The sequence below is a fragment of the Wyeomyia smithii genome, chromosome 3, assembly GCF_029784165.1.
Source record: "Wyeomyia smithii strain HCP4-BCI-WySm-NY-G18 chromosome 3, ASM2978416v1, whole genome shotgun sequence".
Lineage (NCBI taxonomy): Eukaryota > Metazoa > Arthropoda > Insecta > Diptera > Culicidae > Wyeomyia > Wyeomyia smithii.
In genome coordinates this window covers 37,938,235-38,045,324 of record NC_073696.1, presented here as the reverse complement: position 1 = coordinate 38,045,324, position 107,090 = coordinate 37,938,235, and the positions used below count along the sequence as shown (strand labels likewise).

The 107,090-nt window shown below is 39.8% G+C and overlaps 4 protein-coding genes across 9 annotated transcripts; 2 read left to right on the top strand and 2 right to left on the bottom strand.

The window, feature by feature from the left end:
- The first annotated feature begins 14,446 nt into the window (after nucleotides 1-14,446).
- Nucleotides 14,447-20,797, top strand: LOC129727383 (protein phosphatase 1 regulatory subunit 42-like). Of its 2 annotated transcripts, XM_055685190.1 has the most exons (6): nucleotides 14,483-14,597; nucleotides 14,673-14,708; nucleotides 14,768-15,431; nucleotides 15,733-16,038; nucleotides 16,096-16,333; nucleotides 16,392-20,797. In XM_055685190.1, exons 3-6 carry the CDS (start codon nucleotides 15,351-15,353, stop codon nucleotides 16,868-16,870), a joined length of 1,104 nt encoding a protein of 367 aa, XP_055541165.1. In that variant the 5' UTR covers nucleotides 14,483-14,597; nucleotides 14,673-14,708; nucleotides 14,768-15,350; the 3' UTR covers nucleotides 16,871-20,797. The 2 variants fall into 2 exon arrangements, with proteins under 2 accessions (XP_055541164.1, XP_055541165.1); XM_055685189.1 differs by having other exon boundaries at nucleotides 14,447-14,708.
- Nucleotides 17,048-82,909, bottom strand: LOC129727382 (protein daughterless). 3 transcript variants are annotated; one of them, XM_055685186.1, is made up of 12 exons: nucleotides 82,537-82,909; nucleotides 48,026-48,072; nucleotides 25,466-25,747; nucleotides 25,217-25,402; nucleotides 24,737-25,150; nucleotides 22,965-23,039; nucleotides 22,334-22,637; nucleotides 22,177-22,264; nucleotides 21,861-21,974; nucleotides 21,654-21,799; nucleotides 21,469-21,584; nucleotides 17,048-21,002 (listed from the first exon to the last, which is right to left on the bottom strand). In XM_055685186.1, the coding sequence occupies exons 1-12, from the start codon at nucleotides 82,616-82,618 to the stop codon at nucleotides 20,958-20,960; spliced, it is 1,899 nt and encodes a 632-aa protein (XP_055541161.1). In that variant the 5' UTR covers nucleotides 82,619-82,909; the 3' UTR covers nucleotides 17,048-20,957. The 3 variants fall into 3 exon arrangements, with proteins under 3 accessions (XP_055541161.1, XP_055541162.1, XP_055541163.1); XM_055685187.1 differs by having other exon boundaries at nucleotides 21,861-21,959; XM_055685188.1 differs by lacking the exon at nucleotides 22,965-23,039.
- A 316-nt stretch (nucleotides 82,910-83,225) lies between these two features.
- On the top strand, nucleotides 83,226-84,894 carry LOC129731161 (uncharacterized). The gene is made up of 3 exons (XM_055690964.1): nucleotides 83,226-83,676; nucleotides 83,734-83,800; nucleotides 83,886-84,894. Exons 1-3 carry the CDS (start codon nucleotides 83,409-83,411, stop codon nucleotides 84,346-84,348), a joined length of 798 nt encoding a protein of 265 aa, XP_055546939.1. The 5' UTR covers nucleotides 83,226-83,408; the 3' UTR covers nucleotides 84,349-84,894.
- Nucleotides 84,809-88,374, bottom strand: LOC129731159 (ATP-dependent zinc metalloprotease YME1L). Of its 3 annotated transcripts, XM_055690961.1 has the most exons (9): nucleotides 88,260-88,374; nucleotides 88,131-88,196; nucleotides 87,488-88,046; nucleotides 87,114-87,432; nucleotides 86,676-86,992; nucleotides 86,225-86,615; nucleotides 85,997-86,162; nucleotides 85,751-85,934; nucleotides 84,809-85,686 (listed from the first exon to the last, which is right to left on the bottom strand). In XM_055690961.1, the coding sequence occupies exons 2-9, from the start codon at nucleotides 88,155-88,157 to the stop codon at nucleotides 85,346-85,348; spliced, it is 2,304 nt and encodes a 767-aa protein (XP_055546936.1). In that variant the 5' UTR covers nucleotides 88,158-88,196; nucleotides 88,260-88,374; the 3' UTR covers nucleotides 84,809-85,345. The 3 variants fall into 3 exon arrangements, with proteins under 3 accessions (XP_055546936.1, XP_055546938.1, XP_055546937.1); XM_055690963.1 differs by having other exon boundaries at nucleotides 87,114-87,423; nucleotides 88,131-88,360; XM_055690962.1 differs by having other exon boundaries at nucleotides 86,676-86,989; nucleotides 88,131-88,359.
- Nucleotides 88,375-107,090: the final 18,716 nt, after the last annotated feature.

The window sequence follows — 107,090 nt, the reverse complement described above, 5'->3', positions numbered from 1 at the left end:
TTACCAATACCGTGTTCAGTTTATGCATCTTGATTATCGCCTAAGTATATGTTTGAACCAAGAAAAATGAAGCTAAGGGAGATTTTTTTCCATCCACCATTCCTAGTTTGCTCAATAAAGATTTTTTCGGTCCGTGACACAGATATACAAATGTTTTGGAAAAAAACAATACCAGAAATAAATGTGGCAACCCGGATTGAAGGACGTAATGATAATGGAATCTCCCTACACCTGGATACGGCCCCAAAACATCACCGATGTGGCGCTCTGGAACTGTGGGATGTTCATATCGGATGGAGGGATGCCGTCCAACGTCGGTGCCCACAGTTAAACATTTTGGACATTGGGCGGCTGTTACAAGACAAAGAATTTTCCATCAGGAAACACGAACTCCTGACTTGCGTGCCGCAAACAATTTTACTACGACGACGCGGTACTCTTTCATCGTGCGCGGTAGGCAAACAACAAATGTCAGCAAATCTATAGATGGTGTGCACCTACACAATGATGGAAGGTTGTATTCGAACTTATTGAACACCCTGTAAGTCACACTTGGTTTAAAATTAGTTTATTTGACACGGCACGATACATTTTCTGTTTTACTGAGCCAAGTACAATTCGTATTAATTCTGCAGGGAAAAGAGGGAGGCCTTTTTTTTATTCTCGCGGCCGACTACGAGCTAGTGGGGATTTAAGGTGAGAGGAGGGGAGATACAATTTTGACTTAAAACTATTTTGGAACTTTGTTTTTCAACTGGTAGAGCAATTGTATTCTTGTTTGTTGTGGGTTCAAAATATTTGTGTTAGCATAGATGCGGGCTCTTCGTTTCCGTGTCTTCAGCATAGCATATTTGTATCCTTAATCTGACAAATAGACAAAGAAAATTTTAAATTTTATTGTCAGCGTTTTTCAGGAAGCAGTATAGCTGTGTCATGTACTGGTGATCACCGCTTCCCAGAATGTCTCTAACGGGTACGTTCGGTTGTTTTCCTCGGGCCCGGAAGGATTCTATAAGCTCGGACCTAACACCACAGTATTCGGTACACGACCAAACAACATGCTCGATGTCATGGTAGCCATCGCCACAAACGCAATAATTACTGTCTACCAGCCCTATACGAAAGAGATGCGTGTTTAACGTGTAGTGATTGGACATAAGTCTGGACATCACGCGAATGAAGTCCCGACCGACATCCAACCCCTTGAACCATGCTTTCGTCGATACCTTAGGAAAAATGGAATGTAGCCACCGTCCCAGTTCATCTGAGTTCCATGATGATTGCCAACTGTTGAGTGTTCTCTGACGCAAAATGCTACAAAGTTCATCATAAGCAATTGGTCTTTCATAAATATCGCCATCAATAGAACCTACCTTAGCTAAAGAGTCAGCCTTTTCATTACCCGGAATCGAGCAATGAGAAGGGACCCACGCTAAGGTAACCCGGTAATTTTTTATGTTAAAGCACTTAAAAACCGCCGTATTTACCCCAGGAAATACGGGGTGTGCTTCACAGGCTTCATCGATCGCAGAGCCTCAATGGCACTGAGACTATCTGTGAAGATGAAGTAGTGGTCTATGGGTAGGGTTTCGATGATTCCAAGAGAGTACTGAATAGCAGCAAGTTCTGCGACGTACACGAAAGCAGGAGCATCGAGTTTGTAGGAGGCGGTAAAATTTTCGTGGAAAACACCGAAGCCAGTGGACTCATCTAGATTAGATCCGTCAGTGTAAAACCTTTTATCATCACTAACATGTTTAAACTTATTGGAAAAAATCTTAGGGATCTCTTGGGGTCGCAATTGATCCGGGATACCAGAAATGTCTTGTTTCATGGTGGTGTCGAAGAATATAGCATTATTAGAAGTATCTAAAAGTGCGACATTGGAGGAATCGTATGAAGAAGGATTAATATCTTGAGCCATATAGTCAAAATATAAAGTCATAAATCTGGATTGAGATTGAAGGTCGACCAACCTCCCAAAATTTTCAATTACTAATGGGTTCATAACTGTGCATCGAATTAGCAACCGGTAGAGAGATTCCAAAAACGATGTTTCAACGGAAGAATACCCGCTAACACGATGAGAATGGGTCGATGCATGCAACCCAAGGCAATACGCAAACAACGATATTGTATTCTCTCTAATTTTATAATGTGCGTGTTCGCGGCGGAGCGAAAGCAGAAACAGTCGTAATCAAGAACTGACAATATCGTTGATTGGTATAACCTTAGAAGGTCTCCTGGGTTGGCACCCCATCAGGTTCTGGTAATCGTACGAAAAAAATTAATCCTCTGTTGGCATTTTCGTGTCAGATACCTAATATGACAAGCCCAGGTGCATTTAGAGTCGAACCAGACCCCGAGATATTTAGCGACTAAAACCTGAGAGATCGTTTTACCCGTTAGTAGCAGCTGCAGCTGAGCTGGGTTATGCTTCCTAGAAAAAACGACCAACTCAGTTTTCTCCGGAGAGAATTCGATACCCAGCTTAAGAGCCCATTCAGACAAGAGAGCATCGCAATCGGCCTATATGAATTGTGATCAGAGGCAGGTTTCCCGGGTTTCCGAATAGCAATGACTATTACCTCCCTCCAGTCATGCGGAACAATATTTAGCTCAAGAAACTTGTTGAACAAATTCAACAAGCGTCTTTTGGCAGAGTCGGGTAGATTCTTCAACCCTGGAGCCTTATTGTTGCACGACAGGAGAGCCATTGAAAATTCCAACATCGAAAATGGAGACTCCGTAGTTACTAAAAACGCGTCGCGAAAGGTTTTCTGTTCCGGTACAGAGTCCGGACAGACCTTTTTGGCAAAATCGAGTATCCAGCGATCTGAATACTCCTCGCTTTCATTCGAAACGTCACGGTTCCGCATGCGCCTGGCGGTATCCCAAAAAGTGCTCATCGCTGTTTCCCTCGACAACGCGTTTACGAACCGCCGCCAGTACCCGCGTTTTTTCGCCTCTACTAAGCTCTTCATCTGCCTGCCCAGTGCCTCGTACTTTCGAAGTAGGTTGACAGTGCCGTACTCCCGGTAGTCCTTATACGCCGCGGACCTTCGCGCGTACAGCTCAGAGCACTCTTTGTCCCACCATTTGTTGGGAGGGCGCTGTCTAATCGTTACCCCGGGTATCGGTTTCGTCTGAGCTTGAGTCGTGGTGTCGATTATCAAGCCAGCTAAGAACGCGTATTCTTCCTCCGGAGGAAGTTCCTCGTGAGTCTCGATAGATTCCGCTATAAAAGACTCATAACGCTTCCAATCAATATTACGTGCAAGGTCGTAGGAAATATTGATTGGGTTCGGGGGAGTTGAACCATTAGCAATTGATATAACGATTGGAAGATGATCACTACCGTGGGGATCGTTGATTACTTTCCACTGGCAATCTAACGCTAGTGATGTCGAGCAGAGGGATAGGTCAAGCACGCTTTCACGTGCTGGAGGATTAGGTACACGTGTCGCTTCCCCAGTGTTCAAAAGTGTCATATAAGTCGTCGATCAAGTTACAGATTAAAGAAGATAGGTTGTCGTCGTACAGCGACCCCCATAGCGAACAGTGAGAGTTAAAATCTCCCAAAATCAAAAAAGGTGCGGGAAGCAATTCTGCTATATCAAGGAGTTGCTTCTGTTCAATCCGCGCGGATGGGGGAATATATAACGAAACAAGGCATAGGTCTTTTCCATTCATATTTGTTTGAATAGCAACAACTTCAATATTCGAGATCGAGGGGAGGTCGATTCTGAAAAAAGAATAGCTCTTTTTGATCCCTAAAAGTACCCCTCCACCGTGTGAGTGTCGATCTCGACGAATGATGTTAAAATCGTGGAAATTAAGTTGGTCATTTGAATTGAGAAAAGTTTCACAGAGCGCGAACGCATCACAATTGTATGTGTTTATCAAATGTGAAAATAAATCAAATTTGGGGATGATACTTCTGCAGTTCCACTGTAACACAGTGACAAAATTCCTAACCTCTTTCGACGTATTAGTCATCGAAAGATACGATAGCTGAAATGAGGGGCCAAGTTGCTGTGAGTTGCTTCAAAAAGGTTTTCACTGTAGGGAGAAGGGCAAGAAGAATGTTTTGAAGGGGATCTGGTATGTTGAATGTTTTAAATATCCAGTCCACAATATCAGAGAATTTTATGAACCCTGTTTCTTTTATGTCTTCTGATCGAGAAATGGGTGCACGAGGGGTTTTTGGTGCCCCAGGAAGCGGTGGGTACTCCTGGTTTGATTTGAAATTAAAACCGGGGGGTACTCGCTTCGGTTTTTCTTCACCGCTTCCTTTTTGTGTTGTCTTATTGGTCATTCCGCTAGGGGTTATCTTACGACCTTTGCGAGAAAGATTAGGAGCGTTGAGCATTCTCCTCTTCCTAGATCCCTCTGGCAAGGCATAAGAACACCCGCCGACGGGATCGTCAGATGTACCCTCATCGTTTGGCAAAAAGGAAAAGATGTTTCCTGTCGAGGGTGGCTCAGCCCTCTTAAGCATTTCTGCAAAAGAGCGCTTTGATCGTTCCTTAAGGGAACGCTTATTTTTTTCCTCGCGCTGTTTGTACGCGGGACACGCCGAAAGGTTATGCCGAGTTCCCTCGCAGTAAAGACACTTTTCAGTATCCTCACTGCAAGCGGTCTCAGCATGATTGCCTCCGCACTTGCTGCAGCAGTAGGTGGCTGTATGACCTAACTGCTTGCAGTTTTGGCAATGCACGACCCGCGGTACGAACAGGCGTACAGGCAGACGAACCCTGTCCAAAGAGATGTAGTTCGACAGTGCGGATCCGGCGAATGTTACACGGAAGGAATTTCTTCTTCCCTTCTTCGATGGATACTGAATGCAATTGCTTGACATCCAGTATCTTTACATTTTGAATCAGGGGGTTCTTGAAACAGCCAACCCCGTGACGCAAAATGTCATCGACCGTGAGGCTTCCTTCGGTAACCACACCGTCGATCTCCACGTCCTTGGCAGGGATGTACACGCGGTACTCCCTTGTAAAGAGCTCGTAGCTAGCAATTTCGTTTGCTTGCTTCAAGCTACTCACGACAACTCGCAGTTTGTTCGGTCTCACCTTCGTAATCTCGGTTACGGCCGGAAACTGTTTTGCCAGGTATTTGCCTATTTGAATTATATTCAAAGGTTTTTTATGGACCGGAAGTAAACAACGTAGGGACCGCTAGCGGCATCTGGGTAAGCTTTTACCCGTATTTCCGGTACCCTTGGTACAGGGCTAGGTAGCGGGGATGGTACAGGGGAAGGTAAGGGAGAACTGCTGGGGGAAATTTCAATTTCTTCCCCATTTGTTTCCACATCCAGGAAAAGTTGCACCTGCATGTCGTCCATTTTGCGGGAGCGTTACGCTCTACCGCACACAAACGATAAATATTCGAAAGTGTGGGGGGGGTATCAAATAGTTGGTATTAAATTTTAAAAACAATATCTCAAACTACAATGGATCAAATAAAAAAAAAGACAGTAATACTAATAATAATAACAATAGTAATAATACTAATACTAATAATAATAATAATAATAATAATAATAATAATAATAATAATAATAATAATAATAATAACAACAACAATAATAATAATAATAATATTGATAGTAATAATATTAATAATGATAATAATTCTAAAGTGAATACTTCACCGAACGTCTAAGTCACGACCTCTCGGCTGCTAGTAGGATCAATCTGGAAGTGTGTCTCCGCAGAACAAACAATGACGATCCAGCTTCGTGTTGTAACACAGTGGCCGTGGTCTTGTAGATGCCACTTGTTGTTGATTTCCACTCGCTCGATCGTATGGTGGTCCGTGCTGCTAGCGGGGTAACAGCGGTGCGGGGGAATTATTCTTGCTGATATATCAGCTGCCTATCGGATCACTGGCGGGGTAGCCTGCCCCTACCAGTGTGCAGAAGATGTTTCTGCCGATATACTGCAGCCTATTATTATCGCACTGCACAAGAACTAACAGACAAAAAAAAAACACCCGTACGATAACTCGTGTATTGTTATTTTGCGAATTAAGCAGAGCTGAACAATTTGCGTTTAATCGAGACGAAAGCAAAACAACGAATGAAGTCACACTTTTTCTACCGCTCTTCGTGTATCCGTCTCATATCGATTTTTGATGATTTCGATTTTTTTGTGCGAATCTGTTTTAAATCATCTCAAGTTTTTAAAACAAATGATGAAATAGTAAAAACTGATGTCTTGAAGTGCTCTATTTTGAACCATACTATGCAATGAAAATGCTTATTATTATTTATTAAACTCTAATCATACCAATATTAAAGAATAACGTCTGCATGTATTCGTTTCATCACACATGTTTGAAAACTCTTCTTACTTCCTAAAATGTAGACGTAATTTTTTAACAAACCTATACTATCTTACTCTCTTGTTACACATTTTTCTTATAAACCAACTCCTCGCGGATAAATCAGTTTTTACTTCGAAAAAAAGACCTTAAAACTCTCGTTGTTTATCAACTGCATGCATAATTGGCACCAGTCGTATTGCATATTGAAGATCGATCTGTTCTCTAACCATGTTTGATAGTTTCATCGTTCATAGTTTCAAGTATAGTTGTGACGTTGTAATTAAAGTTTAGATGTCTGGTGATGCAATTATGTACAAAATAAAATATCATCATCAAAAAAAAAACTCAAATAAAATAAATTGTAATAAAAGATAATAGATATTCTCACGGGAAACATTTGATACCTACATTTTTTGAATACCGAATATCGCATATCAGTTTTTTTTAATAAAAGAACTTACTCAAACGATTCATTTCCATTCCAAATCTGTTCAGTCATTGATGCAACGCACATATAGACTGTTCCGAAAATTATAAATACATCTTCTTTCTTGAATAAACCAAAAAATACAGGATTTTTCGGGTCATTTTATTCTGAAATATAGATAATAAGTGTTTTCTTCCCAGTTTCAATTCAAGTTGGGATTATTTTTCGTAGGATACGCGTGTTCTCTAACTTTTCTCTTAACACTACTCATAAGCTTTTGCACAGTGTGTTCTCCGACCATTTTTACCACTTTGAGCCAATCTTTTTTAAATTTTTCAACATTGTCCACTGGTTTAACATATTTCCTCAGCTTTGCCTTGGTCAAAGCCCAAAAAGTTTCAATAGGGCGAATTTCAGGGCAGTTTGGAGGATTCATCTCCTTTGGGACACATGTGACATTATTTGTTTTATACCACCCTAGTGCATCCTTAAAGTAATGGCAGGAAGCAAGATCGGGCAAAAAGATTGGAGGATTGTTATGCTGCTTAACCACGGGTAACAACCATGGGCGCAACTAAGGAAAATTTCCTGGGAGGGGGCTAGTTTTCATGCATGTAATTTAAAAAAACAGAAAAAGGAGCTTATTTAATAATGCTTAAAATAGTGTCGTAACAGCAGCAAAAATCACTTCAAGATAGAATCTCCGAATATGTACTGAATATCTTGAACACAGTGTCAACGCCAACCTCTTTCAGCAACACTGATTTGATATTGAGGAGAGCCAGGTTTGGTAAATGGCTGCGCAGTGCTTTTTAACAGCACACCCGTCCAGTACGGGAATAAAATAGACCCCAGTGTGGTTCAAGGCATAATGCCCTATTCCTACCTCCACGTGTTACCGACTGAGATACGAGCAACCAGGGGAAAACCGGTGAACCGGTGGAAACTTGGTCGTATGCTGACAGGAAAGGGGTAGTTGTTCTCCTTAGAGAGCAGCTTGTCTGAACCCAACAGGCTAGGGGCGGCTCAAACAGCGACTGATCCGGACCGAACGGCTGAACTATGAAATGCGGTGTCTCGCCAGCTACACCTATGGCGGCAGCCCCATCGCGAGACTAAGCATCGCAGCCCTAGTAAGGCAGCATACTAAAATAAACATACTACGAAGAATCAAGAATACAAAACGAACCGGAAACAATAGGCAACGACCCAGCCGACGAAATAAGGACGACGATTAGAAGCTCGGTACATGTAACAGTAGATCGTTCAACGCACCGGATGTCGACTGGATTCTGCTGGATCAGCTAGAATCCCGCCACTTCGACATTGTTGCGCTCCAGGAGCTTTGCTTGAAAGGAGAGAAGGTGCGGTGGATTTGTGACCGCAAGGCACAGTACCACCAAAGCGGTGGCACAACCAATGAGCTTGGTAGCGGTTTTATAGTGCTGGGCAGGATGCAGAGTCGTGTTATGAAGTGGCAGGCAATCAGCGACAGGTTGTGTTTGTTGAGAATAAAAGGCTGGTTCTACAACTACACTATTCCCAATGTGCACTGCCCTCACGAAGGAAGACCTGATGTAGAGAAAGAAACGTTCTACGCATAGCTGGAGAAACTTTACGATAGCTGCTCGCGTAGAGACATCAAGATCGTCATTGGGGACATGAACGGAAGGAAAGACTTATATAAGCCGGTGATCGGCCCGCACAGCCTGCACACCGTGGCGAACGACAACGGCCAGCTATGCACCAACTTCGCAGCTTCCCGCTGGCAGTCCAAAGTCCCTTCTTTCCTCGACCAATGTACAGCAAAACAATTGACCACGTTCTCATCGACGGCTCGTTCTTCTCAGACATTACATACGTACGCACCAATCACAGTGCTGATCGGACATGACCACTTCGATACAAAAAACTACCAAACCCTGATATAACCGGTAGTCCTCTACGGAAGTCCTCTTGGTGTTTTCGAACGGAAGGTGCTGTGGACTATCTACGGTGGAGTACAAACGGACGACGGATAACGGCGCGACAGCGCATGAACCATTAGCTACAAGCGCTGTTTGGAGAGAACCCCATTGCGCAAGAGGCGAAAGACAACAGGTTGCGGTGGACCGGTCGAGTCGTAAGGATGCCGGACTTCTCTTAAGCAAACCCTACCGGCACCAGAAAGAAGGGGCGCAGCGTGCATGATGGCTCGACCAGATCGAAAGAGACTTGCAAGTGATGAAACGTCTGGGGAACTGGTGAAACACAGCCCAAAACCGAGTAAAATGGCGACAACTTCTTGATACAGCACGAGTTACTACAGCTCTTGTCTGACTGGTAAGATGAGTAAGAGAGCTAGGTTTAAGAATCGATCCTGGGTGCAGAACTAGTTCTTAGCCAATGACTGACGACATCTCAATTTGTGTTGATTTTGATGCTCTGGTAAGTAGTATGTAATGTATTTATATTGAATACAATCATTCTCTGGGAAATTCTAGGGAGGGCTTAACAATTTCTAGCCCCCCCGTAGTTGCGCCCATGGTAACAACCTTTTTGCAAACACTCTTTCACGTAAATTTTACCATTCATTGTGTCATTCGTAATGAATGGACGAGATATTTTCCCACATTCACAAATGGCCTGCCAAACCATTACCTTCTTGCCGAATTTTTCGGTGTAAATGGCTTTCACTGGTCCAGGGACATCCTTTCTCTTCGGTGATGTATAAAGTTGCGGTCCTGGCAGAGTCTTATAGTCCAGTTTTATGTAGGTTTCGTCATCCATGATAATACACCCCATTTTTTTGGTCAGAAGTTTGTCATAAAGCTTCCGAGCTTTCGGTTTCACAGATTCAGCTTGTTTTGGATTTCGTTTTGGCTGCTTCTGCTTCCGACGGGTCTGCAGACCCATTCTTCCCTTGGCACGCATAACGTTACTCGCCGAGGTTCCAAGTTTTCTCGCCACATCTCGTACTGATACTGAAGGATGCCGCTTGTAGTATTCCTTAACCTTTTTGTCCATTGTGGGATCAACAGGCCCGGGTTTTCTACCACGTCTTGGGGCATCAGTAAATGTGCACTCTTCACAATACTTCCGCAATGCGGTTTGAACTGCTCCGACACTTATACCTTCTTCTCTGGCTAATTTTCTTATAGAAAGACCACTCACGGTGCCCCATTTGTGCACAATTCGCTTTTTTTGCTCGGGAGAAAGACCGCGCATTTTCAAAATTTCGCACTAAATGTTAGAAAAAATGACAGCATCTGTTTCTTTTGGATGTAAACAACAGGACGCAGCCAACGTTTGGTTGAATACTGCACGTTATTTGAAATGACGGTTGATCGTAAGTGTATTTATAATTATCGGAACGGTCTACAGTAGTATTTCAGTCAAAAACCTGGCCAAAATACAAAAACAAAAATATCAGTGTACCTCGTGCTATGGATCCTTTTTGCATTCTCTGATACTTACTACGTTGTATGCTGGCCTTGTTGAATTCATCTGAATTGTTTACAAACCACTGTACTGCCGGTAACCGCAAGTCAGTCCCGTCTGTAATTTTGTCAATTTTGAGTTAGCATTGTATTTTGACCTAGCTTTGAGTATATTTTCAGATGTACCGATAACAAATAGTAGTTTGTTCAACAAAAGTGGAAATCAATACCAAGTCGAATTGTCACATTAGGCAAAGTAACCGCAAGTCAGTCCCAGAAGAAAAATAACCGAAAGTCAGTCCCGATTTACAAAAAAAAAAAAACATGCATAATACAACAGTAAAATGAATGGGGAGTAAAAGAGTGTTCGATACGACCGTTTAGATGAAAATAAGTTATCTAGTAATAATTATCAATTATTGGGATTATTTTTTAGTTTGAATTGGTGATGAATTTATGTGGAGCAATTTTCTGCTAATACGAATTCAAGTCAATTTTTTTTTCTTGGTTCGCTTCTTCGTGGATCTATCCGCAAAATCTTGAGTATCGAAAAAACTTCCATCAGAATCCAGGGAATCGTTTCAAGAAATCTCCAAAGGTGATGCTCGAACCTCAAATGGATTTGGATCATCTTGACATTTGTTGTCGGATGAACCAACTGCAGTCCTGGCTTCAGTTTCTTTATCCGAGTCCTCACCGGATAAGCTTTCATCGGTTCCGTACATCATGAGATTTTCCAACGTCGACATTTCTTAAAAGGTTCTCATGGACACAAACTTCCAAACAGCGAAGGATTGACAGTTTTCCACGGCAACGAATAACAACACGTCAACACGCACTATAGTTTCAACATGGCAATGCACAGTGGTCCAATAAGGCAAAAAGTGGAACTTAATTCCATAGCGCCTTTCAACTTCATCCTAGCTTAATAGTGTCTTCGGAGCAATTGTTTGTATGAATGTCCCGCATAATTGCAAATTAACAAAAAATATGGAAAGTTTACTATACTAAATATTAAAAAATCAACTTTTTTGTGTTACGAGATAGAAAAATAGTTCATTCACCAAAGTTATAGAAAATTCAAAAATATGAAACTTTGTTGAACAAATGAAAATCCTATCTCTTTTCGGTACAAAGTTATAAAGTACACTGCATGGAACTTATTTAAAAGTTAGTTTTTTGTACTTAACTTTTGTTAGTTGCATTTTACACGAAAGTGTAGTTCGGAGGAATTATTAGGACACACAAAACACACATTTTTGCCGAAGACCATATATCTCCAGGACTTTTCCTTACAAAGTTACATCATATTTTAGCTTATTTTTTCGATAACTTCAAGAACGTATAGGTTAAAAAGGGGCAAGTGGAATCATGATGTCAATATTTTTCCTTGAAGTTAAGCTGAAGTACTATAAACTTCTTTAGATTCCATTTGTCCCAATCCACTCATTTTAGAGTACGGCGAGCATATGTTACAGTAGGTTTTCATATATTAAATTAACTAACTTTTTTGTGTTAAGAGATAGAGGAATGGTTTATTCGGCAAATTTTTAGAACATACAAAAATATGAAACTTTGTGGAACAAACAAAATTTCTATCTTCATTGGGAACAGAGTTACAGAGTATTTCATGTAAAAGTTACTTAAAATTTAGTTTTTTGTATTTAACTTTTGTTAGTTACATTTTACAAGAAAACGTTGTTCTAAAGAAGCATTTGAGCATACAAAACACACGTTTTTGTTGAAGGCCACACATCTCCAGGACTTTTCCTTACAAAGTTATAGCGCATTCCAGCATATTTTTTCGATAACTTCAACAACGTATAGAATAAAGATTAGGTGGATTGGGACGGATGTAACTTATAGTAGTTTTGAGCATTTAAGCTAAACTTTGAGAAAAAGAATTGACATCATGATTCCACTTGCCCCTTTTTCCTTTATACGTTCTTAAAGTTATCGAAAAAATGTGCTGAAATGTACTATATCTTTGTAAGGATAAGTCCTGGAGATGTGTGACCTTCAACAAAAACGTGTGTTTTGTATGCCCAAATGCTTCTTTAGAACAACGTTTTCTTGTAAAATGTAACTAACAAAAGTTAAATACAAAAAACTAACTTTTAAGTAACTTTTACATGAAATACTCTGTAACTCTGTTCCCAATGAAGATAGAAATTTTGTTTGTTCAACAAAGTTTCATATTTTTGTATGTTCTAAAAATTTGCCGAATAAACCATTCCTCTATCTCTTAACACAAAAAAGTTAGTATATTTAATATATGAAAACCTACTGTAACATATGCTCGCCGTACTCTAAAATGAGTGGATTGGGACAAATGGAATCTAAAGAAGTTTATAGTACTTCAGCTTAACTTCAAGGAAAAATATTGACATCATGATTCCACTTGCCCCTTTTTAACCTATACGTTCTTGAAGTTATCGAAAAAATAAGCTAAAATATGATGTAACTTTGTAAGGAAAAGTCCTGGAGATATATGGTCTTCGGCAAAAATGTGTGTTTTGTGTGTCCTAATAATTCCTCCGAACTACACTTTCGTGTAAAATGCAACTAACAAAAGTTAAGTACAAAAAACTAACTTTTAAATAAGTTCCATGTAGTGTACTTTATAACTTTGTAACGAAAAGAGATAGGATTTTCATTTGTTCAACAAAGTTTCATATTTTTGAATTTTCTACAACTTTGCTGAATAAAATATTCTTCTATCTCTTAACACAAAAAAGTTAATTTTTTTAGTTTTAGTATAGTAAACATTTCATATTTTTTGACAATTTGCAATTATGCGGGTCATTCATACAAACAATTGCTCTGAAGATACTATTAAGCTAGGATGAAGTTGAAAGGCGCTATGGAATTAAGTTCCACTTTTTGCCTCATTGGACCACTGTGCAATGTGACTGACTTGCGGTTACTTTTCTCTTCGGTGTGGAATGTAACGGCAAGTCAGTCACACTCAAGGTTTTTATCATAAAATCAATTATATCAATGGTTTTTACAACGTAATTAGTGCGGGCTAGTATGCTAACTATATTTTAGCATGAATATTGTCAAAATAATTCATCTTAAATAAGTGATAACTGAGCGTGAATGAAATATCTTTCGAAGCTGTTTTCTCGTTTTAACATTTTTACAGATGGGACTGACTTGCGGTTACCGGCAGTGTAGCTATCATAACCTTGGTGTTTCTTAAGCGCATGAATAAGTCACAAATTGTTCTACGAAAAAAAAAACTTCCACTGATGTTATTATAACTTTAAAGTGATTCTTGTATGCAAATTTGATATGGGCGGTGACAATAAAGGTTTGTTAAGTAAATTTATACTGGTGATGTGTTGTATAGGTTGAAAAAATTGCATCGAAACAAGGCCTTGCCATACACGTGTTTTTTAGTCTCTGTTGCTCAACAAAATTTTCACAAAAAGGGATTTTTGTTTGGGTTCCCAGCAAGTCCCAGCAAAAATTCACCCACCATTGGAAAGGTTGTGTGTTTCTGAATAAGTACCAGGAAGAAAATCTGCCCCATCCTCACCCATTCGTAATTGCGATCAATGTGAATTTGGAACGTTCAGATTTGCTGATTTTTATTTCTATTGAATGAGTGCATTGTCATACATCGATTGTAAAAATTTAATTTTTTTTTTATATTGTGTGATAACTTGCCGAGCTTTTTTCAGAAATACCTTATCCGGGTTGATTACGCACTCTAACATTCGATTGATAAAAGGTTTCTGTTTCTGAAGAAAATAACTTGAAGAAACTCTCAAGTATTACCACAAGATATATAAACAATGATCGCAGTGGTCCAAATCTTACAGAAAAATCCTCAGATGTCCTCTTAAAAAACACTCGATCTTTAAGATGTCAACTGATTTGCTTCAAAAGTTAGTTTAAACAAAAATTGCCAGCTTCGCAAAACAAGAAAAATTGTTGAGCCCAACCATAAAATTGTAAAGTTGGTCAGAAGCTTCGCATTCATGTCGTCCAAGCAAAGCATTGATTGCAGTGATCGATTGCGTCTCTTGAGCAGAACGCAAATGCTAAGAGAAAATGTACCATTGGGTGAATTGTGTTACGCAGTTCCCAATTGGAACTTTTCAAGACTCTACGTTTTCCAACATTATCAAGAGTGTTACTGGGCCCATAGTGCCATCATAGTGGAGTGAAACACGTCGGACCTCTGATAAGAGAATGCCAGCTTAGAAACTTCCGATAGTGGAGAGATAAGAAAGAGAGAAGAAGTTCAGAGTTGGAAATGAAGAGAGATATATGTAGATGAAGATATAGTCTAGAGTTGGTAGAGTGACAACGTGCTTAACATAAAATTTATAATCTAAGGATCAATTTGCCCTCCGTATTTTTTCATTGATATTTACAAAATATATTGAAGTGCTATTACGCAGGTGAAGTTTTAAGAGAATTAACAGGTACCGTTTATTTAATCAAAAAATCTACTTACCGCTTGTAACCTTCGGTAGACCGGAACCTAGAATTGTTAGAAGAACACTGAAAATGTAAGAATAAATTAAAATACTTACCCTACCCTTAACTAAAACAAATAAATAAATTACAGCTTTGTAGCTGCTTAGTAAGCAACTGAAAAACAGTGTCTATTCTGTCTGCCGTGTTACAACAAAGAGCATATCAGACGATCCTTCTAAAGCTAATGATTCAAAAGACGCTTGAAGAGCAGCATAGTCTATTACTGGCAAAAAAGTATACACCAGAACGAGCTCTTACTATATTCGATATTTTTTTTTTAATTCGAGCAGAGCAGAGGAAAGTTCCTATATCTCTGCTAGGTGATCTAACTTGATGAAATCTTGTTAATAATAAGTTTTTATGTCTAAATATATAGCTCAATAGATATAAAACCACTTTTCGACACATTTGCTATCTGAAAACTCATTAGAATAGTTTTGGCCAGGCTTTTGTTCTACGTACTCCTATGTGCAACGGTCTAATACGCTGCAGTCGGCAGAAAGGCCTCAATAAATGCGTCTATATTGGCGGCATAGCAACCGTTACTAATTTGGCCAGTGAAATGCTGTTTATAGGCATCTGAAAATTTCACACGCAATTTCATTGCCGTTTCCGGTCCAACCCAAGCGAATGTAGAAAAAACTAGTAATTTTTGACCAGTGGAGAGCATAGTTATGAAACAAAAGAAAGCAACTAAAAAAGCTAGCAGTAATTTAACTCATATATATTTGAACGATAAGAACATCACTCAAATTGTAAGTATATATTGCACAAATCATCCATACGTAACCAACATACATACGACATTAAGGACAATAGCGTGAAAGTTTAAATTCATGGTCGAGTCAACGAAAACGACATGCTCTAATTTTGTTACATGTGAGGTGAACGTTTCAATGCTAACGCATATTAGAATTTGATATTGAATAGTGTTGAATCTTTCTTTTAAATTTACTTGACAGGCAGGTAATTATTGCTTTTTCTGCCCATACAGAAAACCAATGATTTATAGCTTTGTTTGGCAAGCAATAATATTTCGTTTATTGTCTTTTCTAGTCAAATATCTATCCAACCAAACGAATCCAGGTGCTTTACTTACACAACAACCAGATATCACGGATCGAAAAGCTCGGAGCTTTCGCACACCTAACTCATCTGTACCTGCAATGGAACAACATTCGACGGATCGAAAATCTAGACGCTCTCAAGAACCTAAAGCAACTTTATCTCGGTTACAACAAAATTACTCGAATGGAAAACTTGGACAACCTCAAAAGACTAGAGCAGGTTCACATTGAACGGCAGCTACTGGACGGGTCGACGCGTTTCGAGTTCGATGAGGACTGTGTGAGGGCATTAGCAGTGAGTATTAATGATTCAATTCACAGCTTGTGTATTTCAAACTCCTTTCCAACGTAGAACCATCTAAAAGTACTGAACATCAAAAAGTTACGGCTCACAGACATGCGATGGTTAGAGCCTCTGTGGAAATTGGAAGTTCTGTTGGCTTCTGAAAACAATTTTAAGTCTACTGAGGATGTTACTCCTGCCATCAGTGCTTTATATTCGCTGCGAGTTTTAGATCTTCAGGGTTGCCTGGCACAAAAGGACGTTCACTACCGTGAAAAGGTCACTGCAGCCGCGGGGCACAAATTATGTAGGTTTTCCTACTAATGAACGACGACAATCGTTTTTCTAAATTTTCTTCCTTCCAGTGCTACTAGACGGTAAGATGATATCGCAGTCGACACGTAACTTCATCAAAAATTTTCAAACTATTAAGCTGGAGAAAAAACGACGTGCCATGACCAATGCTGAAGAAAAGGCCAAAACAGCGAACACATCCAAAAGTTCGGTGGATAGCAGTAGCGGCAGTGATTCGATTACAACTACTGGCCGTCACTTTCCTGCAGCCAATTCGCTATTTCAGTTGTCTTCCAGGCGACCGGCAGTTCAGCGAATTCTACGCAAACCGGTGATGCGTTCACCTGTGCTGATGAAAACTATGTCCGCCCACTTTGGAGACGAATTGCCCGTACGGGATTTTACAGTTCGTCTTGGCAGGAACAACGTGTCCAATGGTGATCAGTCCGCTGTAATGCTGCAAGGTAGAATAATAAAGGCTGAAGTCCCGGCGTTCAAGGAGAAGATTCGAACTCAGCGGAAGGTGCAATCGTTGCCGTCCATCGACTAACATCTGTAGTTCATATTAGTTGTGATTTTTGGTAGTCGGTTGTGGTTGGTCCGGTAGTAAGGAACATGGATTGATTAGATATCAGGAGTTACTCAATTTCGATTACAACCGAAATCCGTTACATTCATCATCACTTTAGTTATTCTTCAAAACCATTCCAACAAAATTCAGTTCGGATTATTATGGAAAAATGGCACATTTATTTTTATAACATAATATACACTGTGATCTGATTTTTTCCTTACTCTTTTGTGGCATTTACAGCATTTCTCCGTCATTTCCAATCATTTTATACTAATTTTCATTGTTTTACTTGCAATTTGTAGTAACACAGAAACTTTTCATTTCACGTTAAATATTTCTGCATGATTTTAGTTTTTTTTATTTAGAGCTTCATTCTGTCCTCGTTTGCTGTTCTTCTAATCTTAAAAGAGATTTTGAGTGAAATAGATGCAAATTTTTTTTTCTGCTTATATTCTAGACGTGTTTGATACTGAACATTTTCCATCGCATTTGTTTGCTGCTGTGTAACTTTGGATTATTATTTGTCACTGGTTGTTGGCTTACATTTTAGATAGATAGTGATTCATTTGTGTCTATTGGTTGTCTATTCAACACATACAAAAAAAAACAAACTCAAACAACAGAAAGGAAAATTAATATAAAACAATATGAAAATTTATGCCAACCAAATGAGTTGTGCCTCTCTGTTTTCGTTCACTAGGATTGCTCTTGGTTTCTTCGTCGAATGGGGGTTGAAAAGGGTAAGCACAGAATTACGAAACACATTCTTCCCCTATCAAGATCAAAAAGTGTCGAATAATGTCTACCCTTAAAAAAATTTACTCTAGCTTCACGTCCGAATACAAAACGTTATAAAATATATATAGTTTTTCCCATAAAAATACCTTTTCGTTCGCGACTTTTGGTCGTCGTCTGCACGATTTTCTGCTCATTCTTCGTGTTTTAAAATTAAGTTAATAAAAATAAACGTTTAAAAGTATGTGGAACAAAAAAAAAGAAATATTATGCTTTGTATGATTTTTCCGCTTTACTTCATCTTTATTATATTTTATACAATGAATAATACAGTTTTCTATCTTAACTCTTTCTTTCTCTGTGATTTCTTAGCGTACGCATGAAAAATATTGATTTCGTTCATTCTTGAGACTTTTAGCACGTTGTATCAATTGTTTACTTCTTTACTAAGTTAACGCCGCGCTACTTCTCGAAAATAAAATAAAACTACCGATATAAAAGCTACAGATAAATTTAAAAAAAGAAACTAAAATAAAATTAAAAATAACTAATGATAAAATTTTCCTATGCTTTGCTGCTTGCTGTTCTATATAGCGTTTGAAATAATATAAATCTGCTCTGTTTCCTGTCATCTACTTAGTAAACTAACTAAAAAAAATTAAGTAATTTTCTCACGAACAATACCGGTTGAGAAAACAAACCGCTTTTTTGGGGAAAGCGAAACTAGCTTCCGATTTTCGGAAAAGACTTTGAAATCTTTAGTTTCTAACTGTGATGCTTTTGTGTGAGTCCGTGTAGCTACCATTGAATTGAATATAATTATCTTACTGAAAATACATTGTCGTCAGTACCGAATGGACAATGCACTTCTGCCTCGGAGAAAAAATAAACAAAAAAAAAAGGGGTTGCCTTCTACTCTTCAACATAACACGCACCATCTTCAACTGTTACAAATTTCCTTGCATAGATTTATATTTGCATGTACAGTGCACAAAAGTGTTGTTTCGGGTTGTAACTATCGGTCTGGGGCCGGCATTAATTTAATATATCACATGAAATTATTTATCTCTTGGTAAGAAAAAAAAAAACAAAGAAACGGATTACTGGGCAATGAACGATAACAGAAGCTTCGGAAATATTTCCATGTTTGGAAGTATTGTTAAGCAATGTGATTCAAGTGTAAGAGTTAAAACAGATATATTTTTAGATTTGAATTTGTTTTGGGAAATGAAGAAAACGTGCCAAACTTTCCAAAGCAATCTAACGAAAATAATTCAAACGTTGTCAATAAACCATCAGCGCCATTTGCGAACCAGTAAGATAAACAATACTTAGAAACATGAGAATGTTTTCACAAAGCTTCAATTTCCACTGCAAATGTTCTCTACCGAATTCCAGTTCTTTTTTGTTTGCTGGAAGTCTAACACTGCTAGTTAGCGCAGATGCTTCGTTAGGTAAACGAAATAAAATAACTAACACTAATAGCAGAATAACTCAGCAAAAATTATTATACTTTTTTTTAAGTATGATTCCAGTTCAGATGAAGTACAGAAAACTCAAATCGATTGGTGGACTGCAGGAAGCAGACTTTAGTAGTAGGGAATCGACAGACACCGAGAAATTTAACGATGAAAAATTTTTTTTTTGTACAAAGTCTAAATATAAGTAAAAATGGGTTCAAATAAAGCTAGTATAATGATATACAATCGTGCACCAAAACAACCCAAAAGCTTTCAAATTTAACAGCTGATCTACGCCTAAGCATGTCATGTTTCGTCAGAGCTTGTAGCTTCCTTTAAACATGGGACAATTATGCGTAGAATCACATTTGAGGCATGCTATGGTGACGAAATGACCACGAGGAATAAGGAAACTAGCAATCTGTGAAATAAGGTGAAATCAAACCAAAATTCAACAGAAAAAAAAGTTCAAAATATCAGAATTAGTTACCTACAGCACAGCATAAGTATGCTTAGCGCTATTGCTTCACACCATGGAATTGATTTTTCAGTCATGCGATTGTTGATTTGGAGGGTGATTCTGCTTTGATTGCTTAAGAATTTTGGCTTTCTCAGACTGAGCACTGACTCTTTTTCTCAAATATATGAAGACGGAGCACAATACTGTTTAATTCTTGGTGAGCTTTTTTATGAAGCGAGAAGCGAAACACTTGTTTCGAGTGTTATTTCTACGGCTGATCGAGATTACTATTTTAAATTTTATTATCATCTCTTTATTGCAACAACTCGATGGAAAAACTGGGGTAATAGATATGATAGAAATACACAACTTTTAACTGGGATTAATACCAACTATACGATGAACAAAAAATTTATCAATACTGTTGAAACATAGTCAAGTTATTGGACTAAAGAATGATAATAAACTCAAAAGAGTTATGTTCTGCTGAAATAGTATAAGTAGAGTCTTGTTACCTTCTACCGTGAGGCAAAAATAATTCAGAGTCTACTATCTAACTACAAAATAAGATTGTGTGTTGATCACATTGGCTAGCACATATCTTTTAAACTCCACTTTTTGATTCATAAAATGTTACCAGCATAACATACTCAATTTGAAGAAAAATATATGAACGCCAATTTGAAAAAGAAACAATCTCCAATTGTTATTATTTACAACCAAATTCACACCTTTTTAAATAGTTTAAACTCAATCAGCCGGAGAAATTACGAAACTATAACAGCACGCTAGCCTTTTCAATGTGTGTGTGTGTGTTTGTGATGTTCATATATATAGGTTGAACTATAATAAGTTTCCACTCAATTTCTCATCAAAAAAATCACCGTTCTACTAGTTGTACAGTTACTGCCAGCGGTGCAAACGAATTGCCATTTTGATTGATATTTTTGCTAACTTCTTGTGATAATAAACTGCTCGGTTTCTGCCTATTCTCTATTGTTATTGCCCGTCGATTCCGGTGCATACATAAAATACCTGTGGTTTACAATTTTTTTTTTCGTTTGAGCTATAATAACAAAACTTTCTTTTGTTTCTTTTACGCGCGCTCTAGTGTTGTGATATGAATGGACGCATTACACCCACACACGTGTTCGTTAGTGAAATGTGTGTGTGCGCATGTAACGTGGTCTGCCTCATGTTTCTGCTGTTAATTGAATACACGCCTACCGTCTATACATTTATTATTATTATGATTTTGGGACACAGTCACATTCCACCAGGGTTTTTTTTTTTCTCACAACCACATCCACCAGTCCACGCATTCGCACGATTCACCTACGGCTGTATATGTACATGTGTGCTGCTGCTTGCTGTGCTATCTCCGTACTAAATTATTTAAGTTATTATGCTATTGTGGTGGCCCTGGGTTGTGAGGAAGATTTGGCGGCGGGCCCTGTTTAACCACAAACCCACACGATACGGACATGCGAACCCGCACGCAATGTTCGAGTGTACGTGTGACGTTTATTGGTGAGTGTGTTCAGGTTTGATTTGCAGTGGTGATAGTTGTAATAGTGATAATAGTAGAAGTAAAAGTAGTAGAAGTAGAAAGTCGATTGCATGCACATTGTTGTTGGTTGTTGGTTAGCAGCGCAGCCGAACCAATAGCCAGTGTTTGTTTTCACGTGGAAGGAGGGTACGCATTACACAAAAACGTTGGAAGAAATTAGAGAAGAAAAATTATGCTTTTAACATTACAGTCGATTCGCTAATGCTGGTTGCACACAATTTTGCTGGTCTCTCTAGTGGTAGTTTTTGTCTGTACTCTTTTGCCAAATGTAGCGAAAATAGTCAATTTCTGTTCTTGATTGCCGCTCTAGGGACCGCTCTCATTCTCGCTCTTGCTTGAGGTTACTTACGGGTAGTGACGGGTAGGGCGTCTGGTGCAGTATGTGAGGGGGCAGTTTGGGACCGTCCTCCGCTTTTTCCTCCTCGCGCCGCTTTAGGCAAGCAGCTTTCGGGTTGAGGTTGCGTTCTAAAATAGTACATTAATGTGATAAAGTAAACTCAGCACGATTATAGAGAATCATCATTCCATATTTACCGCGCACTTGCTGCTCCAGCGTCATAATCACCTCGACGGCCATGTTCAGGATGCCGAGCTTGGTCTGTGGCTTATCGGACTTCAGATGGGACATACACATGCGCCCCAATTCCTTCAGTGCCTCGTTGATGTCGCGAATACGTATTCTGTAAATTGAAAAGCAAGATGATTCGTTTAACCAACATCGATTGCAAGTCCTATACTAACCTTTCACGGGCATTGTTGGCCTGCCTTCGTTCCTTCTCCTTTCGATCCTTTGTCACCGGATCTATATCGTCATCATCATCGTCATCTGCACTGGAACAACTACGCGAAGTTTTACTAGTAAGGTTCAAGCAATTACGAGTAGATGAAATGCAAACCAAACGTAGACACACAAACGTAACAAATGAGCAATGAAATGAAAAAGAAAAGAAAAAGAATTAACTTACTAAGTCTAATAAAAAAACCAAATTCACGGCAACTCAACAGTTTGAAAAACAAAATCGAAAATCATCAATTTTCTACACTACTTTATACTTACTATTTCCGCTGTCGCTTGGCTCCCTTGGACGATCCCGTTACCGAACTGCTCGGCTTGGTGTCCGAATCTGGCGGTTCCTTGCGTTTCTCTGAAGAAAGCAAATGAAGGTCATTCGTTAGTTTCAACATTCGTTCAACAACATTGTTTGCTAACTGACTCGTATTGACCGCGATGGGAGTGTTTGGTAATCTTTCCGTTTTCACTGGTACGAGCCCACTCGCGACAGCTGCCGACGGCGGCAAATCATTGGTCGCGTCCGGGTGCAACTGAGAACTACCGGGAGGTCCTATAATCGATGACCCTGCACTGCCACCACCACCGCCACCAACGACGCCAGCACCGGATGCACTACCGTACGGTGAGCTACCGTCCAATGAAGAGAGCGACACACCGACCTGCGGTTCACAGTGATTCCGCAGGATGTTGATCGCATCGTCTAGGCGCTCCTCCATGCGGGTACCCTGGAAGAGCAGAACAAACGAAGCGCAGACGTATATGAATATTAGCAAACACAATCAACAATTTTAATGTTATTACATATTTTACAAAATTTAGCGAGGGATCCTGGTCGACTCGGAAAAAAATTCTCAACGGAAAGATGTTTATTTCCAATAAAGTTTGGAAAAGAAACTAATAAAGGAATCATTTTTACTTGTAACATAAGTTTTAAGACAAAGTAACGTCTCTTCTTAAACGCACTGTAGAAGTTAATCAGCATCTTTCCCTGTTTTTTTGGGAGGATGGATTACTTTTGGCTCGATTCAAAATAAACAATAAAATTCACTTACCGTTCCATTCTCAGAGTGTTCTCTAAGTAGTGACACAATTGCGTCGTCCAGCGGTTGGATCTCGGGCGAGTTAGCCTATAGACACGATTCGACGGTTGGAGAGATACAAAAAAAGAGAAACACAAGAAAAAAATAAAAAACATGCATCAACAGAAACGTTCGTAAAAAGGAAAAATGAAATGCTAACGAAAACAAGCGTTGTGCAGTACTATTTAAAAGATTAATGAAAGCTGATTTGCAAACCATAACGCAATCATATATTCCCTCACAGTTAAATAGGAAAAAAATGACACCAAATACGACAAAATTTACACGAATTACCGTGATTCTTCACTGTAGGATGTTTCATAATATTAAATACTAAAAAGCATAAAAACAGCACCACGTTACAGTAGAAAAATGTATAGAAACCATCAAGCTAAATGTAACACGAAGCTGAACGCAATTAATTAAAACGGATTATCCGCTAGTAGTTATCAATTGTTTTGTGCTACAGTTTGATGAAGCGATCTCGAAAACTATTTGAAGAACAGTGCGAATCTAAGCTTAGCTTTTCCAGCTTTATAGATTGCGTCTTGTCATAGGATATCCTTTTCAAAAGCACGTCAATGTAACGGGATTTAAAAACTACAAATTTTGTTACGCGGGAAAGACAAATTACTTTTTGATTTTTAAATAGCATTTATCATCACAGTTTCTGAAGAAAAATATGTGATTTCATAAATCTTATGTCGAATTCAATTTTGCGGTGTAGTTAAACCAAAACTACTTTTTTTTGCAACGTCTACGCCTTAATGATAACGAGCCACAAAACATGTAAAAAGTAGGAGGTTGTATCCTAGACACGACCGCATAAATGACGTAGAACTACGTACACTATTAACAAATGCATTGAGTGTTTCATTACCCTAGTAACACAACTGGTTTTATTGAAGTTTCATAGCGCTTTTTTGGCTGTATTGAGCGCTATGAAACTTTGATAAAACCAATATTTTTACTTGGGTAATGAGTTATAATGTCTACTAATGAAGGGTCGTGAATCTCGTGAACCGGATTCAGCAGTTAGCAGAGCGTGCCAAGTTAAAAACCATACACAGCACACACACACACAAATCATACCATATCATAGACACACACTCATCATACCATACACACATCATACCATATCATACACACATCACACCATATCATACACACATCATACCATATCATACACACAGCAAGCAAGCGACCAATCAGCGGACGTTATTTCTATTTCAACAAGGCTTGACAATTTTCAATAGTGCAATAGTTCGTAGATTCAAACAACATTTTTCTGCATTTGGCAGATGCGTGTATAATTTTCCAATCGATTGCTGCAAGAATGAAGAAAATCGGTTGAAAACCAACCGACCTATAAGCATTTGAAAAGGGACAAATTTCGTCCCAGTTTTTCAGTTTGCATCCCTGTGTGGTATGCTAAAGTAAAACGTAGTTCTACGTCAAAAACCAATTTTATAAATAGCAGCGAATGGCAAATTAAAAAAAAAGAAAATTGATTCAACTTTTGTAGAACAGTCTAATCAAATATAGGTACAAGCTTCGAGAAGTGACAGTTATTTGCTCATCATAGAGCAGACTGAATTACACTAATCATTTTTTTTTCAGAAAACAGCAAATCCGTCAATTCAACATAACACCGACCAAACAAAAGCAACACACTAAGATGCACAGAGGAAAAAACATTCACTTGGGACAGGCACCCGCACAACTGTAACGTGAACGACATTTACCATGTGCTGTAGACCCCGATGCACCAGCTCCGGAGCGTAGGAACCGTTCGGCAGGCCGTTCAGGGCCGCTGCTGCTGCCGCTACGGCCGCTGATCCGGCTGCAGTACCGGGGTTATTGTTGATCACAGGATTAATTTGTTGCCAGGGGCCTGCAGCGGCTGCTGCTGCTGCAGCTGCGGCCGCCGCGGCCACTGCCGCTGCCGACGACGCTGAGGCCGACGCACTGCTGGACGATCCGGGAGCAACCGCGCCACCGTGTAAACTAGCGACCGAGGATTGCTGCTGGGCAGCGGCCGCCGCTGCTGCTGCCGCTGCGGCCGCCTGTTGTTGCTGTGATGTTAGTGGAGGAGGTGAATTCACTGGTGTAGTTGGATTCGAGCCGTAACTGCTGATACTTTGATCAGTTGGATACATCTATTGGGGTGTTTTGGGAAAGACATTGGTACATGAGGAAGATTTTAACAGTATTCTTGAACTAACCGTTTTCAGCGCATTGCCGACAAGTGTATCATTTTGTACAATTGGACTATGTTGTGCATGTTGGTTGTGATGGCCAGCGATTGCGTTATAGATTGCAGGTGAATTCTGTCCCTGGGGACCGATGGAGGGTATCTGTGCGGTATTTCCCCTGAACGTGCTCATCGGTGGAAGTGATTGGGTTTGATTCTAAAATGAAATAGTTAGTTAGTGATGCTTTTTTCTCTAATTAAATACACATTCAATATTTACTTGGTTCAGGTGTCCATCCATGTGAGAAACGCCGACCGGCGACATTGCATACTGATCATGGCTGTGCTGTGGACCGCCGAGATGCGCCCCATGGCCAACATTGTGATATGCGGCACCAGCTGAATGCGGTGCGTATGCACCACTGGACGACGACGGGTACCAAGACCCACCGGGAGCATCATAGTACGCTTCAGGTTGATAGAGGGCGCCACCCGCCTTTGGCGAGGTGTACCTTTGCCCTCCAGACACTGGGCTTTCGTGAGTATATTCCTCTGGTGTGTACTGAAATTGAAAGGAAAAAAAAAGCAAAATGATATATTATTAGTTAGATATTCTGGGGAACATCGAGGGTGGTCTGATATCGCTAAAGCGATGACAAGCTACCCAAAATAAGGTATCAAATCACGGACTCACTGATTTCATCGCTACTTCAGTGTGCTTATCATGCTTTAGCGTAACTCAATATGCTCCTTTGGGTTTACTTTCAGCAGCCAGACTAACAATTTCCAAAACTGCAGTCTCCGTTCTCTTCCGTTTCTTTGCTGTAACTAGTCGAACTGTCTTGAAAGCTCCATTTACGATCATCAAATTTCGTGTCTTCTTTGAATGTTCATTCTATGTTTAGTCTGTACGGTTTTTTTTTTGTTATGCATGCTTCTTCCCGTGGACATGAGGTCCTTCAACTCTATTTGTTTTCTTTTTTGTAAATTTTACGTAGAACGACGTACGCTTTCGGTGAAAATGTTACTGCGGATGTGTGTATGCATTGTACGAGCAGCACACAAGCCTGTTACCAATCAAGGAAACTTGCTCATTTAGAAATTTCGAATGTTGATTTTCTGTGTGAGTTCCAGAATAGCGTTTTTCAACTTGAATCCATTTGTTGAAGCTACTGCTTCTCTACGATATAAGCATCATTTTTGCTCACGGGTTAAATAGTATACGAAAAACTGCGTTTTTTTTTCAAATCGGCTTAGCGAAAACTCCTTGAGTTATATACTTTACTATCCATTTAATTAGATATAGAAGCAAGTAGGAACTGTTAAAGAATTTCGACAAAACATATTTTAACTTATCACAGCTCATAAATAATAGCGAGCTTACAACGCAGAAGCATGGTTCCTAGAATGAAACCCAGGCTTCGGTGCTACTCAACTGTTCGTGTCTGGCTTCTTTACTGAGCTATTTGAATACGGTAAAGATCAGTGATTGATGAACTAGAAGCGTATTCAGTCACTCACTGTTTAGCCAGCCAGCAGCCAGCAGCCAGCAGCAATCGCCATTTATAAAATCTCTCTTCGGATAGAATCATTAACGCGAACGATCATCGGCGCGTTTCTTCTGGAACAAAGAATCAAAAACTGCGAAAAGATCATCGCGCCAATAAATCTCTAACGAGCATTATATTTGCCTTGGTGGTGAGATGCAGGGTACGCTACGCAGCGCACCGACGCCCATCTCGAAAGTGGTAAACCTTGGGATTCATAAACCGCCTCGATCCTTTACGTCTCCCCCGGTCGCGCGCGTCTCGATTAAGCTGTGAAAAATTGGCATTTAAACAACAAAGCCGCCTCGGTGATTGCAACTAGACAACCTAGTCGAAAGAAGGGCGAGGCAAGGTTAGTTTCTTTTCGTTGGGGAAAACGTTACCAATTAATGATTTGCATTTGAAAAACCGCTCAAAATATTTGACCAGACCTATACACAGTTTATTTGCGAAGGAAGGTAATTTGATTCGACACAAAGCCGAGAGTTACAAGTTCGAGACAGAGGCCATCAATCTTACTTAAACCTTCCTGTACTAAATCATTTTCTCTAAGTTTGGAAACGGATATCTAGAAACTATAAATTTCGTTGCCATCATCTAAATATTATCACTTTTATATATCTTCCCCCAGTTGCGGCAAATAGTGAACGCTATGGATCGCTCGGCTAGCAGAGGAAAACCGAGCGGGATGAAAGAAAGAGAAAAGAGCATCAGAACGAGGCTAATTTGTGTGTTCGAAGTAAATTCGCAGTATACGTGCGTGATGCGTGCAAAACTGTCTCACGTACGTGTCGCAATTTGGTTAGAACTTAAGGGCGAATTGTTTTAAAATAAATTGCCCTCACAAAAGTAAATGCGAGAGAGTAATACTTGCACAAGATTGATTCTTGCGGTTCTTGCGGATCAGCAACATCGTGAAAGCAAACGTGTTCTGCTTGCGTCTTTACTACGAATTCAGTTTTATTACAAGTAACACAAGCGGTTTTTGAAAAATATGACGATGTAAATAAAAAAGAAGGGTATCAGCTCTTTTATCGTCCGGTTTGCCCCATCATCGTCCGAGGAGTAATGAAGTCATAGAGAGCTAATCATTTGCAGAAAGTTGCTTTGCAATATGAAAAACCATCATGCAAAAATTTGTTTTAATCTTAGATAGCGTCAAGGGGGTACCCATGACGATAATAGAACAAACCTGACGATAATAGAGCTGATACCCTGATACATTATGAGCATTGTTTTTGATTTTTGTCGTTTTTCACATTGATAAAAATATTAACTTTTTTATTTTTTACACACGCCTAACCATAAATTTGACTAAAAACTATTGGACTTGGACTTTTAAATGAGCTTTTGCTGAAGATAGCAAATCTATTTATTTCAATGAGTGGTCCCCGTGGTTCTGTGGTTAGCGATTTCGGTCGGCTAGCTCTCCCACACAGTTGTGATATCGGGTTCGATTCCCGATCGAGTCGAGGATCTTTCCGAGCTGGAAATTTTCTCAACTCAGCACTGGGGCACGGTGTATCGTTGTACTTATCCTACATATGCAAAATGTGCCAAAAACAATATCGATAACGAATTCTCTCAACTAATCTAGTTGATCGAGACCGCTATTAGCCCCAAGGCTAAGCGTGCGATATTGTTGTTGTTGTTGTTATTTCAATGAAAATTTTTTTTACATGACAGATAAAAATCCTCAATTTTGCACATGGAAGTGAACTTTCACAATCGTTGAATTACACTGGTAAACACAGGTTTTGCCCTAGAGGAAACTGGGAAAATGAAAGATTCTAGCTTTTTAACCAGCCCTGTGAATTATGGTGCCCCTAGTGAAGATAACTTTTTCAGGGACTTGAATAAGTTTTCCCATCAGCCAATGTATAAATGACGAACCCGGCGACTCTGCCGCAATTTGACGCTCTCCTGCATACACTAGGGGCACCAAAATTCACAGAAATTGGTAAAAAATTTAATTTTAAAAATTTAGGGCAACTATTTTGAGCTCTAGGGCAATATTTTTTTCACTTTTGTCGATCAGTGTTATCATTAATATTGGAATTGAGGCTATTCTACTAGAAAACATTACATTTTTTTTATAAAGGGGATTTGTTAGTAGCTAAAGTATTTATGATAAATATTAGTAAATAATGAGTATGTGTGTCCAATCACAAATGGTGACTTCTCAACACTGTTAGAAATTTGTAATTTTAATTATTAGGATTTGTTTGCTATCGCAATTAAAACTTATCAATCGTAGGGATTTAAACTTACTTGTCAAAAAAAAGGGGGAAGTGAACTTACAACTAACTTAATTGCTAACTTATTGGCTATAAAGAGAGCCTATCGTAGCAACTGAGGATTGCAACGATTTTTGTCGGAAACTGTTAATAATTTTATTTGACATAGCTTCTAATGTTTCAATACCAGTAAGTGTATGTAATGCGAATGTAGAAGACATTACAACATTCTTGCCTTCAAGGCCTTGCCATGTTGAAATGGGGGCCAGTTTTAAAGTACATTTTCGATCTAGCAGAAACATTGCAGAAATGTTCCTATGAACTAAAGACGTCATTTTGTGCTATGCATCAGTATTTTTCTTAACTCACGGCTTATTTTTTGAAAAAGGGCTGATTAAAAAATGGTCTTGATAATTACAAATATTTTTGGAACCAGGACGGTTGTTTAATTGGTTTGAGGCGTCGTACACACATTACGTAACGCATGTAGGGGGGGGGGGGGTTGAGTCTGCGTTACTTATTGTTACGTAGGGGGGAGGGGGGGTAGTAGAGACAGTTACGTAACTGTGATGTTTGCTCGAAATTGAAAACTTCGGAGGGGGGTCAGGCTGATCAGCGTTACGTAATTTTAGGGGGGGGGGGAGTCATGTCGAACGTTACCTATCGCTACATAGGGGGGGGAGGGGGTAAGAAATCTAGATTTTTAGCGTTACGTAATTTGTGTACGACGCCTGACGTCTTCGGCAAAGTTGTAGGGAATAATGTTGTTTTTCAACATAAAATTAAAAAAAAATATTTATTCTAAAAAGCTCATTTCAAAAAAAAATTGATTTCATGAAAACTACAGGTTGAACATAAATGGTTGAAATGAGAAAAAATGTTTTAACTATAAACAAAAAAAGCAAATAATAAAACCAGAACGGTTTGTTTCATTGATTTGATTGGAAATTTGTAGACAGTACTTTTGTCTTTCCAGAAAAAATATACTCCATAAGACAAAAAAAATATAAGAAAATTACATATCTTAAAAAACCTGCTTTCTAAAAATCGCATTTATTTACGAAATCAACACAAAATAAGCTTTTTCTAGGCAACAAAATTATTATCCTTCAACTTTGCTGAGGACACGGTATCAATCAACACAAACAAGCCGTGAAGACCTCAAACAGATTTTTATCATTATTAGACACTTGGCTCAGTAATTTTGATTCATGTGTTAGCACAACATACTTTGTGCTAACGGGAAATCTAAATTAGGGAATAATCCTGAGCTGAGTATCTGATGCTCTGGAAGCCAAACGGTTTGTTTCATTGGTATGATGTCTCTGGCAGAATTGTATAAATCCTGTCCTTCCAAAAAAATCTACACTGCAAGAAATATTTGGAAAAAAAAAATTTTTTTTTTCTTACTGTCTACAACTTTGCCGAAAACATCATACCGATCAAACAAACCATTATGACTTTAAATTTGTATTCTTTTTCTAGAAAATTTTTCGTTTTTTTACTCATTTCTCTATGGGCAGATTTGTTCTACAATTTTTTTTGCAGTATACTTTTTTCCGGAAAAAAAATATTATTCACAAACTCTGCCGAAGACGTCAAACAATAACGTTTGCGGTGAAAAATGGATTTTTTTTTTCAAGTAGTGGAGAAAAATAACTAAAACAGATAATTGAGTTTGATAAGTTTCCCATGAAGGGTGATTATGTTAGCTTACTAGCAAAAAAAAAATCTTCGCTCTTACGTGCGACCTTCCGGCAGTTAATCGAAACATTTGCCATGGCATTATTTATTATTTCCTCCTCAATTTTCGCGACAAAATTGTTGAAGTAGATCTTGCACTTCATGTTTGCACTTTGGGGACGTTGGGCAGGTTCACCAACTTGGGTACCACATCGAGATTCAGCCGCTCCATCTCCTTCAGCGATCGCTTCGAATAATGGGCCGATGCCAGATCTGGCCAAAACACCGCATCTTCGGTCTTATGTTATTTCTTGATAACGATTGTTAAATCTTGATGAACGACGCAACTTTCGGCAGGCACTCCATACTATAAATTTCCATGTTCACAGCCAGTCCGGAGCGAAAGAAGAGCGACTTTGACATCCCCTTCTTGATGATTGTAAGCCACATCAGCACCTTCTTGGGGAGCTTGGTGTGTAAAATGAACTTCACCTCGCTGCTCACTTCCTCAGGAAGTAAAATACGAAGTACCCTGCCAGTCGTTGCAATCCAGGGTGCGATAAGTCTCGTCGAACATCACTAGCGCCTGGAAAATCGACTTGACCATCTCTTTCAGTGAACGGGACTGCCGCTTTCTAACATGTATGTCCAAGTTCGCCAGGTACTTTTTCACTTTTTGGCTGGTTACACCGACCTCAAGGCAAAGCACACGCAGCGATGTAGCCACTTTTCCCTCGGTCTTTCTCTTCAGCATCCTTTGGAGCTTCTTGTCGCTCAGGGTCGTCGGTCGTCCGGAACCGGGATTGTTGTCCAATAGTGCCAAAATGTTGTAGATGCCCGAACGTGCGCGTATCCGGTGTCCACGAACTGCGGCACGATGTCCGTATTCGACACGACGGATTTTTTTTTTCTACTGACTCATGGGTTACTATGATTGATGCTGCATGGGTGGTTTCGTCAGTGCGTGTGAAGGTAAATCCATGAAAAATTTTTGTCCATTTTTTCTACCGCGGGCGTTACCATTACCAAAAACCTTTTAAAAACTAGTAGAAACAAAACCACTAATAGCGCAAAATGACATTTTTAGCCTATGGGAACATATGGGCAAAGTTTCAGCCAAATCGAAAATAGCAATTTCCAAAGATAATAAAATCGGGATATTTTTTATGAAATTGCTCTTCGACATATATGGATTAGATTCATTTTGATTGTTTTTTCGATGCCTTTCCTCGATTCTTGAAAAAAAATGAAGAAAACATTTATGTGTCTACTCCAAAACCAACTGAAAGTCCTTGAATGTCCACAGATACAAAATAAAAACAGATACGAAGTCTTGACTAATTAAAATATATAATAGCGACTACTGAAAATTGGCTAATTTAATATTCAATCATCCTTGAAACCAAATTTAGAATTTATAGAAACCAAACGATAGTTCGATTGACAAGTCCTTGTTCTACATTCATTTTCCTATAAATTTTGTTTAGCGCCAACCTTCAATCAATACGTGTTGAAGTTTGACAGCATTCAGACGATTGATTTGTGAGTTATAACATTCTGAATTAACCTGCCTTTGTTTAAATCAAAATAGGAAAAATCTGTATGACGTGAGCTGATAAACCATTGCTTTTGGATGAAAAACCAATACAACACAAGCAAATAAATTGCTTGATAAACAGTATCTGGGCTCTTAACGATAACAACGAAAACGAACGAGTGTAAAGTCAAGCTGAATGAGATAGCTGACACTCTGAATCTATTTGAAGAGATTCGGAAGCTATGTGCAAAGCGGTGAGGATTATTCGGGGCAATTTTGCGATGAATAATGGATGTAACACGGGACAGGATCCGACCAATCCGCTCCAGACAGTGACAAAATGCACCAGTTGATTGAATAGTTATAGCATCTGTATTCTTGGATGTGCACGGAACAATATTTATCAACTATTTCGCGAGAGCACAAACAATCGACAACGATAACCGCATAGTATTATAGGAGCAATTGAGGGGTACAGTTAAAATAAAACCGCCTCAAACATCGAAGTAAAATATAGGTGTTTTATCTGAATAGTGCACCCTGTCAAAACCTTGATGTAGATGTCGTTTCATCGAGTGTGTAGACAGGGATATTACGGTTGTGATTGTTTAAACATCTGCAGATGCATATCACATTGTCAAGAAAAAGAAAATTTTTTAAATTTTAAGGAAACACTCCCAAAAATAACATCGGCACATAGCTGCTAAATCGAATCATCTATTCGAACATTTTTAAACATAAGCCACCATTGCCATCAAGCGATAGAATAATCAACCACCACAAGTTTTTTACTCCATCGCAAAGATGCTACAAGCTGAACGCTACAGATCGCTTAATAATCATTCCCGTCATCGTTACTTCGACACATCATCATCATCAGTAGTCATAGCAGCATAGATAGAAGCGAACCAACCAGGGTTGGCTTGGCAAAGACGCATATTTAATTCAATAGCGAAAAATCTTTCCCTTTCGCCGCTTGGTTGGCCTCTCACACTGACTACGGCAGCATAGTTGCACGGTTGCCTTTGGTTCGTTCGGCCCCCTCCCCCGATCGACCGACCGGGTAGCTTTTGTGGGTCGTTAGCGCACCAGTACCGGAAGAAAGACGTTGCAAAAACTACTCACAGTAGCGAGAAAAATAGAGAAGAAAAAAACGGGCATCGGGAGAGAAACGGATTTTTTCACCCTCTCGCTGCTGTTGTTCCATTTGAAATTCGGTGAAGGGGCGAACTCTGGTTGCTAAGGGTTCCCGCAGGAACGAACTCTAGATGATCCGATGGGTGTTACGTACAGAGGGTGGGGTAGCATTATACAACCGAAAACCATAAATCCCGCCGGTTTTCAATTAATTTACATATTAGTTATTAATATCCATCGCATACAATAATACGGCAAAAACCCTCATTATCATGATAAAAGCGTAAATACGTACTTGGAAATATAATTAACGATTCCTTTTTTTTGACAAAAGCTGAACTTTAAAGGCATTTCTAATGACAACTATTTATTCCAAAACTCAGGTAATGTTAATTGCGCAATGTTTTTCAATCTGTCACGTGTCAAAATGTACAACACTTTAAATGTAAACGTCGACGACCACCTCGGCAAAAGATTGCTCCAATTACGTGCGGGGTTTGCTTACAAAGTAGCGTTGAGTCTTTGCTGCCCTTTCCATGCGACCGGCCACCCTCACGCAGATCCTGCCGAAATTCGAACTTATCCCACACAACCGACTAACGATTGCGAGCGGCGCGACAAGCTTAAATCATGTTCTCCCCATGAAATCTAATTATCGAAATGGTTACATTTCCATTTCTAAAATGAAGCAAAACGGTGTTGGTTTGTACATACGTTCCCTCGTGTTTCGTCTCCACTAGCGCCCTAGCTGGCACAGCAATTTGCAGACAAAGTTCGCACACGAAAACCAACCGCACGGCGCGACACATGCGGATACTGAAATAAGAAGTATGTTGTTTCGTGAACACATAAAACTGTAAACGGCGTACGCGATCTCAGTTCCTTCTCGCGGGAGCAAACGAACGCCGGCGGGCCCGACAAGGGAAGCGCGGTACGGCGCGACATTCCACTCACTAGGCCGCTACTGGCTGGAGAGCGGGTCTGGTGTAGTGACTATAAACACTTTCATTTGCTGGAAATAAGGAATATAATAACGAAAACAATAATAAAGGCAAAATTGCAAAAATAGGCAAAAAACCCAGCCGCACTCGAGCGCGCAAAAGAAAAGGGTGGAAATGGGTCCTGTCCTAAGTATGGCGCGGGGTGCCTGTTTTCAGTTTCAAATCGACCTTTACTGATGACGATTCCGATGGTTTGGAAAGCAGAATGAAAGGTATATCCGGTTGAAGTAGCGTGAAGTTTGTCGGCAAAACACAACAGAACGGTTACGGATCATAAAACTCATGTTTAGGAATTCAATTCCAAAAGTGGACTCAAATGCGGAAGTATTCTGGCGATCCAACAGTGGAGATACTTAGAACACGCGATTTCTTTCGTACGTTTGTCGATTTGCGATAGCTCAGCTGCTTTTCATTAGTTCAATGTTTGCCGAGCTTTTGCGATTTTAGCAGAATCATAAATTATCAAAAAATTATTTTGTAATATGTACTTCGACATATTTAGACGCGAAGATTTTGTCTCATAGATGAAGCAAGAGTTCTATGTTTTGACCGGTTCTGGCCAAAAATGCAACCCCCTCCCCGCAAAAGGGGGAGGACCATGTAAAGACAAATTGTTATTGTATCTTTGGGTATCGCAAACACTCTTGATATTACATTAAACAGATTTCAAATGAGTTAATCTAACGTCGAGAAGAACTGTATGTTGCTGACATTTTACGTGGATCAGACACCAACCAATCGATTACTACACTTTTTTACTCAATATAAGATATAATTTGACTACCACTTTCAGATATTAGCTCATTATCATTTATGCTCAGACATACTCGATATTATTTTGCTTTGTGAAATATACTAAAACCATGCCAAAACCGGTTTCGTAGAATCACCGTTTGAGCCCAGTTTTTGTCTCATTTAAGATCTGTTTTTTTAAAGATGGGTAAGAAGATGCTAATATGTAAACAAACTCTTGGAATTTTGATATTTGGTCCTAAAACAAAATAGCGTCGAAAAAATAACGAAAATTTCCGATTTTTCAAAAATTCAAAATGGTGCCATTGTTTCCTCTCAAGTTGAAATATAGTCAAACTCGGGGAAATTTGGTGTTGTATCAAAATACACAAAAAAATATATATTGAAACCAAGACAGAAAAATAGGAGGGTGGTATCTGAGACACGACCGCAAAGTTGACGTAGGGCTACGATAGTTTCATTTTCATTTTAAGACTACAGGCTATATTTGATTTGAGCACATTTTACTTTTGACACGGTTCGATTTTGGCACATAAGTGCTAAAAACGAGCGATATGTTTAATCATATTTTTGGAATTATTTGTTTTTTTTTTTTATCAATTTAATCCTCCAACGGAAAGGTACTTTGATTCTCAGTACAAAAAACCGTATTATGAATCTAATCACTCGGGTGGTCAGATCAAGTATCTAGGTCGTTGAACAATAAACAACATTAGCCTCAGCAATCGTTGTTCAATTACAAGTAAGGTTATGGAAGGTAATATTTTCTTGCAGATGCTGATGCAAAAAAAATTAATTTAAGAATACAAATATAATTGTGGAAACCCTAATATCAAGATGAAATGAATTTGGTTTTTCTCTACTCCGCAACCGCGGGATGCAACTAGGATTATCATATTGAATTAATTTCGTTTCGCTAGAAAAATATAATCATCAGTAAACTGTCTATTCAAAGATCTGTACGGAGCATTTTGGTTTTCTATTGTCTTTTCTACACCCTAGAAGAAGAGGACAATTTAAACGCAATTCGATTGCCTTCCAAATCGCAATACGATACCTACACGTTAGTCCAACACGCCCTACTGTGCGTCGACAGCGACAATGTAGTTTTCACTTGGCTTGGCTGCACACAAAAGAATATCGAGTTCTTCTGCACTGGCTCGGTGCAGTACTGTTGCCATGTTTTTGAAGGAAAACATCAGTTTTAATAACATTCTAACAGCAGATCCTTAAACTGTCTGATAATGGAGGTGGTTACGCACTCCCCGAAAAAACTTCACCTACAAGACATCAAAATAACGTTTAGGCGCAGGGAAGCAAGCATTAGTTGACCTATTGGGACGGGGAGCTTCTGTCAATTTTTTGCCGCTGATATAGAGGATATCGCAGCAGGCAGTTGGTGTCTACTCATGAAGTCTGTGATAAGCGTGCTCGCATATGATTGGTATATTATCCATGAAAACTTGACCTTGAAAGTTTTATTCAATTTTCACTGTTAAGCAATGAAGTGATAATGATAACCAAAGTATCAAAAAATCGTCCATCATTTTATCAATCCAACGACATATTGACTATTGTGAACCATCATGTGGTTACATCAGTATTACCGTTTGAAATCTTTCATTCCGACGTCACACTTTGGTTTTAGTTTCCGCAGAATGTATCCCGCTATAATGCGGTAAGACGTAGTTCTACGTTAAAAGTCAATTTTTGTTGCACTGTGTAATCATTAATTGTACGAACTACCAGATATAACTTTAGGTCATCCGCGTACACCAACCTAACTTTTAACTGTAGCATTGCATCATTGAAAAATAGCGCGAAAAGTAAAGGCCTCATATTACTACCTTGCGGGACTACCGATTTATTTGTGAATTGCGGCGAAACACAAGTATGAAGCTTCACGCGCAGTATCCTTCTACATAAATACGAACTTACCCATTTAACAAATGCACGCGAGGCTCCAAGCCGTTGAACTTCACGCAATATAATGATATCCGAAGTGATTCGCGATTAGGGCGCAACTAACAAAATGTAAACAAATCGTTTTATTACACCATTGGTTTCGAAAAGACTGACAAAATTCATGGCAAGAATCCTTTCTTTTGTAATAATCGATAAAACTATTCAAATCAAGTTTTTAGTGAAGGGCGACAAAACAGTTCACCCAAAACAAAAGATACTTTGGAAATAGGCCCTTTCTATTGTTTTGAAGCAACGGGCTTATTTGTGAAATATCTCGTAAACAGGCGACAATAAAAGGCGGATCAACATTATGTTTTCAAAACACAGGCGCATTGAAAGGGCGCAACTGAGGGAAAAATAAAAATAAGGCGAAATCAAGGTGGGCGCATCTCGTTGTCAGAACGCTTTATGGCGAAACAGAGGTGGGCGAATCTCGTTGTCAGAATGCTTTTGAATGCACATTTGTTGAGGGTTAGAAGAAAAGCGCAGATTTCAGCCATCAACGCACAAATTTAATGTAGTATTAGCATAGCATAGCATAAACAGCTGCACAGCTTCGTAGGTGGTGTCAGCAACAATACTCTGTTTACGAGAACAAATCCCCCTCGTTTGTGAGCAGTAACATGAAATTTGGGATCTAATCAAATGTTGCTAAACAAAGGTTAGATGTCTCCAGAGAATTGTTACCGCCCTGGCCACGTCCTTGCAACTGTTGGGGAACGGAAAAGGAATGTTAGTCCAACAAGAGAGAACCGCAGAAAACTCTACGTGCCCCCATGAATGTTACATGAGATGGGAAATTTTAGTAGGAAAGGGAGACCCTGGGATACATCTATTAGATGTTGCGGGTCGATAATTGATTATATTATAGGTATGAATTTTGAGAGCTACGAAGAGCTGAAGCTATTGTGACTTACCGACTTTTTAGTATAATTTGCACTTCATCAGTTGAATTTTTAGATTATTTATATAGCAATTTTACTGTTTTATGTTTTGTGGTTATGGGTACAGCTTAGACTTTTAATAATACGCTTATTTTTATCCACCGGTTTGACGTAACTTTCATTAGTAGCAAATCCCTTCTCAGTTGAGCATTGTCAAGTAAGACCTACGCGAACAAAGTCCAATGTTATCCGAAACATAGACCCGAAACTCTAAAAATATGTGCTAAGTGACGCATTCGTATGAACAAAAACATCCTTTGTTTATTTACAAACATTTTAATAAATAATAAGTTTATTTTTCCTCTACCCTCAACCAAAAATACATACGAAACAGATCTGTATGAATCTACCTCTACACGTCGATCATCAAAGCAAAAAAAATTACAACGCCGCCTACATGTCAAAAAACAATTGCAGTTGAGCATATAATATGCCAACGCAAACAACTCAAACAGAAAAAATTTAAATAAATAATATCACTTATCTCGCACAAAATCCTCTTAAGGCTGCAAATTCCGATAGTTCTGTTATTTGGAACACCAACACTAGTAATTTTAGTTGATTTCACCATTTATTTTCTCGCAAAACACACTTGTAATGAAGAAATTACGTGGAGATAAAAACGCGCACAAACAATCGGCCTTGTTGCCAGTTTCCTTTCACGCACAAATTTAATGTAGTATTGTTAGGAAACTATAAGACAGGCTTATCTACGTCGATTTTTGGTATTGATGTTGATGTTAGTCACTTTCTTTGAAATTAAGATTTGAAAATGTACTTGCAAATTTTCAAACTGATATTCCCCAATGTTTATCTTTTGCCAGTTGCGCCCTTATCGCAAATCACTCCGGATATGGTCAATACGATCGAAGACTGCCTTCAAATCAGTGTAGCAGATGACATCAAATTGCACTTTTTGTTCGATATGTGAAATGCACATCAAAGTAAACTCAAGGTAGTTAGTATAAACTGGACGGTTCGGCATGAAACCATATAATCTCGAACAGCTGCTATATAATCTCAGACCAGCCTCGGTAATTCTTGGCATTTTGACGATCACCAGATTTTAGAATTGGGCACGTAAAAGATTGTTACCAAATATCTGTTTCAATCACAACCATAGAGAAATAGAGCAATAGTAAAACTCCGAAGAAAAATCTGTCTGAGCTAGCCGACCGACATCGCTAACCACAGAACCACGGGGACCACAAAAGGGAACGTTTTTCCCAAAAAATACATGTTTTGAGTACAGAAAATTGCGTTAAAAAATTTTTTCGACAAAGTTGAACTTCGTGTATCAAAAAACGATTGTTCAACGACCGGGGAAATTCAGTAGTTTCACCGCAATCGTACACAGCAAAGTCATTTTTGAGAAGCATTATTCCGAGATAAACGCGTATAAAGTTTCCAGTTCAGGCTTATGTGGTCATTATTCAAACTTAACCCTCTAGTGCCCAAATTAATTTTTTAGCCGGACTTCGAAAAAATCACTATGAAGCTTTATAAACATTTTTTAAGTTCTTATTGAAGCTTTTTACAGGTTCAACTGAAGACCGTCTAAAGGCGGCACTGGGCACTAGAGGGTTAAATTTAGAAATTTACATGAACATCGTTTTTTAACACTGATTTCTCATCAATTATCGATTAAAGAGAACTAGTTTCCATTACTTGTAAAGTAATAACTGTCCAAGTGCGACTACCGGTAGTTCGATGCGCAGAGGGTTCACGCGCATTTTTATATACATAAAAAGAGAAATAACTGAAAATAAGGGGGGGGGGTTAGTTTCACAAAATCGTGGCGTTCTTGACATAAATTTTTGTCTTGATTAGAGGCATTCAATTCTAAGCTGGTTCGCCTTTACTGAAATTTTTTTTGAATAATTTTATAGATTGGAAAAACAGTTTTTTCATGGTGTTTTTTTTTTTTTTTTGAAAGACAAAATTATTATCTAGAACTTTGCCGAAGATGTCACACCACCATTTCGGCGCTATAAATGTAATCATCATTACCCTTTTGACATAAACCATTCTCACAAATTAGTCGTGATTGAAAAAAATACTACAAGGTATACAGCCCTAGGGTTGTAAGAAATGGTGACGTGGGACTAAACACTGAAATTATTGTAAATACAAACACAATAAATTCGTTTGTTCAGTGATTTAGTTATTTTAATTCTCAGCCTCCCCTTCATTTTTTTCAGAAATCTATTTAGAAGGAACTTCATTCACACTTGGTGATGTTGTGCCTGTAGTGTTTTTTTTTGTGCAAACAACATTTAACAATCACAACGAAGTTAAAGTTTAAGAATATTCATTTGTTCTTGTTTTCTTTCAAGACATCAATTCCTATTACGCTCTAAAAGCAGGTTTAGAAATTGTTCATGACAAGGGGTTGTTACAAACGTTTCGGAAAACGTTCACCTTCGAGACATCAAATTAGTCTAGGTTCATTAAAGCAAACATAAATTTACCTATTGGGACGGGGAGACTGTAATTTTTTTTATTTGGATATTGATACAGAGAATATCAGTGAATGGTTGGTGTCTATTCATGTCGTCTGTGCTGGAGTGCTCGCATGTGATTAGTTCATTGTTCGCGTAAATTCGCGTCCTTGACTTTTATCGATTTTTATCGCTTTCTAGTGAAAAAATAATGATAACTAGCGTATTACTAAATTGTTAAACATTTTATCTATCCAACAACATATTGGTTATTATTATCCACCATGTGGTTAGGCTGTTATTATCGTTTGAAATCTGACGCAACATTTGCCAGTTTGATTTCCAATTTTACAGAATGCATACCAGTATAGAAAACAAGGACGTTGTCCCACGTCATAAATTCAATAGCACAAAATGTCATCTTCAGCCCATCTGTGCAAAGGTTCATCCAAGTAAAAAATGACCATTAAAAAAATATATTAAAATTGGGTCACTTCTTCATGGAATTGCTTTTCTGTAAAATTACTTCTCAAATTTAAAATGCTCTTAGGCCTTTCAAATGAACCTATAATTTACAATTTTTAGACTTCTTACTAAAATAATGAAGAAAGGAACGCCAAAAGATGGCATTTTTCAGTATTAAAATTCTATGGAGAAAAATTTTACATTTGGGACATGGCGTCTCCATCGCCCTCTGTGGAAAGAGGACGTGCAGCTATTCTCGATCGCAAACACCAATTCCGTATTTCTTTTTGGAGCTGGCTGGGCAGCTTAACTGTTTATTGTAACAATCCAGCAGACCGCTTCTAGTGCAAATATCCAACCCATTAAACAAAGGATAGTAATAAGTAAGCAACCTAGAAGGTCACCCGCAAACGGCATCGACTGCAGCATTAAAACGGCAATCCTAACTCCAAAGAGAGCAGCATACACAAATGAAGTATTAAATGAGTTTTTATTGCTTGCTTGATTTTTCTGCGGACTTTGTCAGCCAGCTAGCTTGCAGCCACCGCATAACCGCGCCGCGCCACCAGGAGAAGTATGGATAATGTAATAAGAAAGCAAGCCAGCAGCATTCGTATGCGCCGCCGCTGCAGCCCGGTGCACCGAAGCAATGCCACATTAGTACATTTCAACAATAATAACAAGCCAACCCAGGCAGTTTAGTAACGAAATTCGACCGGACCCGTTCGGCATGGTAGTGAACCGCGCGCGCCATAACACACAACCTGTGAACGGCAACGGAAGAGGTAACTGGGTGATGTAGGATGCAAACAACGAGCAACAAAACAGAAAGAAAAAACAACCTGAAACCTGAGCTAGAGGGGGAGAAAAATATACCGAATCAGAGGAAGAACAACACGAGAACGAAGAAACGGTACAATCGGAACGCGTGGTACAACACTGGAGGTAAGTGCGCACCACACAGCATAACACATAAAATGAAACCCCGGCCAGGAGAAACAGGAGTTGTAAGGACAAGAAAGTGGCGATACCGTATGGGAGAAGAGTTGGTGGAGGTGGCATCGGGAGGCTGATGAGGTTAGGAAGGAGCCAGCCGGATAATGTAGATGCGCGTCTGTGTGAGTGTTTTGGAATAAATATGGTGAAGATACGGAGAATGAGTAAAACGGAACAAAAATAATAAAATGAAGTGGAAAAAGCTGAAGGGCCCGCATTTTAGGTTAACAGATGTTTTCTTATAGAAAGCCAACAAACCAGAGGCACCAGCAATCATGCCGTAAATACACATGCACATGCAAAGCGAGACAAACTCGCTGCCTTGCACCGTACAGAAGGGTCGAAAAATCGAAAAAAAAATACAAATGATCTGAGCTGAACCCAATAAATTTACGAGTTGAAAAAAAACGTAGACCTCTCTCGCTCGACAAAGAACGGTGCTTCACTTATGATGGATTTTATTTGGTTTGCGGGGTCATAATAGATAAAGGATTGTACAAGTTAGGATCGAAAGAGAGGGAGAGGAAAGAGCCTTGCACGCGGTGTACCGAGTTAATTGTAATGTAGGTATTAATCAATGGTGACCTTTACCTGTACCATTTGAATATTGCAGATAATATCTCATGCGATAATAAAACCAAATTTGATTATACATCAAGTAAGTTTGCAGGTGGAACGCACAAAAATATAAAAATCTCAACGATGCTGGCTTCTCCCCTAGAACACTAAGCGAGAAACACACCCTCGTGTAGCATAAGCGGTGATACTTATAGGCATCCATAAAAAAAACAATCTTAGTCTAATGAAGAGATCAGATCGGATCACCTACTTATTTCATAATTACGCTCTCCTACACTGAACCATGAAGTGCCATAAAAAATCACTTTTCCCTTAGTTTACGTTCCAGCAATAAAATCAAACTATTTTAATAGAGCCTAATCTGCGTATCAGCTGAATCTATGGCGATAAATTTTATTTTTATGTGGGGTTAGTAGGTGTCGTTTTCCATCGAGGGTGAACTAAGTTTTAAGGAAATCGAAAAACAGCTGGCTTGTTTTTTATAACGAACAACTTAACTTTCTGTGATCAGAATGAAATATTATTAATTCGTTGTTCAAAATATTTGCTGACTAGTGATATCTAGAACCGAAAGCATTCGTGATGAGATATACAATCTGACACCAAATCAAAATGTAACCTCTGAGGCAGAAAACATTTTTGTAGTGTTTTGTAGTCTCTAGGATTTATCCGGACGCTCAGGATTTCCGTTGACAAAAAAGACCGTTAAACTTCAACGACAATTTTTTACTTCATGAAACATCCAAATTACAAAGAACTATCTTGTCCCCAGCATGCAATTCGTTGAGCAGGTCCGTGTCCCGATGCATCTTTTTTTTTTGGTTATTAAATTCCGCTCCGGAAGTATCGTCCTACTTTTAAATCTAGATTTAAATAACCAATTTCAAAAAGAACGAACGAATGACGAACCCTTCTAGACGGGCTTTTCAAGAAGTAAACAATAAATACTCGTTTAGCGGCAAGATATTACGCAGGAAATTCAGACCGAAATCAAGTACATAGATGGTTTCCTTAATTGTACGTCGCCGTTGGACCTTTTATTCCGTGTAAATCTAGTTCGGGGTTCAACACCGCCGTGTAGTCTTTACCGGTGCATTTATATCATCATTATTTTCTATCAGACGAAAAGACGGTTCGCCCCTCGCAAACTAGCGATCTTTCAATGTTCACAGTATCGTCTTTATGTATGAATTTCACGCATACATTCCCTTTAAGGAGCTCGTAGGGTGCAAGAAGCTTCAACCGTCAGCAAAAATCCAATTAGACTTTCCGTAAGCCAAACTCTCCTACTTTGACGATTTCGGTGTGATTGTATAGCACGGCTCGTGCCATGTCCTCTGTACTTCGTGTTATTCTTTTCTTTTTGCCTTTCTCCTAGAAAGGTATAGCAATCACTTGCAAAACCGAAGATATAAAAGTGCTCCAAAGGGCCGAATGGCATATATCACTCGACTCAGCTCGACGAGCAGAGCATTTTCTGTATGTGTGTGTGAATAAAAATCTGCACATACACACACACACACATACAGTGTGTGTGTGTGTGTGTGTGTGTGTGTGTGTGTGTGTGTGTGTGTGTATGTGCAGATTTTTATTCTCACTCACTTTTCTCAGAGATGGCTAGACCGATTTCCATGAAATTAATTGCAAAAATGGAAGGTCTTTTTGTCCCATAAGACCCTATTAAATTTTATTGCAATCGGATTTTTAGTTTAGAGGTTATGTATCAAAATGTAAAAATCATGAAACATCATTATCTCTAAAACCACATAACCGATTTGAACAAAATTGGTTTCAAATGAACGACCTACCTTGAAAACCCTTAACTTTTGAATTTTATAAAAATTGGACATGTGGTTCAAAAGTTATGAAAAGAAACGTGTTTTTAGGACTGTTTAATCTCACTCATATTTCTCAGAGATGACTGGACCGATTTTTATAAAATCAGTGTCAAATGGAAGGTCTAGTTGCCTCATAAGACCCTATTGATTTGTTTTACAATCAGATCATTACTTTGCCTGTTATGTTTAAAAATGTGAAATCCAGCTATGAATAGGAACATATTCCGAAGACTACTTGGACTCACTCACTTTTCTCAGAGATGGCTGACCCGATTTCCACAAAATTAGTGTCAAATAATGAGTCTAGCTGCCTCATAACACCCTATTGAATTTTACTGTAATCGGACTGTAATTTCGTCTGTAATGTACCGAAATGTGAAAATCACGAAACTTCATTATCTCTGAAACTACACAACCGATTTGATCAATATTATTATCAGATGAGCGGGCTAGTTAAGAGTTAACTGATGAATTATGATTGAACACGTAGTTTCAAAAAATTTTGGCTGCCCTGTACGTTCCTATTTCATTTGATTATAATCGAAGTTAAGCAACCGTTATGTATTAAATTATTAGTAAAACAACGAAAGTCTATTATCTCAAAGATTACAAGACTAATTTGAACATAACTAGTGTCATACGAACGAGTCATCTCTCAAACTTACAAATAACAAACTTCATAACAATTTGTTATGTGGCTCAAAAGTTATGGAAAGAAAAGAAATTCAAAGACTATTGAAAACTACACCTGCTTTGATCGCTATAGAGGCCTCAACATAATTTAAATGTGGTATCATACTATTTGAACGTTCCAAATTCATTGATTCTTTGCGTGTTTAAAATCTGCAAATGCACGACGAATCGGCCATAGGATATGATCAAAGTAAAATAACAAATCGTTTAAAATGATTGGTTTTATCGAAATGACAACATCCTCGACTTTTGGCTTCTGTACATCGTTTTAATTCTGAATATATTCATATTGGGTGGTATTCGGTCATTTTCTGCAGATTTTCTGGCATCAATCTAACACCGGAAATACCCATATTGGGAGGTATTTAGTTATTTTGGTTGTTTTCCAGAAACTAAAAGTGGACGTCTTTACACTAGTAAGTAAGAGCAAAAAGTGTTGTTGTCTGGTCCCGTTTACGTGTCCGTTCTATCAGTGTTGTATGGTCGTCTTTAAGTTCAAAATGGTGTCCAGGGTCAATGTTTGGTTTCTATGCATCATCTCGATTACGTAAATATCCGATTACGTATAAATATATAAAAATATATTGAGTGTTATTCGGTTATTTTCAACTGTTTCCTAGAAGTTGGCATTTTGCAATTTAAAATGGCGCCTGAGGTCAATTGTTAGCTCCTTGCATCATTCTGGTTCCAGAGATACTCATATTGGATAGTGTTTGTTTATTTTAGGCTGTTTTTCACAAACCGGTAAGAGATAATAAGATAATTTCTGGCCTCTGAGCGTCATTCGGGTTGAAGAAACACCCATATTGGGTGTTATTCGATTATTTTCGGCTGTTTCCCAGAAACCTGAAGTCGCCAACCTAGAATCCAAAATGGGGTCTGTGGTCGATTTCAGCTGCTGTGTATCATTCTAGATCCGGAGGGAGATACTCATGTTAGACGGAAATCAGCCATTTTTGGCTGTTTTCCAGAAACCAGAAGTTGCCATCCTGCAATTCATAGTGGTGTCTGAAGTCAATTTTTAGCTTCTTGCAACATTCTGGCTCCGGAGATACTCATATTGGGTGTTATTTGGTCACTTTGGGCTGTTTTTCAGAAACCGAAAGTTGTCATTTTGGACTTTAAAATTGCCTGTGGAATCAATTTCTGTCATCTGGGCGTAATTCTGGTTCCGAAAACATTCATATTGAATGGTATTTGGTCATTTCCGGCTGTTTGCCAGACACCGGAAATCACCATCTTAAAATTCAAGATTGTGTCTGTGATCAATTTTTAGCTTCTGTCCATCTTTAATGGGAATCGTCCATTTCGGGCCGTTTCCCAGAAACCGGAAGTTGCCATCTTACAATTCAAAATGTTATCTGAAGTCGATTTGTGGCTCCAGTGCATCATTATGGTTCTGGAAATACTCATATTGGGTGGTATTTGGTCGTTTGCCGCTGTTTTTCAGAAACCGGAAGTTTGGATTTCATGATTTTGACTCCGTTTTGGATTTCATGATGGCAATTGAAGACAATTTCGATCGATTTTAGCTCCTGTGTATCATTTTAGATCCGGATATTATTATATTGGGTGGAAATAGGCCATTTTTGGCTGTTTCCCTAAAACCGGAAGTCGCCATCTTACAATCCAAAATGTTGCCTGAGGTCGATTATGGAACAAATTTATTACCACTAAAAACATTCACCTGCCAAATATGGTTCCATTGAGTTGGTTAGCTCTCGAGATGTGCAGAAATTTGTGTTTCATTTCCACTTCCAGAAAAAGGAGGGGAGTCCAACTATTCTGGACATATTTGTTACCCCTTGAAACATCCACATGCCAAATTCGGTTTTATTTGCTTGGTTTGTTCTTGAGTTGTGCTGAAATTTGTTTCATTTGTATGGGACCCCTCCCTTCCAGGAGTGGGAGGGGTCTCAAGCTATCATAGGAACCTTTATCGGCATTAAAAACCCCTACGTATATTTTCACGTCGATCGGTTCGGTAGTTTTTGAGCCTATATGGATCAGACAGACAGACTGGACTGCATTTTTATATGTATAGATTACAACATCCATGTTTTAGAACCTAAAGAGTGAATATACATTTATTGGATTGAAGCGTTCATGTAAATCTATTTTCACAAATAAGATTGAATGAGAAAGGCTGGGTCTGACCGCTAGGTGGATTAATTTAGGTTTTTGTTCTCCTCTTGCTTCTCATCCTGCGCTTCTAGAGTTTCTTTTTCTGTCCCAACAGAATAATTTGTGCATTTAGATGCCCGGTTCCTGGGATTTCTTTTCCGCTGAAAGTCTTAAGGATTATTGCTATCGTGCAGCATAGCTCTTTCTTCTTTCCGTTTGCTGTAATCATTACACACTTGGAGACCAATTTGCATGAAATTACCAATTATTATGCGTTTCGTTTTAGCGCTATTTTACAAGAACTGTCAACGTGGTAATCAATCGATTGTTCCTGACACGCCATTTTCAAACAGTACAAATTTTGATTGACGTTCACAGATTGACGCGGTGGTAGGCACCTTCGTACAGCTGACCACGAGGTCACAAGCAACGCCTTTTGTCTGTTCCAAAAAAAACGTGATTGACAAGTTTCGAGTAAATGACGCCAGATGAAAAAATGAAGCTATAGTCATTTGCAGCTTGACATATGCGTATCGCCAAAAAGAATTATACCTAAAGCGCAATGCTCGGGACTCCCGTTGAACAGAAAACCCAAAATTCCCTCTTATTATCACCGCCAGTCAGGGTTTGTTGTCCCTGTTGCATTCCCAACTTCAGCCAATATAGGTTTCATTATGCTCCTAAGAAATAACCACCCCGGCGAACCATTGCACCAGGCACAGGAATCGTTTTATTCGCTCATGAACCTATACTTAACCTACAAATTTGATTGCACACTGCGCGTCGATTCTGGCTGGCTGCATCAGGCATGGTCCCAATCCCAACCCCACAATGTACAGCTCTTGATGAACTCGGGTTTGTTGTGAAGAGGAAACAAGACAAAAAAAAAACACTACTCACCACGCCATTGTCCATGCCGCCATATGGGGACTGATAGCCTGCTTTTTCTGAAATTGATGTAAAAGACAAGAAGAAGGAAATTAAAATCATATCGAAAATATCACGAGAAACACCTTTTGCCGACCCATAGTCAGAGCCCCGCACACATACAGGTTCGGAAGTACACCATCACAAACACAACAACAATCGCACCGCTCGAAAACAATCGCATCCCCAGCAACATCAAGGGAGATTTAAAAAATCAATTCTCGACGACCATAGAAGCCACCAAAAAGCCATCTGCTCGCAGAAACATACGGCTCGGATACATACTAACTCCATACACACACACAGTCCAAAATTGACGACCCTGCAGAGCCACCGGTCCGGAGGCGGGGACGAGAGATTTTTCGGAGCATGCCCCCGCGACCTGAAGGACCGGTCCCAATCAGCATCATCATCATCCACGTCCTCGCCGTCGTCGTCCCCACCGCAAACGTGAAACCATAAATATGTTAATAATTGCATAGTACCACCTGTACAACTGGATTCGCCATCACCAAATGGACGAACACTCGGACCTCGGCAGAAAGCAAAAAAAAACCTGACAGAAACCAAAATTGAATTTTGCGTTTACCGCTTGCAAAAATATTTCACTCTTCCTAAATTGAACCAGTAAAAAAACCCAACCCTATGTGCCACCACCAGTTGATTGTACTTCGGTCTCGCTCAGACGAGGATTGACACCTTCCTAACCTTCCCGTACACAAATGTGTCTATATGTTCGTACGATTCTAATTTAAACACCGTCGAAAAATAAATATTGATATCATGTTCCGGACTGCAGACACGAAGGGGCACGGAAAACTGTTGCTGAATCGAACCGTGTTTGTGGTACCTTCGGACTACGACCGACCAGGGGGGAAACGATTTTCAATCGCTCATCACTCCCACCCACCGATGCTGCTGACTGCTAGTAGAATGCAACAGTCGGTAGTAGCGCTTTTATGTGCACCGGCTAGCTAGCTGGCGCACTCATCAACACCCGGATCCGATTCTGTGTTCTGTGTGTGGTTTGTTCCGGATGTTGCCACTGGTTGTACTTTCGGTGGTGGAGTTCTAAACACGCAAAACAAAACCAAAGCCAACCGCAGCATGGACGCCAAATAGCTGTTGTTATCTGAGTGGTGTCACTTTTGGGGCAGGAGTAATAGATTAGGTTAGATGAATAGGCTACCCTTTTGCAGGATTTTCGTTTTCATACATTTTTTTACAAAAAAAATAGTGAATTACTGTTTGTTCAATTTTTATTTCTAGTGGTATTATAACAGATTTACTAGACATTCAACTAAAAATTGTTACTTTCCTTTTCAAATAACGAAGAACTAATTATCGCCAATTTCAGTAGGCATACAAACCTATAAAAGAAACAGCCTATGTTTTATCCATTGTCGAACCTATAAACTACTTCATACTTCTCATCCACAACAATCATCTATTTAGTCATTTGTACACAACGTCAATCGCATTGAGCAACATTCTAATCACAAATCTGCACGCGACTTGACAAAAACAAAGCCAGAGCGGTTTATCCACCAGAGATCAATGGCCTCCCGCGAAGAAACTGCGTTCATTGAATGTTGCGAGGTGAAAAAAAAGATGCAAAACACCCGTAGCCGTACCCCACCAAAAAGCGGATTAAACAACAAAAAGTGCCCATAAAATGAAACAGGACAAACCCGCGAAGCGGTAGCACCTAAGCAGAGAAGGAAGCACGAATTTTCAACCACATGTTCCGCATTCGGGATTTTGATTCGAACAAGTTTAACGCTCTCTCCCGTGATGTATCTTTCCGTTATACAGAGCTGAAAACGAATGCCGAACCGAACGCGAGCTGGGTTTTCGAAAGGAAAGGAAGAGGATCCTGCGAAGCTTTTGTGCCTCTATCTCGCTGTTGCACTTTGTTAGCAGATCCATCGTTGCATTTTTCCGCCATCATCATCGTCATCCATTTGTTAGGCGGTGCGCAACCAAAAGAGGTTCAATGTACGTTTGTGTGTGTGCGTGAATGCCTTTTTTGCCATGCGGTGGTCCTGTGGTCACCGGACTCTACTGAAAGAAACTAATCGATTAAGCATTAGATGACAGACGCTTATTTTTTATGTTTAGCATACACTTTTATCACAGTTATCTAGGCTCATTAAAAAATTATTACATTTCTCAAAGTGGTGGAATCAACCTCAAACAAAAACCCAGTTACGGTTTTTATGTACAGCATGCATTGTTTGATCCCGAACCAAAACAGATGACATCCTTTTTTTGAACCTCTAGTCTTAACCATGCGAAATTATTATTAAAGATCTCTCACATATTCGAGCATAATAATTATGGATAAAATTGTCTGGTAGAAATTTTCTAGCAGAAAAACACAACAAACGTGATGTTTTTAAATACAAATATACTTATCAAACACGAGAGTGGTGGTAATTAAGGCACAATTAGTACCGTGGTGGTTCAGGAAAAGCGTTAGATTGGAGAAACCAAGGGTTGCGCGTGTGTAGGTACTTGAGTATCATTAACCACGCTCTCACAGGGTAGACCAAACTTCAAACTTCAACATAAACATGCGTTACTCACAGGAACCAAAAACTCGTGACGTACGGCCAACTGTCGAACGAAAATACATTACAGATGCCCGTGTGTGCTCAGCACCACAGCCAGCCCCACGCAAGTAATTTGGCGCCCAGCTGAGGTAGTAACACGTGAGTCGGGTCAAAATCGTCGACAGACGCGCACATCTGGGTTTTTTCCGCCGCTGCTGCTGCCGCCGTAGGTAACCCAACCAACCGTCGGTCCGTCTTTTCGTTGGCAGCCGTGCGCTACAAGTGGTTTTTGTCGTAGGTCATTGATTTAGTGTTTTTAATGAGCGGAGCAGAGCAATTCTGCGGTGCTGTTTGGAAAGTTGGATAGTCGCGATAGTAAACAAATCCTGACCCAAAATTGACTGGAACGCTTCAACGCCGGCTAACTACAATGTGGTAGCAAAGCCATTCCGGTAGAGTACTGAGGAGTTGCGAATGCGGTTCGTTGGAGTCAGAATATGTTGATGATTCGTAACGATGAACAATATTAATTAACCATTAACTGAAGAACAGAAAATAATGTTACTCTAAAATTTTGTGCAACACTCAAATAAAAACAGTATATCTTCAAACAAGGTATATAACTAGTTCAAATTTAATTCTTCATTTGTTAGTCGCAAACTAGGTTAACTGTTATGTATTCGGCAATTTTAAAACCTGTAGGTGCTCGACAGGGTACCGGGAAATCCACTAAAATGAAATGTTTCTAACTTTTTTCATCCTTGAGCGGTTTTGGATTTTGACCGGCTAAAAGATTGTAAAATATTAGTATACGGGACTTAAAGAATTGTTGGTCCCCACATGGTTTCCGTAAATCCAGATCTCTGGTACCATGTTCAAGATCAGGAATCTGCTCTAGAATGACCATTTCGGAGACAACTCATCGGATGGACTCAAAAAGAACGAAAATCAGCTCATGGAGTGATTTGATAAAATTTGATACCAATGCTGATCGGTTTTATTGACAATTGTACTAATTTGTCTCACTAGAACATGGTCCCGAAAATCCAAATTTACAGGAACCAGATGTAGTTTCAGGTTCCTGTCGTTTCTGGATGCTAAAAATAGATAAATTTTCCAATCTTTTGACGAGGTAAGAATCAAAATAGTTAGAATCTTTTCATTTGGGTGGGCACCCTGGTGCGCTGTCGAGCAGTTATGGGGTGAAAAACTCAGAACCATTTCCTTCGACCACCCCCCCCCCCCCATCCCTGCTGCTATAAACAGTCTGATGATGGAAAATGGTTTTTTCTCAGTAGCTAGGATCATTGGTTGTGATAACGGAGAATGGCTCCGTAGGCTCTGACAATGTTATCCGGAAAGTACTAGGGAATACGAAGTAGTGAAAAATCAAGCCACAGAAGTTCGAGTCATATCAAAAAAGCAAAATCATAATTTGCTTTTTATAGTCACATCATTGTGTGCAAAGCTACAACAGATAGAGCAGATAGCAGATATTTAGCTCTCAGCCACGCAGCAGTTTATAACGTTATATGCATGCATTTGCAACTGTGCGTCTTAGGGGACAATCAATTCCGAGCAACGTTCAACTAGATTATAATACTAGTCAAAAATATCAGTGGCTTTTTCTCGACGACGAAAACATTCTCTAACCGAAAACTATTTTTTCTTCCTTTTTCCAAACCAAAACAAAGCATTTCAAACATGGTATTGCCGTGTACGAAATTCTTCTGCCGCGTCACGTAATTTTATGACAAGGTAGGTGTTGGCGTTGTGTTTTGTTACATGGGGAGTGGGGGTTCGAAAATTTCAGTTTTTTTACGTTGCGTAATTCATGGATTTCGCCGTAACAATAACGAACTCGCTTTCTGTTCCCGATGGTTATTTTAGACAGATATTTGAAGAAGCTTAACCTTTTTTAGAGACTTTTTTGAAGTGTTCTTTCGAATCCCACTCGTGCTGGCAAGTATTTCCTCACCCACGCAGCAATATAACCCTATCGTGTAGCGGCTTGAAATGAAAACCAATTTCTTTTTCTGGTGGAGGATGAAAGCAGGTTGCCAAAGATGAAGTGCACTCTTAGCTCAGTATCAATTTTAACACTGTTGTGTATTGCATATTGCACCTTTGCGACTGGAGAACGAAACTCTGTTCGTGTCAGATGGAACCCAATAGCATGGGATGCCGCACTCTCCGCCATGCTGTTGCGTGTTGCATATTGATATTTGATATAATATTTGTTTGAGCCTAAAGAAGACTCTCATATAACCTGAAGAGTGTATTATATAATATTCTGTCGATATTTGCAATAGTGCAATAGTTTTCATGACCAAAATACAGTTTTCTGCAATTGGCGGATGCTCAGGTAACTTTCCAATCGATTGTTACAATAACGAAGGAAATCTATTGACAACTAACTAACTTACTTAAAAAGAGGCAAATTCCGTCCCCTTTCCCGCCTTCAATTTTTTTACACCCCCTTCTGAGAAACGTGGTTCTACATAAAAAAAGCTTTTTACACATTCATATATGTCAATGTGTAGCATTTTAAAATCCATCTTATCGAATTATCGCTTTCGATTCATCGTTTTATTTCCATTATTGCACAACTACTAGCAGTGGCTAAAATTCTAAAGGTAAAAGCGAATAAACCGTAAAGACGGCGATACGAATGCCGTCGAATGAGTCGCCTGCTCAACCCTGGTGCGCTAAAATGGCTGCGGGTCGAGCCGGTACCCAGTAAGAGTTAACCATCCTCTTGCTGCAGCAGTCGGCTATAGAATGAAGACCAAATTTCGGCATGCTAGCTTTTAGACGTGACTACTGAGAGTTAAACTTCCGATAGGCGTTTCGATAGCTACACCGGCCGCAGTCGAGAAATGAACATAGAGAAAAGTAAGAACTCAGTTACACACTTTTTTGCGCAGTTGTTATCGCTGTTGTAAAGTTTTCGTGAGTGACAAGAAAAACCGAATCATAATTGAAGCAAATATTAATTTTTTTAATTATGATTCGGTGAACTTAAAATGCTTTGGTATTTCTCACAATAGTGACAAGTTTGTTTGATTTAGTAAGCAAGTAAACAAGATATAACGATTATACAAATACGCTACCGGCACACTGAAAGCTATTAGCAGTGGCTAAATAGCTGAAGGCAGACGCGACAGACTAACATTTGCATTTGCACCTCTGGAAGACTAAATTTTTGCATGCTAGCTTTTATACGTGACTACTGAGAGTAAAACTTCCGGTAGGCGTGTCTGGAACGAGTGAAACGACAACGAAAATCGGTTTGAATTTTTGGTTTGAAAACATTACCGTCGGCTGTGCTGGGGAAGTAGCCATTATTTCAGCTTCGATTGGTCGAATGCGTTCAACAGGGCTCCACATTTTACAATGGTACAACAGCTAACATCACAAAATCTCAATTCGCCGCATTTTGGTAGACGCAGAGCCAATATTCCAATCGATTGCTGGAAGAATAAAGGAAATCCGTTGGAAACTGATTGAGTTTTAAGCATTTGAAAGTGGACATTTTTTGTAACGCTCTCGATGCTTTCAGTTTTTCCATTTGTACCCTTATAATGGTTGCCCGGAGACGTAGTTCTACGTCAAAAAACCCTATATTTTCAGAACTCCACTTGTTTTTTTTTAATAAACTTAGGACATTTGTTTGATCTGTATCTTAAAATAATTTGGTAATTTATTGACATAATCAGCTAGCATGTGAAATTCCAGCATTGCTTAGGAAGATGTTAAAAGTTCGAAAAAGTGAAATTGAAATATGCGTTAAACTATAAGAAATATATAGATACCAAACTCGTATATATATATATATATATATATATATATATATATATATATATATATATATATATATATATATATATATATATATATATATATATATATATATATATATATATATATATATATAAATCCCAAACAGTTTTAGTATCCACTAGTCCATGCATTTCTTGGCATTAAAGCGTTCAAATCTAAACATTTTGGGAAAATTTCAATGTTAAACAATTTTCGACCACACGATTGCACAATGTTTATTATATTTGGCGTAAAAGCTATTTACCAAATTTTTTAAGATTAACCTCAGAAAAAACCAAAATCTGTTGTAAAATTATTATTGAAAAAAAATGGAAAAATTACAGATACAATTTTCGCTTTCACTGGTAAGCATTTTTTTCGCTAGCATTCCTGTGTTACTAATGTGAATGCAAATACTGGACATTTTTCCATTTCCTATTTGTTAGAAAAATATTCAAGAGTTTGAGCTTGAACGACCGCACATTTCGTAGTTGCTCCTCCGTGATGGATCTGAGCTAGTGGAGTTGCGCTAAAACATAGCATATTTGGGATTATTTGGGATTAATTTGTCATCTTCAATGTACAACAATTTAGTAGCTTCCGCTTTGTATAGATCGATAATAGCGCCGGTTACGTCCTCACGATCGGTTAGGGAAAGAAGTAAGGAACTACTGCAATAGTTGTTGCTAGAGACCGAGTTTACCTCTGCATCTCTATTGACTATAACGGAAAGGAAGGTCACTTTGTCACCGTGGTGACGGATTTCTGTACTTTTAACCTTTCCTCTGCACGTTTCATGTCTGCCTGGTTTCAACTGTTAGATTTTATTGGAGTTCAACGTGAGGGAAGAGTCAAGTAGGGGGATGGAAAAGAGCCTGAGAATAAACCAATGTCTAAAACTCCCTCTGATACCGAAAGGTCTGATTCTAATGAGATTCGATCTCATGAGCAATCGCTTGTCAAAGCGAACTCTGTAACCTTGATACTACGAGCTCCTCTATTTTTTTTGGAAAATTAGACAAGAGTGGATAGAAAAAATCTTTACTTCAATTTGTGAAATAACTGAAACAGTTTTCCAAAGTTCATTATGGTATGTTTAATTTTGTAAATATAATTTATTAGAACATTACAATTTTAATTTAATTTTCTGATCATTCTTAAACTGTATAGAAACAATGTAGAACTAAGCCAACGTTAGATTTCATACAGTATTTCTTATGAATTTGCGATTCCGCGGTTTTGTTTGTGAGCCCAGATAAATTAGATTTAATATTAGAGCTCAAAATTATGAATTGACAATAAAAAAATCCCTCAATTTATAATTTAAAATGTGTGAATACTAACGAGATCGGCGTAAAAGTCATACTATCGGTTTGACCAAGGTAACAAAACATTGCATCGCAAGAATGACCATTACCATAATAACTATATAATTAACATAATAACTATAACACAATGAAAACTCTAACACAATAAAACTATAACACAATAACATAATAACTATATAATTGAAATTCTCTTGAAAAAAAAAACATGACAAAACAAGTTGAATGTTCGAAACATTCCTGACAAAGAATGTTGAAAACATTCTGCAAAAGCCTGCAAGTATATATCCGTAAATTTTAATCACCTGTAAAATGAAAAAAAAAGCAATACAAAGAATTTCACACTAGATTGTGCATTCAGCGAAGCGTGATACTATTTTAAAACCCCATCATAAAGTGATTTTTCAATTCTGTTAATTCCATTTCGAGCCTATCCTACGTTCACGTACACACACATACACACGCTTCCTCTTCTCCAATGCCTCATCATATCGCTCTCGAACCAGATCAAAATAACAAAAGGATTTAAATTTTGCCGAACAGTACATTTTCGTTTCGATGCAATAAATAACTAAACATTGGGTATGATAAGAACATTAAAAAATAAACACACACGAATAACTACGTATCGCCTGCCTCATCCACCCAGAATCGAAAATAATGGAATTTTAAACGAAAGCAACTAAATTGAGGAAAATCGAAAAAGCTCCGCCAAATGCAATGCCTTCATATACAGCAAATTCACGTATCTCACAATTTGAAACAGTATAAAATCAAAACTTGAAGGAAACCTTACTAGGATACAATTTCTGAAGCTTGATACTGAACACAGTTTGGAGCAAGATTGAACAATAACAACGATAAACAGAAACACGCCGGCAGTCATTCATCCTTTCCATCGCTGGCCAGCCAGCAACTAGCGTCTGTGAACCGGCAATAACAAGTTGAAAAATTAATGAAATGAAAAATATAGAACAAAGGATAATCTGTACCCTGTGTAACCACACCGTCACACCCCCACCCCACATCACCAGCAATCAGTGGAATCCGTTGTCCTTCCTTTTCAATAACTGTGCAACATTTGCTGCCCTAGCTATCTCTCGCTCTCTTTCTGTCCCTCTGTGTCGGTTGTTCCGTATAATCAGTTCAGCAAGTCCAGGCTAAACGACGTGCGAGTCAATTAAAAGAACTGAACCGAACACAAAATGTGTGTGTATGGAATGAACAGTTTTCAACCGGACTACGAAGCGGACGAACAACTGGAGCAAAAAAAAGTATACCTTTTACGTAGGAGCACAACAACGAAAAAAACCCGCGCAGGTACCTACTGAAACTGCGAGGGTGGCGTTTCGATTGCCCAATCCGCACAGCGTAACATAATTTTTGCTATGCTGCTGCAGCTGATATTGTTACCTGTCCGGCTCGTATCGACTTGGGTAACAAAAACTTCACTGGAGTGGAGTTGCAATTTTGATACTGTATCATGGAAGAATGTTGCTGCTAATGCCAGTTTCGCAGTGAAATAAAACTTTGAAACAAAATGTCCTAATCATAATAAGTTTTCCCAGAAATTCGAAACTTCGTGATTTTAACCATATTTTTTACAGTAAACTCTTCAGTTTTCAATCATATAACAACAAATTTAAACAAATGTTCGAATAAATTAACAACATGAGTGCAAAAATCTTGTCGATATTTTAACTACAAATAAGATGAAGAAGTTAAACTTATGGCATCGTATCATTTTATTGATCCGCACTGCTTCCCGTGGTTGCCCGAAGCAAGAACCTATCATCATCAGCTAAACAAGCCATCAAGTCTCGGATGTTATGGATAGGCCTTAGCTGTCATCGCGCGAACGAACAGAAAGTGAAATTCTCGGTCTGGCTAGCTGGGGCGATGCTGTGACGATGCGGAAAATACTTGGCCTGGGTTGGATCGGGTAGTGAAAAACAACAAACAACAGCGCGAAAGAATACCCGAGCTCCGAGGCAAAAGATATGATTTCTAACCTCCAAACCCCCCGCACACACACACTATATGCACTCAGAAACGGACCGTCGTCGGTCCACCTCTATTTCTGCTCGATGGCTTGTTGGAGAGCCGCGTACTAAAATACGCGTCTAAAAACTCGAAAATAACAAGAATAATACTATAATAAAATATGACCGGACCGCGAGCTGACAGAGACAGAGAACTCTGGAAAGCAAAATATAGCTGCGAACAGTAATCTGAGTCATCTAGTCATATTCCTGGGCAGCGCGAAAGTCAACTTCGATAGGGAGCAAACCGATAGGGTTGTCAAGACGAGAGGGGAGGGACATTTTTCAACGTGAGCACACAGCTCTAGTGATACCGCCTTTTCATAGCGATTGAATTAACGGAAAAAAATCTTCTAGATTCGGGGGAGTCTCAGTGAAATCGTCAAGAAAATTATTATTCGACCCTCCCTACTTAGACGCAGTGGAGCAGCAGCAGGGTGCTTCAGTGTCTTTGGAGGGTCACGCCACGCACCGTCCAATGATTAAAGTTTCGCTTTTTATCGCCAATTTCTTAGATTATGTGATGGATTTATTAGCTCTGGCTTTAGCATTCGCCGGGTGACTAATTGGATTATGAATTCCCGCACCAGTCTGTATCTTTTTCTAGACTAACACCGCGTCGCGTTGGTCGAAAATAAATGTCTCCTTTGGAGATTGTTGGGTGGCATTCCTGGAAAAGCATTGCTAGCTGTCTCCTCAGAAGACATATAACGTTAAAATATCTCTGAACATTTGTCACTAAAATGGAAACATTTCTCGATGAATAAAAGCTGCGAGACGGTTTCAATCTAAAATCGATAGAAATAACAATAATACAAACGGCAAAAAATTCACCAGCAATAAGTAAATAATTTGATAAGGTTGCAATAGCTACGTACAACACGCAAACCGGATGATGGTTGATTTCATATGGGGGATAGCGGGGTCTCCAGGCCATCATATCATTACTCTATATACTGACTCTGTGTGGACCCTTCAAGACATCGGCCGATCAAACATAACTAGTATAATCCAATTTGGCTATCTTATCATTGCATGACAACAGGGATAATGATTAGGTGGGTTTACCTGCTTTGTGGCGAGTTAATCAATATACCAGCACTAGAGAGTAAATAATCTGGGTAGGGCAGAGCAGCGAAAATCGCTGACGCATGTAGGTTACAAAGCTGTTGCGCAGAATTTCGGTTGTAAATAGCCTTTCCCTCGCAGATTTATGCAACTCAAAAGGATACATATTATCGAAGATTAGGCCTAAATAAAATGACTATTTAGGAAAAAATATAAGTAATAACAATACCTCAATTGTTGTAGCGCTGACGTACGAACCCAATGAGGCAAATTTTTCTATTTTTGATTTGCAGGTTCTGCAAATACAGCCGTAGGTAAGCAATAGAAGAAAATAATTTTAAACATTCACGATTTCACATGTTGTTTTTTGTCTAATATTCGCGGTTTTTCAGGTATAGCAAACAAAGAAAAACTGTTAAAAAAAGTGTAACACGTAAGCATGTCACATAAAATTGACCGTGCGAAAAACACGAAAACTCTTAACTAATCAGATGTAAAAAATGAGAACATCTTTGCTTTGAATTTGCCTTCAAGTATCAACGTTTATATAAATTTTTATCACAAGTTGGTTCAGGTTTCTGAAGTGGAGTGATAGTGTTCAATTTTTAGCTGTAAATTATGTGCAGTCGAATTACTGTGAAATCAGAGAGCTCAATTTTATTTTGATTGTCAGATGTTCAGAGTTACTATTTATCATAGCCACTGTAAAACTGCCTTTTTATACACCGAAACAATCACAAGTCTTTGACAATTGAGCAGTGTTGCGAAATTTCGACACTGTAAAATGAAAATGATACAACAGCAGTTTCACTCTTTTCAAACTAATATTGAGTGTCACCAGAGTCAATTTTCAGTAAGAATCATGTTAGTGAAATAAATGATTGACTTACCTAATTATTAACGAAATTATGTGATCTGGGCCAATCCATTGCATAAAGTCGATGAAGTAGATAAGCATCTACAGCATAAACATCGCTAAAGTAATATAGCGTGCGCGAAGTCATAGTATGCACAGTATTTCTTTCCTTGGTGCTACATTCCGATTCGGAACTCGACCTTCTGTTTATTATACACAGACTTCGCAGCCAACTGTTAAGTGTACAGGACAATTGCGGGGCTAGCGCTACGATCCTACTGACACTAACAGCAAAAACATCATATCAAAAAGACTGGCATCTCTGGATCGATTCCATACAAATGACAAGCGTCAAATCAAACAGCGCACTCCATCTATTAAAGGTGAAAGTTTGCATCGCTGCGAAGGCAGAATGAGCGTATGGGGCCGTTTAATAATTACGTAAGCATATTTTTCCACGTTTTAACCCCTCTCCCTTCCTTGTAAGACATCGTAAGACTTTTGGATACCCCACTCCCCACTAGTAAGAACTTACTGGCAGCATATAGAGATTTTTATTTTAGTTTTATCATCCTGAAGCAAACACAATACTTTGTTTCCACTTCTGTCCGTAATTCGAGTTAATCGTTCTTCCGTAATTTTCTTTATATGAATTTTATAGTCCACACTTTCATGAACATTGTTATTTAAACAGCTGCATTAACAATGTTTTTCCTACGTAACATAATCAATTCACCCCCTTCCTATATTGTAAGATAACGTAAAAAAAATTGCACACCCTCGCTCCCCCTATTTGCAGGAAATTGGGAAAATCGTTTTTTTTTTGTTTCGATTCCAAATGTCAAAAAAAATGCATAAAACGACAAGATCTGGTGTTATCTCGAAAAAAAAAAATTTGATCGAAAATCGACTTTTTGGGACTTAGCCGTTTTCAAGGCAACCGAAGGTTTAATATGGAACATATTTTTTAGAACTGGTTTCTAAAATGACTAACAACTAGTTCTAAACCAGATGTAAATTATTTTGATGTTCATTAGGTATCTCAAACTCGACATTCACTGGGGTGGTTCATTTATTTTTTACTATGGTGGCTCCAAACACAATTAAAATTTAATTTGAAGTGGTTTAGTAGGAAAAATGGTCATATTTATTTGCCTGTTTGACATCATATAATTGATATCCCGCAAAAATTGACCGACCAGTTTTCCGCAAGAGTGGTGGCATTTACGAAAACTTTGAAATTTTTGTGATATTTAAAGATAAAGAAAATTTTAACATTGTTAACCCTCCGTTACACGAACTGTTATGTTTTGTGCTAAACTCTTTGTACTCTTGTTCCCATTAAATAAATATTGCTTATCATGGCACGAGCAACGCAACGTCAATGACATAAGATTTCTGCTGTGCACGAGCAACGCAACGTCAATGACACAAGATTTCTGCTGTGATTGCCTTTTTCCTATTCAATAACAATAAATTTCACTTCAATTGTTTTTGGAATCACCCTAGTAGAAATAAATGAACCACCTTAATTAAAATCAAGTTTGAGATACCAAATGAACATTAAAATGAAAAATAAGTCCCAGAAGGCTATTCAGACAGACAAACAGGACTGCATTTTTATATGTTTAGAAGATAGAATATATAATATATATTTCATTTCTTCATCAATAGAAGATTGTTATTCAGTTAGCATGACCGAGGTCAAAACGATTCTTTCCAGAGCTACCAACAAGTATCGTTTTTCTTTTCAAAATTTACATTTGAACTGCCAGCTCACCAACTCACCGCTAAGAGATTTTAATTTGCGACATTAAATCATTATTTTCGAAAGGGTGCAAATAATTCAGGCTCTTCAAACACTCACTACTAGCGAGAGCTACCTACAAAGTACTATAATAAAATTCAGATTTAAATTGATTTTTTCTTTTATAATAATTTATAATAAGCCTGTTTCAGAGCTTGATTTAAGTATTTGAATATCTATAAATTCAAAACGCAAAATTTTTCTGACTACGCCAATTACACTGACTTTGGATTGCATTAAATTATTTATTGCGGGTCGCTCTGATTCACGGGTTTAAAAAAATATTCAATACACAAACGTTTACTGAATTCATATCGGTTTCTACAAGGAATAACGTGATTAAAAATCCAAATATTTAAGTTGATGTGACGCACTGGAATCCATTCGCTGTAATTTGTTCATACCAAATTTTAATATGAACAAAGACATAATGCAAAATCTATTCGCTCAGTGGTGAACTCCCTAATGTCGTTTTCGTTTTCGCGGTGTAGCTACACTCAAACGACACTTTTGACACCGAAAATGTTTTATTTGATTTTTCGTGCTACCCTTTTTCTGTCTCTCCCTACACTTTTTCTGTCACTGATGACACCCGAAAAAAGCAGAGTGTACTGTAGGAAGTTACCAACACATTCACACGTATGTGTCAAAACTGGATTGTTTTGGTTTTCGGTCCACGTGGTAAAGTGTCAGGTAAATTTTTTCTCAGCACATTTGCGAGATGGACACATGAAATCGAAACGAGACAAAATGACGAATGCGATATTGACCAAAACAAAACGAATTGACAGCTATCCCATTTTTACGCATACCAATGCAATGACACTGAAAATGTTTTATTTGAAACTGCAAAGTATGGCACGGAAAAAGGGTAGCAACACCGCGAAAACGAAAACGACCTAAGCAAGAACGACATTAAACGATGTGAATATTAGCCCAATTTCTTGTTTAGCAAATACGACAGCACAAATTTTTTGACGTAGAACAACGTTTTACTTTAGCATACCACACAGGGATGCAAACTGAAAAACTGGGACGAAATTTGTCCCTTTTCAAATGCTTATAGGTCGGTTGGTTTTCAACCGATTTTCTTCATTCTTGCAGCAATCGATTGGAAAATTATACACGCATCTGCCCAAATAAAGAAAAATGTTGTTTAATTCTACGAACTATTGCACTATTGAAAATAGTCAAGCCTTGTTGAAATAAAATAACGTCCTCTGAATGGTCGCTTGCTTGCTGTGTGTATGATATGGTATCATGTGCGTATGTGTGTATGATATGGTATGATGTGTGTATGGTATAATGATATGGTATGATGTGTGTGTCTATGATTTGGTATGATTTGTGTGCGTGTGCTGTGTAAAGTTTTTAACTCGGCACCAGGCCCGGATTTGAGGGGGGGCAAATGCCCCGGGCCTCTTGATTGAAGGGGCCCCCCTAGTCCTAGGGCGACCTTTTTTTTTTGCTCGTCACCTTCCAGAACGTTACCTCTTAATGTTTTAAGAAAAGGGGGCCTCACAAACAAATTTGCCCCGGGCCCCCCAGCGTCTAAATCCGGCCCTGCTCGGCACGATCTGCTAACTGCTGAATCCGGTTCACGAAATTCACAACCCTTCATTAGTAGACATTATAACTCATTACCAAAGTAAAAATAATAATTTTATCAAAGTTTTATTGCGCTCAATACAGCCAAAAAAGCGCTATAAAACTTTGATAAAAACAGTTGTGTTATTAGGGTGATGAAACACTCAATGCATTTGTTAATAGTGTACGTAGTGCTACGTCATTTATGCGGTCGTGTCTTGGATACAACCTCCTACTTTTTAACAAATAAATTGAAGCTTTTATTTTAAAAAAAATTGATATTACACGATCAAACACATAAATCCGCCATTTAACGAAAATATTTGCTGCGTGTAATGCTCGCTTCAGGTACCAATTTACTTATTGGATGTACATGACTTGAAAACGGCTTTCCAGCTATGGTTTATTATCTATTGCACATTTCAAGCTATGAGGTACAAATTTTCTCTATATTGTCATCCATTTACATTGAAAAATTTTTTGAAGCGTTTTCAAATTTCTGGTGCTTGCAATATTTGAAAAACAATAACCACTAAAGAAAATGAAAACTGTAACTAGCAATCCAATATCGAAGACATTTGCTAATTGTTAAGAAATTGTTCTGTTAGTCTTCTGGGGCGATCGCCACCTGATACGGTCAACTTGCGAATTTTTTTCCGAAAAATTTTTTTCTAAATAATTCTGATCGTCTAAGTTTCAGATTTTTTTTATATCATATTTTACTTACGCAAACTTTCTGTGCATATAATGAAGATCAAACCGCGATCGTCATAGTAAGACAGCGGAATTTCCATTCCACTTTACCTCGAGTTGAACAAACGGCATTATTTGGAGCAATTTATTTGCATGCCATAGGTATAAACAGAAATTGATAGAACAGTCCAATGCACAGCATTTAGCTATGGGTACTTCCCGGATAATTACAGGCCAACATCCTCTTGACATACGGTGCTTTGTACCGTTAACACAGAATAATAAACGCCAGCGCGATAACGTGCAGAACGAGACGATTAACGAATTTGCAGGTACTTCCTTGCAAGTTTTACGACCCCACGAAAATACCCAAATAAAGAGAACCGTTCGGCGATCTCCGATCAACGCATCTCCATAGCCCAGCACTTGCAAGCGCGCTTTCCACCCCGTAGTGGCAATTATTTCGTCAATGACCTGAACCTTGGTGCAATAACCCCCAGAACAGCATCACAACCTCCAAACCGTTTCTTCCTGTTCGAATTCTCCTATCTCGATTTCATCCGGGCCAGCCAAGCGATTGATCCGAGCGCGAGAAATTCGGAAGCAAACAATCACCTTCGAATCGTGATGGCAAAGCACTTAGCAGCGATTTTGGTCAGCAAGCGAGCGCGCACCGCGTAGAAGGCTGGAAGTGGAGTTTGGGAAATTGCCGCACATGATTACCCCCCGCAGAAAACATTGAAATCATTGGTTCAATTGCAACTTACTTACACCTGCCAAACAGTGCAGCACCTTCAGAAGGTATGAAAATCAAATCAGCACCGCACCGATGACAGATCCATCCATTAAACGGCGAGCTGATTATGTGTTGCACCTTCTGCTTCACGGGAAGTGTAATGATTCTGTGTTCGGTACTAGTGCGAACACAGATCAGCGACGATGGAGTGACCAGAACGCACGCAACGATTGTACGATTGCACTTTCAAACTGAGGAAAATCTAAGCTTTAGTTATTGGATGGTTTGTTACCGCGTGGTTTGCCACTTTTACTTTTTGGTTAAAAATTCTTAGGTACTGAGTTTACGATTGCATTAGAATTCATCGTAAAGCAAGCCACCCTATAGTGCGTCAGTCAGTCATTATCACGGACACCCGCGTCGTTTATTAACTATCCGTCGTACATAGATTCGACCTTCGTAGCCAATGCACCGCTGCTGTCAGTGCGCGTTCATGATGCACAGCAGCAACGCTCTAGTGCCGTTATCTTGCTACTACCTGATTTAGTAAGTTTACCGTTCTAGTCAAACCGTCAGCAGTAAGTGAACATAGCAGACGGTTGACCTCTCGGCAAGGTTCCCCGATAATACGCAAATCTATTCGAAGCATTTTGCTCGACCTGGTAAGCAAGAGCATTCTTCGTTCAGCCGGTGAACATAATCGTTTCAGTTCCGGATTCCAATACCACCTTATTGCTAAGCGCGTGTGTTCGCACTACCGCACATCCGAGAAAAAAAAGAAGTAAAATATTACCAGCGATAATTACAAAACAAAAAAATCTAATCATTATCCACAATTCTTAATACGTATACTCGAGTAATTCAGTGGCAATAGTTCACAACCATTAGACCACTCAGCCTGGTTGGTTGGTGGCTTGGCGAGAAAAGCGGAAAATTGAACAAGACTGCACCGTGTAATTCCCGCTGCCGTTAGATATATGTGATTAGGCAAAGCCCGCGAGAAGGTTATTACCGGGCATCTCTAGGAAGACTCGAATCAAGAAGATGAGCTCTCTCCCATCCGCCTTCCCTCATCTTCGCTGGCTAATGCCTCCCCGCCAGCCGGCAGTCGGTCGGCATAGGTACGGCAAGAAGATTCATTACACACTGTACCGAAAAGGCACGGGAGGCCATAAAACGATAAAATCATAAATAAAAATGGTAGAAATCATCTTCCCTTTTTAATTGCTTTTCCTCTTCTTTTTCCTCCTAATTTTTCGGTTGGCTTTCCGCGGGAAGAGAAATGATTGGAATGACGCAGCAGCAGCAACAGTAACGTCGGAAGGGGAATTGGTACTATTTTTGGGAATCATTGCGTGATTGTATCGTTAAATTGCTCAAAAGTGTATAAAATCAGATTTTTGTTTGGAGCTCCACGCCTGAACGGATGATATGAGTTTGTAAGTGGTTTGGATTGCGAATCGCTTGGCTCAACTATCCGACAATAGAAGAGTGGATTTCCGGAAACTCTTTTGATTGCGACACATTATCTTGGGTTTTATTCAGGTTTGGTGAATCTATGATTCGGGCAAATTGTAACCAATTGAATCTGAAATGTCTTCAATTACAAGGTTTAACCTGTACTTAAATATCTATAAAGTCGTTGCAATTGAAATTTATCATCACTATCCCGTGGATGAAAAAAAAAGAGAGTGTTAATAAACAATCCTCAGTTTATCCTCTTTCCGGTGTTTTGTTTTGCGTATAAAAATATTTATCAATTTGCTTCTATCTCAGTATCCGACTAACATAAGGTTGCCAATATTATTGTTAGTGCTTAGTATATAAAAAAAAGCAAAAGATTCCTGTAAAAAAGAATGATAAACTACAAGGTAAGGTTTTCATTCTCAGTTTTCCATAAATCCTTTTTAATGATATATTCAACAACACGCGAAAAAATTGTACAGTTGACAATGTTGTGCCTGTAGTGTTTTTTTTTCCACACAATTTTATTTAACACGGTACGAATTCATCGCGAATAAGCACCAAAAATTCAAAAACATCAAAACTCCAATTTTTTAAAAACCAAAATTTTTGTTTCTCAAATTCAACAATACTCACGTTATCAAGATTAACAGTGTTGTCTCATTAAATTCTGATCAAGTCAAACTCATTATATGAACCATACTATGGAAATGAGTGCGAAGCCTATGTGGCTTACTAATAAAAATAAAAACTCTTGAATTTTGCCGCTCACAATTGTTAAGTGATTACCAAAAATGAAATAAAATAAAAATTGAACTCATACCGTTGCAAAAATGTTTTATTTTTGTTGAACAACTCATAGTTTTTTGAACCTGTTTTCAATCATTTGAAATAACCGAAACCATCTTCTTGAGAAAAACTGTTTTTACCATCGACAGCAAGTATTGAAGATCTCCTTTGTTTGCACACGAGTTAAAATAGAATGCTGCTGCACTGATATATGACCAGCGGAGCGGCGGATAGGATATTGCTAACTGTACCAGCTGTTTATTCGACAGAGACTTTGCAGCTAGTTAGTGTACAATACAATTGCGGGCCTAGCGCCACGTTCCTATTGACTCTAACGGTCTCCACCAGCCAAGATTCGAACATGCGACGACTGGCTTGTTAGGTCAGCATCGTGCCTCGAGTCGAACTTGAAAGTCCCCAAGCAAAGAAGGAAAGTTCCTAAGGTCGATAGAATTAAAGACCTATCAAAGCGGAAACTACTTGACTTATATAAGATCCTGCTTCTGCCTAAACTAGTCATATTGAATGAGTCCGACCTGTACACTAAAATCACGCTTTACGCGGGGGATACGTGCCGCGTAAAAAGAAACCGCGTAAATTCCGGAATCCGCGTAAAAAAAACGCGTAAATTCCGCATTCCGAGTGAAGAAATTCGAAAATCCGCGTAAAAAAAATACCGCGTAACTTTCGGTATCCGCGTGAAAAAACCGCGTGAAATCCGAGTAAAAAAAACGCGTATACTCCGGAATCCCATAAAAAATAAACCGCGTAAAAAGCGACCTTAGTGTATTCTGTAATAGAAGTGTAAATTGAAATACCGAAAACATCGAAAGCGTCACGAAAATTTCACGAACGTTTCACGAATTCAAATACAGGTCGGACTCGATTATTCGGAGGCTCGATTATCCGGAATTTCGGACTCGATCATCCGGAATAATTCAATTGTTCTGTTTGTTTCTAATTTTATTTTAAAATTTCACCTTTTTTATCTCTTTGGAATATTTGTTACCATTTCTGTCCCTTCTGGCATATTTGGGACATGTACGAGAAAAGTGAAATCAAGCAATGGCTCATTAAGTTTTTGTTTGCTTCTCAAATACTCTGCTCTTTTTCCCATGAGAATAATTTCTGGGTAGGCTACTGCATCATACAAGTACAATAACGAAAGAAACAATTTTTTTTAGGTTCATTGATTGCAAATTTGAATGATTTTTTGTGATTAGGTTATCCGGCAATCTCGATTATCCGGAGTGAATTTTTTTCGATACTCCGGAAAATCAAGTCCGACCTGTACTGAAAAACCAGCTAGTTTTTAGTCCAAAGGATTCTCCTCGTTCATGACGCATTCGATTGGAAAACTAGCTATGCCTTCACCAGAATTCATAAAAATTTGATTTTGTTATTTTAATAACTATAAAATGTAGAGCATAATTTTGAACGCAGATTACGACCAATCAGAGCTGACAACAAGGCCAAGTACCATCCAACATGGGTATTTCTGGATTAAAGATGACGCCCGCCCGCAATCAACTCCGATGCCATTTTTTCCAGAAGACGAAACTTTTCAGCACTACTTTTAGGCGAACCTCGGAGGTATTTTTTCATACAAGTCGTTGCCGTTCGGTACTAATAAAATATGACCAAACAACAAGTAATGTCACATTTTTCACGCATTTTTTTTAAACAATGCAATACATTTGAAATAAAAAATAATTTGAGAAAAAGATTGGCAGCGAGCACAGTTTTCCTAAAGGTTCAAAACTTTTTCATAGGGGCTTATGAAATATGGAATTTGAAACATTGATAAAAACGAAAATTATACTATTATATTAGTACTAAACAATCATAAATAGGCTTTAGTTTGAACCATAAGGTAGATTAGCTAGAGTGAAGATTTTTATTATATTTGATATTATATTTGTCTAAGACTGCTACTGCCTAAACGGGTCTATGGAACTAATAGCACCCACTCGGAATCCGAAGGAACTTTATGGGTGTAGAGACAATCATTTTTCAAACGATTCAAATCTAAGGCCACATAATTTTATTAGGCTGTTATGAAATTTCCATCACACAGAAATATGCTTCATAAATTCTATTGAACTAATTAATGCAAATGTAAAAAAACTGATCTTATCTAAATTTTACACAAAAGTTGTTAGCTACGGTTATAAATAAAAACAGTAGTTCGTGTACGTGAACGATTTCAAATGTGTGGAATCCCCAATAGCTTAGTAACTGGTGAAATGAAAAGCAGTTATTAGTTAGAAAAGAACTCGTGGACTCGTCGTTAATGTGAATTTAGTTCGCCCTTAAATCCTTATATTTTGCCAAACTAAAGAATAAATTTAGAATCCTAATTTCAGTAAATAATTCAACGATTAGATAGAAACCAGACAAAGAGGGAATGACCCAAAACGTAGTACTTTAATGTGCCACTCCAATTTACTAAAAGTTCTTCACGAGATTTAAAATTTTACCCACTTATATTTATGGTTGAAATGATAAAGTTTATTCTCCAAAAAGTGCCAATAAAACTTCAGCCCACCTTTTATCTTGACCATCAAATATGGATCAAAATTCAAAGCTTTTATGCTCACCTTATCAGCAGCATCTATAACCGGACAACATCAGTGTGTGTGTGTGTGTTTGCGTACCCAATGAAGCGATCGATCTCTGCCAGACCACCTCCACGCCCGGTTCAGCCCAAAACTGGTGCTGTTCAATTTAGTAATTCATAGTTAGATGATTACTTATTCAAATCAACCAGCAGAGACTCAAGGCCACCACCACTGTTCCCATGTTCAGCCGCTATTGCAGCAAAAGTTCTCTGCGGCGGCGGACAGACACCAAGACACCGCCCAAATACCACGAAATCTGCGCCGCGATTCCGTTTTGAAATAGTGATAAATATACAAAGGCAGGAAGGAGGTGGTAATCTCTAATCAGCCGGCATTCGTTAAAAGCTAACCAGTTTGGCTTCCCAGAGATTCGAAAGTGTGCGATTGATTATCGTGCCGAATGAAAACAAATCGGAATCGGAATCTGCCAGCTTCTGAATGTTTCTCCAAACTTCCAGATACTTCTATGTTGAAGTATCTCGTGGGTTGTTCTGAGCTTGATGGTCTAGAACATGAATGCATTACCAAGAAACTTCGGATTCCGACAGTACGATGTAAAAAACCACGCAGATTTTTCAGACAAAAATGCCTTTCCACGTGCACGCGAAACTTGTCAATGAACGGCGTTTACAAGTAGGTTGCATTCGTATTCTCGTTACCTGATTTCCCCTCCGCCAGAGTACAGAGAAGTCAGGGCCTAGGTACATATCGATTCCGGCTAGGAATATAAAATTCCCATTATGTTGATTTGATTTGCTTCAGTGAGCATTGCCGCCGCCGCCGACCGCCGAGTGGAGGCTGTGTAAAATTGTCGAGTTTTGTAACGCTAAATAAATCCCGAATCATATCTGCTGGTTCGACTTTTGCGCGGCCACAATTTCGACTTCATCTGTGTGTACTGCTATGCAAGGACGGGTGAGCGGCCGTTTTTTTCCCTTTGGGTCATAGGAACTAGCTATGCGCAAACGGAGGGAGACTGGAAGCGGGAGGGAAAGCACAAAGTTACGATCGGTCGGGTTTTCCAGCCCCTGGTTCCACGGCAACCAAGCCACAGGGTCTCTCGATTCGATACTCCTTTTATTGCCAACTAAGCGTGAGTGGATTGTCGGTTAGTTCTCCTCTTCTTGCTCATACATTTTAACGGCAAACGAAACATACATGCTGCGCTCCCTTTGCCGATGATGACAACGGTGATCCACATTGAGATCCAGCTACGTGTTTTAATGGACATAAATGACAACCTATGCCGAATTAGACAATACAATCTGTCTACTGTTTCTGATAAAAAATATTTAGTTTTTCATCCTTTGCCCATTTTCATTGCATCTGAATATTTTGACCAATAATCCTTCGGCATCCACCATGCACAACCGCCGGACCAGCCAAAACAGTGCGACTCTCAAATCGAGCTCAAACGACATGATTCGGTAGGTCTGCTTCGGTCGAGTGCTGTGTGCCGTGTGCTTTCTGGCAATCTACTCCACACCGGTGTATAGTTTTGCTGCATCGCGGTGAAGGTGGTCACATACTGACACTGCCAGTCTGCCCTACTGACTAAGTTCACTTTGCCCATGTTGATGATGGTGTGGTGGTGCAGCATAAAAGTTGCGGCCAACAGAGCAGAGTAAAAAAATATAAACTAATACGTACGTATATGTAACTGCCGCAGAGGAAACTGGCAGGAGAGTAAAAACAACAGCAGTAGCAAAAGAGGCAGTAAAAAGCATAAGAAATGCTGTGGAAAGAGGCTTTCGCTCCTTTCTTCAAGAAGAAGCGTATAAAATTATACGGTGCCTGCGGTCCGGAATCGGATAGTAGCAGGACCAGCAGACGCACGAGAAGTACCCGAAACGAGGATAACAGCTCGAAATTTTTATTATATTTTTAAGCTCCAGCCACGTTTTGCGTATCCACCCTGCCCTGGTGTGCGCCGCCTTTCGGGCCGGTAGAAGGAAGCGGCAGTGCGAGGGGCATTATATTTTGTCATGGTTCGTTTTTTTAGGTCATTCGTAATTTTAGACAGATATTAAAATTGCAACTTTTGACTTTTTCTTCTTATTCAATGTTGGTTGAAGAACTTTCTTGGACAAGTCAAAATTTGAATACGGGCTATTATTATTTCAAAAGGTTGGTGCCAACTACTGTACACGGACCCCGACACCAACCAGATTGGTTTAATCAAAACGACCTACCGTTGTTGGGCGAGAGTGTCAGAGAGGTGTGCTGCGCGACCATAGCGAGAGGGCCCCTGGATGGCAGCTGGAACATTGATCACACCGGGGTTGGGCGAATCGTGAATTCAATTACGATCGCTGCAATTATAATCAGTTTTCTGTGCGCGTGATATGATTTATATGCATTATTTAGATAGGATTTTTCAGTGAGTGTATTTGGAAGAGATTTGAACAAAAAATATGTCCTTTATTAATATCGTGTGATTGCTGGTGTAGCGTAAACTGCCGGAACTTATGTAAACCATTTCTATATCCGTTTTTGAAATCGCCCAGTTTGGGTATTGCAGTACTCCGAAAAGTTTGGCATCACCCAGTGTCAGCAGATTTATATAGCTTTATCTCGTGATACTGACAGCTTAGAGAGCTGTGATCTTTAGTAAAGTTCAGGAAGTTTCTAATGCTTTCAATTGGCGCTCAATTTTTTCGTAATTTGACTGCAACGTGGCGCTAGTATGCATGTAGTTTTGAGTATTTTGAATCTTATTTACCTCATGCCTCTGACCATCTAGAAAATTGTTGTATTCAGCAAAATTATTCAGAGGATCAAGAGATTTTATTTGGTACACAATGTGTTTCGAAATTCAACCGCAACGCGTAGCTAGTATGCATGTAGTTTAGAGAAATTAAAACATAACTTATCTTGTTAATCTAAACAGTTGAAAATTTAAATATTTCAGCAAAGTTGTTGAGGAGGATGAGGGCTTCTGGTTGTTGAACTGTTTGGTATAAAATTAAGCCTGTACGTGGCACTAGTGTGCATGTAGTTTTAAGTATTTTTAATTTGAAAGTTTATCTCGTGCTTTCAATGATTTCGAAAGCCGCGACCTTCGGGAAACCTGTTCAGAAGGTCACGTAAACAACCTCGCTCAAGACCACAGCTTTCTAAGATGTTAAAATCGGTGATATTGGTAAGTAAAGGTAAAAATACGAAGAATTACATGTGCATTCGCACACACAGTGGCAGAGTTCTGTACCCAACTATCCACCATCCATAAGCTTTTGACATTCTGAACAAGTTTACTGCAAACCGCAACTTTCTAGAAAGTAAGTATCGCGGGATAAGTTCAAAATAGATCCAAATACGAAGAATTGGGTTCACACTAATGCCACGTCGCCACAGAATCCTACACATTCAACCAGAGACCCTTGACATTCTGAACAAGTTTACTAAAAAACGTAACTTTCTAGGTCGTAGGAAACAAGATATTTTACTATTCCAGGTAATCTAAACTCTCTGGGGAGTGCTGCAACATTCGAACTGGGTATTGAACTCAGTGAAGCGATTCCAAACTTTTATGGCAGCTTTCGATAGACTACACCATACGCTGCTTCAAAATTTACAACCTCAAGTTTGATATCTTCAACTTTTTCGAGTGCACTCTCCCAGCTGGTCTAACAAGCCAGTCGTCGTATGTTCGAGTCTCGACTCGGGAGAAACTGTTAGCATCAAGTTTCGCTGGCACCGCCATTGTTCTGTACACTAAACAGTTGGCCGCAAACTCTGAGTGTAATAAACAGAAGGTCGAATCCCGAATCGGAATTTAGCATCTAGGCATTGTTTTTACTTGTTTGAATATTTCTGCGCCAAATAGAATTAAGATTAAGCACTACTCTGCCGCTATTCGCATATCAGACATTTGTAAAATTTGGATGTTTTCTTGTTTTTTGCGAGAATAGGTCTATTGTGGCATGCTCCTCAAGAATAGCCATCAAAAAAGTAAGGTTTGATTCTCACAACCTCGATTTTAATGGCTAATTTTGAAGAGCATGCCAAAATAGACCCATTGCCGCAAAAAAAAAAGACAAGAAAACTCGAAATTTTATATAGGCCTGTTATGCGAATAGCGGCAGGACTGTTTCTGAATCGAAAAAAAGTTCACGCTACGTTATCGAAAAAGCTACTTTCCATGGACTATTTACAAAAAAATTTTTAAAATTAGAAAATTTGTGAGAAGATGGCAGCATGAACTCTAAAACCATTTGAAATACCTTTTTAATGCAATCATAACTATCAAAAGCAGCTCAAACTCAAGCGTAGTGTTCTTGAAATTTCCAAGAAGTCATAAAAATCAGCCCAGCACATCGGACGTAACCATCGCTCCCCCTAACAATTTGTTTTTACTCCTTCGAAAATTAAATGTATTGTAAAAACTGCTCTGTTAAGCTAGCATAAATGAGCTACAAAAAATGAACAAGTTTGAAACTAAGCCGTGAAAATTTTCTTTTTGGCATATGAATGAAAAATCCCAGAAAAATTAAAGGTTTCATTAATTGTGGTACCAGTTTTAAAATTATGAGTAAGAATGTGCATGGATACTGATTTTTACTACATATTTTTACATCATGTCATTAAAAAAGAACTGTAAGCTGGGATGACATGACGGATTTCGTTTCGAGTAACTCGAACAAAACTAAATGATCGTTGGTGGGCGTTATGTTTAGTTTTTCGTATTTTTTCGACTTTGCGAGTTAGATGAGCCGACAGACAAATGGCAATGACAGCTCCTTTTGTGCTTAAAGCAAAACTGGCAGTATGTGGCGTGCTCGAAAATAGCGAAAACCATTCGAATCGAGCTGCACAATGCCACCCCTGTACTGTTCGCAAATATTGAAATTACCTTTCAAACGCAACCAAATAATTCTGATTGGAATTGGCAAAATTTTGACGTGAACCTACGTTTCTCATGAAGTTCCGTTTCGTAGGGGTGTACAATGAATATCTGAAAACGGAAATTTTGATAAGTTGGTTAGTTTCCAATGGATTTCCTTCGTTCTTGCCACAATCGAATTAAAAATATTCTATGCATCTGCTCAAATGCAGAATTGATGCAGAAATTGATTCTTCGAACAAATTTACTATTCAAAATGGTCAAGTCATTCGGAAACGTTGAATTCGATCTCTGATTGGTCGCTTAGTGCTTGCTTTCTTTAGCACAGTCCACAGAATTATATACTGAGTTTGGAGTAAATTTATTTGGAGAAAAATAATAGTGACTTTAGTTACTTTTTTCATAAAAACAGTGTTCACATATTGACGAAATAGTCATCAAAAAGTCAATTCATTAGCTCTAAAATTGATTATTTAACCTTAGATGGACCACATATTATCTGATACATGCACAGTAAAAAATCTTAATATTACGCCTCACGTAAAATATCTTCTCATTGAAATTTCAGTTGATTCTGACGTAAACCACGATATTGTTTGAAAGTTATATGCAATATCATTCAAATTTCTCCAGCTGGTCTCGAGGTACGATGCTGGCCTAACAAGCCAGTTGTCGTAGGTCCGAGTCTCGGCTCGGGAGAGACTGTTAGTGTTAGTGGGATCGTAGCGCTGGCCCCGCAATTGTCCTGTACACTTTAACAGTTGGCTGCGAAGTCTGTGTATAATGAACAGAAGGTCGAGTTCCGAATCGGAATGTAGCACCAAGGCTTTGTCTTTATCATTCAAATTTCAGTTGCTTTTGACGTAAACCACGGTTTTGTTTGAAAATTATGTGTAATATCATTTAAATTTCAGTTGCTTCTGCTGTAAACCACGAGTTTGTTTAAAAATTATGTGCAATATCATTTGATTTTGCGTGAAATTTTGAATTTATACTTGTTCGGTTCGGTTTTGAATATTTACTTGTTCGGTATCCAACGAATTGAAGCCCAAACACAACGATGCTGAAACGATTCGCCCACGTATTTCAAATGAGACGAGTCGCTCGTCGAAGCATTTTTTTTTGTTCACACAAAGGCTCGTCGAAGCATTTGTAATACGGCCCATAACTTCGAATATTGTAACTCCTTTTCAATCAGGAAAAACAGGAGAATACAGAAAGCATGGAACTTTTATAATGGAAAAAAGTCAACGAAAAGGCCTAATGAATAGAAATAGTTATTTTTGATTCTAGCTTTAAAATAGTGACTTTAGAGCCTTTTTGGTCGTGAAAAAGTGACTTTTTGGCGTGAACAGTGACTTGTTAGTGACTAGGCTCAAAATAGTGACAAATCACTAAAAAGTGACTCGCTAATAGCCCTGTAAAAAAACGGGAATGCACGCTTTGGACTATATAAAAGCCTGTCTCTGTTCAAACCATCGTTTCACTGGTAGATGGCGACTAGGACGGTTTCAATCGAGTAGCAGTGGATACCACCAGCGGTATCTGCAGCCGCTATCAGCATCGGTAGTGGCAACGGCCCTTCCTCTATTAAAATGTGCCTTTTTACCATAGTGACAGCATCAGTGGTTTGTGCCAGGGATATTACGGATGTGATTTTTTTTGACATCTGCAAATGCGGATGCGGATATGTGATTGCGGATGCAGATGTAGTTGCGGATGTTAATTTTCATGCGGTTGCGGATATCCGTAGCATCCTGTGTGTTTTATTTTGCCAATTTCGCATGACCATGTCCCTCCTCAGTGCAAAAGTTATAGCTAGCAGCAAATACATCAAGGAAAATTTTTCTACAAAATTTTATGAAACGGTATTGGTATTGCGGATGTCCTCCCGAATGCTCCCGTGAAAGCCCTGCCGTATTTCGGCAACACACAAACGTTTTTGGGATACTTCAGTGTGAAAACAGCTTTTCACTTTGTTATCAGAGTGCCTAATTAAGATTTGGTGATATTATTTGCATCATACATTTACAAGATTGCAAAATATTTTGCTTTCTCTCGTCCTGTTGAACAGATGATTCGGTATCTTTGTTATACGCAAGTCTACAATAATTCCCGCTGTCGGGGTAGCACAGAGGTGCAATCAGCATCATATCTGATTTAAAATCGGACAATGAACTGTCCTTCTTAGGACAACTAAACAAATAACTTGAAGATTTAAAGTATCTCCTTCTGCGTTAAAATTAAAAGTTGTCAGACCAATTAAAATAATCTCATTGATCTTGATTATTGTTGACATTGAGATAAGTTATGGGCTTTATGGGGAAAATTTCCAAAAAAAATGGGAAATTGACATTGGAAGAAATTTTTCACTTTTGCTAAGTAGAAAAATATCTAAGCTTATCTACAACCGACTGCATATGATACGAAGACCTCTTATTAATACGTAAATGCTTGTGCCTTCACCAAACAATAACTTTGTGCATCCTGGTGTTAAATCAGGAAGATCTGAAATGAATATGTTGTACGGGAATAGACCCTGGATTAAATTTTAAATTCCTGCAGAATTCGACCCGGTAATTAGTGCTTTTTTTTTAATTTTAAATATACAAATTTTAGGTTAAAAAATTTCGTAATCAAACTCTTATGCCAAACACTCTGGAATAACCTCCAGATTCGTTAGCTAGTTCTACATAAGCAACTTTGGGTATTTTATGACCTGTGAAAACCCATGTACACTGTTTCCGCACGTAGCCAGCACGGTCGACAAAGTTATATACCTTGTAAACCGGGAATGCACTCTTTGGGCTATATATAAAAGCTACTTTTACTCAAACCAATCAGTATATAAGTTGATGGGCTCTCAGACGCTTCTAGCTAGGCAGCAGCAGTAGCGGTTCGTGGCAATACTTGCATTGTTGCATTTGCTATGATTACGATAGACTATCTTCTCAATGTTAATAACTTTTATTCAACACTTCTTATTACTGTATAAATCTCTGGAAATAATGTGATGGCCCTGAAAGGATTTAAGATGACAAATGGGATCGAATTACGACCCATTAATATCATTTCGGTTCCAGCGATTCTCATATAAGCTGGTATTTGGCTATTTTTCAGCAACATTATTTCGAGAGAGTTATTCACTAGTGTTGGATAAAAGTTATTGTGACAAACATTCCTATGTAGTTCTACGTCAACCTTGCGGTCGTGTCTTTGCATACAACCCTTTTTTATTTTGTTTTAATAGTGATTTTCGACATTTTTTTGCTCTACAACATTGTTTGCTATAACAAAACAAGCAATTTCCCCGAAGGAAGTTTATTTCTATCTTACATATTTCTTTGATTATTGGCGAGTTCTATTGAAGTATCTACAACATCAACGATTATCTGCCGAAATTATTTCTGTGATAAAATATATTTCAAACATAATTCAATCCAGATATAGGCATTCGTGTCTCACTGTCTCTTGCATTCGAAAACATGCCCTCAAATATCGAATACTCAGCCCTGTAATGGTCACCAAATTCTGTTTTTGAAATTTATGAGGCTAATTTGCAGGAGCAGCTATTACAGTAATCACCCGATTATATCTGTACCCGATTTTATCACATTTTTCACCCGATTTTATCATCATAAAACATTTCATTAAAGGACTGTCAGGGTGAACTGATTTTCTATTACGCTTCAATATTTATTTATATGTTTGTACAGATAAATTTTCCAAAAAAAATAAAATCGCTGATTTTACGTATTTAGTTATTGATTTAACATCTTCAATAAAATTTTAAAAATTTCCCGATTTTATCACTTTCCCTATTTTATCACGCCAAAAATCATCAGGGTGAGATATAATCGGGTGATCACTGTATTATCTTCACGCAATCATCAGGCTGATGCTATCAGTTGGGCTGCGCAGACTGTACACTTTTTCCAAAGCTGCAAAAATGTGATCGAAATCATTTTTACTCAAAAAATTGATCTTAGAGCCGTGCTGTCAACAAAGTTGTTTAAATAATTATTCTCCATTCGATACAAGTTTAAATTTTGTGATTAATGTACCTAAAAGTGAGAAACAAATTTTATTTTTCTCAATTTTGCATATAAAATTTAGGTTGTAGCAGGTTCTTTAAGAAACAACTTTGTCGAAGACACCATACTTCTATCCGCCAATTTAAATGAACTGTTGCGGTTTTTCATAGAATGCTCCTTGAAATCAATTGAAAGGATTCTTGCAATGAATTTTGTTAGACTTTTTTTCAAATCAATCACATATTATTCCTCTGCGTCAGTGTTAAAAGTTGCAGAACTCTCTTGTCACTCAAGACTTTAACTTTTACTCGATGAGTGGAGGTGCAAAAAGATTGGTGAACATGAATACGTCTGAATGAATTATTACAAAAGAAACAGCAAACTTCAGCTCATCTAATAATGAAAAGATTAACAGAAATATATCAGTAAGTTCTGTTTTTTTTTCTAGCTTTCAAGCTATTTTTTAAATTACAAGTTTTCATTGAACTAAGTTTTGTATCCATTGTTTTGAAAACCGTTGCGGCCAGAAGTACTTTGACATTCACAAATTACACAATTAATTGCACCATGCGTCATGTTATCCAACTTAAAACCGAATCGTGTTTTGATTTCCAGTTTGGTTCGCTTTATCGCACAGACCCAAAATTTGTGAAGAAAGCTCTTACTTGGAAAATAAATAACCTGTTCAGTGACGTAAATAGTTACAAACATGTGTACCACCCCAAGGTTACAACAACCGGAAATCGAAGTCTTGTGGTAACTCGGCTTTAAATCAAACAACCGCACTTACATTTCAACCAAAAAATCCCCGCAAAATGATAGAATCTCTTGTTGTAGACTCGTTGTTTATCCAGAGCAAATCTATATTTCATCTTCGGAGTGAATCTCAATCATTTTCAGAAAATACACGTAAGCCATTTTGCGTGCGTTTGTGACAATGCCGAGATTGGAAAACTCCTAGAGCGAACCAAGATTCGACAGTCTAGCAAGTAACAATTTATATTTGATGAAAGCATATACATAATAACATTCAATCCAGTCCTCCCCCTCGCAGTCGTGTTTCCTACGGTCTCGACCGCGCTCATAACTTGTTCGCCATGCAAAGGGGGAGTGGGACAAAAGTTTAGATCTGTTGACGATCGAGACTACGGCCGCAAAACGGTGATGTACGGCGCGGCTAGGGTGCTGCTCTGAAGGTTTTGCCACCGCCACCGCCGCTGGGAAATGACAAGGAGAAACGTAAGGCAACGTTGTTAGACTGGTGTTCGTATTGTGCTGGTGCTGAATCAAACTGTACACTGTGTAACGACGTTAGCAAAAAGAACAACAATGAATAGCGTGGAAGTGCGCGCATACACACACAGTAACAGATATATATTTGAATACAACAATATCAGTGCCAGAAAGTGAGGCTGAAGGTAGAGGAAAGCAAAACGATAGTTTAGTACCTTCGGCTCGGAAGATGAGCAGAGGAAGAGTGGCGAATACAGCAGAACGTTAGTAATAAAGTGTCATTATGTTGCGAATGTATGCGACAGTAGACATTGCATTTCATTCAGCGAAAGACTGCGAAGTTAGAGAGCTGTTATTGCGGGAATTACACCGTTGATTCTACCACACAGGACCATTCTTTTAACTTGACGTAGTTCAAACCAAAATGATCAATAATAAAATATGCCCAACCTTATGCCAAAAATAATCGGTTATTTAGGTTGGTTTTTGTAAGATTTGGAACACTGCGACCATTGTTTGGATCTTTTGTGGTGATTCAGTTCGCTTCCTTCAAATAGTAAACTATTTGAGATTTCAGACAACAATCACAAATTAATTTTTCCTCTCCCCTTTTTTCAAACATAAAAATAGACTACGGTAATATTAAACATAAAGATCTGTCAAATTCAATAATTTAGATTGGTTAATTTATTATGTGTTCCTCAAGGTTCAACTCTGGGCCAACTACTATACAAATTATATACTTTAGACTTTTCAGTTGGTAATCTAAAAAGTAAATCCAAATTATTTGTTTTTCTGAAATTTAACCTTTTTATAAGCCAGGAACATCATATATCGAACCAGAATATAACTATATTACACTGGTAAACACAGGTTAGAGCTCAAACTGGAAAAAATATGAAATTTTGCAGCTTTTCAACCATTCCTGTGAACTTTGGTGTTTCTAGCAAAGATATTTTTTCAGGGACCTGAATGAGTTTTCCCGTTAGTAAACGTAGAAGCAAATAACCCGGCGAGCAATTACTTTGCAGCCTTTTGGCGCACTTTTAGGGGCACCAAATTCACAGGAATGGTTAAAAAGGTATAATCTTTCATATCTCCCAGTTTGAGCTTTAGGACAACTTTTTCCACTTTTGTGGATCAGTGTTATCAAAATTAAACTGAAGAGTAAAAGTAAAAGAAACGAAATTTTGTGTTGTGGGAAAAAAAAGTATTTTTAAGTTCCACGCATATTTCCTAGGCTAATCAAATGTAAGAGCTTTATTTTAATCAATATGAAATTTCCTTTGTTTCAATAGCGCCATTTAAACGGAAAATGTACTTTTCGTAAAGCAATAACTATAAGTGATGATTACATTGAAGTTTCCAGGAGTGAACTGAATATGTAGAATAGGGCTAAACATAAGAGCAATTTATTCATAGAAGTTAAAGATCTTCAACGAAGTTACGTTGCAAATGTGAAAAATGATTTTTAATTTTATTTTTGTTTCATGCGATTTTCGTTGAGAAAAAACGAAAAAAAAAACGTTCACAGCTAAAATATTACATTCTTTTTATACTATCCTAAATTACAGTCAGGTTTTTTTACGCGGGTTGCTTTCTTCAATAACTCAAAAACGGTACAAGATATTGACCTCATTCCAATAACGTTTTTTTTTTTGTTTTAGGACTGAAGTACCTAATCATATATCATTTTTCAAAAAAATCACAATTGGTGGTGTAAATACCAAAAATTATAATATGTATTAAAAATTTTTTTTAATACTTTGTTGGAAATAAGTGCTATCCTTCTTCAAGGTTGGTAATTTTAAATGAATCATTTTCAGGGGGTGCGAAAAAGTTTTCTAAACCAAATTCCCTGATTTTCCTTGATATTCCCTGAAATGTAACATAATTTCCCTGATATTTTTCAGCATTCGGCACAAAAAAGGCAACGTAAATTAACGCAATTCTGAAATCCCAGTGAAAAAAGTATCCAATTGGTTATGAAACCGAACCGTAGTGGTCCCGAATTAGCCCCATTTTCCAGGTTTTCGACAACCTGATTTTTCAATAATTTTTCCACATACCTTAGAGCTATTTCGAATGACCTAGCTTCTAAAGCCAAGAGTTTCGCCATCAGCCAATGAAATGCTCTCATCGAAACATATTAAGGCAGCTTTTTATATTCAGAAACAGATTTTGAGGTCAGTTCAATTATTATCGCCATGAGTTTGTAATTTTTCTACGAAAAAAAGGTTTTGTTGACGTTGTTTTCTAATCGTTACCTTGAACAAAGATTAAAAGTAAATATAGTATGGAGCCTAGTAACCGTTGATAAATAGATAATTGCCTAGTGGATAGAATAAGCGTCTGGCAACCTTGGCTTACCGATACGTTGCATGTAAAAAGATCGAAGCATGAACCTCGCGGATTTCAGCGCATAATACAAGTAGATCCCAATTGCATCACAACCAATTATTGTTCAGCAGCGCACAACAGCGTTTTTGTTTGTGTATTTTTCGGCGTATTTTGTCCAGTTCTTATTTTTAAAAACTCTTCCGGGACAGTTTCAGCGGGAGTATTTGCCATCATAATATTTATAGAAGATTTGACATAAAGGCTTTTTCTTCAGCTTCGTTTTTCTTCCACCCAGCACTCACACTATCGCGTACTGCTGCATACAATCTGCGGCTGGGACAGCAAAAATCCAACATTGATCATCGTCTTCGACAGTGCTGCGACATACGCACGAACACACACATGCACGCACACGGTTATTCGTATGCGAATAAAACTCCTTCGGCCGACACACCAAAACCCGACTTTTAAAACACCACCTAGCAGCTACTAACACCGACGCACCAGACGAGCACCGAACGAAAATTGAAATGGATGACAAAAAAAATCTCCACTTCCAAAACCTGAAGAACACGCATACGCAATTTGCCACTTTCACGACACACTTTACGCATTATTTTTACCGTCCACAGATAGGGCAGACACTTCCGGTAACGCCCATACACTTACCAGGCTGTTTGTTAGCGATTTTGTTGAAGCAATTTTGAAACACCTCGTAGAGATGGTAATGTTCATCATCACTAGTAGCCATTTTGATATCTCCTCTGTGTGGCGAGCGATGATGGCTGATGATGTACGTAGTACTTTATTCAAACGACAAAACCACCAACACTAGCCTACTGCGCTCACCCAAGCGCGCAGCAGTGCCTACTATTCTATATCCTAATGAAATAAAAAAGTAAACGCACGCACACACCGCCAGCAAGCGTTTGATTGTAGTTAGTGACAATCGTTACTCAATGGAACAACAAGAAGAACAACACACAGAATATCTGCGAAACGAACGGAACAACGCGTACACACATCAACTCTGTGCGCGAGCAGAACGATAACTGACCAACCAAGCAGCAGAGCAGAGCAACGACGACGTCGAGCGAGCGAGCGAAGCGAAAGCACAAAGGCAAAGCAGAGTACAACCAGTACAGCAAGTGGAGAGTTGCGCTTGCTTGATGAATGAATAGTACGAATGGGTTTCCTTGAATGGAACCTTACGGCGCTCGTATCGTAATATGACAGCTCTCCACAATATGCTCGATAACTTTCAGGCATGCCAGATGTACATGTTTTGAGTTAAATCTTAATAACAATAGTAACAATAGCAGACTTGCAGATTTATTGCGCAACTTTAAAATCTATCACAGATTTGAAGCCATTTTTTTGTAACGCAATTACTTTTGATCGTGCACAAAATTCATGTGCCCTAGAAACGTTTTAGATTTTCTATACAGAAGTCTTTTTCAAATTCTGGCATCTCTGGTTTGTTTTTGTTTTGTTTTTTTTTGGGACGCACAACAAGCAGATCGGAGGGAACTCTGTTCGTGATGTCGCGCTGTATTTTTAAAAACTGTTACAACCGGCAGGAGCCGTTTTCTCGAATTACGTTTTTTAATTTGCCCAAAGACGAACGGCGGAAAATCTGGCTTCAAAGATCTGGCGCTGAGGAGCTTCTGCAGCTATCAGCCAACGCGCGCCGTTTGGTGTGTGAGTTGCACTTCGACGAGCCGCATATCCGTCGGCAGTTTCATCGAACCACGCTCAGTCGCGATGCCGTTCCGCTGGACTATCGGATACGGAAAGAGTTGATAGAAGGTAAAATGTTTGGATAGTGTTTGCATAAGTTAGTTAATGCTTTACTATGTGTTGCAGATAATTCTGACGAAGAAAGTGACCGAATACTGGAAGCCACTGTGATTGGGGAAGGCTCGGAAGATAGGTAATTGGTTGATCTTATGTTCAATTTAATAAAATAGTAGGAAACAGTCATATAAACTGGTATTTTTTTTTTTTTTTTCCTTCAGCAAGGAAGCCAATTTCAACCTAGTAATGGATAACGATTCCAAGAGCAGCAATGACTCGCATGTGGTAGTCGAATTTTACGAAGAAGAACTGCCCGAGGACGCGGTTCCGGAGGAAAGCGAACCAGTTGATGATAGTGAAGCATTGGATATTCAACACACGAAAAAAATTAAATTCTCTCAGTGCACTGAGAGTGATAATTCTTGGGTCACCAGCAGTTCTGCATTGGCTGATAGAAATATTTCATCCGAAAAGAGTCGAACTACGGAACAGAAATCACGTGCAGAAAACTCGACGGATATCAAAACAAGTTCCTCCCACGGTAAGATGACTGAGGATGAATATTTCGCTATGTCTCTTGTTGGTCCTCTACAGCGATTGTCGCCGGAGAAACGTGCGATTGCGAAGATAAAAATACTCACCTATCTTGTACAGCTGGAATGTGGCATCGATGCTCAGTTATAATGAATATGTTTAGTTTATGTTAGTTTGTGTTCAATAGGTTGTCTCTCATATTGTAGCGGAACACGTTATGTTAATTGCATATTGCAATGATTATTAAAATTATCAAAGCTGGATTCCAGACTCTACATTTTATAAAATGAAAATTTTATTATGTTTTCATGTCCATGCAACTTTCTGAGTACAATAAACGAGCTGGAGGTCCGTCGAAAACAGTTGTGCACCATCCTTTTACTGTTCCGTGATATCTACTTGCTTTACGTCAGTAAAAGCTTCATTCCCTCTTTCCATCATCTAAACTGGAGTCACTTCTGCGCGGAAAATGCGACAAATTAAAGGCAAATCTTCGCGATTCATGCTAACTTTATCAATTTTTTTCGGTCAATGCTAGAAAATGTTGCAACTGGCCTCAAGGCCAGTTTCGTGGCTCTGCCTTCCTTTGCGAAGTGAAAACAAACAGTAATAACTACTATGGTTACTTTATTATAGGAAAAAAAAAACTAATCTATAACAATGCTGCTGCAGCGACAAATTTCCTTTTTATAAATAAAAGTTGTACCCCAAAAGATCTCGTTAAGCAAATGTACTTCGCATAACTAGACATTTGCAAGACATTCATTCTTGTACGTACGCCATTCACAGACAGTATAGTTACCAATTTCATTCAAGTTTAGCGTGCTTTCGTGACCATGTGAATTCGCTCAGCCTAGTTGGACTCAAGTGTATTTTTGCCAATTATAATAGGTATATATGTTTTTACTCAACAGTTACTAACCATTTCGTTAAGACTATTTAAAGGTTTAATTTTCAATTCTGCTTAAATGGAAGCAGGAAGCGTGGATTAAATTATTTAATAACCCTACATTTAAGCTGATTTGTCAGCCAGGTGTACACTAAGCAAGTCAGCGTGTTTGTTTCTAAACAGTCACGATAAGATTTTTACTCTCATTCACTTCCTCGTATGTGTTGTATGGAATAATGCGAGCGCGTGTTCCTCACCTCAACCAGCCCGGTGCTCTTCGGGAGTAAGCTTGTCGCCGCCCAAAATTGCCTTAATGTCCTCGGCGTCAAGTGTTTCGTATTTGAGTAGTGCTTCTGCCAGTGCCTTGTGTTCCTTGGCATGCTGTTTCAAGATGGCCTTGGCTCGTTCATAGCTATCGTTGAGGATTTTTTTAATTTCAACGTCCACGCTCTCCACCGTCGATGGCGAAAGCATTTCCGATGGAGCGCCGAATCCTTTTGACGTTTCGATCGTACGTAATCCTACCTTATCGGACATGCCCCACTCGCGGACCATGTGCGAGGCAATGGACGTCGCTTGTTTCAGATCACTGCTGGCTCCTGCGTGGAATATTAACATTGAAGTTACTAGTTTAGGTGTTTATTACTCATGTGTGCAACATACCTGAAGTAATTTTATCCACTCCAAAAATCAATTCCTCCGCTGCTCTGCCACCCATCATCGTGTCCATCATAGCCAACAGCTGTTGCTTGGTGACGTGATAACGTTCCTTTTCTGGGATATACGCGGTATGCCCGAGCGATGGCCCACGTGGCATGATTGTCACCTTGTGAAGCGGATGCGACTCCTGAAATTATTTTCTCCAGAATAACCAGAGCTCGAGTTAAACACATCCTCAGTTTACGTTACCTTTGTATAGTAAGCTACTATTGCATGTCCGCCCTCATGATACGCCGTAATTTTGTTTGCCTCTTCGTCTGGCAGACGAGATTTTCGCTCCGGACCCATAAGTACTTTATCTCGGGCATTTTCCAAGTGCTTCATGGATACAACTTCAGCTCCATCAATAGCAGCTCTGAATGGAAATACAAAAAAAAATTACACACTCTAAATTGACTTCAAACAGTTACCACGTACCTTAATGCAGCCTGATTGACCATATTCTCAATATCGGCTCCCGTAAAGCCCGTCGTTCCTCTCGCCAGTTGATCCACGTTAATTCCCTTGCTCAAAATCTTACTAAGATAGTGGGTAAGGATTTCCTTCCGACCAGTATAATCGGGGGTAGGAACAACCACTTCGATGTCAAAACGACCCGGTCTCAACAAGGCCTGATCAAGATCATCCCGTCGGTTGGTTGCCCCCAGCACGATAACTCCCTCGTTTTGCTGAAATCCATCCATCTCCGACAGTAACTGGTTGATGGTCTGATTGGCGTACGGATGCAGTACCGAGTTAGTTCGCTTAGCACCGACCGAATCGATTTCATCGATGAAAATAACACAAGGTGCTCGCTCCTTGGCTGCCTCTGTAATTTTACAACACCAAAATTACAATTTTATTTGGCGAAAAAAATAATAACACTCACTGAATAAATCCCGCACACGTCTAGCTCCCTGGCCAACCAGTACTTCGTCAAACTCCGGTCCGGCGGCGTGGAAAAATGGAACACCCGCTTCGCCGGCTACCGCCCTAGCCAGTAATGTCTTACCAGTTCCGGGTGGTCCCACCAGCAGTACACCTTTCGGTAGTTTGCCCCCGAGGTTGCTAAACTTATCCGGGTTCTTCAAAAACTCAACCACTTCCTTCAGCTCCTGTTTAGCTTCGTCGCAACCCTTGACATCCTCGAACGTAACCGAGATGTCTTCGGGATCGACTTCGACCTGGTTGCCGATTTGTATTCTACTGAAAAGAGTAAGACACAGTGTTTGCAACACATGAACATCATCGGTTTAGCATAAAAGGAGTAACAAATAAAAACAACAAAATAAACTTGATTAGCAAAGCCATCAGCCAGATAGCAGACCTGAAGACGGATCCGTTGGTCGAAACAAACAAGCTTATGAAAATTCCAATAAACACGACGATGATAAGCAGCTGCTGGAGAACTTTCAGGTATCGCATTGCTTTTCCCGACCGATTGGCGTGATCTGGATGAGTGGCAGTTAAATAGCCCTCCGCAAAGGCAACCTTCAAACGTTGTCGTTGATCTTCCGCTATCGTAGGGTCATTAACCTCGCTTAGGAGTTTATTAAACGGCTCGTTATATTGCTGTGGAGTGATGGTTTGCGCATTAAACGGAACGGGCTCATATTTATGGGAGATTTGAGGTGCCACTGGAGTTGCTACAAAGATTAAAATTTTACTTTTCTTCAACGCTGTTTAATTACGTGCTCTAACCTATCGTATCCTTAACCCGGGTGAACAAGCCAGGATTTCTCCGTTGCTCGGCACTGATTGATCGCACAGTCTTGAAACCTCGTTGTTGCAACAAAGACATGGCACTAGCGGGCTGAGCTAACAAGCTACGCACTATTTTTTGCACTGCCGGTCCATTGAAGAACACAGTTTCTGTTTGTTGTCCAGCCCCCCTGCTTTTACGTGCCTTTGGTGAAAGCTGTAAACTCCATGGAACATTATCCCGGCAGCTGGCCACCACTTGAACGCTGCTAAAGTGCTTCAACAAACTTCGCTCAATCCGACGAGGCAATTTCAGCTCGAACAGAGTGGCAGCATCTGGTTTCGCGGTGCTAGTCGATGGCAACGGTTGCTCCACCGACTGTCGGAAGCTATCTACGTAAAACTGAACCAGCGATTGCTTGATGCGTGGGACAAAATCTTGCTGCGCCAGGTAGGAAGTTTCCTTCCCATGGCTGGGTGACGGATGATGTTTATGCTGCTTCTTAAACGGGATATTTCTGTGACGCGGAGTAATTTGTGACAGATGATACAGCAGTTGCTGAAGGACATTGAGTACAAAAATAAATCAATTTTGATGGTTGGCTGACGTCGATTCAATGACGATTTGCGAAATGGAACTTACGTGCTGATGTGTGTTTACTGTAAACATGCTGCAATCGGTTTCTTCAACGGCAAATCCTGGTCAAAACTTTTCGAAAAAAGAGAAGACACTATCACAGTAAAATTTTTCGTCCGGAAAATGGTGAATTACCAAAATTTGTATTCCCTAATCACTGTACTAACTCCACTCACAAAATCTACGATCACCTTTTTCCGTCTTCTTCGTCGTTTTCCCAGCAATTCGTGTTGTATAAGTTTGACAGTTCATGTTGACATAAACCGGGCAGTACAGTGAAGCCTCGCGATTCCAAACTTAGCACCCTCTGGGTAGGTGAATGCCCTTTTGTAGATTTTGTAAGCAGACTGTACGTTCACAATATTGGATATTAAATTTCGAAAAATGTCGATTTTAATGATTATTCGATGGATTCTTACTCTTGTTACAATTACTCTTTATGCTAAGTATGGTGGAAGACATTATTAAATAGTGTTCGACATCGGCCCGGGTAGGGTCCGGTAAAAGTCCGGTCCGGTCCGGTCCGAAGTCCGATCGGACCGGAACCTTTAAAGTCCGATTGTTTTTCGGACCGGACCGGAACGGAGCCATCCGGACTTCGGAACGGACCGGGTAATGCTCTCCGGACCCCGGACATTTTCGGTGAAAAAAAAAATATTCAATTTAGGTCATAGAACGCAGCAAGTTGTTCATTCTTTTTGATATTTTTCGCTGCTTTTATTAAAGTCAACCCGTATGGCCTTGTTCGCCTTTTTAACCTGTAACATATGCTTTTATTAATCACATGGTTCTTATCAAATTAGAAAGACATTGATTGTTACATTTTTTTTTTTTGCAATTTCAATGTTGCTCCTGCTATCACTTCGAAACTAGTGAACAACTAATAGACTCGCACAACTTGTTCTGAGTTTGTGCTTAATTGAATGCATACATGCTCAATCAGTTTAAGACGTCCTGTATGTTTCTGCGTCGAGTGTTCCACTCGAAAACAAATTTTCTTCGGGACGGGACGTCGTCACATCACGCAGAAACAGACTAAGTAGGAAAAGAATCCGGCAGCTACTTTTACTAAAATATTAGCTTAAAGAGGAATGGTAGCAGGTTTTCTAGAGACTTGGTCTCTATTTTTAAGCTAGTCTCTAAAAAAATTTTTTTATCAACGAAAGGTCTTTAAAGTCTCTTTTTCCATTTCTCGTTCAAATAATCAGGCGATGTTGAAAGAGGTATCTGTTGTGCAACAGAAAATGACATCGGGAAAAAAACGGCAGATACAAATTAGCAACATATTCTGAAAAAGGCAGACTCTCTCATCACATTTTTTTTCGCAGCGATCAAAAAAGAGAACAGTAAAAACATGTGACAAAATATATAATTTAGGCCAGGCCACTCTACCGGGAAAGCAGAAAAAATGGATATTTCAAATCACTGAGACCGAAATGGGAATCGAAGTTTTTAAATCACCGAGACATGCAAACCGAAAGATTACACTTCACACCGGGATCATCGTCTTTCTGCATGTCTTTAGTTTTATTTATTGAACCATTTCTTTCAACGGAAGTATCAAAGTGAAAACCATGTGAGCCAATTGGCTTGATTCTGCCTGTTCTGAAAAAGCTGGTTATTGATTTCAACCAGAATCGACAGCGGCTCAACAGCAAGACCTGCTTAATCAAACTTAATTCTGCTGTAACAGCTGTAATCATGGGCGCCAACTTTGGGGGTCTTAAAGCACTTTTTGCCCTTCCTCCTCCCAGTAATTTTTTCAACGTATCATTTTACAACCAAGCACTTCCGGTCAATTCAGAAATTAAACAAAAACAAACAGTAGCCACACGAAAAGGAAGAAAACTATTTTATAGCCCGTTTTGGTTTGTGCAGAAAAAAATGTAAGCTACGAAATTGTCTATCTAATTTATAAAACTTATTTTGAAAAAAATCTGTTATGACCGAATATTTTTTAAATACTACTTTTTGTTTTTGAAAAAAAAATCAGTGTAGGATCTCAAAATTTATTTTTCCAACGTTTTTAAATAAAAATTCAGAAACTCTTGTTATACAGAACGGATATGGTTTCAGAGGCAAAAAACGTGAAACCGCAAAGAAAAAAGGAAAAATTTTTTGTCAGAGATTTTTTTCTTTTCAAGAGTGCCCTTTGTTGCTTTTTCAGAAGTGTTTTAGGCAACTGAATTTTCTAATTAAAAAGACAATTCGTTAGAAGTCATTCCTGAACAACTTATATTTAACTCAATAAGGTAATACGGGGCTAGTTGAACAAATTTTCAATGTTCAACTTGAAAGTTACCTAAAAAATTCACAAAAAAGGAGTTTTATTTATTGGTTCTAAACATTAATGATACTTTTTAATAGGGTGTTTTAGGGGTATGTATATTATTTTTTCTTTTGATAAGAAATGTCAAAAGAAATACAAATTCTACTGACTTTTCTTGATTTAAACAGCAAAACTATTGAAAAAATCGATTTCGAATTTTAACAACTGTAAGTGGTTTTAAGACATACCCCACCGTCAAGAAATCATGACACAGGGAGGCCAGGTCATTTTTCAAATATATTCACACTCCACAAATAATGTCTTTATACATAGAAAATCTGTAAACACGGTCTCCGTTGAAAGTTTACAACACTTTCAGAGACACATTAAATCGAGTACGGTTAATCAACCGACTATTAGGCTTCCATTTTAAAATCAAAGAAAACTCGTAGAGATCTTAGACAAATTACGTAATGCCTACTGAAAGGTCGGTTATCGATTAGTATAAGAAAAAGCAGGTATTTTTTCAAATTAAAACCCCCTATTATCGAAAAAATAGTAGGGTAAATAGCAACACTGAATTTTGAAGTGGAAAATCTCGCAAATCGATTCGGACCATAATGGATTCTAGATGAAGATAATCAATTACGATATAGAAATAGTTGATTCGAATCTTTGTTTGAACTTGCCCCAAAGGCTAAGATGTAAGGAGCAAACTGAAATGATGAAAGTTCTTGCCGAAATAAAGACTAATTGCGCATTAGTCACACACAACCACACTCAATCAACACAGAATGTTCAACTGACAACCAGTTTTTCGGTAAAAATGTATAACATGATACTTTCCCCAGCAAATTTATCCTTTTGTAGAAATGTTTTCACTAAATTAACTAAGAGTTAAGAGTAAACAAAAATACAACTTGCGCATAGTAACTTCAATGTCTTTGAACGACTTTGACAGTTGGATGCACCATCAACGACCGAAATGATGGTTCTTATTTCATCTTGCCCGGATTTCAGCTTGACTCCGTATAGCCTACCGTACTTCCAGAAGGACACAAACAAATTGCTAGAAAAACTGTTTTCTTTATTCAAATGAATTTAAGGCAGCTTAATTGTCAATCTAAAAAACTTATTTTACAATAAATCTGAAAAACTCGTTTTTTAACATAACTTCATGTTAAAAAAAAATTAACATAGAATCTTGAATTCAATGTTTACAACCCGGTCAACATTGTTACGTAACATTATATAGATTGTTACGTAACAGTGTTACGATGTTATGTTAGTTTAACGTTAGCTGAAAGTAAGTGGAAGGTTTCTATTTCCCACTTTTTTACATAACATTGTAACATTACAATTATATATATATATATATATATATATATATATATATATATATATATATATATATATATATATATATATATATATATATATATATATATATATATATATATATATATATATATATATATATATATATATATATATATATATATATATATATATATATATTTTTTTTTTTTTTTTTTTTTGTTTCAGGTGGAGGGGAAATTTGCATCCAAACCCTTGAGGTGACCAACCTCAGGGAGTGTGGGGTTGGTTTGAATCAGTGACCGGACCCACTAAATTCCCTCCAGTCTCCAGCCCATAATACTCCCTGGGACGGCTTTTGTGCTCTGTGCACCCTCTTGGTTCTTTAGGTATCTTTGCTAACTTAGCTAACTAACCTGGAGACTGGCCGTTAGCTAACACTGGCGTGTCGGTGGTCAACCTGTCGCCTGTTTTGCAATTCTAAAACTATTTGAGAGGCGGCTGTACAAACCGCCCTCCAAATGTTTGGGTCTTTACACATCCTCCGAACTAGGTTGTCCGGAGTGGTGTCTGGCCCGCCCACTACCATCATGTCGCTCCGCGCATGCACAAAACGAGGGCACACGAAGAAGACATGCTCAGCAGTCTCTTCCGCATCCGCGCACTCGGGACACATGGGGGACCCCGCATGCCCGAATCTGTGTAGATACTGCCTGAAGCAACCATGACCTGACAGAATCTGTGTCAAGTGGAAGTTAACTTCTCCATGGCGCCTCCCGACCTATCCGGATACGTCCGGAATAAGTCGATGCGTCCATCTACCCTTTACGGAATTGGACCATTCCTGCTGCCATCTGATCATCGAGAATGACCTTCTGGTGCCTCGTATACCCCTTGTGTCACGTTGATCGAAGCATTCTACGTCCTCCTTAATGGCTATGCTGATAGGCATCATGCCGGACAGGACGCAGATTGCGTCGTATGACACTGTACGGTACGCGCTCACAACCCTCAGGCACATGAGCCTGTAGGTACTTTCCAGTTTACGACGATGACTGTTGGTACCTAACGCTTTGGACCACGCTGGCCCACCATACCTAAGTATGGACGAAACCACGCTGGCAAGAAGTTTACGCTTGCTGCCATATACCGCTGAGCTATTCGACATCATTAGAGATAGTCCTGCAGCGGCCGTTGAAGCCCTCTTACAGGCATAGTCGACGTGACTCTTAAATGTGAGCTTATCGTCAACCATAACCCCTAAGAGCTTCAAGGAACGCCTTGAGGTAATGGTGCAGTCACCGACTCTGACCACCGCCTGTTGCTCTAATTTGCGGTTGTTCACAACCGTAACCTCCGTTTTATGGTGCGCTAACTCCAGTTTCCTAGAGTGCATCCAGTCTTCGACCTTGCGTATGCAGTGCGCGGCCGTCAACTCGACCTCTTCGATCGACTCGCCGTAGACCTCTAGCGTGGTGTCGTCTGCGAAACCGACGATCACAACCCCTACAAGGAACTTTAGTTTCAACACCCCGTCATACATGACATTCCACAACACCGGGCCCAGGATGGAACCTTGCGGTACCCCTGCGGTGATTCGGACGCACTTCTGACCCTCCTCCGTGTTGTAAACTAGTACCCGATTCTGGAAATAATTTTCCAAAATCTTGTACAACGACACCGGTACGTGGATGCTCCTAAGCGCGAGCGCTATGGAGTCCCAACTGGCGCTATTGAATGCATTCTTCACGTCAAGCGTGACGATTGCGCAATAGCGAATGCCCCAACTCTTACGCTGGAGTGCTACCTCTGCCGTCTTGGTGACAGAGAGAATAGCATCCAGCGTGGATCTACCTTTCCGGAAGCCGAACTGGTTACTTGCCAGACCGTTTACACCCTCTGTGTACTTCACCAGTCTGTTGAGGATAATCCTCTCAAGCACCTTGCCCGTAGTGTCCAGCAGACAGATAGGTCTGTATGCCGATGGGTCCCCTGGCGGTTTCCCAGCCTTCGGCAACAGCACCAATCTCTGTCGCTTCCACCTGTCCGGAAAGAGGCAGTCATCCAGGCACTTCTGCATGACTGCTCGAAATAGATCGGGGGCCACTTTCATGGCCGTCCTGATGGCCAAGTTCGGGATTCCATCCGGTCCCGGTGCCTTGCTCACCTTTAGGGAGTTGGCGATCACGATGAGTTCCTCATTCGTAACCCTTACCTCCTCCACAACCTCGGCACGGCTGCCGTCTCTCACGGATTGAATGCCCGGCAGGTTGGCCGACCATCCCTGGTCTGTGTCTGAGATACTGGAACGTCGGACGTGAGACTCAGCAACCGGAGGCCAAGGATTTGGCTCGTGGCGTGGAAAGAGTCCCTCGATGATACGCTCCAGCATCGCTGGTGATCGCTCTGCAGGCGCCAACACGCCTTTGGTCTTCGCCATTACGACTCTGTAGGCGTTGCCCCACGGATTCGTATTGGTACTCGCGCATAGCCTATCGAAGCAGGCCCTTTTGCTCGCCTTTATCGCACTTTTAAGCGCCGATCTTGCAGATCCGAATACTACACGGCGCTCTACCCTCTGTGCATCGGTACGTGCACGTTGCAACATCCGTCTTGCACGGAGGCACGCGCTACGGAGGTCCGCTATCGCGTCGGTCCACCAGTATTCCGGTGACTTACCATTCCTAGGTTGGCGGGTCCTAGGCATGGTGGCGTCGCACGCTCGCGATAATGTGGCAACTAATTGGTCAGCACTCGGGCGGAGCCAACTGCCCCCCTCGCGCTCTCTTCTCATTGCTTCTGCAAATACCTCGGCATCGAAATGCGATGTCTTCCACCCGCGGACGGTCGGAGTATTGGCTCTACCCGTCGCCTGCCGCCTCACGTTATGAACTACGCTATAGCAGACCGACTGGTGGTCACTATAGGTGTAGCCATCGTCTACCCTCCAGTTCACGATCAGTCCTGGGCTGGAGAACGTCACGTCGATGATCGACTCCGCACCATTTCTGCTGAATGTACACTTGGTTCCAGCGTTGGCTAGATCTAGGTTGAGCTTTGCCAAAGCTTCCAACAAGATCTGACCCCTCCGGTTCGTGCGGCGGCTTCCCCACTCAACAGCCCAAGCGTTGAAGTCGCCCGCCACTACTAAGGGTGTTAGTCCCGTCAGCTCCATAGATAACAAATCGACCATCTGGGTGAACCTTTCGATAGACCAACGCGGCGGAGCATAACAACTGCAGTAGAACACTCCGTCCACCTTGGCAACCGCGTATCCTTCATTTGAGGTTGACACAACCTCCTGAACCGGGATCTTGCTGGTCGTGCATATGGCCGCCGTACTGGACTTATCTGCAACCCAATTACCGTTTCCGGGAGGAATGCAGTAGGGGTCCGATACGATTGCGATGTCCGACCGCGACTCAAACGCTGCTTGGTATAGCAGCTGCTGTGCCGCATAGCAATGGTTCAGGTTCAATTGTGTCACCCTCACGCCCGTGGTTTCGTGGCCGCCTTACCGGCTGGGCACCGTGGGCCTCCCATAAAGTGCTTGGCGTCCCGTTTTCCAGTACATACCAAGCACTTGGGAGGCTCCCCGCAGTCTTTAGCTTTATGGCCAGCACCACCACAACGCCTACATAACTGGCTCCTATCGGGCCCCTTGCAGGTCCAGGACTTGTGTCCTCCCTCGAAACACCTGAAGCAAACGTCCGGCTGCTGGAGTATGCTCAGGGGACATACTGACCAGCCAACCTTAAGTTTGGCTGTCTTCAGGGCCAGAGTTGCATCGGCCGATGCAAGCCGGAAAGTGGCCACCTGGGTCCCCGCTGGACCCTTACGGAGGCGAATTACCTCAGTGGCTACTTCCACTCCGCATATCTCCTTGAGGGCCTGTGCAATATCGCACCTCTCAGTGATTTCATCCAGGTTTTTGAGCTGGAGAGTCACCTCTGAGGTGAGTGCCCGAATTTGCACATCTTTCCCGAGGACCTGCTCGGCTACCGTCTTGTAGGCAGCGCCCTTGTTTTTAGCATCCTTACGGAGCTCAAGGATCATCTCGCCGGTGCGAGAACGACGGATGGTCCGCACATCCGCTCCCAGATCCTTGAGCTGGGTTTCGCCTCTCATTTTCTTCTGAGTACTTGGACCCATCCGTCTTGAGTATGAGGGCGTCGCCCCTGCTTCGCGCCTTCTTTCCCATTTTTTGACGATTTGTCGCTTTCTCGTCGTTGCACTTGCTGTCTTTCTGGCGCTTCCTTCCTCCCACGGTAACCCAAGGGTTTCCCGTAGCTGCCACTTCGGCAGACTTTTCGGCGGACTTGGAGGCCGTCGGTGTGCTGTCTCGCGGGCTTAGCACAAGCAACCGTTTCTTGCTGTTCTCGGGGGCTTCCCCCGGAGACTGCCTTGCTCTTTTTTCGGCTGACCCGGAGGCGCAAACCGCTGCAAACGTGCAGGTGTCCGTTTGGACCGACTTCGTCGCCCTTCCGGTCACCTCCGTTGCATTCTTCTCTGCAGCCACCGCTCTTGCCTTGAGTTCGGCGTGCTCTTTCTTCGCAGCATCGACGGAGGACCGAAGCATGTAGAGAGCCTGCTTCAGGTACTTCGTCGTGTTGGTGCGACTTTTCGCAAACTCGATTATGGCATCGAGCTGCTCCGACAGCGCTACTACCTTCGGTAGCGTGTCTCGCTGTCTTCCGACCGCCTTTATCAACAGTGGACCAGCCACTGCGATGTCTTGCGTCGATCCGGTAGGCGTACTGCCTTTGCCGTCTTCGCAGGCGTCCTTTACTGCATCCATCTCCGCCTTTCTCGGCGGAGACCTCTGGATGCCTCCTCGTGCAAACGGGTTTTTCAACCCATCTGCGCCCATTTGTTGATTATTTTCAGTTGAATCCATTTTTGTTTAGTGGGTCCCCCTTCCAGCCGCTATCCTTATCCATACTGGAGTGGTCGCCTATCTGGTCCCATGGTAGTCTATGCCGAAGCAGTGAGGCCATGGCTAGGGGCGGCTGCCATAGCGCCTTATGAGCAACTATGACACCCCCGACCGGCGCAAGTCAGGAAAGGACATCTGATCCCACTCCTGCCCGGTTCCCACCGGGCAATGAATTTGGAACGTACTGGAAGGCCTGCCAGGTTTTACGGGACGGAGACCCCTGCACCGGTTGTTGTCTCGCCGTTTCAAGCCGTTGTCACACGACCTTACTAAGGGAGCTCGGCGCAGGTGCCAGCCCAGAATCGTGGTACGAAAACAAAATCCGACTCTTATCATATGACGTTGCGACCAGTTGCCGTAATTGGGAACTTACTGGTATCAATCCCAATGGGTGAATTAGTGCATTTGGGTGGTGGAAGCGGCACTATTCGCTCCGTCAGAGCTGCTTCCGGATAATGTGGCTATTGCGAGAATTCGGCGGCCCAATGCCTGAGTCTCACCACAACCTAGGCTAGCTCTCGCTGATGGTCCGGGACTGCTTGCTTGCAGTGAGCACTTCCGTGGCCTACGGTAATCGTCAAATACCGACCCGTGGTGGCATACAGCTCTGCCAAATATATATATATATATATATATATATATATATATATATATATATATATATATATATATATATATATATATATATATATATACCGCAAAATTTCCGAAATATGCTTCAAAAAATTTATTTACCCTGTAGTGCTATTTGTTTATTTGCTATTTACCCTGTAGTGCTTTTTATTCATTTGCTATTTACCCTACAGTGCTACTTATTTATTTGCTATTTACCCTGTAATGCTATTTATTAATTTGCTATTTACCCTGTAGATCGAGTTGAATATTAAGGAAAAATATAAACATGTTAGGCCAAATCAGTAAACCTTCAGTACCTAATTAAATTGAGTAAACTTTTCGGGGGGTCTAAATAAGTGATTTGAAAATAAAAAACCACTTCTCTGAAAAAAATCCGCGTGAATTCCGAAAACTGTCTAAATTTTAAAATCCGCGTAAAAGAAAAAAATCGTGTAATAAGACCGTGAATATTCTTTACACTACACTACTTATTCCCTTGTATATTTTAATTGTTCCTGCGGCCTTGTTTCACTGCCGACTACCGACTGGCAATGAATGTCCATCGTGCGAGGGATAGATCTTAAACCTAAGAGTATTAAAAACGATTTCACTTAGCTGCTCAGTTTGATTTGTTTAGGGTTAAGTCCCGGTTAGTAAAAGTTGGCACTCGAGGTGCACCATCAGAACTATCTTGCGACTATTTGCATGTTGCATAACCAGCAGCGATTGGTAGGGGAACAACGGGCAAGACGGTCACCCCAAGAAAATCATTCATTATTCTGCTCAAAACACAACATTTCAACCAACGATATCCATAATATTCGACATTGACTAGTGCTTTTCATAAAATAATGCAAACTTTTCCGTTTTAGAGTGATTTTATATTAGTTTTCACTAAAATAAAAACAGTCTCGAAAAACCACTATTTCACAACGTGCATATGAAACGGACCGGCTGTGCTGGTAAGACAGACCTATGAAAAACTGAGGCAAATTTCTTTTCTATACGGGACGACGCGCTGCGCAAAAAAGCACGTGTTTGAAGCTTACCGTCGGCTGCGCTGATGAGATCATTCACATCATTTACATGTAGTATATTTACAGCTTATAACAATGTTTTTAATGATGATTTTTGTTTCAAATGAGAGTTAATTACTTTAGGTCTCATATCGCATGCTAAGAATGCTGAAAAAATAATAATAAATGGTACTATTGTCGTTTTCTCAGACTGCCCATTTTGCTAACACAACATCTGACCGCCTTGCCCAAGAGGCAAACATTTTTTTGGATCGATGTGATTTCCAAAAAAATAATATTTTCAGTAAACTATCTTCACCCACGTGTCTCAAATATGCTCAATTATTCCAATGTCATTGAAAACTATATTTTTCTGAAGTTTTACCGAAGCAGAATAACAAATTCGACACGGCCAAAACTACATCACATTGCTTTGCTGTTGCGGGTGAGCTTATTTTGATTATTTCTCAAATAACTAACTATTGTTTCAATCTACATAATATCTCGAAACTTCCAGGATCCTGTTGGTATGTAACTGGCATAACTGGTTTGTGTTAATTTCAATGGTTTATATAGAAATGAGCAGCGGTCCATCTTGCTCGCCCTGTCCGTGTTGCCCGTTGTTCCCCTAATGGGCGCAAGCGAAATGAAGAATGCACTATGCTTAGGATGGGAATACCATCAGTAACTACTAATAGTTATCAGTGAGGAAATATATCATTAACTATTAGTAAACTTTTTCTTTTGCTGATATTGTATGCACTTTTTGAAGTAGAATACTTCTCTCAAGAAGTTCGGCTACATAGGGATGTGAAATGAAAATCTAAAACCGAAAAAAGTGAAAAATATGTCCAATTTCAAATGCTAATAAATCGGTTAGTATTCGATGGTTTTCTTTTGTTCTTGCAGCAATAGATTGAAAAATCTTCTAAGATTCTTCCCAAAAGAAGATAATTGTAATTTTATTATTCACACTATTGTACTATTGAAAATAGTCAAGCCTTGTCATGTAACCCTTGGTACCAAATCCAAAGTGTTGACTCTGCCAACAATAATAAAAGCTAACGCTGCTCAGATATACCTTTCACTCCCTTAGTACGACTCTGCAAAAAGCCCCCTAAGTGAGTGATATCACTCCAAGTCTGGCGCTTTGCGTCTTGGACGGAGGGGTCACTCACGGAGGCAAGCTTTTCTTCACAACCACGACTACTCCACTCTGTATGGGTGATATCCCTCCAAGTCTGACGCTTCGCGTCTGGGACGGAGGGGTCGCTCATACCGGTCTGCGAGCAGATGCACTTTGGCAGATTTTGCCACAAGGGTTTCGGGCCATCCTAAGTAACGACCGGGAAGTGTTGCCAAGAGAGAGAAAGACGTCAAAATGCGGGAAACCTGAGAGGGTTTATAAGGCTCAGCTAAAGCTGTGAACGCTCTTTTTACGTTGAACAAGTAGCAAAGTTAGAAGTGCGCGCGAAGTCAGTTTTATTCTAAAAGACGAAACGAAAAGCAAGGGTGTAAATCCGTGTAAATTAAGGAGAAAAGTACAAAAGGAAAAGTCAGGACATAAAAGCTAATTGCGTGAAAAAACAAAAGACACGATTTAAAAGTTAATTGTGTGAAAACCTAAAGAAAAGGTCATTTCAGTAAAAAGTTATTGTATGTAAAAGTTGATTGTGTAAAACAAAGCGATGTCTAAATCTAATCTAAATTCTATTTAAAATGAATATAGTGTACTAGCAACGAATACAAAGAAGAGAGAAGCGCTGAAGAGGGTGTTTTAAAAGTTAAAGAAAAGTCATTTATGTACAAGAAAAAGGTCATTCGTTGTTTTGCTTTCGTCTCGATTAGACGCAAATTGTTTATCTCCGTTTGAGTTCGCAAAATAACAATACACGAGTTATCGTACGGGTGTTTTTAGTCGATTAGTTCTCGTGCTGCGCAATAACAATAGACTGTTATATATCGGCAGAAACATCTGCACACTGGTAGGGGCAGGCTACCCCGCCAGTGATTCGATACGCAGCTGATATATCAGCAAGTATAATTCTCCCGCACCGCTGTTACCCCGCTAGCAGCACGGACCATCATACGATCGAGCGAGTGGAAGTCAACTACAAGTGGCATCTACAAGGTCGCGTGTAGGACACGGCCACTGTGTCTCAACACGAAGCTGGATCGTCATTGTTTGTTCTGCGGAGACGCTCGATTAATCCTACTATCAGCCGTGAGGTCGTGACTTAGACGTTCGGTGAAGTATTACCTTTAGAATTTTTACTATTATTATCAATATTATAACTATGTTATAATATTATTATTAATATTATTATTGATATTATTATTGTTATTATTAATACTATTACTATAATTATTATTATTATTATTATTACTATTGTTATTAGTATTAGTATTACTGTCTTTTTTTTTATTTGATCCATTGTAGATTGAAAAATTGTTTTTAAAATTTAACATCAACTACTTGAACCCCCCCCCATATTCGAATATTTATCGTTTGTGTGCGGTAGAGCGTAACGCTCCCGCAAAATGGACGACATGCAGGTGCAACTTTTCCTGGAGGTGGAAACAAACGGGGAAGAAATTGAAATTTCTCCCATCAGCACACCCCTACCTTCCCCTGTGCCCTCCCCTTTGCCAAGTCCTGTACCAAGAGTACCGGAAGTACGGGTAAAAGCTCACCCAGATGCCGCTGGCGGTCCCTACGTTGTTTTTTTCCGGCCCATAAAGAAGCCATTGAATATTATCCAAATTGGCAAAGACCTGGCAAAACATTTTTCGGCCGTAACCGAGATTACGAAGGTGAGGCCGAACAAACTGCGAGTTGTCGTGAGTAGCTTGAAGCAAGCAAACGAAATTGCTGGCTACGAGCTCTTCACGAGAGAGTATCGCGTGTACATCCCTGCCAAGGATGTAGAAATCGACGGTGTGGTTACCGAGGGGAATCTCACTGTCGATGACATTTTGCGTCATGGAGTTGGCTGCTTTAAAAACCCCTTGATGCAAAGTGTAAAGATACTGGATTGCAAGCAATTGCATTCAGTATCCATCGAAGAAGGGAAGAAGAAATTCCTCCCTTCGGATTCCTTCCGAGTAACATTCGCCGGATCCGCGCTGCCGAACTACGTCCGCTTGGACAGGGTTCGTCTACCTGTACGCCTGTTCGTACCGCGGGTCATGCATTGCCAAAACTGTAAGCAGTTAGGTCACACAGCCACCTACTGCTGCAACAAGGCACGCTGTAGCAAGTGCGGAGGCAATCATGCTGAGAACGCTTGCAGTGGGGATACTGAAAAGTGTCTTTATTGCGAGGGAACTCGGCATGACCTTCCGGCATGTCCCGCGTACAAACAGCGCGAGGAAAAAATTAAGCGTTCCCTTAAGGAACGATCAAAGCGCTCTTTTGCAGAAATGCTTAAGAGGGCTGAGCCACCCTCGACAGGAAACATCTTTTCCTTTTTGCCAACCGATGAGGGTACATCTGACGATCCCGTCGAAGGGTGTTCCTATGCCTTGCCAGAGGGATCTAGGAAGAGGAGAATGCTCAACTCTCCTAATCTTTCTCGTAAAGGTCGTAAGATAACCCCTAGCGGAATGACCAATAAGACAACACAAAAAGGAAGCGGTGAAGAAAAACCGAAGCAAGTACCCCCCGGTTTTAATTTCAAATCAAACCAGGAGTACCCACCGCTTCCTGGGGCACCAAAAACCCCTCGGGCACCCATTTCTCGATCAGAAGACATAAAAGAAACAGGGTTCATAAAATTCTCTGATATTGTGGACTGGATATTTAAAACATTCAACATACCAGATCCCCTTCAAAACATTCTTCTTGCCCTTCTCCCAACAGTGAAAACCTTTTTGAAGCAACTCACAGCAACTTGGCCCCTCATTTCAGCTATCGTATCTTTCGATGACTAATTCGTTGAAAGAGGTTAGGAATTTTGTCACTGTGTTACAGTGGAACTGCAGAAGTATCATCCCCAAATTTGATTTATTTTCACATTTGATAAACACATACAATTGTGATGCGTTCGCGCTTTGTGAAACTTTTCTCAATTCAAATGACCAACTTAATTTCCACGATTTTAACATCATTCGTCGAGATCGAGACTCACACGGTGGAGGGGTACTTTTAGGGATCAAAAAGTGCTATTCTTTTTTCAGAATTGACCTCCCCTCGATCTCGAATATTGAAGTTGTTGCCATTCAAACGAATATGAATGGAAAAGACCTTTGCCTTGTTTCGTTATATATTCCCCCATCCGCGCGGATTGAACAGAAGCAACTCCTTGATATAGCAGAATTGCTTCCCGCACCTTTTTTGATTTTGGGAGATTTTAACTCTCACTGTTCGCTATGGGGGTCGCTGTACGACGACAACCGATCTTCTTTAATCTGTAACTTGATCGACGACTTCAATATGACAGTTTTGAATACTGGGGAAGCGACACGCGTACCTAATCCTCCGGCACGTGAAAGCGTGCTTGACCTATCCCTCTGCTCGACATCACTAGCGTTAGATTGCCAGTGGAAAGTAATCAACGATCCCCACGGTAGTGATCATCTTCCAATCGTTATATCAATTGCTAATGGTTCAACTCCCCCGAACCCAATCAATATTTCCTACGACCTTACACGTAATATTGATTGGAAGCGTTATGAGTCTATTATAGCGGAATCTATCGAGACTCACGAGGAACTTCCTCCGGAGGAAGAATACGCGTTCTTAGCTGGCTTGATAATCGACGCCGCGACGCAAGCTCAGACGAAACCGATACCCGGGGTAACGATTAGACAACGCCCTCCCAACAAATGGTGGGACAAAGAGTGCTCTGAGCTGTACGCGCGAAGGTCCGCGGCGTATAAGGACTACCGGGAGTACGGCACTGTCAACCTACTACGAAAGTACGAGGCACTGGGCAGGCAGATGAAGAGCTTAGTAAAGGCGAAAAAACGCGGGTACTGGCGGCGGTTCGTAAACGCGTTGTCGAGGGAAACAGCGATGAGCACTCTTTGGGATACCGCCAGGCGCATGCGGAACCGTGACGTTTCGAATGAGAGTGAGGAGTATTCAGATCGCTGGATACTCGATTTTGCCAAAAAGGTCTGTCCGGACTCTGTACCGGAACAGAAAACCTTTCGCGACGCGTTTATAGTAACTACGGAAGAGCCTCCATTTTCGATGTTGGAATTTTCAATGGCTCTCCTGTCGTGCAACAATAAGGCTCCAGGGTTAGATAGAATAAAATTCAACCTGTTGAAGAATCTACCCGACTCTGCAAAAAGACGCTTGTTGGACTTGTTCAACAAGTTTCTTGAGCTAAATATTGTCCCGCATGACTGGAGGGAGGTAAAAGTCATTGCTATTCGGAAACCCGGGAAACCTGCCTCTGATCACAATTCATATAGGCCGATTGCAATGCTCTCTTGCCTCCGGAAATTAATGGAGAAAATGATCCTCTTACGGTTAGACAAATGGGTCGAAACAAACGGTTTACTTTCAGATACTCAATTTGGCTTTCGCCGGGGCAAAGGGACGAACGATTGCCTAGCGTTGCTTTCTACTGAAATTCAACTCGCATTTGCTCGAAAAGAGCAAATGGCTTCTGCGTTCTTGGATATTAAGGGGGCTTTTGACTCTGTCTCTGTAGAAGTTTTAAGCGCGAAACTTCATTCGCAGGGACTTTCACTAAATTTGAATAACTTTTTGCTCAATCTGTTGTCAGAAAAGCATATGTATTTCTCACATGGCGATTCGACAACTTCCCGAATTAGTTACATGGGCCTTCCCCAGGGCTCATGTTTAAGTCCTCTCTTATATAATTTTTACGTCAATGACATCGATGAATGTCTTGCAAATTCATGCACGCTAAGGCAACTTGCAGACGATAGCGTTGTATCCATTACTGGTAGCGAGGCTAGCGATCTGCAAGGACCATTGCAAGATACCTTAGACAATTTGTCTGAATGGGCTCTTAAGCTGGGTATCGAATTCTCTCCGGAGAAAACTGAGTTGGTCGTTTTTTCTAGGAAGCATAACCCAGCTCAGCTGCAGCTCCTACTAACGGGTAAAACGATCTCTCAGGTTTTAGTCGCTAAATATCTCGGGGTCTGGTTCGACTCTAAATGCACCTGGGCTTGTCATATTAGGTATCTGACACGAAAATGCCAACAGAGGATTAATTTTCTTCGTACGATTACCGGAACCTGGTGGGGAGCCCACCCAGGAGACCTTCTAAGGCTTTACCAAACAACGATATTGTCAGTTCTTGAGTACGGCTGTTTCTGCTTCCGCTCCGCCGCGAACACGCACATTATAAAATTAGAGAGAATACAATATCGTTGTTTGCGTATTGCCTTGGGTTGCATGCAGTCGACCCATACGATGAGTCTTGAAGTGTTAGCGGGTATTCTTCCGTTGAAACATCGTTTTTGGAATCTCTCTTACCGGTTGCTAATTCGATGCACAGTTAGGAACCCATTAGTAATTGAAAATTTCGAGAGGTTGGTCGACCTTCAATTTCAATCCAGATTTATGACTTTATATTTTGACTATATGGCTCAAGATATTAATCCTTCTTCATACGATTCCTCCAATGTCGCACTTTTAGATACTTCTAATAATGCTATATTTTTCGACACCACCATGAAACAAGACATTTCTGGTATCCCGGATCAATTGCGACCCCAAGAGATCCCTAAGATTTTTTCGAATAAGTTCAAACATGTTAGTTATGATAAAAGGTTTTACACTGACGGATCTAATCTAGATGAGTCCACTGGCTTCGGTGTTTTCCACGAAAATTTTACCGCCTCCTACAAACTCGATGCTCCTGCTTCCGTGTACGTCGCAGAACTTGCTGCTATTCAGTACTCTCTTGGAATCATCGAAACCCTACCCACAGACCACTACTTCATCTTCACAGACAGTCTCAGTGCCATTGAGGCTCTGCGATCGATGAAGCCTGTGAAGCACACCCCGTATTTCCTGGGGAAAATACGGTGGTTTTTAAGTGCTTTAACAGATAAAAATTACCGGGTTACCTTAGCGTGGGTCCCTTCTCATTGCTCGATTCCGGGTAACGAAAAGGCTGACTCTTTAGCTAAGGTGGGTGCTATTGATGGCGATATTTATGAAAGACCAATTGCTTATGATGAATTTTATAGCATTTTGCGTCAGAGAACACTCAACAGTTGGCAATCATCATGGAACTCAGATGAACTGGGACGGTGGCTACATTCCATTTTTCCTAAGGTATCGACGAAAGCATGGTTCAAGGGGTTGGATGTAGGTCGGGACTTCATTCGCGTGATGTCTAGACTTATGTCCAATCACTACACGTTAAACACGCATCTCTTTCGTATAGGGCTTGTAGACAGTAATCACTGCGTTTGTGGCGATGGCTACCATGACATCGAGCATGTTGTTTGGTCGTGTACCGAATACTGTGGTGTTAGGTCCGAGCTTATAGATTCCCTTCGGGCCCGAGGAAAACAACCGAACGTACCCGTTAGAGACATTCTGGGAAGCGGTGATCTCCAGTACATGACACAGTTATACTGCTTTCTGAAAAACGCTGACATTAAAATTTAAAATTTTCTTTGTCTATTTGTCAGATTAAGGATACAAATATGCTATGCTGAAGACACGGAAACGAAGAGCCCGCAACTATGCTTACACAAATATTTTGAACCCACAACAAACAAGAATACAATTGCTCTACCAGTTGAAAAACAAAGTTCCAAAATAGTTTTAAGTCAAAATTGTATCTCCCCTCCTCTCACCTTAAATCCCCACTAGCTCGTAGTCGGCCGCGAGAATAAAGAAAAGGCCTCCCTCTTTTCCCTGCTAACGTAGAATTAAAACGAATTGTACTTGGCTCAGTAAAACAGAAAATGTATCGTGCCGTGTCAAATAAACTAATTTAATTTAAAAAAAGGTAAAATTTCATATTAATATACTAGAACGCCTGTGTAACGTAGTTTTAAGAGAGCCTGAAATTATTGCTAATTGTCCCCGAACAGGTCCTTGGAGGGGCCTTTTTGTGTTTTGTTCTGGTTTTACCCCAGATTTTCTTCCCGACAGTGGCTTGTCGCCAGGTCGCCATTCGATTTGGCCCAATATTCCCCACCCCGCAGGAGCGGTGCTTTACAATACGCCACAGTCGTGCGGAGTGCACGCGAACGTGATCCCGCCCAGGTTAATCGGCAGAGATACCCTGATACGAGTAGCTGCCAACGCCGGTTTACCCAACCGGTGGTCCGAAGCCGGCGAGCCAAAGCAGGGGAACAGCAAGCAGAAAAAACCGTACAGCTAGGTCGACCCGCGGAAAATTGGAAAGAGTACAATGAGAGTTACACAGGCAGAAAAGCGCAAGTAAACCTAGGTTAAGAGCAATATTGTATCGAATCGGGATGAATATATTATAAGTTAAATGTATGTACGCAAGTTTTATAATCCACACTAATTTACACCCGCCACTTAGTCCGGTATTCGTAACTCGAAAGGAGTTTCCACCCCTCGTCGCTACTGATTTAACGAGAAGGTGCTCTGAACAGAAGCTTTTGAGCAAGTAATAGTTAGCAAGTACATGTTTGGCAAAGCTTTCCACCATGGTCGAGGTCCGCTAGGTGGTTCACTTTCCCTTAGTTCCTGCTCGCAAGAATAAGAGTTGCGTGGTTGGTATAGAAGCAGCTTGAGGCTTACATTCACTCCCCCATCCGTCGTATTTCCTCCCAACCCATGAGCAGCAAGGCTAACAGTCAAAACGAAAAATTCGACCTCTGATTGGTCGTTA

Excerpts from the sequence above, each read along its gene's own strand:
- LOC129731159 (XM_055690961.1), bottom strand. The coding sequence starts at position 88,157 with ATGTTTACAGTAAACACACATCAGCAC. Across the intron at positions 87,433-87,487 it reads CCGGGTTAAGGATACGATAG|CAACTCCAGTGGCACCTCAA; the intron begins GTTAGAGCACGT and ends TAATCTTTGTAG. Across the intron at positions 86,616-86,675 it reads ACGTGTGCGGGATTTATTCA|AGGCAGCCAAGGAGCGAGCA; the intron begins GTGAGTGTTATT and ends GTAAAATTACAG.
- LOC129727383 (XM_055685189.1), top strand. The coding sequence starts at position 15,351 with ATGAAACAAAAGAAAGCAACTAAAAAAGCTAGCAGTAATTTAACTCAT. Across the intron at positions 15,432-15,732 it reads ATAAGAACATCACTCAAATT|TCAAATATCTATCCAACCAA; the intron begins GTAAGTATATAT and ends TGTCTTTTCTAG. Across the intron at positions 16,039-16,095 it reads ACTGTGTGAGGGCATTAGCA|AACCATCTAAAAGTACTGAA; the intron begins GTGAGTATTAAT and ends TTTCCAACGTAG.
- LOC129727382 (XM_055685186.1), bottom strand. The coding sequence starts at position 82,618 with ATGGCTACTAGTGATGATGAACATTACCATCTCTACGAGGTGTTTCAA. Across the intron at positions 25,748-48,025 it reads GCGGCATGGACAATGGCGTG|TACACACCAGAGGAATATAC; the intron begins GTGAGTAGTGTT and ends TTTCAATTTCAG. Across the intron at positions 22,265-22,333 it reads TCCCATCGCGGTCAATACGA|AGAAACGCAAGGAACCGCCA; the intron begins GTCAGTTAGCAA and ends TGCTTTCTTCAG.
- LOC129731161 (XM_055690964.1), top strand. The coding sequence starts at position 83,409 with ATGTCGCGCTGTATTTTTAAAAACTGTTACAACCGGCAGGAGCCGTTT. Across the intron at positions 83,677-83,733 it reads ACGGAAAGAGTTGATAGAAG|ATAATTCTGACGAAGAAAGT; the intron begins GTAAAATGTTTG and ends TATGTGTTGCAG. Across the intron at positions 83,801-83,885 it reads GGGGAAGGCTCGGAAGATAG|CAAGGAAGCCAATTTCAACC; the intron begins GTAATTGGTTGA and ends TTTTTCCTTCAG.